Genomic DNA, 123,210 nt, shown 5'->3' on the forward strand with positions numbered 1-123,210 from the left:
AGTCACAACATCTGCTTATGAAAAGTAAAATGAGATAATTTAAATTCTGTTTAACCCTATTCCAAAGTTATTTGACTCTGTGTGTGTGTGTGTGTGTGTGTCAGAATGACACCTATTATCATTTCACAAGGAGCAATCAACAAAAAACGGCTTGGGATAACATGAATTAGAGAATTTCCTTGCTTAAAACAAGATGTTGGACCAATCAATTTTTGTAGGTTTCTTCAAACTCTGGGATACTGTTAAACCAAAGAAGAATTTACTATTTGCCTAAAATTAACACTGCAGAAAACAATTCATAGTGAAGCTAAAATTCAGTAAGGGTAAATGATCCCTACACCAACCTCAAGAAAATCAAATATAAAGGTTTCTTAAAACAGGCTTCCCAGGATTAAAACACAAAGCCTACCAGGGAACACTTACTCCCAACTACTCCTAGAGAGAGAAGTGCCAAGTAAGCATAAAGGAAAACTGCTCATCTACATGGATACCTGGGTATCGGTTAATCACAGCATTTTTATACAGCTGACAAAAATCACTAATGGTCCGTGACAAACACCTCTCTGAAAGGCTTCTGCTGTGTGGACACCACATGCCAAAGTTAACCAACTGATCTCCAACACTGTAAAACACAGCCAGCTCAGAGCCAAAATGTTGCAGCAAAAAGATCTATTTAGTATCACAACAGCAGCTAAAGACCTATAACACAAAGTACGGGACAAAAGATGTGTATCTAATGCATAATGAGCGGCAGCTGGGGAGAGGAGGAGGCCATCAACAGAAATACCAACTTCTAAGCCCTGACACAGACCTTTTAAATATGACCAGCATCACTTCAAAGTCCAGGATGATACCAAGATTAGCCAAATCACCTTACTAAAAGTCACAAATCAGGCTATGGCTTCACGTGTGAACACAACATACAAAACACACCATAAAATTTGTATGTGAGGATAGCAAACACAGACAAGTAGGAAATGGGCCACCTAAGTGACAGCTGTAGAGCACTACTCTCCATTCTTCAAACAAGGCCGCCTCTGACCCCTCACAGAGATGTGCAGCCTAAGACCAGAGTCATACTTTCAAAACAAGTGCTACCGACTCCCCATAAGTTTTGTCAGCGCTCCCACTGTGAGAGGCAGCCATTGTGGAGACTTCCTGAAGTGCCAACAAAATCCTCAAGGCCATCGTGCCAGCCACCGACAGTGACAGTGTTCCTGGAAGTCTGTATGAGGTGCAAGCCAATGAGCTCAGCTTTGTGGGTGCTGGGAGCCACCACAAGACATCTTCCAATTTTGCCAGTTCTTGCTTTGAAATCACACGATCCTACTATCCCCTCCCCTAGAAACCAAGAAATAGGTAAAAGCTGTCAAAGCCACATATTCAGACAGATCAGGGGACAAGCCAGTATGACTAGGGGATAAGCGACCTCGTTTGCAGATTCTTTTGCGAAGGATGGGGGTGGGGGAGAGCTGGGCAAGAAATGGGGGTGGGGAGGGAACTAAACAATTCCTGTCTTCTACCCCAAATTATTACCCACCTTCCTCAGAATTTTTATGGAGCACTGAACTGCAGAAGGAAAAAGAGAGGGGAAAAAAAGGCAAAGAAAACTCAAGGCTGTAAATGTGACTGTACAAAAATCCCCGAGAGGATGACCTATGAAACTAAGCTCCCTGCAACAAGGGCTAACTATGCAGCTGCTTTTTTACTTGCCTAACAGTCCAAGATAAATAGAGCAGGCTCATAGAAGCCCACCAACTTCCAGGAAAATGGAACCAAAGTCCTCTTGACTCACAACAAGCCACATACCCCTGAAATAAATCCCTAAATGAAATCCATACAGGTCTGCTCTGGAAATCATCCTGGCTGACAGCAACGAATGCCCCCTCCTCCAAACAGCTGCCAACTTGCAGAGGAAAAAGCTGCTCAAAATAAAGCAATCGGAAGAACTTCCCATGAGCCTCGGTTCCAAAAGTGTTCCAACTCAAGCATTCGCTGGAGCCCACATGCAAACCCCACGGCGCCCCGAGACCACGTGTGCAGCTCCTCTCGTTCTACCAGCGTGGCTCCTGCTCCCCAACCCAAACCCCAAAGCTGAGAGACTCCCACAGCTTCCCCCGCCCATCCCTCACAAGAAATCATGCTTTGCTTGTGGTATTAACAATTTAGGATCCAACTAAATCGATGCAGCCCCGAAGAAAAATAAACAGTATGCCTCCTCAAAAACCATATGCCTGGAATAAAATATCCAATACTCAGTGCAAAACCTCTTTTCCTCGGCAAAGGAGAAACCAGGGAACCAGCCCCTATATGGGAAAAATCCCACATACCAGGGTATTATCTGGGGACTTAGGTCCCTAAAAAATCCGAGTATTATGGTTGAACACACCCATGTGGAAGTCTAAATTTCAAAGGCTCGGTTTCCACCCTTGGGAAAATAGGTTTTTAAGCAGTTACTCAACCATTATCATTTGGTTATTCAAAATTGTCATCTACTTCATAAGTGGTACTTATCATGTGTGCTGTGCCTTGAATCCTCAGCTGAAATTTCTAGATGCCACGTATGTGCAGAACACGTCAGAAGGAAGTGATATAACTGGTCTCTCTCATTCCCTTTTTAGAACCTGCTTTATTCACTCAGAATCCAAAAAGCCAGAGGCACTATAAAGCATGCCCATTTGCCTTTAAAGAGGCCCCAACTAAACTAGCAAGGGAAGTCTCAAGGCTGGAAAACAGGCGAGGATTACACAAGAGCGCAAATCAGAAGCTGAAAGGGAAGGAGGTGGGGATAACAAGGGCCAGGGAGAGAAGATTCCTGTAAAATACTTCTATGAATCTGTCTCCAAAGCTGAGATTTAAAAGATCTATATCAGGGACTTCCCTGGTGGCACAGTGGTTAAGAATCTGCCTACCAATGCAGGGGACACGGGTTCGAGCCCTGGTCTGGGAAGATCCTACATGTCGCGGAGCAACTAAGTCTGTGCGTCACAACTACTAAGCCTGCACTCTAGAGCCCGCAAGCCACAACTACTGAGCCCGTGTGCTGCAACTACAGAAGCCTGCATGCCTAGAGCCCATGCATCGCAACAAGAGAAGCCACCCCAATGAGAAGCCTGTGCACTGCAACGAAGAGTAGCCCTGGCTCGCCACAACTAGAGAAAGCCTGCGCACAGCAACAAAGACCTTACGCAGCCCAAAAATAAATAAATAAAAGAACTGTATCAGTTTTCCTCATTTTCAAACACAGCCAAAGAATGATCTGAAAAATAGCATATATTCTGTGAGGTGTCTCAGTTGGGTATTTTTCCTGCATCCATAAAAACAAGCTATAATAGCTTATGAAATTCACTGGTTGAGAAGGGAAAGGCTAAGGTCCATAGTCGATCAAATGGGTTTAGTCCCAAATGGTGGTAATACATCTGAACTGAAACACTCCAGAATCTCTCAGCAGCACTGTAAAAGGTAGGTCAACAGACTGCTCCAATGAACTGGAACAGGTTAGCTCTAATTGCCCCTTAATCGTGTGGTTCCTCTAGTTTCCTCAGCCACCCCATCACAAAGGCACTTTTTATACATATGCACGTGCTCTCAATTAATATCTGAGCACAGGAAACAAAACATCAGGTTGCCATGCCCACCCGACACATTCTCGGCAGTTAAGTTCCACCCCAGCTTTGGTTTTCAAAGACCCCTCTCTCACCTTTAACCCTGATATCAATGGAAAGATCAGGTACCATTCACAAATCCCACAACACCTAGTCTTCAGAGGAGCTGGAAAGCAGACCAAGGGCCTAGACCCCCCAGGGAAAATCTGGAAAAACAATTAAAGCCATCTGCTGGCCCCAACTGAGGAGCAGGAAGACAAAGTTCAATTCAACAAGAATGACAGTTTCTTACTCCAGCCCAGGCACAGTGCAAGATCCTATGGATCCCAAAGGCTCCCCTGATCTCACAGTCTAGGTGGGGGTAGAGGGGCAGACAGTTGAACAAATGTTGATCTAAAAAGTCCTAAAACAGAGGTCTGGACATGATGTTCTGGAAAGCAGCAAGAACGTGGGAGGGATGGGAGCAGAGACAAAAGGCATCCAGGAGGAATCAGTATCCCAACTTATTCTTGAAGATTGAGCCTTACAAATGAGAGAGAGATGTGAGGCGGGAATTTTGGGTGGAACAGAAACAAAAGCACAGAGGTATGAATGAGCCTGGGCAGCACAGCGTGCTCAGGAAGCTACAAGTCCCTTGCCATGGACTTGGAGGTGGAGTGTAGAAAGAAGCTAGAAAGGCAGGCACAAGTCAGGCCAGAAGGACCTGGTAGGCCAAACGAGAGAATGGACCTTATCCACAAGTCAAAGATAAGCTATCAAATCATTTTAAGCTCTTTTAGATGGATGACTGTTAGTAGTCAGGAAGGTGGGTGTGAAGAGTCCAGAAAGAGACCACAAGAGACAAATGCATCCCAGCTCAATTTCCACAAACAAAAATGAGAACAAAACGTTTGACACATCTATTTGACGCAATACATTTAACCAACAAACCTTATAAAATTTGCAACAAAATGACATTTTCACCACTCCTGCATCCCAAGTACCACCAAAACAGCCAGTGCCTCTGTCACCCAAACTCCCAGGAGAGATCCCACAGGTTCCTGAAATGTCCACATGCCTGATGCAGGGACTGTGACACTTCAGGAGTCCTTTTAGTCCTTAGCAAAGAAGTGAACGTCTCCTCTTCCTCTCACTGGAGAGACCACCACGACCAGGTCCATTCGCCTCCTTAACTCGGATGTCAAACCAATTAGATTTCCCGGTTTCACACAATGCTCATCTCAGGTAACTCCCAACCCTGGCACTTAATCAATCAGAAGCACATTAACCACTCCATGCTGATTGAGCAGTAAGCAGGAACTCGTTGAGTGCTGTGTAGCAGGTTATACAGGAGGCAAGAAATAAACATTTACTGCCAGGCTCCATGATGGGAACTTTAAATAATCTCAGTTTCTCATTATGGCAGCTCATCAGCATATGCAGTAATTCCCCCAGTTCAGAGACGTGTAAACAGGAGCTCAGATGTTAAATATCTTACCAAAGGTCATTCAGTTGGTTGGCAGGTGGAGGAACCAGGATTCAAACACCAATATGAGAAATTCTAAATAGTGTTTCTTTCACTACACCATACTTCAAGTATGTATGGATAACAAACATAATGACATATTAAGGTTGGTAATAATAATAACAACAATATCTCCCCTTTAAAAATTGAGAGGGGACGCACATTATACAGTCTCGGATGAAGGGATCACTCAGAGAAGACACAATTGAGTAATCACAACTGGAATCTTCAAATGCTCCAAAAAGGTCACTCCTGAGCATTAGCGGCCAAAAACTGTTCAGACTCAAATAATCAAAGCAACCTGACTATACTCCAGAGAAATATATCAAATCCTCCATACACTTCCCCTCAGGGCCTCTAAGACAACATCTGAAAACACTCATGGCTAATTGCTTGCTCTCCCACGCTCTCTCTTAAATGATTTCTCAAACTACTTTACCACCCAAATTACAGAAATATGTCCAGGATTCACATGGCAGTTCTGATCCGATTTGCCCCAATCCTGGCTCAAGCAGCTTTGCACTACACTACCCTCCTAACTAGATCAGCGCCAGCCAATGGGTTTATTCAGGCTGATCTGTGATGGATTAGATAATGAAACCTTAGCCATGTAAGCTGCCTGCTTGTACTGGGGCTGTGGGGGAGAAGAATAGGAAACTAAATACTCCTAGGGGCCACCTAAACACCACATGCACTCTGCCATCCCTCCTCCATCTGTTTGCTCACGCTCCAATTACTGCCATTTCCTTTCCACCGTCTCGCATGCTCTTCCCTTCTGTCTCTGAAGGAAGTGCACGTTTGCCCCAGAAAAAGATGTTTACTATGCTTTACAAATGCATATCAAAAAACAATTCAAACAAGTTCATTCACTAAAATGACCATCTTTATTTTTTCCACAAATTATTAAAGCCTGATATCAAACTGATGGCCTGAGAGATGTCAAATCAGAGATTCACTAGCAACATTCTTGTTTACACCAAGTAGTGCATTGAATTTCTTTCCCAGCCCTGTAATCTTGAGGCCTGTCTGCATCAGTCCGCTTTATATCAAAATGAAAGTTAAATCTCTAGTTAGGTTTTGTTGTGTTCACATGTCAGTATTGTAGAGAAAAAAAAATGACAACGTGGCTAGAAAAATGGGAGAGGAAGTTAGGAGACAAAATTCAACTCAGGCTAATCCCTTGAGTTGCCATGAAGAATAATTCTACTTTGAATTCAGATCTTTCTCCTTCTCAAAGACATTCCCAGTTTCACAATCACAAGCTTCCTTGTGAGGTTTGAAAAAAATTAGTAATTTTTACATGACTGTGCCTCAATTTCTCCAACTACAATACTTACCACTCTGGTAGTATTATGGGCTGAATGTCTGTGTCCCCTCCCAAACTAATATCTTGAAGCCCTAGCCCACAACATGATAGCATTTGGAGGTGGGGCCATTGGGAGGTGATTAGGTCATGAGGGTAGGACCCCCATGTTGGGATTAGGACCCTTATAAGAAGAGGAAGAGATCTCTCTGTGTGTGTCCACTAGCATACACGGGGAAAAGGCCATGTGAGCACAGAGCAAGAAGGCAGCTGGCTGCAAGCCAGGAAGAGAGCCCTCACCAGACACCAAATCTGCCAGCACCTTGATCTTGGACTTCCAGCCTCCTGAACTGTGAGAAACAAATTTCTGTTGTTTAAGCCACCCGGTCTATGGTATTTTGTTAGGGTGCCTAAGCAGATTAAGACATGTAGAAATGAAAAATTGAATAATTTTAGTGAGATATAGTTCACAAAATCACTTGGAAGGAAAGCACATCGTTTTTATAACTCTACTCAAATGGTAGCACCACGTTCAGTTTCAGCACCAAACACTCAAAGTCCAAAGAGACATCCACCTAGGAGGAAAGAAACCCAGAACCAAGCAAATGGGAAGATAAAGTACTTCAAGAAAAACAGTATCTACAGAGCAATTACAGGCTACCTGGAAGCCCTTCCCTGAGCCCAGAAAGTCTTCCTGCTACTAGTGGTTGATTCACCACTAACATGAACAACTTTTGAACTCACTTAGCTACAATGGATTTATGACTCTATGGTCAGAAGCAGTTAGTTAGCCATGTAATAATCACATTCCAACATTTCACTACCATAAAGAATTTTGCTGAAAGCTATAAATAATAATTAAGGTGCACCTTGCCTTATGAAGCAGCTAAGTTCCTAGAAAGTTGCACAAAAATTGAATTTTTGCTCATCAAATTGTTTATATTCACTAGAAGAGCTGAACAAAAGAATTTATTCCCCAGTATGTTTAATAAAGCCCAAATTTTTCACATATATCAGACTTGCTTAAAGTGAAACAAACCTCTAATACCTATATATATAACTCACTTAACTTTCTACCAGGTTAGAGTACAATATTTCCAACTACCTTCTTTAACAACTAACTACATCTCTCAAGCTGTGTTTCAGTTTTCAGGTTGAATTTGTCTCTTCCCTCCTACTCCACAGTTCAGGGTTCTCTAATGCTAAACTGTTTCTAGGGCTGTGTGAACTCCTCTGCCATCCACATAAAGCTTCTGGATACTGGCCTTGAAAAGGAGTGACCCTTCCTCTCCTCTCTAGGGCTCCTTCTTAGCATAAGGATTATAACAGAAGCACCACAGACTCTCTCGTGTCCCTGGTGCTCCACTTTGGGCAGTAATGATTTATCCCAAAAGTTTAGTCGCTGTAACTCAACAGGGTTGGAATCTGCAGCTTAGAGCCGTAGCTCCATTTAGTCTGCAGTCTTGGGAAATTAACTTCTGTAAAAAAAAAAAAAAAAAAAAAAGGGTTAATCCTTTGACACTCAAAAAGATTGGGGAATCTCCTGAAAGTACTCTCACCCTTAAATTTCATGATTTTTTTCTATCCCTTAATTATTTAAAAAAGGTAAAATTTCAACTTCAACCTAACAGGCACTGAGCACTTACTATGTACCCAAAACTGTGAAGTATTACAAAGGATAAATACAAAGAAAATATAGTTCCTGTCTTCTAGAAGCTTACAGCATTACTAGGGAAACAAGAATAAAACAATGAAGGGACAACACAAGATGGTGCATAATTAAGCATCAACACAACAGGAGGCAAGAGGAGGGTCTGACTGGTGTGAACTAAGCTGTCAGGGAAGGCTTCCCAGAAGAGCTATGACCTCCGAGAAACTCCATTTGTGTTAAGATATAAGAAAAAAACATGTGCTTTAAGACAAATCCGTATACCAAAAAGCAAGTTACTCTAGATTTTTTACATGTATGTTTACATGGGCCTATAGGCATGTCTACACCACTGATATCATTTCCTAAAACTGCCTCACCCCTGCTCGTTCTCCTCCAGCTACACTGGTTTCTTGTTCTCAAACATATCAAGCACACTTCTCCGTCAATGCCTCTGTACCCACAGTTCCTCTGCCTGAACCCTCTTCCCTCAAATATCTGAACGGCCCATTCCCTCAGGTCATCCAAAGGTCACCTATCAGAGAGGCCTTCCCTAACCATCCTCCTCACCACTCTCTACCCCTTCCCCTGTTTTATTTTTCTTCTTAGCACTTAGGACCACCAAATAATAGTTAATTTCTTTACTGTCTGTCTCTTTCAATTAGAATATTAGTTCCATGAGAGCGGAGTCTTTGTTTTGTTTACTACCATATTTCCTAGGCTCTAAAACAGGGCCTGGCACTTAGCAGCTGTTCAATAAACATCAGTTAAATGAATATTAAATATCCTATCATTCTGATAAGAATGATAGGAAGGTCCCAGAGATGTAGGTGACCTAGGCTTAAATTTCATCTTTTCATGAACATTACTTTTCCTTTACTCCCAATATATCTCAAATTTCAACCCCCCCATAAAACCCTCCTTGACCATTTCAGCAAGAATGACCATCTCTTTCTTCTGGCCCCAGTGGCACAAATCCTCTGCATATTTTGGCTCTAAATTTTGCAATGCCTTGCGACACACATCTATCCTGTGGTATCTCTACTCCAGTTCCTCTGGAACTTACCAAAAAAATTCATATATATATATATATATATATATATGATATGTATACATACCTATGTATGATACACATACATATATGTACCCACACACGTGCACTTTTTTCTTTTTTTTTTAACTTTTCACCCATTTTGGCTCCCCACCTAGATTGCAGACACCAAGTACCTTAAGGTCAGGGAACTTGACATAATTTTTAGAGATAACTTAGAAATCATCCTGTACCAACACTGTATTTTACAACTAAGGAAACAGAGGCCCCCAAAGAAGGGATTTTCCCAGAACCATACAGGTAGTTGAAGGTAGGGGGCTAAATCAATGATGATTTGAATACCTGTGTCACATGGTGTATTGGAACTACAACAATGAGAATGCATAAAGTGAAAAATAAATGAAGATCCACAAGTACACAGAGTGAAAAAAGGATTCTCCGTGGGATAGTTCTAAGTTGCCCATCTGTACCCAAAGGACCTAATCCACTGCTTCCTCTGCATACTCCAAAGTCCCTATACACTGCTCCATTTCCAAATACTACTCTCCTTGGCCAATTTGAAGGCAACCAGCAAATAATGGGCCCCAGGAGGAAAGGTGGGGAAGGCAGTGGGAGTCTCACTATTAACCATGATTGACAGAAACGATAAATGAATACAGACAGACACAGATATATGCACACACCAAGCAGAAGATGCTCACCAGCACCCACATCCAATCTTCTCTCCGCATCATCCAGCGTTAACCCACCTCACCTGAAGTCTCCCCATATTCCTCTATATTTTCTCCACGGCCCGAGCTTTTACTTCTCACAAGCCCTCTGCCTGAGGGAGTTCAAATGGAGAACAAAAGGAGGCAAACGAAACAAAAGAATTCAAAAATAAACACTAAGAGGGTCACTTTACCCAAGTCAACGCAAGTAATAGAGTGGCCTCTGCAAGGGAGACCAAGAAGCACACAGCAAACACGCCAGGCTTAAATACAGCTCCGTCTCTAACACAGGAAGTCAGACAGAGCCTTGAAAAGCAGAGAGAGAAGAGCACAGGAAGTCTTTTAGCACTGCAGAGATTTCCAAGAGTGCTGTAATGGAGAGAGCACAGGAATAGGAATTAGAAGACTAGGCTTCTAGCTCTAGTTTTACTACCAGCTAAGTGAGTGGCCCTAGGCAAGTCACTAGTCTGCTCTGGATTTTTGATTCCCCATCTGTACAATGAGGTAGTTAAAACATTTTGGGACTTGAATAAAAAAAGATGAAAACTGTTGACTTTCTCCCACCAAAGAGTACTATTTTGCATAAGAATCTTCCAAGTCTATCCAGGTTAAGAACTCCAGTCAAATACGATGTCTCTGGTCACTTCTATCTCTAACATTCTATGATTCCAAGAGAACTGGGCAGAAGTCTAAACGATTGCTGGTACGTAAGCCTCACCGTTTCATAGTAAGTATGTTCTGAACAGAGACCAAATCCTAAAACCTGGGACGGTTTCACGATCTTCCTCCAATTACGAAGTCAACTGACATCGTCACTACATTTGCCAGTCCCTATCCAAATCAACTGGCTTCTCCTTGAGTCCACAACTCAGAATCCAGTCTTCTAACAGCCCTATAAATTTTCTTTTATACCCCAGGACATTAAAGAACTAGTCGGTGCCCCAGCTATGTAAGATGCAACTGGCAAAGTACAGGAGGGGCAGGTCCTGTGCCGCCACACTCACTAGCCCAACAAAGTTAATGAGCTCGAGCACCACGGCGTCCCCTAACACTACCCAACTCTTCGTACTTCTCACACTCCTTGTGCAACTGATTTAACCCACAATCTAAGCCACATCCCCTTTGGGCTCTCGAGGAGGTTTCTCGCTTTTCACTCCTCTCCTTTCTATGTCGCTCCCCTTCTCCATCCCAGTTGTGTGTCGAGGGCTGACAAAAAGGTACTCCCTCTTTTGGGAAGGTTTCCCACCACTCTCTCCCCGTCCTCGACTGGGTCCCCGGCTCTCTGGACAACAGACCCAGGATCTCTCGGCTTCCACCCCACCCCAAGAAACTAAGGAAGGGTTTGAAGAAATGGAATCCATCTCAAGCACGTTCAGTTTCCTCCCAACACCTATTCATGCGACGTGGCCCCTCGTCCCCTCAGGGATCAGGACCCTCCAGGGCACACCAGGCTCCACCTGCGCCCTTCGCCTCCAAGCCGGGGCTCGCCCCACCTTCCAAGCAGGCCCCGACCGGCCCCCTCCCACCTCCAAGCCGGGACCCCGGGCAGCCCTCCCCGCTCCAAGCCCGGGAGCCCCGAGCCGCCCCGCGGCCCCCGCGCCGCACCCCCGCGGTAACGGGGCACCCGCCCCGCACGGTCACCTGCATCCCGCCGCCGTCGGCCACCGCCTCCTCGGTGCGCGGCCGCTTGCTCAGGCCGGGTTCGGCTCCGTCTCCTCCCCCTCCGGGCACCGGCAGCTCCAGCTCCGACTCCCGCTTCATCCCCCGAGCAGCGGCGCCGGGCCCGAGCTGAGGCGGCTGCTGCGGCTGGGCGCCTTCCGCCATCCGCCCGCGCCCCCCTCACCTCCGGGAGCCCGGCGACCCGCCACAGGCCACCTCCCCCTGGGCCTCGGCCCCGACTGTCGCGACAGGCGGGCGCGCGCCTGCCCCCGCCCACGCGTGCGTGCGTGCGTGCGCGCGCGGGCCCGGCGCCCCCTCGCCGGTGGCGGGCGGTCGCCGCTGGTCGGTGGCAGGCCGGCTTCCCGGCTCGGGGCAGCCGGTGGGTCGCGACGGGCACTCGTTCGCGCCCCTACGCGCACACACGACCTCCGGCCCGGCCCGGCCCGCCGCGCGCCCCGCCTCGCGGACTCACGGAGTTAGCCCGCCGGCCCGCGCTCGTTACCTCACACTGGCCCTCGCCACACGCCGGGCCGAGGGAGGAAGGGGGCGGTCCGGGCTCCCTAGGCGTGGGGAGGGGTGTTTATTTGGCGTGAGGTGGGGCTCGAAGCCGGAACGAGCTGACTGGCTGGGATCCTCCGACCCGCCACTGTGGCAGCCCCGGGAAGGCGGGGAGAGAGAAAGAAGGAGGGAGGGCCTGGGATCTGGGACTCCAGCCCGCGCGGGAGGCCGGGGCGGCGGGGGAGGGCGTGGCGCGGGAGGGGGGCGGTGGCCGAGCCCGCGGAGGGGGCGGGGCCAGCGCCCCTCGGCAATCTCCGCCGCCTCCGCTCTGGGCGCCCGAGGGAGGCCAGGAAGAGATCGGGGGAGCTCGGAAATTTCCGGCGCGGTCGAGGGATTGTCCTGGAGGTACCGCGCGGCTGGAGTTACAGGGCGGAGGGGGCGGAGTCTGTTTCCCTGAGGGCGGGGCCACAGCCTAGAACGGGCGGAGCTTGAGAGGCCCGAGGCCGCGTAGCAATTCCCTCTGGCGGGACTCGCTGTGCAGCGTTGTGCAGCGAATTCGCCCATCTGGCCGCGTCGGTTCCAAGCGAGGGAAGAGGCGCTCTGGGGGAGAGAGGTCTTTGCTTGCTCCCTCTCCCGCAGGAGAATGGGGATCTCGAGTTGGAAGGTCCAGGAATGAAGCCACCACTACAGGCCTCTCTCCCCAGTCCTGAAAGCCTTTACTCTAATCATAATTATTGTCACATTTGTGGTCATCTTAATAATACCTGATGTCTGTAAGAGCTTCACAGTTTGCACAATGGATTCGCAGACCCGTTCTGGAGACGGTGGTATAAGCAGAGTAGATACCACGATCTCTGTTTCATTGATGGTGAACCTGAACCTTGGTTAAGTCCTGCAGATAAAAACTGGCAGATCCAGATCTCAGGAAACCAGATCATATTCTCTTTCTTTGCACCTTGCTGCCTAACACTTTATTGCTTATCAACTTCGTGCAATTAGAGATATTTGTGCAATAGCTTCTCTCTCTTACCGGACTGTAAGGACTAAGACGGCATCTACTTTCTCTGGGTTCCATGTCGTGCCCACCCCTGTTCCATCATTTGCAAAATAAGGAGATGATTTAGATCAGTGGTTTGAAAGCAGGGACGATTTTGCACCTACCCCTCTCCCCCAGGATGTCTGTCAACATCTGGAGATATTTTTGGTTGTTACAGCTGGGGTGAGTTGGGGAAGGGGGTGCTGCCGGTGGATAGAGACAAAGAACGACTGGCAAAGTTGTTCAACATCCTACAGTGAACAGGACAGTTCCCACAACAGTTATCCAGCCCAAAATGTCAGTACTGCTGAGGTTGAGAAACCCCGGGTTAGATGATTTCTCAGGTCATTTCCAGATAGGCCTATGATTTATCCTTTGAACTTGAGTTTAACCTGACTAGTGCTGGAACAGTCCAGTGATAAAGATTCTTGCTTGGAGTCAGACCAACCCAGGTTTGAATCCAGGCTTTACCACCTACTGCCCATGTGATGTTGAACCACTGATGACTTAAGAATTTATATATTGAGGGGGATTAGGGCCTGCAGACTGGTTGCAAGGGAAGACTGGGGGACTTGTCTTAAAGCTGAGTTTTCATAGCAGGCACATTGTTTTAACTAGGCTATGTTATAGACCAATAAAAATAGTCAAGTTTTAGCTCTGTCACTTACAAGTCATGGTGCCCTGTGAAAGCTACTTAGCCTTTCTATGCCTCAGTTTCTTCATCTGAAAACTAGGATAATAATAGTACCTTCCTGAAAGGATTATTGTGAGGGTTTAAATGACTTATCACACATTAAGAACTTTGAACAGATTGGCCTATGGGAAGCACTCAATAAATGATAAGAATGTATCATTATCACTACCACTGTGTTTTTTTAATTACATAAGGTGGCTTTGTGAGGCTGCTAGAGATTAAGCTGGGCAGACAAAGCTCCCCAAGTCAACCTTTAGTACAACCACTGTTGGGCAAATCAAGTATTTTCACCAAGCCTTCAATTCCTTGTTTGTAAGATGACAATAATTGTCACAATGTTGTTCTAAGGATTAAACGAGACAAAATACTTAGCACAGCACCTAACATATAGTAACTGCTTAATAAATGGTAAATATTTATCATGTAATTTGTTTAGTGCCAGTAAGCTACTGGCTAGGGACCCATGGGGCTGGAAAGAGAAGCTTAGACATCTCTTAATACCGCTATTTGGGCCTTTGGGTTGGGAGTCCAAGTACCTGCAAGCTTGTTCTTGAGCTCCAACCTAAGTCAGCCAGTACTCCACAGCAGATGGAGCTTGATCCTGTCCAACCAAGCATTATGTATTTAAAGAAAAATTGGGATGTTTCCTGATGGACTGTGGAACAACAATGGCTATTTTTTTTTAACCTAGGGACATCAGTGTTTGATTTTCCAAAAAGTTTACTTTCTAGACTGGTATCTTAAGAATTCTTTTCCCTTCCCAACCTATCTTGCCAAAATACTGGAATCTAAATGATGCTAGGTCCTCCCTGGGCTGCTCCATGACCCAGCAAGAAATAAGATTTGGGATCAGGGCTGCTTGTGACTCAAATTATTGTTATCCAAGTAGCATACATGTCCCCTAAGAAATAGAGCGATGTGGTATGGGAATGTTTGAATGACCAGGCAGAACAAAGAGAAATTGGACCCTGCCTTGTAAACACACATTAAGCAACTAGGGAGGGAGAGAATAGAAGCCTATAAATAGTGGAAGAGGCCAAATGCACCCATGACGGCACAAAGACCAGGATCATTTCTTTCATATACATCTGCAGCTACCTGTTTGGGAACAGGTGGTTATAAAACATTACAGAGGAAGAGGACAATTTTAAAATATTTTCCTAGAAAGAATTTTGAGCTGCAGAAACTATGGAAGTCCTAACATTTATTCATTTATCCACTCAACAAACTATGGGCAGGAGTCTAGGATACCAAAATGAATAAGGAGCTCACAGTCTAGGGAAGAAGGGATGAGCAAATAAAAAGACAATTGTCATGCATCATGATAAGGAGGTCACCTCTCATAGTGGTCAAGAACACAGACTCGTGTCAAACAGACATGGGTTTGAATCTGGCATGGCCATCTTTCTGGTCTTGGACAAGAAAGATCCTTCGCATCTCTAAGGCCCAGTTTTTTCATTTGTGTGACAAGCACTGATAACAACCCAATATTCATTCTCCTCTTATTCTTTACTAGCAGAACCTCAATTTTGTTCAGGGCAGAAATCTTCCCAGCTTTAAAAAGAAAAAAAAGAAAGAATTCTCAGTCTCCCTGGCAGGTAAGGGTGGCCACGTTACACAGTTCTGGCCAGAGAGAGGTAGGTAGGGGATAGCATCCCTTCCCAACTAATTAGACAAAACCATAAGAAGAAAAGGCTCTTTGCCCTTCATCTTTTGCTTTTTGTCATTTATCCTTCCTCCCGCCCAAAACACAGATGGGAAAAACGACAGCCCTCTTGTGTCCACAGTAACAAAAACTACGGGCTAAGAATGGTACTGTGGGGCCACCATAGCAGCCCCAGCCCATCCACCTCTAATTTATCGTTATTTGAGCAAAATAAGTTCCCATTTGCTTAAGCCACTGTGGACAGGTTTCTACATGCAGCCCAACTTGACTCCTCACTGATATAATCTGTAAACTGAGGATGATAATAGTATCTCCCCCCACCCCGGGTTCTTTTGAATATTAAATAATGCATGTAAAGCACTTAGCATGACACCTGGCTCATAGACACACTCAATAAATGGTAACTTAGACCTTTTTACTACTATTATTACTGCTGTTATCCTTATTAATATGATTAGTATATGTGCCCCAACAGCTATAGGAGTGTATAGGAAGATGTAACTCCCCCTACCTGGGGGAGACAGGACAAGCTTCACCAAGAATGTTGTGTTTGATCTGGGTCTTTAAAACTGGGGAGGAGTTTCCCACGATATGGTTTCTGATAAAAAGTGAGCACATTCTTGGGTGCCTGCAAGGACTTAGGAGGCATTCAGCACTGCTCACCAGGAGAAAACTCTGATAAGGTGATAATAGTGCCGGGATCAGGTCAGAGGACCAGAAATGGAGTCAGTTGTCTTCAAACTGAGACTGGGAGAGGTAAGTGGGTGCCGGAGCACCTAGCCACGGGGCCATTGTGGGCCCATAGCAGACAAGAGATGGTATGAAAGATCTACTCAAACACCAGGTATTGTTAGCCCTACACTCTGGTTACTGACAGACGTCAGATGAGCTGGTGGTGTAAATCTCTGTATTTATAAGCTCTTTGAGAACATGAGTGTTTTCTTAATCCCTTCCTTGATGTCTGTGTACCTAGCACTGAGCGCAGAGTGTGACACAAAATATGTGGCTCTTCCAACAACCCTGAAGATATTCAAAAACACAGACCTTCATCTCACATCCCCTGGAAGACCAGCTAAAGACCCAGAGCAGAGCAGAGCCTCTTGGAAATGCTATCTTAATCATGGACTCTTCTAAATAGAGGCAGAGTGCTCGAGGCCTGAAATCCTTCCCCAAAAATGTATTATCTCTTTAATCAGAGAGAGAAGAGTAGATATAAATAGAAGAGAGCATTTTCTACTCCAAAGCTTTCTTTTCCCAAAAAAGAAAGACGGAGAATACCCTTGATAATTCATCAGCCGGATGAAGGGGAAACCACTCCTGCCATGTGGCTGGCTGATCCAGGAACAGATACAGAGCCTAATGAGAAACTGAGTTCAGCAAAGGAGGAATGTCTGATGTTTAAGCCTCATTAGGACTGTAAAACCAGCCGTCCAGACACAAACCCGGCCATTGACTTTGACCTCACTTCCCTACCTCCCTCTGCTCATGGCATTATTGAACCTGGGTTTTTCCTATAGGCCAGAACCTTGCCAACCCTTTTGCCCTTCACATAATGTGTTTGTCTGGTTTCTATTTCTGTAGTTTGATGAAGGATGATAGCAGGGTATTGAGTGGTTGTTTTTCATTTAGTGCCGTCACCGCCCTCACCCTGCCCCCTACACCCCCGCCCTTCTCTCAAGTTGGGTTTTCATTGTCTGTTTTGTGCCTCATTCTCGGTTGTTATTGCTTCCTTACAGAGTGGGGAAAACATTTTATTTTACTTTATTTTCCAGGCCGTGGTATACATAGCCAGATGTATGCATATTTCCCGCAAAGAATTATGGTGTTTTAAAATTGGAAATGACCTCAGATGAGAAAAGCAGGAAAGGTCAGATATTCACTGAGACCCTAATACATGCCAGACCCTGAAGCAGGAGACTTTTTCACATTTAATCCTCACAACATGTCCGCCAAACAGGTGGTACTACATCTCATTTTACAGATGAGAAAACTGAGATCCAGAGAGGTGAAACGACAAGCTCAAGGTCATACAGAATGGTTACTGACAAAGGAACTCCCTTCCCCCTACTCCAAGCCCACTGTCCCTTCCATACCTCAGCTTGTCTTTGCAGACTTTTTAGGGCGTTTTAAATTGGGAAGATACAAATCTCATAGGGAAGAGGGGAAAAAAAGTATAACTTTTTGTTTTCTGAAACAGAACATAACCATCTTGATCCTGCATTCCACCTGGGGCGTAAGCTCCTGGACCTTTGTTGCATCAAGACATTAGGTCTTCATCGTATCCGGCACCTGCTCAAGTACCTTCCTCCGGGTCGCTGTCTGGATGTCAATATCCATCTGACTGGCCTCTGCTGAGCTGTCCTGCCTGCTCCTCAGTTATTGATCCACCCAGAGAGCAGCTAACCCAGGGCTTCTCCAGGAAAGGCTCTGTCCTATCAACTTCACACCTCTGTCAAGGGCATTGGAAAACCCCCGCTGTTCCCATACCTCTCCGAGGCCTTGGGAATCTCCAAGAGGCTGTCTTGGGCCCCTGCTGTGTAGACACAGAGGAAGCATCCCTACTTCTCATACCCTTGCTGGAGGGGAACCCTGAAAAGGAGGTGAGGCACAGACCTCCTCTCCTTCCAGATACTGCAGGATACCACAGATACTGCTCTATTTCTCCCTGTCTCCTCCCGAGGCTCCATCTAGGAAGAGTCAGGGATCCTCAGAGACCCACATGCGGCTCCAGCTCTGATCTCCTCTGGACTCACCTCTTTCTCTCCTCAACCCTCGCCACATTTGCCTCTCCTGGGTGAAGGCAAAAGACTGGTCCTGGCTGATTCCAATCCTGGAAAAAACCTCTAGATTTTGCAGGGTGTAGATTTCATGACCAGAGCCACGCAGGATTTAGACTTTGGGAGTTAAAAAGACCAGGTTTTAAAACACAGAGACTTTTCTCGCAAGCTATATGTTTCAAAAGTCTTTTGAAATTCAAAAGCTTGGCCCTGACTCTCCTTTCTCTTTTCCTTTCCACTGTAACAGCTTTATTCTTGAAAGGAAGGGCGGGTGGGAATAGTGGAAGATACCAGGGAGAGGAGGGAGAGAGAATATGAGTTAATATTTCTGTGGCAAAGACAATGTCTGCACCGTTTCATCGTCCACTGAACACAGATACAGTTCTCAGCCTCCTTTGCAGTTAGGATGGGGACATATGACAATGTTCTGGCCAATGGAATGTGGGTAGAAGTTTCAAGCCTGGCCCCTGAAAACATCCCTGTCTATCCTGTAGTCCTCTTTCCCCTCCACAGCAGCAGTGGAGGCCATGAGCTAAAGAGATAACATCATAAGAGGAAAAGGAACCTGGATGCCTGAGTCATCAATTGGAGGAGAGCTGCAGAAGACTATGATGTGTGCAGAAATGAAACTTAATTATATTAAGACACTGAGGTTTATTCAGGTTTGTGTGTGTGTGTGAAACAGAGCAGGACTCTATGGTCCTTGCTCCACCCCCCACCCTGGTCCTCAGCCTGCCTTTTGTCTGTGGAAAAACTCTAGCCAAAGAATAAGTTTAATCAGAGAAGTGGGAAAATGCAGAAACAAAGGTAAACAGTCAAAGGAAACCAAATAATAATAGTTTAGTCACTAAGCAAAGTCAAGGACTTTTAGTTCCTCCTTAAGGGCTCTGGACAATATTCTGAGCCATGTCCTGCGAGCTGTCTTATAGATACTGAAACCCCTGCCAGGTGGAAGAGGTTAACTGCATGATGACCAGGCTGTAGCCATGACACAAGCTGCCGCAATTCTGAGAATTGGCCTCAAAGAAATGGAAACAAACCGAACCTCGAACTGAAGATTAACTGTACCTAAAACAATCAAGATGACGCTGATCAGACCACCAATGACCAATTTCAAGATGACTGTCAGAGCTGACTGTATTGTTTCTGCATGTAGGCCCCTCCCTCTGTCTATAAAAGCTCTTACCCCCTGATTGTCAGCGGGGGGGGGGGGGGGGGGGCGGGGCGGGGAGTCGGCCTTTGGACAGACGTCCACACCCACCCACCCCACCCACACCCACCCATCCCCGGTTGCCGGCATCCAAAATAAAGCAAACTTTCTTTTCCACCAACCTGGCCTCTTTATTGGCTTTTGAGCAGCAAGCAGCCAGATGCCACTTTCGGTTACGTGTGTGTGTCTGTGTATGTGTGTGTTTTACAGCAGCTTACATTACTTACCCTAACAAAATAACTAAATATTTTTCTACTTCATAATCAATGTGTAAAAAGGGCAGTGGTGGAGAAGCAGAATCTTGACCATTTTGATTAAAATCTATGATATCGAAGGTACTTAAAATGACACCAATTCTAATAAAATATTAAGTATTATCTTTGGACAATATACAAAGCTTGACATTGAAGGAGAAGTGATGGGAAAGAAAACAAGAATGATATCTTGATAAAATAGATTAATAACAAGGGCCTACTGTATAGCACAGGGAACTATGTTCAATATCTTTTAATAACTTATAATGGAAAAGAATCTGAAAAAGAATATATATATTATATATAGTATATTATCATATATTATGTTATATATAATACACAATATAATATATATTATATACATATTGTATATGCGTATATTATATATAAATTATATGTTATATATGTTGCATATATAATATATAGTATATAGCATATATGGTATATATAGTATATATAGTATATAATATATAATATAATTATATTCTATACTGAATGTTATATACTATATATTATATTACATAGTGTATATTTTATATACACTTTATTATATATAGTGAATATATTATATATGTATAATATATACATAACTGAACCACTATGCTGTACACATGAAACATTGTAAATCAACTATATTTCAATTAAAAAAAATTTTTTTTAATACCACAGTAAAAGAATGATATCTCAAATCCCTTCTTTCAACCACCCTGGCATAAAACCTGGCATACTGAGATGCTTAATAAGTAATGATTGAGTGAATGAAAAATCCATTAACCTATCAACTCTCTTTAAATCTGAGACATTTACTATTTTAAGTTTTATAGGGAAGAGCAAAGGAAGTAGAGATAAAAAAAACATGAAGAGGGAAAAAAAAGTTGGGAATAGTGAGAAGGTGAGGTGGAAATAATTTTCCACAAGGCAAGCATCCTTCCTCATCCCCACTTTTGTGACTTAAAACAGTGCTTACTCCCTGTAATTTTGCACTCTTCATGCTCACAAACACACAAAAGTAAGGTTACAATTCCTGTTTATTATTGATGTTAACATACAAAACGGCAAGTGCCACAGTGAGAGGCAGGCAGAAGCCAACACATTGGGAAAAAAAAAACATTCTATCCCTGAGACTTGGAATCATGCAGAAAGGCTTTTGCGGTTTGAAAGGGCTCAATAAATAGCACCTCTTCCCTATCAAGTCAGGAACTGATTCAGAGAAACATAGAGAAGAAATCAAAACCTTTATTACTGATAAACACTAGGTTTGAGTGTGCAGCCAAACCTAGGATGTGCTGCGAACCTCCACCCTTGAATTAGACAGACTCAACCACCAAGCCACTGGTATAGCTGGAAAGCCACAAGCTGCCCCCAACAGGGACAGGCTCCTTACTGCATGGCTTGACCATCTCAGACTCAAGCAAATTTGAAGAGTAAGGAAGTTGCTAAGCCAAGCTGTGTCCAGTTCTTCCCAAATCACTAATCAGATAAATCACTCCCCTGTCCAGTCGGCTTTAGCTAAGACATGTGGCAGAAACAAACTCCTCCAAATTCCAAGTGGCTTAGAATTACTAGGATCTCTTGTTCATATATCCATTATGGGTTGGCTTTACGTATATCATCTTCACTCTGGGACTCAGGCTGATGGACTGGTCCATATCTTGGTCATTACTGATCTGTGGCAGAGGGAAAAAGGGGGACAGTGGTGGACCACATGATGGAAGGGACCCACCTATGTTCTCCTCTTATTCCATTGGCCAAAGCAAGTTACATGGCCACGCCTGCCCTCAGTGGAGTGGGGATGTCTAATCCTCCTGAAGGGAGAGGCAATGAATATGTTTAAATAATACCAATCTACTACCCTCTTTCCCCCAGGAGATTCACTTTTCCCAATCTGCACCCAAGGCCAGAGGAGAAAGTAGTAGATGCTGTTGTTGCCACACGCATATCCCCTTGGCCTCCCGTGGAAGTCACCTTGGGTTCTGCAGACAGTCCCCACACATGCCATGCATGTCACCTGCTTGCTAACTTGGACACCTGCCTGAAGGGCTCTCTCTGGCTGCAGGAGCCATGCGGTCCAGGGAACCAAGTGTTCCAGAAGGAGCCCCAGGAGAATTCCCAGAAGCACCAATTAACCAAGGAGGGACAGAAGTTGGTATATAAATTCCCCATCTTCCTCACCTCTTGGTAGTACAGTTGGAAGGTATTTCTACACAATCCTCAGAGGATCCATAATGGGCATGAGCTCCAGTTGCCCACAATGGTAACTGGGTCATAAATGGAGCTTTTCCTCTCTTTTCTTCCTTCCCTGTCTTCCTCCCCCACTGTGCTTCCTGGGATCACAACCCAAATTAACCACTGCACCCAAATCCCTGGGTTGGGGTCTGTTTTGAAGAAACCCAACTACAACAGGGATGGAAGTTTCTCCTGTCAAAGACCTGTGTCCTAATCTCTCATCATTCCCCAGCTATTCTTCTGCCTACTCAGATTCACAGCACAAAATAGTGTGAGGGCAAAATGAATCTTACACAGTAACTAACACCTTCCTTTTGGCTGGAACTGCCATCTTCTAATAATTCACCAAAATGACCAACACAAAGAGAAAGAGACGGGGCACCTCTGTGTCCTCTAGGCCTTTTAGAAAGTATGGAGCTGTTCCTTGGTCACATACATGTGAATCCACAAGAAAGGTGACGATCAAGGGATGGGCACTGTTCAAAAATTCCCCCAAATCTTCCCATGGGAAAACAGGAAGTGTCCACCATGTTCCCCAGCACGCTGTTGGCACCATAGTCAAACAAATCAAGGGCAAGATTCTTGCCAAGAGAATTAGTGTATGTATTGAGCATATTAAGCACTCTAAAAGCTAGGATAGCTCCCTGAAACATGTGGAGAAAAATGATCCCAAAAAGAAGGAAGTCAAAGAGAAAATTTATTTATTAAAAAATAAAAATAACTTTTATATACTAAGCACTTTCCATATTGAGCCTCACTATATAAGTCTCAAAATAACCATGTGAGGTCGGTATCATGATCATCCCCACTTTGTGGATGAGGAAACTGAGGCTCAGGGAGGAGGGCCAGCTCCCCCAGCACCCGTGGGGAGGCTTCTGGCTTCTCGTCAAACCACTTTGACTTTGTAGCTATCTCGGCTGGTGTCAGCTGGTCTCTGCCTTAGACATCTTGGTGCCTCTCTTTCTTTCCAGCCTGTAATTTAGAATTTCTCAACTGTCCCTGCGCAGCTGTCACCATGCCTTGGACACAGTTCAGTGGCGGGATTGTTGTGTTATAGGCGCGGGGAATATGACAGTGAAGGTGACAGACCAGGTCTCTGCTCTCATAGGGCTTATTTTCTGGTGAGGAGAGAGGGAAAATAAGCAATAGAAATGTTAGATAGTGGTAAATGCTACTCAAGAGAATCAGACCAGACTGATGGGATTGAGAGAGAGTGGGTGGCTAGTTTTTGCTGGGAGACCAGAGAAGGCTGCTTTTCCAAGAGGGTCACTTTTAAGCCAAGAGCTGAATCACAAGAAGGTGCCAGCCATGGAAAGTTATGGGGGAAGAGCATTCCACGCAGAGAGAGCAGCATAAGAGAAGGCCCTAAAGGGAGTACTGGCTTGAGGAGACGTAACTAGGAGGGGGTTAATAAATAATAACACTCGCCTTCAGTGGGTATATGATTATCAGAGGCAAGCCACACCGGAGTCCTGTGCTTTGAAGAATCAACACAGAGAGGGCGGACTCCCAGCTTAATCTCCCTCCCAGCCCCTCCTCGTTTCCCCACCTGTTTCAGCTTATCCTCTCTCAACACTGCTTGGAATCCGGAATCTGGTCCCACTCCCAACTTAGGTGAAATGAATTGCTCCTTCAATAAGGACTTTAAAAATGGTCCACGTCAAAAAAAAGAAAAAAACTCCACCAGGGCACTGGAGCACATGGCACAGGCAGGGCACTGGACTTCTACTCTAGCTCTTTGCCGCCTTCCTAGACTAGGAGCACTGAGGCGACTGGAATCCCTCCCTCCCTCTCTCTCCCCCTCTCTAGCCTCTTGGGATGTGCAGTACACACAGAAAATGCACTAAGCCGGTCCCCTTAGCACTTTGCAACAGTTGCAGTGAGTCTAACACATGGTTACTTATTAACCGGTCTAACTTCCCCTCTAGCTGTACATCAAGGGCAGCAGACCCAAACGCCCACAGGGACCTAGCAGGGAAGGCAACTGCAAACTCACTTTCATGGAATTCTGGAAGTTTGGATTCTTTCTGTGAAATCTCCAGATATTTACATGTTGGCAATTAATTATTTGGAAAAGTTAAATGAGCTCTTGAGTGCATTTTAAGTGCATTATAGATGCATTTTATTCATAAGGGTATTCTCAGTATCTCACAGATGACAAATAATATCTGCTTAATAATATTTGATGAATGAATGAATAAATGAAAAAGAATAAACTTTATGGGAATTAATCAGATCACCTCTTCTCATTGGAGTCCATCTGAGACTTAAATTGTCATCACCTGGCTTAGCCAAAACTGGATTCCAGATGAAATGTAGGTAGGGTGGGCTTAGTTTTCTTTGTTACATCATGTGATGGGATCCAGTTTGTTTACTTTATTGCTCCACTATCCCAAATGACTCCAGTGGCCCTGGGGCTTTCTGGGCAGGAGATCAAATATCTCCAAAGCAGGCTAATTTCCACATGTGGCTCAGCTAGGTTCACACACTAATCAGAGAGACAACTGATAACTAAGTGCTTAGGATCCAGAAATGTTACTTTGACATTAGTATGACCGTAAAATGTTAAAGCTGGAAGCATCGCCTAGGGACTAGCCTCTAGTCACAGAGCTCCAATGAGCAGAGGAAGAAACTGATTTGGAAAGTTACCCACCCAAGGTCATGTGCTTCTTAGGCTTGAGTCATCCCTCTTCTCCCTGCTTCCTTTGGCTTGGCTCAGAAGAAGCCACATGTATTCACCTCTCCCCATTTCTAACGCAGTGACCAGTCTCTGTGAGAAATACACACATGTGTCATAAAGCCCTCCGGACTGGTTAACCGTGTGCACTGGCTGTAGACTCTTCTTGGACTAACCCCAGGACTGCTGCCCTGAAAGGGTTTCTCAAGAAACAGAATTAGGTTGAATGCAAATATTCTACTATCAGAAGCCCAGAAGGCATCTGGCGGATGTGATTCAAGGAGAGGGATTGGGTCCTTCCTAGCTTTGTATCCCCAGTAGCACTTAACAGAGGGTGTTCTGTGTAACAGACACTAAGTACACATTTGAGTAGTCCTACTCTGTGCTGGGCTTTGTGCTAAACAGTGGTTCTCAAAGTAGAGTCCCTGGCACTCCTGGGGGCCCCTGAGGCCCTTTCAGGGGGGTCCTCAAGGTCAAAAATATTTTCATAACAATACCAAATGTTATTTACCTCTGCATGCTCATTTTCTCATGACTGTACAGTGGAGTCTTCCAGAGGCTACCTGATGTCTGACAGCTTATAGAATGTGTGCTTGTGATTCCTGGGTTTTGAAAATTTCTCAGTTTTAATTTCAAACATGGTAAATATCAACAGATACAACCCACATAAGAGTTTTTTGAAGTTTTCAATAATATTTAAGAGCATAAAATGGATCTTGGAACCCAAAATTTTGAGATCCACTATTCTAGAGGATGTAAGAAGCTAATAAGTACCAAGAAAAAAAAAAAAAAGGAAGAAAGAAAAAGCAGAGCAGGGCAACTGGAAGAGCCTGAGGATGGGAGGGAGGGGCAGGTGATGGAGGCAGGGAAGGGGTGATGGGTGGGAAGGGGCAGCTTCTGGTGTTAAATAGGGTGATACAAACTGGCCTGAGAAACAAATCAACAAATCAAACATTTGATATCTCTGAGTTGCCATTTAAAATCCCTTCATTGATCCTAAATTTAGAAATTTTAATGAGGATTGAATCATAAATATATAAGATTATAATTATGTGCATATCATTTAAAGAAATTGATTAAGAAATGAGTACTGGGGCTTCCCTCGTGGCGCAGTGGTTGAGAATCTGCCTGCCAATGCAGGGGACACGGGTTCGAGCCCTGGTCTGGGAAGATCCCACATGCCGCGGAGCAACTAAGCCCGTGAGCCACAACTACTGAGCCTGCGCGTCTGGAGCCTGTGCTCCGCAACAAGAGAGGCCGCGATGGTGAGAGGCCTGCGCACCGCGATGAAGAATGGCCCCCACTTGCCGCAACTGGAGAAAGCCCTCACACAGAAACGAAGACCCAACACAGCCATAAATAAATAAATAAATAAATAAAATATTTAACAAAAAAATACTTAAAAAAAAAATTATAAAGAAATGAGTACTTTGGGTACCTTTAAAATTCCACTGTGAGCCCCTCAAAAATAGTATCACTCTCCTCGCCAAGGTAAGCCCTATCCTGATTTTCTTTTTAAATTGAAGTATGGTTGATTCACAAGGTTGTGTTAGTTTCTGGTGTACAGCAAAGTGATTCAGTTATACATATATATATTCTTCTGATTTCTGAGTTAAGTATTCTTTCATACTTTTTGCCAGTGTTACCATCTGCATAAGGATATAGGATATATACAATAAATGATATATTGGTTAATTTTGGAAAACCAAGAAGCAAGCCCAAACCACTGTAAGGAAAGAACAATATTGCTGCTAATAGATGAAGTCTTCCCAGAGAAAATGAACTGGACCAAGTGAGGCATCACAGTGTGTCTCCTGTTGTTTACAAGAGCTGCTCCCAGGGAGGTCAGTGGGTAAGATCAGGGCATCTGCAAGCGCCTGTAGGGTGAGCCATGCACTGCGGTCTGGTAGAAATACATTCACAGGGAGAGGGCTAGTCCGTTTTTTGTTTTGTTTTGTTTTTGCTTTTCAGCTCCATGACCTGACTCTAGGTCTCGGGAGTGGGTCAAACCTGCACACATGTGGAGTTGAAACAACTGCAGGGCACCATTGGGAGGGCAGGGACTCCACCAACACCCAGTCAAGGCAAGATCTAGAAAAGAATCAGAGCTCCGCTGATCTGGGCGTTCTCTTCCTCCAGCTAGGATCTTGGGGATAATGCCCCAAATATATCTGTCTATATGCTAAGTCCCAGGACTCCCTCTAGACTGGTTGAACTGATTGCCCTCTGAGTCTGGGGCACAACCGTCACTCAGTAGATCTCTGGTTTACTGAACCCACATCTTTTTGTTTAGTGATTTACACTCTTTTGGTGGAACTTAGCCTCCAGTAGCTTGCTGAGAAAGGCTGCATGGGAAAGTATTTTGGGATCTTGGCTATTTGAAAATGTTTTTGTCAAACCATCATATGTGGCTGATTCCCTCACTGAGAATAGAATTCTAGATTGAAGATTATTTTCCTTCAGACTGCTGGAGTTATTGGGTCACCTTCTAGCCCTCAGTGTTGCTATGAGAAGTCTGAAGCTGCTGTAGTTCTGTTTTCTTTTTCTCTCTGGAAGATCATAGAATCTTGTTTATTTTCTTTTCTTTTTTTTTAATTAATTAATTTATTTATTTATGGCTGTGTTGGGTCTTCGTTTCTGTGCGAGGGCTTTCTCTAGTTGTGGCAAGCGGGGGCCACTCTTCATCGCGGTGCGCGGGCCTCTCACTATCGCGGCCTCTCTTGTTGCGGAGCACAGGCTCCAGACGCGCAGGCTCAGTAGTTGTGGCTCACGGGCCTAATTGCTCCGTGGCATGTGGGATCTTCCCAGACCAGGGCTCGAACCTGTGTCCCCTGCATTGGCAGGCAGATTCTCAACCACTGCGCCACCAGGGAAGCCCCTCTTCTTTTTTTTAATCCCGGTGATCTGAAATTCCAGCACCGTGCCTTGAGTTGAGTGTCTTTTCATCCATGATAATGAACACTTGTCCCTTTCAGTTTGGAAATTTGCTTTCTGCAGAAGTTCTTGAGTATTTCATGAATGGTTTCCTCCCCTCCATTTTCTCTGTTCTCTTTCTTCTGGAACCCCTATTATTCTTTTTAAAAATTTTTAAAAATTTATTTATTTTTTATACAGCAGGTTCTTATTAGTTATCTGTTTTACACATATTAGTGTATAGATGTCAATCCCAATCTCCCAATTCATCCCCCTCCTCCACCTCTATCCCCCCTTGGTGTCCATACATTTGTTCTCTACATCTGTGTCTCTATTTCTGCCTTGCAACCCGTGGAACCCCTATTATTCTGATGTTGGGTATCTTCGTCTAGACTTCCATTTTTGTTTCTTTCCTGTTTTCAATCTGTCTTTTTGCTCTAATTTCTAAGTTGTTTCCTTAACTTGATTTTCAAACGCTTTTATTGATTTTTAAAAAAAATTTCAACGGTCATATCTTTAATGTCTAAAGCTCTTTCTAAATCTTGGAATGTTTTCTGATGGTATCCTGTTTTTGTTTCAGTTCAGGGATACACAAATGTTTTCTTATCTCTATGAAAACAAAATATGTTTTTAAAAACTCCCTGCACGGTGTCTGTTTCTTCCAGGTTGCTTTTATCCTGTTTGTTTTGGTCTCTTTCTTCCATATTAAAGGTTTTCCTCAGATTTGAGGTATTTCTTAGGTCTGTTGACAATGAAATACTAAAAAAAAAAAAAAAAAAAATTGTAAGCTTTGAGTGCATGAGGGACTGTCCACTTGGACCTGCACATCAGGGTGATGTGGGGCCTAGGTGTTGGGAAATCCAGTATGTAAGTGTTTTTTAAGTCTTTCCTTTATGCTAGACATTTTCCAACCTCCTCCCCGGAAGGGAAGGGTTTGGTTTCAGAATTCTAGAAACCAAGCTTAGGGGTGAAGGTTGGAGCCATGGGGGTGTGCTGTTTCCACATTCAGCATTAAAATGCATATGGTTGGGGCTTCCCTGGTGGCGCAGTGGTTGAGAATCTGCCTGCCAATGCAGGGGACACGGGTTCGAGCCCTGGTCTGGGAAGATCCCACATGCCGCGGAGCAACTAAGCCCATGTGCCACAACTACTGAGCCAGCATGTCTGGAGCCTGTGCTCCGCAACAAGAGAGGCCGCGATAGTGAGAGGCCCGCGCACCGCGATGAAGAGTGGCCCCCGCATGCCACAACTAGAGAAAGCCCTCGCACAGAAACGAAGACCCAACACAGCCATAAATAAATAAATAAATTAATTAATTGATTAATTAATTTTTAAAAATGCATATGGTTCCTTTATCCCTGTTTTCTGTAAACCGCCCATATCGTCGGTTGTGCCTGGCATTCCACAATCCAGAAAAGCTGTGCTTTACCCTCTCCTGAGAATAATCTTCCAGGCTTCTTCCAGAGTGGGGGAAAATCAGCTGCCAGGAATTGGGGGGGGTGAGGGGGTACCTGGGATCTAATTGCTTCCCAGATACCCCCCAAGATACCCCCCGAGTCCTTCCTATTTTTAGCCCCACCCCCTTCCCCCGCCCCTTCACTCACAGAGAAACCTGGTACAGCCAGTTTCTTTGTCTTGGGCTGACTCTGCTGTGTCAATGAATTTTGTGCTCCACCCTCCCCTTTGCTGCTTTGGATTCGGCTCTCCCAGGCCTGCCCAATGAGTTACCACTGTCCTTCTCTTCTTGTGGTTGTAGTTTCTGTTTTCTCAACATTGTGGGTTTCTTTTTAATTTTTTTCAAAAATCCCTCTTCCGGAAATTCTAGTGGGGTTTCAGGAAGGAGCAAAATTTGAGGCACGTATTCAGTTTGTCATTGTAACCTGAACACTACCCTAGAAATGTGAGATCCAATCTGCCCCTTAAAATTCAGTGTGGGAGTTCCCCATAGTTATGGAAAATTCATAAATTCAACTTATTCTGCAGACTTTGCCATGTACCACACACCAGACACTCTGCTGGAATCTGGGAATACAGATGTATTTAAGACATGGTACCATCCTCATGGATATCAGTTAAGCAGAGGAGACATACTCACAGGAACGTAATACTAGTCCACAACCCCTCACCCTAAACCCTTAGGGGTCCAATGGATCTTGGATTTCAGAATTTATCAGAGTTTAGAAAGATGATATGGGGCATATATCATTATTCTCCTAGCACCCCGGTGGGGCCTGCAGCAACACCTGGGAATCAAAGGTGTTGCTTTATATTGCTGTATATTGCTGCAGTGAAACGTGCTGATATTCACATTAAATAGGCCGGGGAAAGGACTATAAATAGCCTCACTTCCATCCAGGACAGGTTTTAAAAACAAATGATTTAACAAACCAAGTCCAGTTTCAGTTTGGGGATTTCTGTGTTGTTGGTAAGGCCCTGTGACCCTCCACAATGTATTAAGTTCTATAAATGAAGTGTGTACAAAGTACTGTGGATATAGGCTGCAGGGAGGGGGGAAGGCTTCACAGAGGAGGTGATATTTGAGTTGGACCTTGAAGAATGAATAGGAGCTCCCCAGAAAGGAAAGGGACTCTTACACTGTTGGTGGGAATGTAAGTTGGTGCAGCCATTATGGAAAACAGTATGGAAGTTCCTCAAAAAACTAAAAATAGAGTTACCATATGATCCAGCAAACCTACTCCTGGGCATATACCCAGACAAAACTATAATTTGAAAAGATACATGCACCCCTATATTCATAGCAGCACTATTTACAATAGCCAAGACATGGAAACAACCTAAATGCCCATAGACAGATGAATGGATAAAGAAGATGTGGTACATATATACAATGGAATATTATATTACCCAGTCATAAAAAAGAATGAAATAATGCCATTTGCAGCAACATGGATGGACCCAGAGATTATCATACTAAGCGAAGTAAGTCAGAAAGAGAAAGACAACTACCATATGATATCACTATTATGTGGAATCTAAAATATGACACAAGGGCTTCCCTGGTGGTGCAGTGGTTAAGAATCTGCCTGGCAATGCAGGGGACACGGGTTCGAGCCCTGGTCCGGGAAGATCCCACATGCCGTGGAGCAACTAAGCCTGTGTGCCACAACTACTGAGCCTGCGTTCTAGAGCCCACGAGCCACAACTACTGAAGCCTGTGTGCCTAGAGCCCGTGCTCTGCAACAAGAGAAGCCACTGCAATGAGAAGCCAGCACACCACAACGAAGAGTAGCCCCTGCTCACTGCAACTAGAGAAAGCCCGCGTGCAGCACTGAAGAACTAATGCAGCCAGAAAATAATTTAATTAATTAATTAAATTAAATAAAGATTTCTCACTTTTAATTTCTAGTATGTAACTGTTGAGCCATATAACCCACATAAACGAAAGCTTTTTGGAGGTCTCAACTTTTAAGACTGCAAAGAGGACCTGAGACCAAAAAGTTTGAGGACATTGCTGCAAGCCAAGATAAGTCACTGGCAGATTGGAACAAGAGGAGAGATTTTGTTCTAGAAAGAGCCTTCTAAAAGCAGTGTGGAAGCCAGGCTAGAGTGGAACCAGGTTGCAGGCAGGTGCTCCAGTCAGGGAGTGAGAAGTGATGAGGAGAGAATCGGTGTGGCAATGGGGATAGGAGACGAAAGGATTTTTGCAAGGAACATTCCAGAAGTAGACATGTCAGGACGTATTGATTATCTGCCCACTCTTGCCCCACCATTGCTCCTACCTCAGCAAGCATCACTTTCATCTACATTCCTTTTAGTCTTGGCTGACCGGTCTAACCGGCATCAAGCTTAATTTGCTCCAAAATAGACTCTTGATTTCCCCCAACCCAGACCAGCTTATCTTACAGATGAGGAAACTGAGACCCATAGAACTTAAGAACTTATTAGGGGGAATTCCCTGGCGGTCCAGGGGTTAGGACTCCACGCTCTCACTGCAGAGGGCACGGGTTCAATCCCTGGTTGGGGAACAAAGATCCTGCAAGCCGCGTGGCAAATAAAATCCCACGTGCTGCGCGGCATGGCCAACACAAACAAACAAACAAAAAACTAACCAGGGTCATGGATATAAACAGAAACAAGATTGAAGCCCTGGTTTCAGGTCGGCTTGTTTCTAAAACTCAGGCTCCTTCCCTGACCCCGGCCTGCCTCTCTTCAAGCATAGAGGTGGCCTCTGGGGCCTGATTTGCATGCATGATTCTCATAAACTCATTGAAAGACCTGTAGGGTCAGGGGACAGGGGCTGCCTGTTGACCTCCCTGCAGGGCTGGAGTCTGAGGACACCAGGTCTGTCCGGAAACCCTGGCTGGGGAGTTGGTAAAGGGGGAAAATTTTTTAACAAAGTCCCAAGAGGTGTCTCTTTTCATCCTGATCCTTTCCTATCCCTCCAGCTTGCTCTGGCCAGTGTCAGTCACTGCCACGTAAATTAAGAGAGGCCAGGCTCGGTGATCCCCAGGTAATTTAACAGCAGAGTCCTTTAAACCATCAGACCCTGCGGACTCAGAGGGTTGCTTTCCAATCAGGCATCTCAGAGTGGTCTCTAGAGGCTAAATGAAGCTCCCGCCTACATCAGGGAAAAGGGAGACAGGCACAATCAAATCTGAAGACGTGGTTATTGAGGGACTAAAGTGAGGGGAGGGGGGGAGGGGGGGGGGCCGAGGTCCAACAAGCCTGGCTCCAAGAAACTCACAGCCCAGTTGGGAAACGAGACAGGGTCACGTGACTGGTGTCTCCCCGCCCACCCCCACCCCCACCCACCCCCGGCTGGCAGTGCAAATGAAATCACGGCCACAGTAATACCCTGAATCACAAGCTCTCGACGTCCCCACTCATTTCACTACAGGAAATGCAGCGTTTTCCTAGAACGTGGTTTTCCAGGGGTACGGATACGTGCCCGAGTCCTGCGCCGCGCGCTGCCTGCGAGCGGAGCGCCCCCTAGAGGCGGTCGGCTGCCAGCTCCCTCCCGCGGTGTACAGATGTGCTGGGGCTCCACCTCTGTTTAGAGCGCGTGATAGCCCGGGAAGCACCTTCCAAAAGGTATCTTTTGAAGTGAGAGGGAGAAGAAAACGTCTTCCCTTTTGTTACCCTCTGTCCCACAGCAAAGCGGCCAGGGTCCCAAACGATTTTTTCCCATCAGTTCCCCCTATTTCCTCTGGGGGGCGCGCGCTGCCAGGACCTAATTGAGGGTGAGCTGCTCACATGCTTAACTGTCCTTCTACAGGCCTCCGGGCTGACCTTGAGGTATGCTCAGGGCAGGGGAATCTGCAGGCCCCTCTTAAGGTTGGAGATCTGAGAGCAGCCATCTCAATCACGCCAAAAGACCCGAGTTCCTGCATCCAGCAGGAGGGGGCAGGAGGAGAGAATATTTACTGAACCTTCAGTGTCCACCACTGTTCTAAGCACTTTTTACCTGTTCTTGCCCCTTTGATCTTCACAACAACCATATGAGGCAGATACTATTATTATCCCCATTTCACAGTCAGGCTTGGGAAGGTTAAGTTACTTGCCCAGTGTCCCACAGCTACTGATGGCAGAGATGGATTCAAATCTAGACTAGCTGGCGCTGTAGGCCACACTGTGCTGGGTTGTGAGGAGGCCCACTGGCCTGAGACCCCCCAGGAGGCTGGTGGGGAGGACAGCAAGATTAGAAATGATGATGCTGTTGGTCAGATTTATGTGTCAGGGGAGGCTATGGTCCGCAGTTAATCAAACACTAGGTGTTGCTGTGAAGCTATTTTGTAGATGTGATTAGTCTATAATCAGTTTAAGTAAAGGAGATTAGTCTAGATAATCTGAGTGGGTCTGAGTCAATCAGTCTAAAAGCTTTTTTTTTTTTTTTAATATTTTCAGGTGAAGTTTTATTTATTTATTTATTTTTAAATTTATTTATTTTTGGCGTTGGGTCTTCGTTGCTGTGCGGGCTTTCTCTAGTTGCGGTGAGCAGGGGTGACTCTTCGTTGTGGTGCACGGGCTTCTCATTGCGGTGGCATCTCTTGTTGCAGAGCATGGGCTCTAGGTACACGGGCTTCAGTAGTTGTGGCACGCGGGCTCAGTAGTTGTGGCTCGTGGGCTTAGTTGCTCTGGACATGTGGGATCTTCCCGGACCAGGGTTCGAACCTGTGTCCCCTGCATTGGCAGGCGGACTCTTAACCACTGTGCCACCAGAGAAGCCCCAATCGAAAAGCTTTAAGAGCAGACCTGAAACTCCCTTGAAGAAATTCCACCTGTGGACAGCAGTTTCAGCTCATGCTTGAGAGTTCCAGCCTTTCTGGCAACCTGCCCTACAGATTCTGGATTTGCCTACCAGCTCCCACAATTGCATAAACCAATTCCTTGAAATAAATCTCATAATATATCCTGCTGGTCATGTTTCTCCAGTTGAACCCTGACTGATACAATGAATGAAGACCAGACAGATGCCTGCAAGGGTGAGTGATGACACCCTTCCCTAGGACTTGGTCCAGTGTGAGTCCCCTCCAATGGCTAGCTGCCATCCTGGGGAGAGCTGGAAAATCCCAAATCGAATGAGATAAGAAATCTAGCTCAGATATTGCAAAATGAAGAAAGAGACATTTTTGCACTCCCAAGTGTACGGGCTAAGTAGATCCACACCTATTACACCATTTTAACATCCTGGACCTGCTTCAGGGTGGGACAGGAAAATAGAGACACAATAACACTAACCAACCTTAATACTAAGAGTAATAACTACCTTATAGTAAGAGATTATCAGGTGTCCGGTATTGTGCTTTACTTATATTATCTAACTTAATGCTGACAATCTTGTGAACTAGGGATGGTTATGAGCCCCATTTACAAAAGAGGGACTGAGACCCAGAAAGATGAAGTGATTGCCCCAATGTTCCACGGCTGGTGAGTGAGTCAGGATTCAAGACCCCACCTGTTTGCCTCCAAAGTTGTACTTTAACTCCTATGCTATACTGGTCTCTGACACAAATGACTGGAATTCCCCCTTCAGACCTACCATTTCTCCTTCAGAGCTCCCAGAGACTTACAGGTACTCCTCAGCTACCACAAGAGATCTCTTTTTCTCCCTCCTGGCATCTGTCCTTGTCCTTTGATCATCCCCACTAGGATGCTCCCAGACTCTGTCAGTTTCTCTGCTCCAGGCTGAAGATACTGTTTGTGTCGTTGCCTAAGGACTGGGTTCATGCTGCTGTTCCAACAGTCTTACCCTCCCATCATCTTCTTCTTGGCTAGCAGCACTATTCACAATAGCCAAAATATGAAGAAAACCCAGATGTCCATCAACTGATGAACAGATGAATAAAAATGTGATCTATCCATATTATTCAACCATAAAAAGGCATGAAGGACTGATACATGCTACAACATGGATGAACCTCAAAAACATGATGCCTAGTGAAAGAAGCCAGACGCAAACTGTCACATGCTGTACAATTCCACTTACATGAAATACCCAGAATACATACATCTATAGAGAAAGAATGCAGACTAACGATTGCTAGATACTAGCAAGAGGGGAACACAGGGAGTGATTGTTTAATGGTTACAAGGTGTCCTTTGGAGGTGATGAAAATGTTTTGGAACTAGATAGAGATGAGGGTTGCACAACATTGTGATTGTACTAAATGCCACTGAATTGTACATTTTAAAAATGGCTAATTTTATATTGTGTGAATTTTGCCTCAATAAAAATACATACACACAGAAATAAATAAGTAATGCCAGGTCACCTGTGTATATCCAGTTATATCACTCTTTCATCTGACTTACTTTTGTCTTCATGTCAGCCATCCTTGATACAAGATCCTGGGCTGGGGCTGGCCTAGCAGCATAGCCCTGGTCGGCCTTAAGTTCCCCTGCCCTCTGGTCCCCACTGTGTCTTCCCTGGCAAGTGGGGAAAACTGCCCCTTCAGGGGACCTCTCCCATCTGGTGCCTGCCATGCGGATTAGAGTACCTATTAGTCTGGGCTCTTCATTGCAAGTGACAGAAACACACACTGGCTGCGGGCTTCCCTGGTGGCGCAGTGGTTAAGAATCCTCCTGCCAATGCAGGGCACACGGGTTCGAGCCCTGGTCTGGGAAGATCCCACATGCCGCGGAGCAACTAAGCCCGTGAGCCACAACTACTGAAGCCTGCGCACCTAGATCCCGTGTTCCGCAACAAGAGAAGCCACTGCAATGAGAAGCCCGCGCACTGCAACGAAGAGTAGCCCCCGCTCGCCACAACTAGAGAAAGCCCGCATGCAGCAACGAAGACCCAACGCAGCCAAAATAAATAAATAAAATAAAAAATTAAAAAAAAAAAAAAGAAACGCACACTGGCTGATTAAGCAGAAAAGGAGCTTATTAAAAGAATTGATTGAGACTTTGCCTGTGCCCACCCCAAGCCAGCGATCCTCCACGAACCCCACATCCAGTGAGACATGCTGCGCACTGACCAAGTAGACATGGGCAGAGAGATGGTAGCCAGGCTTGGACTGGGGCTGCTGCTTCTGGCACTGCTCTTACCTATGCAGATTTATTCGAATCAAACAACGGTTGTAACACCTTCAAATACTTCTCCCAGCATACCTCAGCTGCCCCCAGTCCAGCGAATGCCACCACCAAGGCAAGTGACGGTGCTCTGCAGTCAACCGCCAGTCTCTTCGTGATCTCCGTCTCCCTTCTACATCTCTACTGTTAAGAGACTCAGGCCAAGAAACATCTATACTTCCCCATCCTCTCAACCCAATTCAAATGGCATCCAGACATCCAGCGTGACAAAGAAAAAAAAAAACAAAAAAAAAACAGGTCTTCATTGAATGAATCTGCTAATTCCACACATTTTATTGACAGAAGCTGTTCAGGATCCCAAATTTGATTGGTTTGAAGAGCATGTGAAGGGTGTGACTATATGATGAATGCCAATATTAAATCTGCTGGCACTTCCGGTACAAGATGAAGAGAGACAACATCCAAAATTAATTGAGATGATTTCCTTAAATGTGGCTTAAGAAGTATGGGCACATAAAACTCTACCTTGAAAGTGAGAATAGATTTTATCTTACTTAGAGATAAAGAAGGGGATGTGGAGCAGGGATTCAGTTTTTATTTGGTTCCTTAAATTTATAAGGCCATAAAACAATGAGGTAAGACAGAAAGCTTCCATGATTCTATTTATATGTACATTAGAAGAACTTCCAGGTATTACTGTAAATCCTCAATGTGTTGTTTCAGCAGTACTAACTTAATGCTGATGTACTCTGGATAAAATTTTATGTTAAGCTACCACTGTTCTCTTGGAAACTGAACTCTTTCCTCTGGGGTTTGGGCTTGACATTGCATTTGAATTTTTATATAGTCATTGATATGTATCAGGACAATAATGGATTGGAATCTACCCCAAATCCAAGCATAATGAGTACATTTTGCTTATATACTTATCAACAATTCTTATTCAAAAAGAGCACTAGATTCTTTTTTCTCTTTTTTAAATTTATTTATTTATGGCTGTGTTGGGTCTTTGTTTCTGTGCGAGGGCTTTCTCTAGTTGTGGCAAGGGGGGGCCACTCTTCATCGTGGTGTGCGGGCCTCTCACTATTGAGGCCTCTCTATCGCAGCCTCTCTTGTTGCGGAGCACAGGCTCCAGACGCGCAGGCTCAGTAATTGTGGCTCACGGGCCCAGCTGCTCCGCGGCATGTGGGATCTTCCCAGACCAGGGCTCGAACCCGTGTCCCCTGCATTGGCAGGCAGATTCTCAACCACTGCGCCACCAGGGAAGCCCTAGATTCTTTTAGCTAAACAGATAACAAAGAGTAAAATTACACTGATCTCAACTAATTTCAAAATGCTTTTTACTTCTGCATATGTCAAATACTTTTTACAGTTTAAAAAATGATCTGTTTGGAAGGTAAAATTGACAAGTCTTGAAAATAAAAAGGCAAATATGTGAAGGAGCCAAACTGTAAATCAAATATTTGGGAAGTGAAGACTGGAAGCTTGCTTACCTTAAAATCAGAAAAACTTTTATACTCTTTTCTGTAAATACTTCTTTTTGAACTGAATCAGAATAGCCACATTTGGAACACTTTCTGTTATCATTCAGTCTTTTTAGATAGTCAGAACCTGGTCCTAAGCCTAAAGTGGTCTTGATTTTGGAAAGTAAATCTTTTCACAACTGCCTGATGCACAGAAACCTTTTTAAAAATAGACACTCCCTAAAGTCTTTTGTTCGCATGGTCACACACTGATGCTTAGGTGTTCCAAAATCTAATATGGCCACAGTAGTCTTGATTACCAAAGTCATTTTTTTTCCATCTTTAGAAACCTACACTGGAACAACCATATCCAACAGATCTTAAGCTACTGTGTGTGAACATTCCCTTTTGTTTTATACCTGAATGCTATACATCTATTTTGGATTGTATATTGTGTTTGTGTATTTATGCTTTGATTCATGGTAACTTCTCATGTTATGGAATTGATTTGCATTAAACACAAACTGTAAATAAAAAGAAATGGCTGTAAATGAAGCAACTGACAAAGGATTAATCTCCAAGATTTACAAGCAGCTCATGCAGCTCAATAACAAAAAAACAAACAACCCAATCCAAAAATGGGCAGAAGACCTAAATAGACATTTCTCCAAAGAAGATATACAGATGGCCAACAGACACATGAAGGAATGCTCAACATCATTAATCATTAGAGAAATGCAAATCAAAACTACAATGAGGTATCATCTCACACCGGTCAGAATGGCCATCATCAAAAAATCTACAAACAATAAATGCTGGAGAGGGTGTGGAGAAAAGGGAACACTCTTGCACTGTTGGTGGGAATGTAAATTGATACAGCCATTATGGAGAACAGTATGCAGGTTCCTTAAAAAACTAAAAATAGAACTACCATACGACCCAGCAATCCCACTACTGGGCATATACCCTGAGAAAACCATAATTCAAAAAGAGTCATGTACCAAAATGTTCATTGCAGCTCGATTTACAATAGACAGGACATGGAAGCAACCTAAGTGTCCATCATCGGATGAATGGATAAAGAAGATGTGGCACATATATACAATGGAATATTACTCAGCCATAAAGAGAAATGAAATGGAGGTATTTGTAATGAGGTGGATGGAGTTAGAGTCTGTCATACAGAGTGAAGTAAGTCAGAAAGAGAAAAACAAATACAGTATGCTAACACATATATATGGAATCTAAGGAAAAAAAAAAAATGGTCATGAAGAACCTAGTGGCAAGACGGGAATAAAGACACAGACCTACTAGAGAATGGAATTGAGGATATGGGGAGGGGGAGGGGTGAGATGTGACAGGGTGAGAGAGTGTCATGGACATATATACACTACCAAATGTAAAATAGGTAGCTAGTGGGAAGCAGCCGCATAGCACAGGGAGATCAGCTCGGTGCTTTGTGACCGCCTGGGGGGGTGGGATGGGGAGGGTGGAGATATGGGAACGTGTGTATATGTGCAGCTGATTCACTTTGTTATGAAGCAGAAACTAACACACCATTGTGAAGCAATTATACTTCAATAAAGATGTTTAAAAAAAAAAAGAAAAAAAATAAAGGAAATGGCTGAAAGAGCAAAAAAAAAAAAAATTGGTTGAGGGGCTGACGGACCTGGCTCGAGGCTAAGCTTCCAGGATTGATGCCCTTAAATGGCCACAGAAACAGCTGGATGAGCAAAACGCCACCACTGCAGCTCCTCGCGGACATTTCTGCACCAGGATTTCTCCCTAAAGCTGAGCGTCTGGGGCCACTCACCACACAGCGCAGCCATCCTCAAGTTCTCACTTCCTTCTCCTCATCTCCCCGGGGGGGTCTGACTGGTGAAACTGGGTCACATGCCGGTGCCTTAGCTGCAAGGAAGGCTGGGAAGCCAACGTTTCTGGGTCCCACCGTGGAGAGATGGGGCTCATAAGGCTGGAAATTTCTCAAGTATAGCAAGGTGTTGAAAATGTGGCAGGCCTACAGAAAACATGACAAACAGCAGACACAGCGTTTATTATTCCTGAACTGTTTGAAGGACCATGCGGCAGCCCTAGCTCATTTGACATTATCTTTCTTTTCTTCTATTTTTTAAAAGTCTTTATTGCATTTGTTACAATATTGCTTCTGTTTTATGTTTTGGTTTTTTGGCCACGAGGCATATGGGATCTTAACTCCCCGACCAGGGATCAAACCCGCACCCCCTACATTGGAAGGCGAAGTCTTAACCACTGGACTGCCAGGGAAGTCCCTGACATTATCCTTCTCATGTGGCAGCTTGGGACTTCTGCAAGCAGAGACACAGCCTGGCCAGCTCTGGTTTTTGACTGTCCAAAAACTTTACAACCCCCTTCCCCTCCCCCAGACATGTAGGTCTCATGGGGCTGTCAGTCATAAAAACCACCCATCCTACCAACCCCTAGTTATGGGGTAGATAAATAACTCAGACTGGATCAACCATTGTATCCCATTTCCCAACAAGAGTGGTTGATCCAAGGGGGCCCATGACCCAAATCCCTGGGATTGATATGATGATGTATGTGTGGGTGGAGAAGCTCTCTTTTGCCCTGGAGTTGTTAATCTGGAAGGAAATTTATTTATTTCAGCTGGTGGCTATCTTCCCTGGCCACATGAAAACATTATATGCAGTGGGAGAAAATTAGGTCAGCGTAGAGTGAAGCAGAGATGAGAGATGGTGAGACAGCCAGGAAAATACGGTTTCATCTTCTGGATCCAGCTAAGCCTGAAGTCATTCCATCTCTGGTTTTTTATTATATGAGCCAATAAGTTCCTTTATACAGCTGCAGCTACTGGGAGGTGGATTTCTATCATAACTGAGTCTTTGTAATAAACCACTCAATCCCTAGTGGGAAATTTACTATGAAGCACTTTTCTGTCCATTATCTTATTTGATAGTGGGTTTTAAAGTAAGGAGGAGAGAGCTTTAATAATAAAAAAAATAGTGAATATTATTATCATCTCAATACATAGAAGAAAATTTGAACTCAGAGAGGTTAAGGGACTTGGCCAAGGTCACACATCTAATCGTGGTCTGACTTGGATTTGAACTCAGTTCTTCTTGCCTTAGTGTTCAGCACTTGTCCTAGAATGTTTATAATCAAATTTTATTTTCAGAACTAATGCCATTCCTCACAGTTTACTCTAATCCTTGGTATACTTGGGCCTTTCAAAGTCAGGTCTCAGCTCCTGATAACATAATAAAGAACTGAAAGAGCTTATGGAGTTATTCTTCCTGGGGTGTTTTCATGTTCAAAATGTGTAAAGGTCAAGGTATAAAGCTTTGAAGGGGAAATTTCAGTCACTGACTGTGGGCAGGAGGGACTCAGATCCCCTGGAACCTGAATCCCCATACCTACATTTATGGGAAACTCTGGCCTTTTCCCCAGGCCTTTTCCTAGCTAGAACATTTTTTTCTGGGAAACCCAAGAATTTCTAGACAGTAGGGGACACAGAGTCAACATGTCTTTGGAGCCTGATATAATTCATGGGACCCTACACTCACCAAACCAGGTCAGCCCCTGGAGGTTAGTTATTTGGGAAGGAAAGGTGATAGAGAAGGATCATGGGAATTGAAATTCATTGAGCACATGCTAAGAATGGCAAAGAGAATTCATCTCCACCCTCAACTTCACTCGTGCATCAACAAGAATGCCAAGGCAGCCTCCAGGCTCAATTATAATGTCTGCCCTGGGTACAGGAGAGGACCTGGTAGCCAGCAATCTGCCCTTTCTGGCTATGAGCCAGGCTCTTTACATCATTAACCCCAAGTTCTCACAACAACCTCTGAGCTGGGAGTTACTTATTTTCCAGAGGAGGAAACAGAGTTTTAGAAAGGATGTTACTTACCCCATGGGAAAGCTGTTAAGTGGGTGAGTCATTAAGAATTCAAAAATAAAATAAACAACACACTACCCCAACAAAAACAGCAACATTATGTACCATTTACTGTGTGCTTTCCACATGTAAGACACTGCAGTAAGCCTGTTGTGTGTATTATCTTAGTTCGTGTCCCAAAATGCTGGTGGGGTAATTCGCCATTTGACAGATGAGGGCAGCAAAGAGCTGAGAATCCAAGTGTCACGTCTGACGTCACTGGTTCATCAGAAGCAGAGCGGAGGTGGAAGCTGGGTGTGCCCAGGGCTCTCTGACTGTTACTTCACACTGGGTTATTTTCATAATGCGTTGTGGTTTGGTCAGGGAGGGGGATTCTGAGAATGTGATGGGCTAAAATATGACAATTCTGGCAAAAACTGGCTCAAGTGTTTCTGGAGAGGCTTTCTAATAAACCCCTCTGCAAGGATGGTTTCCACACATCAGGCTTGTTCAGAACAGGGCTGGCCCATCCCTTGTGGCCAGTTGCCCATTTTAGGCTTTTTGAGCACCCGACTCCCCACCATGGCACTCTCAGCCCTGCCTGCCCCAGCCTTTTCCGATCTGGCTGAGTCAGAGGCCTACAGAACTTCCTGCATGAGGAGGCAGCCTTGGGAAAAATCCTGGGGTGTTTTTATCCAAAACACCAGGCAGCTTGGTACTTGACAGGAGCGTGGCCACTGGTTCTGGCTGGGTGATCTTCAGCCAACGGAGGTTTCCTCATCTGGAAAGCAAGAAGGATGGCTTATGTGGCATCCAAGTGACTTTGCTGCTCTAAACGGTGTGAAAGGCCTGAGTTCATGGGTCATCTCTGTGGTCACCCTCAGACCCTGTTCACTCTTGTTCTCTCTCCCTCTCCCCTCCCTCAACACGTTGCTAATAATTTTTCCAACATCTTATTAAGAAAATTTTCAAACAGCACCAGAATTGAATCCATTTTACACTGAGCAATCATAGACCCACCTGCCAGATTCCACCCAGTTCTCTTCAGCTCGTTTCCCTGGTGACAACGGAGGCAGAAAGCCCCCCAGACACAGCTCCCTGAGGACACAGCATGAGATTCAGTCAGTTTTCCCCACAGTTCGTATCCCTCATGCATCCCCCCTTGCCCCTAACTCCTTTCTCTGCTGGTAGCCATCTCTCTGGCCCTACGAATGTCCATGACTTGCTGTAATGACCCCAGATGAGACCTCGGTGCCCTTCTCACAGGACATCAGGAAGGGAAGGAGCTTGCCGGGTGGGACGTGGGGCAGGGCACCCATTTCTCAAGAGGTCACTTTGTGCCTGGCACTTGCCATATGCTGTTGTTTGTATAACATTTCTCCCCCAGAGATGTGGAAGTAATAAGTAATCGATGTAGAAACTTTGGGAAACTCCACAAAAGCCTAATAAAAGTCTGAAAACCATCCATGAGCACTGCCCGCAGACAGCAGTACTAGCATGTCCCTCATTGAGGGCCTACTGTGTGTTGGGCATTGTGTGTGTTACACATATTTCCTCAGCAACCATATTCAGTAGGTATGTATTTATTATTATTGCCAATTCCCAGTTGTGAAAACTGAAAGGCAGAGAAGTTAGGTGATTGACTTACATCCACACAGCTAGGAAGGGGAGGAACTGGGATTTACACCCCGTCTGTTCTAGAGTTTGCTTTTCACCACCAGCCTCCACTGTTTCCCTGAACCTGTTATACGTGGTTTAGGTTTTTTTCTGGGCAGTAACATTTGAAATGCACATGTATATTTATTTTTAATAAAATCAAGATCATGTTATTTTGTTTTTTATTTTATTTTTATTAAAAAAAAATTTTTTTTTTGGCTGCACCGCATGGCTTGCGGGATCTTAGTTCCCTGACCAGGGATCGAACCCATGCCCACAGCAGTGAAAGCACAGAGTCTTTTTTTTTTTAATTTTTGGCTGCGTTGGGTCTTCGTTGCTGCGCACAGGCTTTCTCTAGTTGTGGTGAGCGGGGGCTACTCTTCGTTGCGGTGCGTGGGCTTCTCATTGCGGTGGCTTCTCTTGTTGTGGAGCACGGGCTCTAGGTGCGCCGGCTTCAGTAGTTGTGGCATGCGGGCTCAGTAGTTGTGGCTCGCGGGTTCTAGAGCACAGGCTCAGTAGTTGTGGTGCACGAGCTTAGTTGCTCCAAGGCATGTGGGGTCTTCCCAGACCAGGGCTCGAACCCGTGTCCCCTGAATTGGCAGGCAGACTCCTAACCCCTGCGCCACCAGGGAAGCCCCCAAAGCACAGAGTCTTAACCACTGGACTGCCAGGGAATTCCCTGAGATCATGTTATTTCATAACCGACTTCTTTCACTTAACATATTTAACCATTTCTATTCAGATATTAATCCTCAAAATAACCCTCTCAAATAGATAGTGTTATTTACATTTACAGATGAGAAAACTAAAGGCTACAGAATTAAAGATGGAAAATGGAAGCTCAGAAAGGGAAATGACTTGCCCAAGGCAATGGTAAGGGGTCTAGTGGGATTTAAACATCGGACTAAAGCTGGTACATCCTACCCCCACCCCTGCCTGGTACACCCAGGGCTGGGGCACAGCCTGCATGGGGTCGAGGAAGGCAACCACAAAGCATTTTCTTCAAACCTCCCTTGATTAGATCACACTTAGTTGCCAACTGAAGCCTGGCTGCTTGCTTTCTCCTCCTCTCTGGAAGCTGGAGCTACTTTGCATGAGGTCTGCACGCAGACACCCCCATGCAGGGGGGACACTTGCTCATCTTTCCAAGATGAGAGATGGGTCATTTCCCAGCAGAAAAAAGACAATTGCAAGGATTAAATGAAGGAATGTATCCCACAAATTGCAACACTGTAGGAGTGCAATAAATGATATCTAATCATCGTGATCATCCTCATCCTCATCACTGTGGCAATAACAAAACTAGTTATCAAAGGTACGATTTTCCTTGAGGATGTCTTTATAAACTTCACCACAAGGTGGCAGCTGCTACCACACTGGGTATTTGCTGCTCTGGTTTGGTGCAAGACAAGGATGTGGGTATAGCTATCTCTGCGGGTCGTCTTGGAAAGGGGGGGCATATGAAAAAATAACCCCACAATTCCTATATTTGGATTGAGCTATTACTTCTCCTGGCAGGACTGGCTCCTGCCGGCCTCACTACCTGCCTTTGCTTAAGCTCTTCCTCTGTTTCCATTCTACTCTTGTCAGATCTCACATCATTCTGCAAGCCTTTCCTGACCCCTCCACCTAGATCCCAGGTAACATAGCCTCTGTCATCCCTTCTCTGTCCTATCACAGCCCTTGATTCCACCCACTGTAGATTCCAGTCTCTGGTGGGAGGCGCCCAGTAGGACTTGGAGAGTGATGGTCCTTCTGTAAATATTTACTGTTCTCCCTCTCTGTGCCAGGCGTTAGGTGCGAGGGACCTGCAGGTGATCTTTCTTTGAATAAAACGAACCAGAATCCTGAAAAGGACCTCTGCCAAGGGAATCATCAGTCCTTGAAAATCAGGACTCTGTCCCTCTTTTCACTTCTTTATAGGTGCAATGTATGACATATTAAATAATAAATAATAAATAAGATAATAGGTCCTAAATATTGTATAGGACACATTAATACTAAAAAGTTATTTGTTGTCTATCTGAAATTCAAACTTAGCTGGGCATCCTGGGTTTTGGTTGTTTTTGGTTTGGTTTGTTTTTTGATAAATCTGGCAAAAGGCCTTGTTTGCACAGGGGAAGTACAACATGGCGTGGGACTGCATCTCCGTGAAGGGCCCATGAAGCACAAGCCTGCTCCTATTGAGAATCAAAGGTACTTTGAAGTTTAATGGGCTACTGTTTTTAAAACAGAAATCCCTCTTTTCAGGTGATTATATGTTTTCTGGCCTTTTTAGTGGACCTCTCCTTAGAATTTAGACTCTCACCCCAGAAACATTTGGTGTGATTTACGGAAAAAGCTTTGGTCTTAAAGCAGAATCACGGTAGGGGTGAGGGCAGGAGGAGAGGTGGGGGAGAGTGCTCTTTCTTTCACTACCCTTAGACAGGTTTAACTTCCAGTTGATCATGTTGGTCTTCGATGGGGGCTGCTACATGATGTTCCTTTCCGGTCTTGAAGGTTGCATCCCAGGAGGACGCTCACTGCCCTGCCCATTCAGTACAAATGGTGCCAATCAGAGGCTCCTCAGAGGGTGCACATAAAGCTAGCCAGGTGGGCCGTCAGCTGATTCTGGACACTCTGCAGAGGCACTGGGGTGGAAAGAGCACTGGACCTGGAGTCTGAGACCTGGATCTGAGTTCTGGCTCTGCTACTTTCCAGCTGGGTGACACTTAATCTGAAGTCATTCACTAATCTACTACTTGGCTACTAGATTCCCTGCTAGGTACTGTGATATGAATAATGCTAATGAGACACTCCTCTTAAAGTCCCAAAAGTTAAGTAATGTTGAGCAACTCACTTTACCTCTTTTTTTCCTAATCTGAGCCTCCATTTCCTAATCTGTAAACTGGGGATAATAATATGGACCTATAACCTTTTATCTAAAGCCCTTGGCACATTAGGGGCCAACTGCGCTTCCAAATTCAGGATGTTTCAGTTTTTAGGAGGGTAACATAGTGTATATACACCATGTATTCCATAGTAAGTAATTACAACACATGGCTATCGAAACAAATGACTTCACACTGGGATTAAATTCCTCCCTCCCCTGTGTGTACTTCCTGCCTCTCCCATTCAGAAGTAGGATTTTTTCCCCCTCCCCTTGAATCTGGGCTGGCCTGTGACTGTTTTGGCCATTAGAATATGGCAGAAGTGACAATGCCTTTATGAGGACTTGCAGCTCTGCCTTGGTCTCTTGGAGCCTGAGTTACCATGTGGAAGTCTGATTATCCTGCTGGAGGGACCACATGGAGAGGCCCTGAGACCACATAGAGAGGAAAAGGGCCTCAGCTGAGCCCAGCCACGCAGATATCCCTGTCAAGGCACCAGACATGTGAATGAAGGCATGTTAGACTCCAGCCCAGCCCAGCCACCAGCTGAATACCACCAAGGGACCACTGTTGATGCCATGGGAAGTGGAAGAATCACCTGGCTGAGCCCTGCCCAAATTCCTGACCCAAACTATGAGCTCTAGCAAGATGGTTTTTCCTTTAAGCTGATAAGTTCTGAGGTAGCTCTCTGCACAGCAATAGAGAACTGGAATCCCCAGCGGAAGAAGGAAATCCCCTGACAGCTCAATCTGCCTCCTGTGCCCTGGAGTCTGGTCTCCTCTAGAAGCTCTGGAGAGGGGTAGAAGAGGAGGAGGTGGAGGGGATTAGTATAAAGAGCCAAGGAAGATTACAAAAGTTAAAAAGGAATATGCCCTTTAACCCAGAAATTTTGTTTCTAGGAATCCATCCTACTGAAATACTCCTGCGAGTACTTGCCAGCATGCACAAGCAAGAACGTTCACAGCCATGGTGTTTGTGATCACGAACAGTTGGAGGCAACCTAAATGTCTATTAGTAGAAGGATTAACTAAATCAAGATGCAGTTAAACAATGCAACAGTACAGATGTATTTTTGTTTCAAATGAGGTAGATCTGTGTGTGGTGATAAAGAAGGTGCAGTAGAGTCATCAGACTTATATCAATATGTCCTCAATATGCTGTTGAGGGAAACAAAGTAGGTTACAGAATGTTACATTGTTGTAAAATAAAGATACTTCTGTGTATATATACAGATGTATTTATTCTATCTCTGCAACTGTATCCAGTTCCAGCCCTATCTATCTAGCTGTCTATCTATGTATCTATCTAAATATCTATCTACCTACCCGTCAATCACTCATCTATCTGTGTGGGAGGACGCTCTAGCAGATATTTGTTGCTTCTGCTTGTCCAGAGACATTCATTCTGGTTTCTTCTGGAAAGAGTATCCGGATCTCCTCTGGGGAACTATTTCTTCCCCACATTCCCACTGTGTACTTTGAGTGGGACTCTTCCTCCCACCGCCCCTGGGGGTGGAGCGTGAGACTCAGCCCTGGCCAATCAGAGCACCGACTTTTCTCAGCCACAGCGATTGGTTCCGGCCAACCAAGCTTGTCCAATCACATGTCAGGCCTCGAGTGGGCACTCCAAGGAAGAGTTTTTTTTGGAGCTTTGATTCCGGAGAGCAGTGCCTCACTGATGGAGAAGAAATCCTTAGAGCTGCCTCTTCCAGGGGCGCTGCACTAGTGAGGCTGCAGATTAGCTTCCGACCTTGGAAATCTGGGATATCAGAATTGACAAACGTGCACCCTATATGTGAGCACCATTGCTGCTTACAAGGGCTGGTATCTTTGCTCGAAACTAAAACGCCCTAATAGATACAGAGGCTCACAATATTTTAACAGTGGTTACTTCTGACGAGTGAGAGTTATGAGACTTTTAAGTTATGCTTCTATATTATTTATAATTTTTAATTAACGTGTACTACTTTTATCATTTAAAAGTACATTGTTAAGGCATTGGACTGGGGATGTCTTTTTCAGTTTATATCAATCCTTTCATTTCCCATCTTCCTGGTTTCCTTAAATGGGTCTCTTCAGTTATAAACTGTGTAAAGCAAATCAAGGTGGGCCATACATTTTTTATAACAGCTTTATTGAGATGTCATTTACATACCATAAAATTCGTCCTTTTAAAGTGTACAATTTAGTAGTTTTTAGTGTAGTCACAGAGCTGTGCAACTGCCTCCACTAACTCCAGAACATTTTCATCACACCCCAAAGAAACCCAGTATCCCTTAGCAGTCACTCTCCATTTCCCCTTCTCCAGCTCTTGGCAACCACTGATCCGTTTTCTGTATCTGTGGATTTGCCTATTTTGGGCCTTTCATATAAATGGAATTATATAATATATAATCTTTTGTAATTGGCTTCTTTCACTTAACATAATGTTTTAAGGTTCATTTGTACCTGCTATAGCAGGTACCAATACTTCATTCTTTTTTTTTTTTTCTGTGTAATTAAACAAAACCTTTTTTATTGTGGTAAAATGTGCATAAGATTTACCATTTTAACCATTTTTAAGTGTACAGTTCAGTAGCATTAAGCACATTCACATTGTTGTGCAACCATCACCACTATCCATCTCCAGAACTTTTTCATCATCCCAAACTGAAACTCTGTACCCGTTAAACAGTAATTCCCCATTCATCCCTCCCCCAGTCTTTGGTAACCTCCACTCTACTTTCTGATCTGTGTATTTGACTATTCCATATACCTCATATAAATGGAATCACACAATAAATATTGTATATGTTCCATATAAGTGGAATAATAAAATAAATATATATGTCCTCTTGTGTCTGGCTTATTTCATTTAGCATAATGCCCTTGAGGTTCATCCATGTTGTACCTGTACCAAGATTTTATTCCTTTTTTGGTGGTGGTGGTGAGATGAATTGGGAGATTGGGATTGACATATATACACTAATATGTATAAAATAGACAACAAATAAGAACCTGCTGTATAAAAAAATAAATAAAATTAAATTCAAAAATTAAAAAAAAGACTCATTCCCAGATTCCTTGAAAATAGAAAAAAAAAAGATTTTATTCCTTTTTAAGGCTAAATAATACTTCATTGTATGTATATATTACATTTTATGTATTCGTTCATCAGTTGATGGACATTTGGGTTGTTTCCACTTTTTGACTATATGAATAATGGTGCCATGTACATTCATGTACAAGTTTTTGTGCAGACATATGTTTTCATTTCTGTTGGGTTTATACCTAGGAGTGGAACTTGTAAGTCATATGGTAATATATGTTTAACTTTTGGAACAACTGCCAAACTGCTTTCTATGGCAGCTGGATCATTTTACTTTCCCATCAGCAATATAAGAGAATTCCAGTTCCTCCACATCCTCACCAACATTTGTTATTGTTCTTTTTTTTTTTTTTCCTAATGGGTGTGAAGTATTATCTCATTGTGGTTTTGATCTGAATTTCCCTAATGACTAATGATGTTGAGCATCATTTCATGTGCTTGTTGGACAATTTCTAGAATATCATTTTAATTCCCTTTTTTTTTTTTTTTTTTGGCTGCGTTGGGTCTTCATTGCTGTGTGCAGGCTTTCTCTAGTTGTGTTGAGCCAAGGCTACTCTTCGTTGCCGTGCGTGGGCTTCTCATTGCGGTGGCTTCTCTTGTTGCGGAGCATGGGCTCTAGACACGCGGGCTCAGTAGTTGGGGTGCACGGGCTTAGTTGCTCCGCGGCATGTGGGATCTTCCCAGACCAGCGCTCGAACCTGTGTTCCCCGCATTGGCAGGTGGATTCTTAACCACTGCACCACCAGGGAAGGCCCCCTTGTTGGTTTTTTGTTTGCTATATTTTCAAAGTTTTTTAGTAGTTCTTTTGAGGGTTATATTTAACATCTTAAAACAATCTAGTTCAGATTAGTACTAAATTTTAATTGTACACAAAAACTTTACTTCAGTGTAGATCTGTTCTCTCTCTCCTTTGTGGTATTCTCATACAAATGACATCTTTATGCATTATAAGTCAATCTATCAACATAGTTTTATAATTATTGCTTTATGCAGTTGTCTTTTAAGTCAGAAGAAAAGTGTTGCAAATAAAAAATATGTATATTGTCTTTTATATTTACCAAAGCAGTTACTTTTACTGGTGCTCTTCATTTCTCCTGCCTGCTCCAATCTGCTGTTGAGCCCCTCTCATGAAATTTTCATTTCAGTGATTACACTTTTCAACTCCATAATTTCTATTTGGTTCTTTTAAAAATATAATTTCTATTTCTTTTTTTTTAAAGCTGAATTCATCAGTTTTTGGGGGGGGATTTATTTATTTATTTATGGCTCTGCTGGGTCTTCGTTTCTGTGTGAGGGCTTTCTCTAGTTGCGGCAAGTGGGGGCCACTCTTCATCGCGGTGCATGGGCCTCTCACTATCGCCGCCTCTCTTGTTGCGGAGCACAGGCTCCAGACACGCAGGCTCAGTAATTGTGGCTCACAGGCCTAGTTGCTCTGCGGCATGTGGGATCTTCCCAGACCAGGGCTCGAACCCGTGTCCCCTGCATTGGCAGGCAGATTCTCAACCACTGCGCCACCAGGGAAGCCCCAAAGTTCATTTTTATTACTGAGATTCAGCTGCTTTTCTTGAATAAACCCTCATCAGATTGTTACAAGCCTTTGATTAATTTCCAGAGTTCTAAAAAAGTTGATGTTCTGCCAATGTTGTCACTGCATTTATTTTCAGAGGTCCTTACTCTGCTATTCTGGAAGTGCTTCTCAGGCTATACATTTTAACTACATTAACCAATTAGCTGTCATTAAGCTGATTTCCTAAGAGTAATACTCAAGGAAATAGGTAATACTAATATCTACTCTATAGTGTCTTGAAGGCAGGACCTCTATCTTATTATCCCTGTATTAATAAGGCCTGAAATCATGGCTGTTGCAGAGTAAGGAATCATTAAGAGTTTAAATGAAGAACTACAAATCTTTTATTTGAATTGTGATTTGTAATCTACAAAGTGCTTTCTCATGATCTTATCTTATATAGTGTAATTTAATTCACCAATATTTCCTGTTCATTAACTACATACCAGTCAGTGTGTCAAGTATCAAGGATAGAAAGATAAATAAGACAAAGTCTTGCCCTGTAAGGTATTTGCAGGCTAGTTGAAGACACAAGATGTGAGTGAATATAACAAAACAAATAATAATATGGAGTATAAGTTACATGAGAGTGGGTACCATATCTGTCTTGTACTACATTGTATTTTCAGAGCATAGAAGAGTACCTGATATCTTGAAGATGTTTGTGACATATTAAACATGGCCACGATTTCTTTTATACTCCTTCTATTGAAGGGGAGGGTCTGTGTTCCTTCTCTTTGGATTAAATGGGTCCTGTAACTGCTTTGACCAATAGAATACAACCAACGTGACACTGTACTTGTTTCTGGGCCCAAGTCTTATAAGAGTCCATCAGTTTCCAATTCTGGTTTCTTGGAACACTGACTCTTGAAACCCAGCTTCCATGACAGAAGGAAGCACATGTAGTCCTGAGGAGAGGCCTATGTGTAGAGGAGCTCAGGCCCCTGGTAGATAGCCCCAGCCAACACAACGGTCTACATTAACCTGTCAGCCATGTGAGTAAGCCATCCTGGAACTGAGTCTTCCAGCCCCAGCTGAGTCACCCCAGCTGATCTTGCATGAGTAGAGATGGGCTGTCCCACTGAGCCCTACCCAAACTGAAATTTCAAGAGTAAAATAAGTATTGTTATTTCAAGCTACTGAATTTTGGGGTGGAGTGTTACACAACACTAGATACTCACAACAATGTTCAATAAATATTTGTTGACTGCCTATGATTGTCGACAATCTGTCGTTAATTGTTAAGAGTGGTAACATACATTATCTCATTTAATCTTTTCAATAATGTTGTTGATGAGGCAACTTGCCCAAGATCATACAGCTGGAAAGTGGTAGAGCTGGGAGTAGACCCCAAATATCTCTGATGTCAAAACTAGATTTTCACATCTACTTCCAGTATACCATGCTACCTCTCTCTAAAGAACTAGAAAGATGTTTGCCAGAGTCCAAGGGAGGATGAGATTCCCAGGGGCTGGATCTCAAGGAAGCCTTTATGGAGATGGAACTTGAGCTAATTCTTGAAGAATGAGAAAAAAGTTATCCAGGTAAAGAAGAAAATAAAGGGCATACCAGGGAGGGAGAACAATATGAGAATGGTCTTTATGAAGCTGAACCCTGTGTGGCTCATGTTCCAGTTACTATTTTGGATTGTTTTACCTTGAAATATAGAAGTGTGAAACAACAATTTTATTATGTTCATGGATTCTGTGGGTCAGGAATGGGCAGGGCACAACAGGGACAGTTTTCTCTGTCCCACAGTGTTTGGGGTCTCAGCTGCGAAGACTCAAAAGCTGGGAGTGAGTGGCAGGTAAGGTCTGGAATCATCCAGATCTGACTTCACTCACACATATGGCAGCTGATACTGCCCGTCAGCTGTGATGTCAGATGGGCTGCACGTGGTCTCTCCATGTGTCCCTTCAAGTGGGGTAACTTGGGCTTCCTCAGAACATGGTAGCTGGGTTTCAAGAGTGAGTGTCCCAAGAGAGCAGGGTAGAAGTGCATGGCGCTTTCATAATCCAGCCTCAGAAGTTACATAGTGAGTTCTGCTATGGCGTAGTCACAATGTCTGCCCTGGTCCAAGAGGAGAAGACATAGACCCTACCACTCAATGGGAGGAGTGTTAAGGTTACATAAATGGTGCAGGATGGCAGATATTGTTCCAGTCATTGTTGGAAAATGCAACCTGCCTCAACACATCTCATCAACTTGTCACATCAGAAGGAAACACTAGTCTGACATCTAAATCTTTACTGTGGGCTCTTGATAACAAGTCAGGGGTGGGCAGGGGCGTGGGGCGGTGCTTAACTGTATAACACTCAGCAACACTTCTTTAAATTATCTTTCTTGGGGATTGTATCAAAACGGTAGACTGAGCACATGCTTTCACTACTACTTTCATTCTCAATCCCTAGCAATGAGAGAAAAGAAATATTTTAAAACAATAGACTCATAATAGGGCTGGAAGACTGAGTGGCATCAGTGGACCACTAAAGTTGAGGAATCTCAGGACAGAAAGCATATAAAATCTGTTTGTTGGAGGAACCACAGCTCAAAATATGTGCAGAAGAGGAAGGCTGTGAATAGTGGGAGTTTTTCTGGGAGTTTTCCAGATCAGAGGGAATGGATCTGAGTTGCAGGATGAGGTCTTGGGGTCATCATCAGGGTGGTTGTCTGAGAACTGACATCTAGATCAGCAGTGAGGTTGACCTTTTCCTTTCCCAAATTTGCCAAACACCAGGTAATAAAGGCACTTGACCCCAGACCAGAGCAATGTGCCCGGGATTTGGGTAGGAAAAGCAAGAGAACCCAGGAATAATCTGAGGCCCCCTACTCCCAAAAGACAGCTTCTAGAACCTACTCCCACACTTTTTCTCTTCCTCACCATTGGCCCCAGTCATGCAACAAATTTCCAAATAAATCAAGGCAAAATCATTAAAGAGAAGCACCAAGCTCTACAGAAGATGGACCAGCATTTAAGGAAATAGAAGGAAGTTTAATAGAAGTTGTTCAATGTCCTCAGAGGAATATGAGATGAATAATGCACCCATGAAACAAGACATAATAGATGCCCTGCCAAGATGTCCCCTCACCCTTCCCACTTAGGTTCACAGTGAACTGATCCCAACTGCCAGCACTGCATTTCTTTGTCATTTTTTTGTTTTTGTTTCCCCCTACTTGCCTCCAGAGTCCTCTTTGCCAACTATGTGGCAGGCTTGGGGTGCTGAGGAATTAACACCCCTATGCTGGAAGGAGCCCTCAGCCAATGGCCAGTGGGAGTGGTATAAATACCCCAGCTCCTTCACCCCTTGGGTGGAATAACCCTGACTCATGTGTGCCACACTGGCTTCCAGGGTGCCCAGCATGATTAACTTTGGCAACTGGCTTGATAACACACCTTCCATTGGCTACCTTCCCTTCAACTTATTCCCCACTTCCCTACTTGTAGTTCCTGGTATCATCTCCCAAGTAAGCCACTTGAACTGAAATAATTTTTTAAAGATTTGCTTATTGGAGAACCCGAACTAAGCCTAAGAAACAGGCAATTATGAAAAAAAAGTGGGTAGACTCACAATGTTCATTGCAGCTCTATTTACAATAGCCAGGACATGGAAGCAACCCAAGTGTCCATCGACAGATGAATGGATAAAGAAGATGTGGCACATATATACATGGAATATTACTCAGCCATAAAAAGAAATGAAATTGAGTTATTTGTAGTGAGGTGGATGGACCTAGAGACTGTCATACAGATTGAAGTAAGTCAGAAAGAGAAAAACAAATACCGTATGCTAACACATATGTATGGGATCTAAAAAAAAAAAATGTTCTGAAGAACCTAGGGGCAGGACAGGAATAAAGATGCAGACATAGAGAATGGACTTGAGGACATGGGGAAGGGGAAGGGTAAGCTGGGAATAAGTGAGAGAGTGGCGTGGACATACATACACTACCAAATGTAAAATAGATAGCTAATGGGAAGCAGCCGCATAGCACAGGGAGATCAGCTCGGTGCTTTGTGTCCACCTAGAGGGGTGGGGTAGGGAGGGTGGGAGGGAGACGCAAGAGGGGGGAGATATGGGGATGTATGTATATGTATAACTGATTCACTTTGTTATAAAGCAGAAACTAACACACCACTGTAAAGCACATATACTCTAATAAAGATGTTAAAAAAAAAAGTGATAGATGGACTGAATAACATAATGAGCATAGATGGATAAAGAATTAGCAGAATATGGAAAACAGGAAAGAAAAGTTAAGTGACATGGATGATAGATCCAGAGATTCCTATACCTGTCTAAAAGAACAGAAATAATTCAAAAGAAGAAATAATCCAGGAAATAATAGAAGAAAATCTCCCCAGGCTGAAAAAACCCACAAATCTTCACATTGAATGGGTTATAAACAAAGAACAACTCATCCTGATGAAATTTGCAAACCCCAAGGGTAAAAGAGAGTCCTAAAAGCTGTTAAAGATAAAAAAGCAGGTTACCTACAAAGAACCGTGTTTTGATAGGGCCAGAAATTGCATCAGCGCCACTGAATGCTAAAAGACCATGGAACAGTCCCTTCAAAGTTCTGCTGAAAGTATTTGGAACTTAGAATCCTCTGCCTGGCCAAAAATCATTTATAAGAGGGGGAAAAATAAAAATATTTAGAAACATGCCAGAGCCTAGATCCAGAGTCACTTTCAATCAAAAGGAAAAGTGAATCGGAGAGCAAAGTTCATGGTGCAGAAAGCAAGCAGCTGAGACCTCACCACTCCCGAGGACCCTGCTCAATTCCTGTCTCCATGTGCCAGTGGCCCCCGCTGGACCCCAGAGGTCTTGCCTTCCTCTGAATTCTCCTTTTTAATTTCCTGTATCGCCAACCTGACATTTAATCGTGCGCTACCTTGAGACATCGCATATACGGCCACAGCAAACCTTCCCTCTCTTGCACTGAAGCTTCACTATTCATGCGTTTGCTTGGCCTTCCTGCCTGGATTATAAACTTTCAATAATAAGGACCATATCTTGTACATAATCAATAAATAGTCACCGAGCTTTAACAAAATCAATCTCTCTCTCATTTCACAGAGTATTGCATGCCTCTGCTCCCAGCCACTCTTTCCCCATCTAAACTGCTCTAAACACCTTCCCAAAACTCAGCCTCCTGGCTTTTTCCCTCTCTTTCCCTTCCTCCCTCTCCAGCTCCATTCTTCTTCCTCCCACTCCTCAGCTCTTTCTTCATACCACTTCACATTGGTCTCTGGACTTTCCCAGATGTTCTGTATTTATTCTCCTGATCAGGATAATCGAAGCCAAGAGCCAAGGAGGTGAAAGGTTTATCAGGAGCCCGCCAATGTGCCCAGCAGTGTTCTAAGCCCTTTGTGTGGGTGAATGTATTCCCATCTCGCAGCTGTCCTATGGGATAAGGACTGTTATTTGTCCCACTTTTCAGATGGGGAAATCAAGGCACAGAGAGGGGAAGTAACTTGCTTGAGGACTCACAGCAGTTGATACATGGAGCTGGGATTCTAACTTGGGCAATCTTGCTCTTGCTTTTAACTATAATGACTTTCAGAGGCATTGCTATGTCTCACCCCTTGTCAACCAGTAAAAGCCCAGAGATTTAAAAACAAGTGGGATATATTCAGGGGACAGGGGGAGAACAAGAGAGCAGAACTGGAGAATTAGGATTGGTGCTAATGGGAGACAAGTGAAAAATAGTTTGGAAGGTGGGGTATACAGCAGAACAGTAACATGTGACATATGACATGTATATAGTTGTAGAGTTTACAAAGCATATGCACATGCTCATTTCACATTTCACTTGATCCTGATAACCGTACTTGGAGTGAGGATTCAAGGGAATCATCACTCTTGACATTTTACAGATAAAAGTCTGAGAGGTTAAGTGACTCGTTCAAGGTCACAGAGCCAATAAACGGAGGAGCAGGCACTTGAACACTAGAGCTTCCTGACTTCGGGCACGAATAACTGGAGCATAAGCTGCTGAGTGGAGATACAAAATGCCAGTCAGTGCTTATGCAATATTTAACTGATTCTCTGCAGTTACAAAACATGCTGTTTCTATTAATATACCTACTGTTTGTCTTCTGGAAAAGAACCAGTAGTATTTTTGGTTAGGGTTACACAGGGGAAGCATTTCCTCCTCTACCCCTTCAAGACAAATCACTCCTGCCCAGGCCGCTGCCCACCCCTCTCCAAACAACCGTAGTTGGGCAGAGACCAGGCAGAAGAAGGCGAAGGAAAGGGAGCCGGAAACCAGGAGACAGTCTTTGGAGAACTTTATTTCCACGATGCAGGAGTAACTTCCATTCCATCTCATCAGATAGTGTCTTAACATGCTCTACATCTTTTTCCAATTACCTGGCGTTTGGGTAGGTGGGAGGGGAAGAGGGAGCCGGCGTGGTGCAGAGCAAGGCAAGGGCCCACCTTGACATTTTAAACACACCACAGGAGGCTTGTGTCTTCACAGAAATGTGGCTGGAAAAATAAATCGTGACCTGCAGCCCCCCTGGAGCCAGAAAGCCAGTGCCCAGAGCTCACCTTGGCCCTCTGTTTCCGCGTGGCCATGGGACAGGATCCTGTAGAAGGATGGTGGCAGGGAGGCTAGGCCCCAGTGCTGCTTGAGCCAGGCCCCTGGGGACCAAGCAGCCTCCCGGCCCCATGTCCCTTCTGACCACAGGGGAAGGTCCCTTCAGCTGGCGTTTTCTGAGTGTCCCTCCTTGCCTGGCCCTGGGGAGGTGAAGATGAATAACACCTGGTTCTTGTTCTTGATGACCTTGCCATTGGCCAGGGAGGCACATTTGCATCTCATGACTCTAATTTCGCCAATGCGTGAAGCAGCGGCTCGCAGGGGCCTGTGGGGCACGAGGAGATGGGGCTGTGCTGCCCTACAGGACAGGCTCCTGCTGTCTCCAGCGTGGAACCCCGGCTAGCCAGCTTCCTAGTGATGTGACCCGGTAAAGCCTCTGACTTCTTTAGTCTGGGCTTCCCCGGTTCTGAAATGGGGGAGCCCAGACTGAAGAACGTAATAGTCACCCTGCAGGGTTGTTGAGAGGAGAAGAGGAACCTCAGGGACAAGGGAGCTGTTCACTACCCAGAGCAGATAGGGGGACTGGGAGCCTGGGGAGGAAAGGGTTAAGCCAACAGAAGCACCCCTCCCCCCAGTGGCTGGGAGCCAAGGAAAGTTTGGAAGGGAGGGGAGGTAGGTAGGACAGGCCCAGGGGGCGGGAGATGAGGGTCAGGGCCCCATGTGTGTTGGAGAGCCTCTGGACCCTTCTCTGGGTCCAAACTGTCCTCCCACCTCTGCCCAGGCAGGCAGTTTCCTGCCAGGTTGGGAAATTGCTTCGGCTTGGAATTTTTCTGCTCGGGGGATGGGGGAATGTTTTTGGAGACAGGTTCAGAATCTCCAGTTATCAACATTTCTGAGACAGGTCCAGAGGAGACGGACACGAATTGTACAGTCTCCGGTGGGAGGGGAGGAGGAGACAGAGGACAGGCAGAGGAGATGGCTGTGCCAGACACCCCTTCCCAGCTCTGGAGCCACCCTTGGTGCCCTCTCTGCTGTCCCTCGAATAGGGCCTTGGAAGATGGCCCTACTCACTCCCCTGCAGCCATGGTCACTGCTGGTAAGAACCACAGCCCGATGTCAGAGGGAGTCCTTGACCTGCGCGAGAGGACACTTCTTCCCTCTCCATTCGAGGATGGCTCAGTGCCAGGGGGAGGGGGGGATGCAGGCTGCTCCAGAGCCACAGTACCATGGCCACCCCGCCTAGCACGACTGCCCACTGCTCTTTGAGGGCATTTCTCTCTCTGCTAATGGTCAGTTTCCCCTTCAGTGCTTGGGCTGGGAAGCAGTTTGCTTACTGCTTTTTGTAGCTGATGTCAGCTTGGTTCAGCTTGAAGGCCTCCCAGGTGTGGAAGGTGGACCTCACATTCATTGTGGGTAGTGGTCCCTTGGAGACAAACCCTCGCCAGCACCATCCCTCCCAAAGGGCTGATGGTGCTGGAGCCCTGTGATGGTGCTGGAGCCCTGTGTCCCAGCCTGCCCTGGCTTGGTTTCTCCAGCATGAGATTATTTCCCAGCACATCTGCAAACAAGGGGTGAGTACGCAAAGAAAAAAATGAAAATAGATCCCTACCTCACACCATATCAAAATCAGTTCCAGATGTATGTGAAAGGCTGGGACACAGGGCTCCAGCACCACCCCCTTACTCTACCCCTACCTTAGACCTCATTATTCAATGGTTCCTGGTTATCCCACCCAGGCAGGATTATCTCAGACAACTGTAGCTGAGTTTTCATAATCCTAGACATAGGGGGCCTGGGTGGGAAAGCAAAAGCAAAAGGGTCAGTACAGGTATCAAAAGCTGGCTTAGGAGAAACACAACAACTAAACACAATGTGTGATCCTGGATTGGAGAAAAGGTTGCTCTAAATGATATTAAGACAAACAGCGAAACCCAAATAGAGACTGCATATTAGATAATAATATAAGATTGCCAGATGAAATACAGGATGCCCAGTTAAATGCAGATCTCAGTTAAATAAATAATTTTTTAGTATAAGTATATCCCATGTAATATTTTGGGACATACTTAAAATTATTTGTTGTTTATGTGAAATCCACGTTTAACTTGGTGTACTGTAAATTTAATTTACTAAATCAAGCAACCCTTGACATTATGTAATATTATTACATAATGTAAAATCTCCTGAATTGGATAATAGCATTTGAGTTACCCAAGAGAACATCTATCTTCCTAGGAAACGCACATGGAAACGTTAAGGGGCAAAGGGTCAAAATGCCTATGATGTACTCTCAAATGATTCAGCAAAAATATTAATGACAATAATAAAGTTAATGATAATTAATAACAAATGTTAGCTAATGATGACTGTAACCCAAGTGTTCTTTTTTCCAGATGAAAATTTGGGGGAAAAAGCAAGAACTGACTTAGGAAGCCAGGAAAGCTGAGTCCAGGCAACAAACAACAGGAGTGGAATAAAAGCCTGAGGGGTTGGGCCTCTGCTCATCTCAACATTCCAGGAAGGGTATGGGGTGTGGACCACCTCGGAGACATGCCCTCCCAGTGCTGAAACTTTTTTCAGTAAATCCATCTCTAGGTCCCTGACAGCCACCAGGGGGCAGCAGTGAGAGACAAGGCCCAGGTAGTACGGGGTCATATCATGGTTATGATGTTTCCCGCTTTCCAATGAGGTTTATTGACCATTGTCTCTGAATGCCTGTTTATGCCTTTTGTCTGTCTTTACATTAGTTTGTCTTTTTCTTAATGATCTGAGTAATGCCTTATATATTCTAGATATTAATCCTATGTCACTTAGGTGTTGAAAATATCTTCATCTAGTTTGCTATTAGTTTGTTTTTCCCCCTCCCTTTATGGTGGGAAATTCATCTTTTGATGAAGTTTTATGTAGTCAAATTTATTGATCTTTTTTCTTGAATGAGTTGTGTTTTTTATGTCTTCAGAAATCCTTCCCTGCCCCAAGGTCATAGAAATATTATGTATTTTTCTTCTAAAAGTCTTAAAGTTTTGCCTTTCACGTACATCTGGAACTGATTTTGATACGGTGTGAGGTAGGGATCTATTTTCATTTTTTTTCTTTGCGTACTCACCCCTTGTTTGCAGACGTGCTGGGAAATAGTCTCATGCTGGAGAAACCAAGCCAGGGCAGGCTGGGACACAGGGCTCCAGCAACGAGCTGTGAGAGGAGAGGTATAAATCATCAGAAGTGGTCCTGATGCAAAAGCTAATGGAGGAATCTTCCCACCCCACACAAAGACAGTAGGTTTGACTAAGCCAGAGATGGTCCCTAGGTGAGACTGCAGGGAGGGAGGAGGACCTTAGTGAAGAATGGAAGATCCATACAGGAGGGAATATAGTTTCAGTAACCATGGTGACTCCACACTGGCCTCTTAGACACTCAAGATAGTTGGTGAATTGAGCTGTTTTCCAAAGGTGGCCAGGAGTCAGGCTGGATAATGACTGGGGTCTGAGCAGAGACCCCAGCCCTCTACTGCCTGCCCCTGCTCCTGCCCCTGCCCCAGCTTGGCACTGCCTGGACTAACAGGCCTTGGTCTTAACAAGACTCCCCCACCTTGCTCTGGGTCTGAGCTCATCCATGCTGCTTGGAGCTCCCGGCCCTGGAGCAATGCTGCTGGGAGAGAAGGATCTGATCACCGAGAAGGGGCCTTTAGAGAAGGCAGTAGTGGGAGGGGGCACATCACTCCCAACAGAAGGAAGCCCAGACCTCCCACAGCACGTGGGCACAGAACATGGGCTCTGGGCCACACTCCTTGGCCCTACTGGTGACCTGGGGGAACTAACTTCATCTCTGGGCTTCACTATAAATGGGATTCTAATGGCAACCTACCCAAGCAAGTCATTGTAAGGCCTACAGATAATAAGGCAAACAGTTGATACTCAATACATGAGTGAAATCTATCACTTGCATGAAGCTGCATAGCTGATAATCACGCCCATGGCAATTTTCCCACAACCTGTTTTTGTGACCTGATTTCCTATAACTTTCTCCATTTCGGCTATGCTGAACCACGCCCACGTGCTGCAACCATCTACACTTGGGGTCTGGTTAGACACATTATGGCCCATCCATAGAATGGAATACCATGCTGTGATTAAAAAGAAGGGGGTACACCTGAACCAGATGATAAAAAAGATGTTCAGATATGTTATGAATTGGGTGAGACAAGGTACAGAACCTGTGTGAAGTAGGATGCTCTAATGCCATACTTGCAAGGCTATTGCTCAACACACATGGGTACACACACACACACACACACGTGTGCGTGCTTGTGTATGCATGGGTTATCTCCTGTAAGGATCCATGAGGAATTGTAAACAGAGATTCCTTTTGGGGAGAGGGCCCAGTGGAGCAAGTAGGCATTCGCTGTTCTTCTTACTCTTTCTGTGCAATTGACACCCCTACCAGAAACAACAAATGGCCTCTGATTAATTGTTTCATTATCTGTAATTCTTATTGTCCACTGGTTCCTTCCATCCCTCTCTGGCCGCCCGCAGCCTGGTGGGAGGCACAGGTGAGGGAAGAACATGACTTTGGGAGTCAGGTGACCCCCATTCTCTCCCCAGCTCTGCACGAACTTCAGGATGACCTTGGCCAGGACCCTTCCCCTCCCTGCCCTCAGCCTCCATCTGTAGAGTTAGGACGATGCCGGAGCCGATGACCTCCACGGGTCCTCCTGCTCAAGGATTCTCTGGCTTTCTCTGGTCTATTTTTGCCTGACACCTCTCCCAGGGGCCTGTGGGTCTGAGCTAATTTCCCTGGCTGGCCCAGATCCAGGCAGCTCAGGTGGAGAGTGCCGAGCTAATGAGGCCAAGGTCATGGGCCAGTTGATGGCTCTTGGGAGGAACCCGTGGCTGGACTGCAGCTGGACTGCAGCTCTCCAACCGATTGCTGGGCTTGGGCACAGGAGGAAGTGATAAGAGCAAAGCTGCTCCGGAGCGCAGGTCCAGTTACCTTTTGTGACAGCAGCACAGTGTCCCCCAGTCACATGACAAAGCAGGGAGTATGTGGGGTAGGGGTGGGGAGAGGACCAGATGTTTTAAAAAAGTGCATCCCCCTGCCTGCAAGCAGACCACACCTGAGCAAGCCAGGAAGATGAGAACCAATTTTATTTCTTTAAAGCTAAAGCAAGAGGGCACATCCACATTCTCCTGGGTCTACCCACTGTGTGGCTTTTCTCCCTCTTTCTGAGTAAGTCACATCCATGCCTCCTAATCCATGGTGAGGTCGAGAAGGGCTTCCTCTTTTACATTATTACCTGTCATAAGGACAGGGGTTGTCTGTTTTATTCAATGCTTCATTCTTGGCACCTAGATCAGTGCCTGGCATGCATACAGTAGGAGCACAATAAATATTGCTTGAGTGTATCAACTCACCTTTGTCCAGGGAGAGGCTGTGGATGGTATTCAAAAGGACACTGCATTGCCAATGGGTTCTACTTGATTCTTTTAAAATATTTCTACCTCAAAGAGTCTGTGGAAGCTTGATATTTAGAGAAAAACTCTATGATGGTTCCAGGAAAAAAGAATAATTCCTTTTACAGTATGCCACCACTTCCTAATTTGAACATTCTGCAAGTTTGAATCTTCTTATTCCAGGTTTTTCAACTCAGTTCAGTAACTGTTTATTATTAATTATTGTATTATATTATTAATTTTTAATTGAGTTCATCCCATCAGCCAGGCTATGGGCTAAGCACAAAACAAGTATTGATTTATTTAATTTTAATAACTGTGTAAGATGGGCACACTACCATTATTCCCATTTTATAGATGAGAAAACTGAGGCAGGCAGAGGTCAAGTAATTTGGTCAAACTCACATGGTGAGTTTGGATGGTGAGTTCTGGAACCAGGAGTCAAACTCCAGAGACCACGCTCTTAATCACAACTAATGCTGCTCTTTGGGACTTTCCTTGCATGCAAGTATCTGTCTATGAGACGCTGTGATTTAACAATGAACAAGAGCTTCAACAAGTGAGAGGTTAAACAAACAACTGTACATCCACACCATGGAATACTACTCAGCAATGAAAGGGAAGGGATGGTTGGTAGATGTAGCAACCTGGGTGACTCTCCAGAGAATTATGCTGTGTACAAAGGCAACCCCGTAAAGTCTCATACTGCATGATTCCATTTATATAACATCCTCGAAAGGACAAAATTATAGACATGAAGAATAGACTGGTAACGCCAAGGACTAGGGAGATATGGAGGGGAGACAGAAGTAGGCATGGCTATAAAAGGCCAACATGAGGGATCCTCGGAGTGATGGAAAGACTCTATACCTTGACTCCATCAATGTCAATATCCTGGCTGTGATATCAAAGAGGAGGCAAAATAAGTAGCATTTTGTACAACAAAATACAGTTAGCAGCCTTTAGCCCCAAAGTAGAGAACTGGCTGGGTGTGTACTAAATCTGTGTGTGTGTTTGTGTGTGTGTGTGTGTGTGTGTGTGTGTGTGTGTATGTGTTTGCAAATATAGCATTTAAATGTTTATTTGCCAACATTTAAAAATTTTGCAAGATGTTACCATTGAGGGAAACTGGATAAAGGGTACAGATGCAAAATAAAGAGTTTAATTTTAAAAAAAGAATGAGTGCACTCCTGCCTGCAAGGGACTCCTGCGTAGGGAATGAGACCCCACCTCATGTGCCCAGAACACTTCCGTACATCACGTTGGGGTGACGTGGCAGGCCAGCGAGGACTTCCAACGCAGCAACAGTGGAGCTGAGTTCTCAAGCATAAGCAGCTCAGAGGTGAGAGGAAGGGTGTCCGAGGCACGCAGGATAGCAAGAACAAGCAGGGCGCCTGGGTCTTCTTTCCCCAAAGTCCCCCTGGTGGCCCGCAAGATCTCAGACCATCCCGTTGCAAACATGCTTAATGCAGGCTATTTCCCCCCTTGTACATACGAGTGTTAAGTAACGGACAAAATTATCGCCTTAAATCTTTTCTTCAACGTTTGGTGCCCGCTGTTGCTTAGCCAGTAGAACCTAATCATGGGAGAAAACGAACGAAGATTCCCTTGTCAAACATCACACCAGAGAGCAAGCGCCTTTGTTCAGCCTGTCAAGATCATCTTTCACGTTCAATTTAGTAAAAAGGCAGATGTTAATGTTTTTCCTGTTGAGATAATTTCTTTTTTAAATGTATGGGTTTTTTTTCTTGATAGGCCTAGTTCTACTTTACATGTAATAGCAGCTGAGCGGTGGAAAGAGTGAGGGTTTTGGGGTCAGAGGACCCTGTATTTGAATCTCAATTCTTACTTACTAGCTACGGTCTTGACCTTTATTCTCCCTGAGCCTCCATCCCTTGATCTCTATGATAAGACTAATTATACTAAATGAGCCGGCAATACTGAATCCATGGCAGGGATTAAAGAGGAAACATTTGCCAAAGAACCTAGTATAACGCCTGACACATAGTAAGTACTCAGTAAATGATACTCAGTATTACTGCTAATAATTCTACTTTATGTAAAAAATAAAAGATAGGCACCTTTTACAGTGTTTTACAAATAGTGCTATGATTTCTACGGGTTTTGCTTGTATCAGGCAGGGTAGTTAAGGTTATGCTGCAGTAACAAACAACCTGCAAATCTCAGTGGTTTACAGCAACAACATTTATTTCTTCTTTTTTTTTTTTAACATCTTCATTGGAGTATAATTGCTTTACAATATTGTGTTAGTTTCTGCTGTATAACAAAGTGAATCAGCTGTATGTATACATATATCCCCATATCCCCTCCCTCTTGCACCTCCCTCCCATCCTCCCTATCCCACCCCTCTAGGTGGTCACAAAGCACCGAGCTGATCTCCCTGTGCTATGCGGCTGCTTCCAACTAGCCATCTATGTTACATTTGATAGTGTATATATGTCAATGCCACTCTCTCACTTCGTCCCTTCCTGCTCATACTACATGTCCACTGTGGGTCAGGTGCAATTCCGCTCCTATAATCTTCCCTCCTGGACCCAGGATAAGGGAGCAGCCATTTGCTGGAACATTACTGGTTGTCATGGTAGAGAAAAGGGTCTTTTAATCAGCATTAAATGCTATGGTTTAGAAATGACACATATCATTTGCCTTCAAAACTCCTTGGTCAGAACTGGTTACACATTCCTGCCCCACCATAAGGAGAACAGGAAGTCTAATCCTACCTTGTGTCTGGGAGGGAGGGGGGAAATCACAAAAATGCAACCAACAGCCCTACTGACAACCACAATGCTTTTGAGAAGTGCTGCCCTGCCCAGAGGGACGGCTGGACGGTGGGAGGGAGGCAGGAGCCAGGGGGAAGGAGGAATATAGAGAGGGGCCCCACCTGCGGGGCGACCCGAGGTCAACGGGCAGGACTGAAGTCAGAGAGCTCTGGGTGCCTTTCTCATCCAGACCCAACCCAAACCGAACCTGGCCCATTCTGATCTGGCAGCAAACAAGCCAGCCCTGCTAGGAGGTGAGAGTCCCACACACTCGCATGGATGCTAAAGCTATATGTAATCTGTTTCCCTGGTACTCCAGTTTGTGGGCAAAACAGAGTCACGAAGCAGTATTTCTCTAGCTCCACCCCTCCTGCTTTGCTGGATCCCAGGGCCTATTGGATTCTTCTAAGGGTTTGGGGAGCCCCCAGGCAGAGTCTCTGATGTGCCACCATCCTACCCACTGTGGCTCCTTCCCGGTGCCAGCCCTGGGCTCCTTCCTGCTCTGCCTCTTTTGTAACTGCTTGACGTCAAAAGCAGCTGCTCTGCTGGCTTTGTCCTCTGAGGTCCCCTGGGGCTGCAGACGTGTGGCTCCAACTGCAGCGATGTCTGTGCCAACAGTGCCACCTCCCGTCCCTTCAGAGGCTGCTGGCAATGTCCAGTGCTCACAGTGTCCCTGATCTCCCACTGCAGCCCTTGCAGAGGATTCAGCATGAGTCCTGGCACAGGGAAGCTGGAGTGGCCAGCACAGTAGCCCCATCAGTTTCCTTTCTGACCCATGCTGGCCACCTTCCGGATTCTGGACCTCAGATCTTCTTTTGACCTTAGCAGGTCCGGGGCCTATGCCTTGAAATCTCTTACCATCACTTTCCTTTCCATCCTCCTCAACCCTTGCTCATCCTAAAATGTGAGCTCAAATGCCACTTCTTCCTGGAAGCCGTCCTTGATTTCCCAAACTAAGTGAAGTCCCCCAATATAAGATCTTTCCCCTTAATGTTGGATTGGCAGGTAATAACAGAGGGTGCAAAAGAAGAGACACCCACTGGTCAAAAGCATTTCCAAACAGCAAACAATTCTCCATATTCCTCATGAGAATTGATACCTCGCCGGAAGCAAGTTGCTCACACATCCTTTGCAATCTTCAGGGGAGAGATGCAGACCTGTCAGGTGCATTGGCCTTGGTGAGAAGCTACTGTGGGTTTCTAGTTCGCCCCAATGCACTAATGTAGATAAATGAATGTGCTGACCTGAGTGGCTAGGAAAGGAACCTTTTTTGCTCTCTGTTTGCCACGGATGACTCACACCTTCCTTGTATCAAGGAAAGCAGATGTTTTCTTGTCAATGGGGATCTGGCCCTCCGTGGAGGCCAGGGAAGGCAAACCCGATGCTCTGGGCAGGGCAGTTTCCCAAGAGGCCCACGATCTCCCAAAAACTAATTGTCAATCCAGCATTGTCCCTACATTTTTAAAAATTGAGGAAACTCAGTTACAATACACATATTCAGGCATAGGTAGGTAAATTAGGATCCATCCTTACTAGGGAATACTGGTGCTTGGGGGAAAGCACATGTCCCATGGCTACTGACCTCTGGGGTCAGCTGGCCATGCCCCAAGTGGTCCGGGAACCCATGCAGAGCCCGGATATCTCTCAGTCATCACCCCCGCCCCCTTTACCCTTCAGAGGCACAGGGACACGGAAAGAGCAGTCAGACGAGGTTTGAATCCAGGCTCTGCTACCTTGGACCAGTTACCTAAACTTCCTGTGCCTCAGTTTCTCCATTTGTCAAATGGGGACAATAATCCTGTTTTCAAAAGGTTATTTTGAGGATGAGGTGAGAGGAGCTGTTATCACCTTTATAAATCCCGGTCCCCAGTCTGAGGATGCAGGTTACTGAGTTACAACCACACCCTCTCTCCAGCATCCAAGATACACCTGAAAGGAAAACTGAGATCACACAGAAGTCAGTCCCCGGGCACCACCCTCAACGTCAGCCCCACCCCTCAGCTGGCCAACTCAGAGGACAGCCTGGGTCCAGACCCACTGTTCAGACTAGGTTCAGACTGAATTCAGCAGGTTCAGACCTGCTGCAGTTGCACAGGCCCTGGCACTTCGTGGCTGTGTGGCCTTAGTTACTTGTCCACTCTGGGTTTGTCACCTGCCCCTCCTTCTCCAACCCCAAACCCACTGCATCCCCAGCACACAGCCCGGGAGGTGCTCAGTTATACAGTATGTGACTTCTGCTGTTTGGGTTTTTTTTGTTTTTTTTTTCCTCTCAAATACCTCTAGTAGAATGATGTCGGTATAAAGCAGGTTTCCAGCACATTTAAGTTTTGAAACCAATCTGGGGCCAGTTTTCTCACAATCAAACAGAAACACTTGGCAAAAGCTGACGATCCGCAGGACACACAGGACCACCTTCTCCTCCTGTCACCTCCGCAGACCTGAATCGCTCCCGGCTGCCCCGTTCTGTGCAAGTCGTGGCTGGTTGAGCAGCCCCAGAACCTCTGAGGTTTCCACGACTTGAGCTCTTCGGTGAAGCTGTGAGTGCAGATTGGGAAGCTGCGAAGTCATTTCCCGCTGGATGGGTTAATCCAGAAGGCTACACCCAGGATCTGATTTTTATTTTGGCAAAAATAGTCTCTACGAAAAGCAAAACTCACCAGTACTTACATCCGGAAGGAAAGATCAGGACCCGAGGACTTAAGTCTGCAAAGCATTGACGGGCTGTGACACCAGATACACGAGTTGGTGGAGGTTTAACCGGGGAGGGGTTTTTATCAGGATGGTTACCGTTCTGGTTAATGTGCTAGTTACGAAATTTCATAGGTTTGGAGGGGTCTTTCCTGGCTCATCTTTCTCATAAGCCTTATTAGTTGTGGTGCAGGAACACACATGTGGTGTCAGATCAGAAACAGCTGTACTGATAGTTGTGTTGAATGCCGTTTACCTACCTGAGTGCATCCAGGTGTTTGCTCTTGCTATTCTCTCTACGAGGAACACTGCCATTATCTGGAAAGATCTAGGTCCTCCTCCAAGGCCCAAAACAGGCAAAATCTCCTTAAAGAAACCTTCCAGAATCCTCCCCGACAGGGTTGACTGTCACCAGCTTGGTGTTTCAATGGTGCCCGAGGGTGCTTAAACCTAGCCGCATGTCCTCTTTCCTGGTCTGTCTCCTTCTACTGGATTCTGATGACTAGACTGTGGCTTTCCCAAGTGCATCTATGTCCCCAGTGTCCTGTGCAAAACCTAGCCTCAAGTGGGCAGAGGTGAATTGCGTTTTAAATTAAAGTAGAAAGTAAAAAGCAGGGGTTGGCGGAGAGTGATGTTTGGATGGACGCAGAGGCTGTGGGAGCCTGTTTACAGGAAACCTGGATTTTTCTGCAGCAGCTTATCTCTGCTTGACTACACATCCTTTCTCAGGAAACAGAAGAAGCTGAGGGAGTGGCAAGTATTCAACTCAGAAGGCACTGAGGGAGGAAAGGAAATCCTGTTTCCTGCCTGGTGGTTGTGGAGAGCAGCAAGTCACTGTTGAAGGCTTGTGATGCTGAGGTCTTTTTTTTTTTTTTTTTTTTGCCACTCCGTGCAGCACCTAGGACCTTAGTTCCCTGACCAATGACTGAACCCGCGCCCCTGAATTGGAAGCATGGCGTCTTAACCGCTGGACCGCCAGGGAAGTCCTGCTGAGGTCTTTACAAGCAGTTACAAACTTAATTTTCACATCCACTCCAGGAGGGAAGTACACATTTTATAAATCAAGAAATCAAGGCTCAGATAGGGAAACAACTTACCGGAGATCTCAGAGATATAAATAAAAACAGAAACCCAGGCCTGATTCCAAAATCGATGATCTTAACCATTCTGATTTACCTCCCAGGGGAAGGGGATGGGAGTAAGGCTGGAATACAGAGGTCCACGTTCACCCTCCCCATAAGGGCCTCTTCCCTAGGATAAATGTCATGGGGCATCCTGGACCCTTGATAGCCTGTAGAGGGACAGAAGGAGGGATGGGTATGATTCTATCAGAAGAGTACTCTGCAATTTGCAATTCATTTACTTTTTTATCATGTACTTCAGAATTATTATTTTATTATGTAGGTAGGGAAACGGAGGCAAAGGCAGGATGTGGCTTGTTCAAGATCACACAGCAAGTGAGCAAAAGAACTAAGGCTCAGAAATAATTTCAGTTAAGTTCCTAACAAACAGACTCTCCTGCAGATAACAAGCACACACTCTAGACAAAGTACAAAACAACTACTTCAGGACTCAGGAAAAGGAACAGAAGCAGGAAGATTCTGAGGGGAGTCAAAACATGGATTAAATGATGGGCAGAAAATGAGTTTGCCATTATTTTGCAGCTTTCTCTTGAAGGCAGCTGCAGTCTGGCACACATAGAAATGACTGAAACTCTGATAGAAAGCCTGCCATCTTTCTGGCCTGGAAAAAACCAGAGGACAGAGCCCAGGGCAAACATGACTCTTGGAGAGACAGGAGAAATGGTTAAAGGAGAGAGCCAAAGAAGGGAAACTCCAAATTCTGTGCATAATCTCTACCCCAGTGTCTGACTGATCCTGAACCATATATGCATTAAGCAGAGTAAAAGAAGTCTGAAATGAGATGGTAGTTGCCTCTCATCACAGGTAAGAGAGATTTGCAATTTAAGTCTAACCCAGTGAATTGCCTGCCAAAGGGGAAAAAAAAAATCGTTTTTGGAGGAATAGATTGTAAAAGAATCCATAGTCTCTTCAACATAACATTCATAATGTCCAGGATATTTTCAAAAATTACGTGACATAGAACAAGGAAAATGTATCCCATTCTCAAAACGAAAGACAATCAACAGAGGTCAACCCTAAATGATCCAGATGTGGGAATTAATAAACAAAAATTTAAAGGCATTTATTATAACTATGCTTGATGAGATAAGGAAAAAATACATGTGTATGAAAAGATAGAAATCTCAACAGAGGAACAGAAATACCAAAAAAAGAAAAAAAGAAAAAAAGAAAAAGAAGCAAAGAAAATTTTAGAACTGAAATACAGAGTATCTGAAATTTTAAAATGAAATGTTTGCACTTAATAGCAGAATGGGGATGGCAGAGGAAGAGTGACCTTAAACACAGATTTTTTTAAAGAAAATATCCAATCTAAGGAAACAAGAGAAAAACGTTTAAAAAAATGAAGCCTCATGGTCCTGTAGGAAAATATCAAAAGGTCTAAAAGTAATGGGTAATTGAAGAATTGGGATCTCAGGAGAAGAGAAGAGCAAATGGAGTGGGACAAAAATATTTGAAGAAATAATGGCTGAAAACTTTTCAAGTTTGATGAAAGAGCTAAATTTACATGTTCAAGAAGTTCTGTGAGGGAATTCCCTGGCAGTCCAGTGGTTAGACTCTGTGCTTTCACTGCCAAGGGCACAGGTTCGACCCCTGGACGGGGAACTAAGATCCTGCAAGCCGTGCAGAGAGGCCAAAAAAAGAAGAAGTTCTGTGAACCCCAGAGAATATAAGACAATCCTTCCCCAGGCAGCCTAATGCTTTCAAAATGGGCTCTGTAACAAAGTGGCTGCTGGTAGGCAGGCTATGTCTAACCACACAATATGGACTGTCCCTCATCAAGGTTGACGCCTAATGAATTTCACCCCCAGAAGTGATGGCCTGAGATATCTCTGAACTGTCCTGAGGGGGACTCAGCACCATGTCAGCTGGGAGAAAATACCTTGAGAGGTTGAGTTGTTGTCTCGTGAAATGTGTTATGCTCTGAATCCACAGCCAGTATTTAGTGCACTTGCTCCCAAACCATATTTTATGGATCTAGGAATTAAGAAGTTAAGATGATGGTGATAGATCTCATGATTACACATAATAGGCCAATTTCAAAATTTTTCTTTTCAATACCCATGTCTCTGGGACCTTCCGGACTGGAGGTTTTAGTATTTAAGAGGGGAATACCTCCCTGAAAGCAGACAAAAAATCGGTTTCATCGAGTGGCCATATATTTTTCCTTATGCTCCTTGATTTGTGCATAACAATGAGGTGCTGGGTTGGATGTGGTAATGGACCTTGATTATCAAGAGAAATTCATACTGTTGCTACACAGGAGGGCAGGAGGAACGTGAGTAGAACTCAAGGGATCTCTTCTACTCATGGACCTCTTGTAGGAATCCTTCTTGGATGACCATAACAAATAACAAAGGGTAAGAGAGAATTTCACAGCCTTACTGAACCAGGACCATCAAAGGGTTCAGGCTTCACAGGAATGAAATTTCCCATAGGTAAGAGGAACACTGAGTGGGATCCCCAGTTAAAGACTTGTATCAGTGGAGCAATGGCTCATGGTGGCCATGGTCTCTACTGCACCTCCTTGCTGCCTGCATATTTATAATATATATGCAAAATATTGAGAAAGGAGCCCAACAGAGCAAGAGAAGCACTGGCATCGTGCTGGGGCCCTCCACTCCGTGACATGCCTGCAAGATGCAGTAGGTGGAGATTATTTGTATTTGTCTACAACAGGGGAAGTGGGGAGTTCATTTACGGCTGTATATGGGTTGACTGGATCCAGAACAGGGTAAGGAGAGTCATTTCTGTTTGTCTGAGAAGAGTGCACGTGTGTATCCAGGAGGCACTAAATCTGGTTCCTCTTGACCTGACACTTTCCCCCCAGGGGTCGTGTCCCCATTACACATTCTTCTTCCTCATCCTTCAGCCTGACTTACTGGTCCAAGAATACAGTCCCCCGACCCAATACCCACCTGTCTCCTGGAAATTTGACACTGGGATTCCAGGAGTTTGGACCTAAGCCACCTGCTGGCAGGGGCCTCAGGGGACAGACCATAAGCTCCTGGAAGGGGACCTGCCCTCCTTCCTGTCCTTCCTAAACTGTGCAGATTTGGTGCTTCTTTTCATTCTCTGATCTGCCCTGGTTCCCTCCCAAAGGGCCCTCTTTTGTGCTCATTTAGCCAGTCTCAGTTTCTGTTGCTTGGAATCAACACCTGACATAGGGGTCACAGTGGAATTGCATAAAGGCACACTGAGCACAATGGGGTCCAGCTCTAAGGGTGTGGGGGGACAGGGTGGTGGATGCTGAATGGCTCCATCACTCAGTACCTGAATCACTGCCCAGACCAAGTCTGTGCAGGAATGGGAATTCTGCAAGAACTGAGCAAGAATTGACAAAGAAATGAACTCATGATTCTGGGATCAGGCAGGTGGATGGCCACAACTGCTGACGTCTTCAGGAAGGAATGGAAGGGCCCATTGAAGGCCTCAGGGAAACACAGGCTGAGAGGGAGTTAGAGGCACTGAGAGAAGTCTTCCAAGGGTGGTTTGTACAAAAGGTCAGAGAAGGCACTGCAGCACGTGCGGAGTGACTTAGGAGATGTCCTGGGATCATTTCCGTGTCCCAGGTCACTTGCTTCCTGCCCTGGGCGCCCAACATGGGAGCCTGTCTGGGGCTGACATGCTCCACACATGGAAGCACAGAGAGTCAATGCCCCGGAGAGCAGGCCCGTGGGGGTGAAAGCAAAAATCAGATGCTCCCTTCTTTCCTCCCTGGAGAGGCTGAACCTGAGGCCATTCCTTGAAGGCTCCTGAGAAGGTCCTGGCAGGTGCAATCCCCCATATGGGTGACCAAGTCAGAACATGGCCTCGTATGGACTTCCCTCCTTCCCTGTTTGACTTCCCCCAGCCTCTCAGTCCTGCTCCCGGGGATCAAGTGAGCCTGGCCTCCAGCCATGCCTTCGGGGGACCCCAGGCTCCAGCAGGCTACTTTGAGCTGCAGGGAGGCTTTGGGCTTCTGTGCTAAGAGTCATGGGCAACCGTGGAAGAGTTGGAAGCAGGTGCTGCTGAGATCGATATTCTTAAGGGTCATTCTAGTCCTGTGTGGGGAATAGATGGGGTGGGGGGCAGGGGCATTGCTACAAGGGTAAACACAGGAAGACCATTCTGGAAGCTCATGTAGGACTCTCACTGAAATGTGAAGGAAGCTTGGGTGAGGTTGTTTGCTGTCTGGCTCTCTCTCTCTGCCCCTCTGTTTATGGCTGCAAACAAGCCCTCTGATCTTAGTCAGCCTTGGGTGCCATGTGTCCATCCTGGGTCCAAGGTGCTACAGGAGGAACGTACCTGTGCTCAGTCCAAGCCAGATGTGCACGGGCTCCCCCAGGTGTCCCAGTGGGGCCTGCGGGGCACCAGGGTCTGAGGGAAATGACTGGATGGGAGCCCAGGGGGCAGGAGGAGAAGCAATGGAGGACTTGTTCCCTGAGCTCCTGGAAGTCAGGCTCCTGGGGAAGGGAAGTCAGGCATCCGGATCCCAGCTGAGCTGTCAGTCAACACAAAGAAGCCTCAGTGAGTCAGTGCATATTTATTGAACCAAAGTCTGTAGAACACAACCTGGGGAGAGCCAGATGGACCTGAAATATCTTGCCCAGACCCTGCCCCAAATGAGGAAGAAACTGAGGGTCAGAGAGACCGTGTCTATTGGCCCCAAGCTGGTTCATCTCCTTGACACACTGCAAAGTTCCTTGACTTGTTGCTGCCATCTGGTTTCATTTTTCTTTCTTTCTTTTCTGTTGTTTTTTGGTTTTTTTTCAAATCAACCTCTGTTCCAACACAACATTTGGAATTTTATGGGAACTTCACTGGTCTCTTAGTGCACCCGCGTCCCAAAGAGCAACTGGCAACTTGTCAAACGATCCATCCACTGTGCTGCCATCACCCCCACCGTCAGCAGCATCGTTATCTAGAAGTCACTGCCTGAAGATCTAAATAGACATTTCTTCGAAGAAGAAGGAAATTTTTTCAGAGTAAATGTACTAGTTGGTCATATCGAAATCGAGGATAGGATGCTCGAATCCATGGGAAGGATGTTGTTAGTAGTAGTGTTTTAATAATGAAGTTAATTGTGTATAGTTCTGGTGTGTAGGGGTTGTGGAATGCTCTTAGGAATAGAATTGTTGTGAATATATTTATTATAATGATGTTGGCCTATTCTGCTAGGAAGAATATGGTGAAGGGGCCTGCTGCGTACTCTACGTTGAAGCCGGATACGAGTTCGGATTCTCCTTCTGTTAAATCAAAAGGGGCTTGGTTGGTTTCTGCTAGGGTAGAAATAAATCATATTTTGGCTAATGGTCATGAAGGGAAGACTAGTCATAGTTGTTCTTGTGTTGTGGTGAGGGTTGATAGGGTAAAGGATCCATTTATTAAGAGTACTGATAAGAGGATGATTGCTAGTGTTACTTCGTATGAGATTGTTTGTGCTACCGCTCGTAGGGCTCCAATTAATGCATATTTTGAGTTGGAGGCCCAGCCAGATCACAGAATGGAGTATACGGCTAGACTTGCTATTGCTAGTATGAATAATACTCCCAGGTTTATGTTGATGAGGGGTTATGGTGTGGGTAGAGGGATTCATATTGTGAGGGCTAGGGTTAGGGCTAAGATGGGTGCGATGATAAATATGGAGGTGGAAGATGTAGCTGGTCGTAGGGGTTCCTTAGTGAATAGTTTGATTGCATCGGCAAAGGGTTGGAGTAGACCATGAAGGCCTACAATGTTTGGTCCTTTTTGGAGTTGTATATAGCCTAGGACTTTACGTTCTACTAGTGTCAGGAATGCTACGGCTAGGAGGATAGGAATGATGAGCATTAAAATGTTAATTATAGGGGCTTCCCTGGTGGCACAGTGGTTGGGAGTCTGCCTGCCAGTGCAGGGGACATGGGTTCGAGCCCTGGTCTGGGAGGATCCCACATGCCGCGGAGCGACTGGGCCCGTGGGCCACAATTGCTGGGCCTGCGCGTCTGGAGCCTGTGCTCCGCAACGGGAGGGGCCGCGACGGTGAGGGGCCCGCGCATCGCGGTGGGGAGTGGCCCCCGCTCTCCGCAGCTGGGGAAGGCCCTCGCACGGAAACGAAGACCCAACACAGCCAAAAATAAAATATATATAAATAAATAAATAAATTTATTAAAAAAAAAAAAAAAAATGTTAATTATAAACATTTTGTTAGGGAGAGGGTTTGAACCTCTGGATATAAAGGTTTAAATTTTATGCAGTTACCGGGCTCTGCCACAACAAAACCCGGGTCTTGGGTGGTTAGTTTGTGCTTGCTTATTAGGTTGAGATTAGATCATTAATTGTTTTGAAGGTGCTTATTTAAAGTGGGCCTGGGCTTCCCTGGTGGCGCAGTGGTTGAGAGTCTGCCTGCCAATGCGGGGGACATGGGTTCACGCCCTGGTCTGGGAAGATCCCACATGCCGCGGAGCAACTAGGCCCGTGAGCCACAACTGCTGAGCCTGCACGTCTGGAGCCTGTGCTCCGCAACAAGAGAGGCCGCGATAGTGAGAGGCCCGCGCACGGCGATGAAGAGTCGCCCCCGCTCGCCGCAACTGGAGAAAGCCCTAGCACAGAAACGAAGACCCAACATAGCCATAAATAAATAAATAAATAAATTAAAAAAAAAAAATAAAGTGGGCCTTATTTCTCTTGTCTTTTCGTACTGGGAGAAATGCGTAATAGATAGAAACCGACCTGGATTGCTCCAGTCTGAACTCAGATCACGTAGGATTTTAATCTTTGAACAAACGAACCCTTAACAGCTGTTGCACCATTAGGTTGTCCTGATCCAACATCGAGGTCGTAAACCCTGTTGTTGATATGAACTTTAGAATAGGACTGCACTGTTATCCCTAGGGTAACTTGTTCCGTTGATCAATTTTTTGGATCAATAAGTGATATTATGCTTTGGCTAGTAGGTCTAGGCTTTAATCACTCAGAGGGTTTTTTGTGCTCCAAGGTCACCCCAACGAAATTGTCAACCCATGTGAAATTTTGTTGTTCCTTGGCGGTTTAAGATTATGGTTTTTGGGTTGATTAATTGAAGCTCCATAGTGTCTTCTCGTCTTATTTTGTTATCCCCGCCTTTTCACGGGGAGGTCAATTTCACTGATTAAAAGTAAGAGACAGTAAAACCCTCGTGTGGCCATTCATACAAGTCCTTATTTAGAGAACAAATGATTATGCTACCTTTGCATGGTCAGGATACCACAGCCGTTTAACGATTGTCACTGGGCAGGCGGTGCCTCTAATGCTGGTGTTGCCAGAGGTGATGTTTTGGTAAACAGACGGGGTTTGTGTTTGCCGAGTTCCTTTCAGTTTTTTAAATCTTTCCTTGAGTGCACACCTGTGTTGGGTTAACAGCGTTTTTAATAAATGATTTAGTGTTGGATTGTATTTATTTACTGTTAATTATCAGTATGTTATTAGTTGCTGATGTAAGCTTGTGCAAGGAGAAATATTTCTTGTTACTCATGTTAACAGTATTGCTTCTATAGTCTTATAGATTAGTCCAGTAATGAGGCTAGGAGTTGATTTACTTAATATTGGAATTGAAATGTGTTTTGTTGTTGATCTTGAATGCTTTCTTAATTGATGGCTGCTTTTAGGCCAACTATGGTATTGTTTGTTTTTACTCTCTAGTTAAGGTTGTATCCATTTCTAGAAAACTGTACCTTTTTAGACTAACGTTTAAATATACGTTGAAGCTTATTATGGTTTTTAGTATTATTTAACGTTGAACTGAAATTCTTTTCCTGGACAACCAGCTATCACCAGGCTCGTTAGGCCTGTCACCTCTACTTATAAATCTTCTCGCTATTTTGCCACATAGATGAGTTTGTTCTAGTAACTATTCATAAGTAGCTCATCTGGTTTAGGGTAGTTTAGCTTAAGTTCTCTTTGTTAAGTTGTTACTAGTTAAGTCATTATGCAAAAGGTACAAGGGGTAAGCTTTGCTTTTTATTACTTTTAATATTTCTTTTATCATTCCCTTATGGTACTTTCTCTATAGCGCCATCAGTGTTTAAATTTCTATCTCCTATACTTTAGATGTCTGGTGAATGTGTTATTTGACTAGCTTGTGTCAGTATGGTGGGAAAGGTGTGGGCTAGGTTTAGTTCAAGACATACATAGATCATGAAATCTTCTAGGTGTAAATTAGGTGCTTTATTTAAGCTATGTCTTGTTTTATCCAAGCACACTTTCTAGTATGCTTACCTTGTTACGACTTCTCTCCTCTCATATGATTGTTTAGCATGTGTTGATGGACTGTGGCTTTGTCATGGCACTTGAGGAGGGTGATGGGCAGTGTGTGCGTGCTTCATGGCCTTATTCAATTAAGCGCTCTACTCTTAATTTACTACTAAATCCTCCTTTAGTTTTTAGGTTTCATAAAAACTTTCATGTGGATAAAGGGTGTTCTTGGTGTAGAAAATGTAGTCCATTTCTTCCCACCCCATAGGTTACACCTTGACCTAACCTTTTTATTTTTGATTAATATATATTTATTATTTTTTATTTTTATTTTTATTTATTTTATTTTATTTTAGGCTGTGTTGGGTCTTTGTTTCTGTGCGAGGGCTTTCTCTAGTTGCGGCGAGCGGGGGCCACTCTTCATCGCGGTGCGCGGGCCTCTCACTGTCGCGGCCTCTCTTGTTGCGGAGCACAGGCTCCAGACGCGCAGGCTCAGTAGTTGTGGCTCACGGGCCCAGTTGCTCCGCGGCATGTGGGGTCTTCCCAGACCAGGGCTCGAACCCGTGTCCCCTGCATTGGCAGGCAGATTCTCAACCACTGCGCCACCAGGGAAGCCCTGACCTAATCTTTTTATGTGTTATAATTATGCTTACTTCTGCTCCTTTTTAGGGTTGGCTGAAGATGGCGGCATATACACTGGAGTAGCCAGGGCTGGCGAGGTTGATCGGGGTTTATGGATCATAGAGCAGGCTCCCCTAGAGGGGTGTGAAACACCGCCAAGGACTTTGAGTTTTAAGCTGTTGCTAGTAGTACTCTGGCAAATAGTCTAGTTCTTATGATTATTTGGGTTTAGGGCTAAGCATATCAGGTTATCTAATCCCTGTTTCGGTCTTAGCTATCGTGTGATCAGAACATATTAAAGTCACTTTCGTAGTTTACTTTTGTTTTAATTATGGCTTTTTACAGCTTAATTAAGGTTTAACTTTATCTTGTATGGTTCTTTAACACGCTTTACGCCATAGTTCTATTAATTCGGGTCAATCATATGACCGCGGTGTCTGGCACGAAATTTACCAACCCTAATTAACATGGCTTAGTCACACTTTCTTTTATGGCTCAGTTTTTTTTTTTTTTTTTTTTTTTTTTTTTTTAAAGGGCAGCGGCTTAAGAAGAATCCACCTGCTTTCTTTTTTTTTTTTTTTTAAAGATTTATTGATTGATTGATTGATTGCTATGTTGGGTCTTCGTTTCTGTGCTAGGGCTTTCTCTAGCTGCGGCAAGTGGGGGCCACTCTTCATCGCGGTGCGCGGGCCTCTCACTATCGCGGCCTCTCTTGCTGTGGAGCACAGGCTCCAGACGCGCAGGCTCAGCAGTTGTGGTTCACGGGCCCAGTTGCTCCACGGCATGTGGGATCCTCCCAGACCAGGGCTCGAACCCGTGTCCCCTGCATTAGCAGGCAGATTCTCAACCACTGCGCCACCAGGGAAGCCCCCTATGGCTCAGTTTTTATCGCTGCTGTCTCCCGTGGGGGTGTGGCTGAGCAAGGCGTGGTGAGCTGCTGGTACGGCGTGCTTGACACCTGCTCCTTTTAATCTTAGTGATTTAGGGGGCATTCTCACCGGGGTGCGGATACCTGCATGTGTAATTCTATTAAAAACCAATGGAAAGGCTGGGACCAAACCTTTATGTTCATGGGGCTAGTGGGCCCATCTAGACATTTTCAGTGTCTTGCTTTATGAGATGTTCGAGCAACATTAACTTGCTGCACATAGGTGATGTTTGTATGGTTGTATTACGTGGCTTATGTCAGACTTAGTATTAGATTTTTGATAAAATGGTTGGCGAATCTAGGGGGATGTCTGTCTATATGGGTGGTGAATATCTAAGTAGCTCATCTGTATGATAGGAAGGGGGTTGAGGTTGATTCATTGGGATATAGAACTGTTCTAAGCCGTGGGGGGAATAGTAAAGTGCTATGTCCTGTAACCATTAACTGATTGTACAACTCAGGTTGCTCTTGCCAAATAACAGATACATCCAAGTCCAGCGACAATTTGCTTGACTGTGTTAAGACCTTTTAAAGTCATAGCTGAGTCTAAGCACTTTCCTCCCCAAAATAAAAAATACCAAATGTATGAAATCACAGTTATGTGTGAGCATGGGCTGATTAGTCATTAACCCATTGAGATGTTTTATTTAATGGGAAAGAGTGGGCGATTTTAGGAGAGATGGCCCTGAAGTAAGAACCAGATGTCTGATAAAGTTCATCAATAGAAACCCTCACAAGCCATGGGCCTGGAGCGAGAAGAGGGACACCTGCCGAGCGGGTTGATGGTTTCACACGGCCTGGTGATTAAGCTCGTGATCTAACGGACAGGATTCCAAACATGTTGGCTTGGACCAATTTAACTTAATGTGCTATGTACGACCAATGATGTATATGTACTATGTAATATTAATGATATAATGTACATGCTTATTAGGCATGTGGTAAATAATGCAATGCACGATTATACATACAATATACGTGCATATATACATGGGAAAGAGACATTAGAGCGGTTGTGTGGCGGTAACAGACACGCACAGTACGCATAGCATGTATGTAGTAGAATGAATTATTTTTAGTACTGACATAGCACTGTGGTTTTATGAATGTCTTATAATATATTATTTTCAGGGAATAGTTTATATAGAATTTCAGCTCTGGGGGCTGGTGGTGAAGTTTAGTGCTTCTTCCTTGTGTCTCGGGGAGATATGTTGTTCTCCTTTTCCGGTTTACAAGACCGGGGTATTGTGTTATACTACAAAGACTCTTCATTTTAGGAACTTGTTTTCAATGAGACTAGTTACTGGTATTAACACTAGGATTAAAAGAAAGTATAAAACGAATGCAAATTGTCCGATAATCATATATGGGTGTTCCACGGGTTGTCCTCCGAGCCATGTTAGCGTTAGTAAGTTTGCTACTAGTACTCAAAATAAGAATTGACTGAAGGGTTGGAATATCATGCTTCATTGTTTGGATATATGGAGAATTGGAATAAATGCCAGGATTAGGATTGAGAGCAGCAGGGCCAAGACTCCTCCTAGCTTGTTGGGGATTGATCGTAAAATTGCATACGCGAATAGAAAATACCATTCTGGCTTGATATGTGGTGGTGTGCTGAGTGGGTTTGCTGGGGTGTAGTTGTCGGGGTCTCCGAGCAGGTCGGGTGAGAATAGAGCTAATATTAGTGAGGCTAAGGTTAATAGTAAGGCGCCTAGGATATCCTTGATTGTATAGTAAGGGTGGAATGGGATTCTGTCTGTATCAGATGGAATTCCTATGGGGTTGTTGGACCCTGTTTCGTGAAGGAATAAAATAGGTGGACGGCAGCTAGTGCTGTGATGATGAAAGGGAGAATGAAGTGGAAGGCGAAGAATCGTGTTAGTTTTGCTTTATCTACAGAAAAGCCACCTCAAATTCATTCGACGAGGGTAGTGCCGATATATGGGATTGCTGAGAGTAGGTTTGCGATGACAGTTGCGCCTCAGAATGATATTTGTCCTCAAGGTAGGACGTAGCCTATGAATGCGGTGGCTATGACTATAAGTAATAGGATAATTCCAATATTTCATGTTTCCTGAAAGGTATAGGACCCATAGTATAGGGCACGTCCTACGTGGGCATAAAGGCAGATAAAAAATATGGAAGCTCCGTTTGTGTGTATATATCGAATGACTCAGCCATAGTCGACATCTCGGCAGATGTGTGTTACTGATGAGAAGGCAGCTGTTGTGTCTGGTGTGTAGTGTATTGCTAGAAATTGGCCTGTTAGGATTTGTAGGATTAGGCAGATGCCTCGTAAGGAGCCCAAATTTCATCATGGTGAAATATTTGATGGGGTAGGGAGGTCAATGAATGTATTGTTGAGGATTTTTATTAGTGGGTGGGTTTTTCGGGTGTTGGTCATTGGTGTTCTTGTAGTTGAATGACAACGATGATTTTTCATGTCATTGGTCATGGCTGGAGTCCGTGTGAGAATAATGATGACATATATTGTATTCATTTTAAGTATTATTTTTGTGATTAGTTTTGTGCGGGTTTCTTCAAAACCTTCGCCTACACACACACACACACACACACACACACACACACACACACACTGGAATATTACCCAGCCATAAAAAGAATAAAATAATGCCATTTGGGGCAGCTTGGATGGACCTAGAAATTATCATACTAAGTGAAGTAAGTCAGAAAGAGAAAGACAAAGACAAATATATGATACCACTTATATGTAGAATCTAAAAAATAGTACAAATGAACTTACTTACGAAACAGAAACAGACTCACAGACACAGAAAACAAACTTATGATTATAAAAGGGGAAAGGTGGGGGAGGGACAAATTAGGAGTATGGGATTAGCAGATGCACACTAGCATACAAAAAATAGATAAACAACAAGAATTTACTGTAGGGCACAGGGAGCTACAGGTATAACCGAAACACTTTGCTGTACGCTGGAAACCCACTCAATAGTATAAATCAACTATGATTCATTAAAAAAACAAACAAGAAGAAATCACTGCCTAATTAAGATAAACCTGCTGGAATCAAAGGTGAGTTGAGACTGGAAAAGTCGGGCTAGAGACCACCACCAGAGACATCAAACCCTGGGGAGGGGTGAGAGAGGAGCCCCTGCTACCTCTCCTGGATCCCAACAATCCTAACAACTCTTTGGCTTTTTCCCGTGTTCAACCCTTTCATATTCCTGGCCTCTTGTTGCTAGTTCCCCCTGCCTCTCCCTTTATTCTGCCCCCAGACACTGCCCCCCCAGTGTCTTCTTTAGTCCAAAATAAGTGGCTTCTCTCCTCCCCTCACTCTCTAGGCCCCTCCCTTCATCCAGGCTCCACGCTCCTTCCTTCTCTCTCCCCCATCTGCCACCTGCATTCATCCCTCCCCTGCTGTGCTCAGCTACAGAAATGCCAAACTCCTAACACGTAGCTACATCTATGTTATCTCGCCCTCCTTTTCCCTCTAACAAGGTGCCTCCGTGCCTTGGCCCCCGCAAGTGTCCCTGGTCCCTGCACAGCTTGGGGAGTGGCTGAGTCAGGCCCTACTGCAGACTCTCATAGATCCGGGTGAGCACCTCCAACTTCTTCTCCAGCTCCCGGGCCAGCTGCCTCAGCCTTTCAGCCAACTCCGTCTTTGCCCCCTCATACAAGTGCTTTGCCTCTTTCACCAGGAAGGCCACATCCATCAGAAGGCAGACACCTGCAGTGGCCACACCCACAATCCGGGCTCCTTTGGTCATTGCCAGAGCCGTGCTTTTGAAAGTAACCTCTTCCTGCTGGCTGCTTTGGACTGAGATTATTCCACTGCTGATGAAGACGTTTGCATCCACTGCTAAGCCAGGGTTGCTTTTGACCGTCTCCATGGCACGGATATTCATTTCAATGCGTTGCACGGCTTCTGTGAATTTCTTTGTTGTGCTAACAGTTTGGGGGCTGATCTTAAGTACCTCCAGGAGCGCCAGTTGACATCAGGCGACTGACTTCGGGTTTTGCTGACAATGTGCTGACGAGTTCCACGATGCTGGTGGACACACTGGTCACAGCAGCTGCTGCTCCCAGCCCTAATCCAGTGGCCGAGAGTGCCAGACTCGCCCCCGCTGTCATGGGTGCCAAAGCCAGGCCAAGTATGGTCAGGACACCAGACACAGCGCCAGTGGAGTTGGCCACAATTTTGGAGATGGTGCGGTCCCTGTGGACCTTGTCAACCTTGTCTGTGAGTGCGTGGAGCTTTCCTATGAGCTCCTCTAGCTCCCATTTTACCCGAGGAAACCTGTTCAAAAACCCCTTCCTGTCCAGCTGGTCTTTTTGGAGCGTGACTTGGTGCTCCACGGCCAAGTCTGTTTTCAGCTCACTCAGATATTGATGCAGTGCATCTGAGTCTTCCCTGTAACAATGAAGGTCAAGGGATTAGAAAGACAGTTTGCTTGTCCATAAAATAGGCTCAACAAGATCTATTCTGTAAATCACAGAGATTTTGTTATAAATCAAATAGAAAAGAATTTCACAAATGTAAATTTTTCTCTTTCAACATTAAACACATGTTTTTGTACCCTGTAGATGCTCCATATACTTATTCAATCATGGAATAAATAAGCAAAAGTCATCTTAGGATACATTTAACTTAAGATAGGTATTTGAGGGAATTCCCTGGTGGTCCAGTGGTTAGGACTCTGTGCTCCCACTGCAGGGGGCACAGGTTCGATCCCTGGTTGGGGAAGTAGGATCCCACAAGCTACGTGGCATGGCAAAAAAAAAAAAAAATGCTATTTGATAAAGACGCCTCAGAGGCAGGTCAACACAATCACTTCCAAAGAGTAGGTAGAGTGGGAACTCCACAGATAAACACAGAGAAGTGGGATTGGAGCAGAAAAACCTTCATTCAGAGAACCTGAGTGTGTAGTGAGGAATCAACCTGCCCTTTGCCCTTGGCTACTAGGAAGGGGTCCCTAAGCCCCTAGAATATTCTGGCTGATACGAGTGTCCTCGTCTGCCTGGGCCTTTGGCCACTGGACAGTCTAACAGGGTGACATGTGATGGGGCCTCTGGGTCACGTGGTATCACATCTGACCTCTGGAGGAGCTGGACACTAAGGCATTAGTCTGACCTCCGGGAGGGCAGGAGACAACAGGTCAGCTGTGCAGGCAGCACGTGACTGAGCCCAAATAAAACTCCATACACTGAGGGTCCTGTTGAAAAAGGTTCTCTCCTTGGTCAAGTTTTAGTCAGGCTCTTCTGAGCCCTCTTCTCCAATAGGCCTCAACCTCCGCCTTTGGTGTCCTGTCGTTGACGGCCTGTATTGCCCAGTCTCAGCAAAAATTCGTCCAAGTCAGTTTAGTGAGAAGCCTTCCCACTGTTTAGATCTTATCATGTTTGATATCTGATCAAACTCCTCATCTCCCACCTTTGACGCATAAGTCCTTTACTTGCTTTTAGCAAGAATCCTGTTAGCAAATTTCAACAAGAATCCCCCTGCCCTCGATGTCTCCTCTCAGTGATTTTCCATCCCACCCCCCTCACTCTGATCATCGGCTACAAATCCCCACTCATCTTTGCTGTATTCGGACTTGAGCCCATCTGTCTCCTCTGCTGCAATGGTCTTCACACCTATCACGATAGTCCTGAAGAGAGTCTTCCTTATTGTTTTAACAATTGTCAGAATATATTTCTTTAAACAGGGTGAACGGCCCTGGTGGGCAGTGCTCCGTGTGTCCTGCCACACACTGAATCCAAGACAGTGACACGTCCTGAGGACAGTGGAAGCTTCCTGTGTGAAACCCGCCCAGACTCTGCCCTGTGGCTGATGGGAACCGGCATCCTTCCCTGTAATAAACCGTAACTGGGATCGTGACAGTTTTCAGGGAGTTCTGTGCCTCCTTCTAGGGAATTCTCAGACCTGATGGTAGCTGTGGGGATCTCCCAAATTTGCCATTGGTGTCAAATGTAAGGACAGTCCTGGGGGCCATGCCCTCAGCCTTTGCAGATTGGCTAATTCTGCGTACTTAAAGGTTTTTTAAACCCAAAATCAGAGCTAGAAGGAACCTTAACCATCATTTTGCCTGGCATCTGCTTTCCTTCAAGCCTGATGCCCTTGGCCTTCCCAGCTGAAGGTCACTGGGTCCATCCACTGCCCCAGTTGACTGGGAAGCAGGTGATATGCTATTAACCCTGGTTCTCCTTGGACTCTCCAGCCCGCCTCACTGATTCCTGACCCATCACCCAGCACCCCCGACCTCTCAGGGGTCACCAGCCTAACTCATACCTTAGCTGGTGACAGCTTCACATGCCTGCACACCAAGGCCATGTGCAACTTTATGGAACCTCTCAAAGATTCAAGAGATTTTAAGAAACATCCATGTGAACTGCTAAGCCTGAAGAGACCTGCATTTGCACAAGCTGGTGGAGGAAGAATTTTCCTCTTTGGTGGGGACTTGTGAAGTCTCGTCAGAATCCCTCAAATTACACAAAATTGGCAGCCACTCATTGTGATGCTGGAGGTCTCACTAAGCCACACGGCCTTCCCACTGGTCAGGGCTACTCTATGTAGATTGGAAGAGGGTCCCAGATGGCAATGGAGAACCCCAGGTCCCAGGCAGGGTGTGGAGGACACAGTCACCCAGGGCCCTCTACACCCAGCATGAGAGGATCAAGTCAGGGAGGGAAGAAATGTCCCCTCTCCCACTCACAGGGCCTCTGCTAGGGTCACAGCCCCTTCTGTTTTGTGTCCTAGGGACCCACTCGTCTCACTCTAGTCCTGGCTCTGCTGCCCAAGCCTTCCTACTAGTCCTCCAACCTGGACCCCTCTGCTCCATCCTGACCCCTGGGTCTGACCCTGGTCCAGGCCTCCCTGGGCCTTTGGATGAGATGATTGCACTTGGTTCCCCGCCTCTGACCCTGCAGTTCACTCTAAGTCTATGACCACAATCCATCAGATTGAATTGCTATTCCCACTGGACACCTGACAAATCTGAGACCCCAGCTCTTAAGCTCAGAGCCCCAGAGCTGGGCAGGGATAGAGCCAGGATCCAACCCAGCTCCATCCAATTCCACTCCAGCCTCTCTGCCTTATGGGCCAGCAGGATCCTGCAGTGTTGGTACAGTTCCTAAGATGGAGATTAAAAGGGCTCCAGCCAGAATCCCCAGGAACACAAACTGATGGTGTCAGGATTTTCTGACTTGTCCCAAAGGAAGTCCTACTTGGTTCTCATCTACAGGAAGCAGACCCTTGGCTCCTGTCTCTTCCCAACAGCTTTTGAGAGTTAACATTAGGAACCTGGGCCACAGCAGTGAAAGCTCCGAATCCTAACCACTAAACCACCAGGAAATTACCTTTAGAAACTGTTTTTCAAAGCAGTTGTTTAAATAGTGGTGGCGCAGTGTTGGATCCTCAGGTTCCCTGAAATAGAATACTCTGGACCTCGATGGCCACCTTTATTCACCTAGAGAAAGGACTTTTCCATTTGGAGGTGAACCTGTTGGAGTCACAGGGTCTGGAGAAAAACGGAGGAAGTTATAGGAAGAGACAAACCAAAACCGTATAGAACCAGCTGGAACCAAGGTGGCAAGGTATCTGACCTCACCAAACCCTCAGTCTCATTCTAGGCTGATTTTACTACATTAGCTACTAGATGACACACCTACGGATGACCATGACTGGAAGATGCAGACCAAAAAAGGATAAAAAGGGCGTGGCACCCCATTTCCAGGAAAGCCTGACCCCTTCCCTGCAGATGAATGCTCTGCCTCCCTGTCTGTCATTAGCCTCACTCCTCTTCCCTCTGTCTTTACTCTTTAAAATCAAATCCCTCTCACCATGTGGGTGAGAAGCTGATCTGTGAATTAAGTTCCCACATCTCCATTCTTTGGCCACTGAAGAAAACTTGGGCTGCATGGATCTCAGCTTCGGTTTCGGGTTTTTTTTGGTTGCAGAAACCTGAACTAGCATCATCTCTTCTGTACTTTCTTTTAATTCTTGTGCTTATATCAATAACAAGCGAGATTGAAAATAACCTCCTAAAAAGAAGAGCCTTTGCAGTCTATTTACTACCCTGCTTTTGTAAATCAGAAAAGAACAGCATATCTCCCCTAAGACTTAAGGAAGATGCTCCAGCTCCACCTTCAGCTCCCAAAGCTGAAATTCTACTGAGACGATTCCCTGAACAATTGACTTATGGGACATTAACACTATCTTTAAGTGCTCCAGCTCCACCTTCAGCTCCCAAAGCTGAAATTCTACTGAGACGATTCCCTGAACAATTGACTTATGGGACATTAACACTATCTTTTTTTTTTTTTTTTTTTTTTTTACTGTGGATTATGATTTTATTTATAAGTGTATAATCCTACAGTCTGATTTTCACTTAAAGTTTCTGTATATACTTAAGGACGAAGAAATTAATTGGTCACCCATATACACACTACTGTATATAAAATAGATGACTAATAAAGACCTACTGTATAGCACAGGGAACTCTACTCAATACTCTGTAATGGCCTATATGGGAAAAGGATCTAAAAAAGAGTAGATATATGTATATGTATAAAAGATTCACTTTGCTGTACACCTGAAACTAACACAACATTGTAAATAAACTCTACCCCAATAAAAATTTAAAAGTCAATAAATAAGTATACATTCACAGGAAGTTGCAAAGACAATACAGAGAGCTCCCACGTATCCTTCACCCACTTTTCCTTTAATGGTTATATTTTACAAAATTATAGTATGACATCAAACCAGGGTTTTTATATTGGTGTGTGTGACTGTGTGTGTGTGTCATTTTATCACATGTGTAGATCTGTGTAGCCACCAGTATAATCAAGATAGAGACCTGTTCTATCACAGATGTCAGATGCCACTCAGATCTCCCTCGATTAACACTATCTTTAAGTACTCTATAAGCATTAAAAAATAACCTCATAAAAACTGAAAATAAAATAAAAGAAAGTTAACATTAATTGAGCACATACTATGTTCAGCCATCATGTGAAGCACTTTGCATGCATGATCTCAGTTTCCTCACAATAAAACTGAACAGATGAAGAAACTAAGGCAGAGAGTAGTTCAGTAACTTGTCCAAGGTCATAACATGCCCCTTCCTTACAGGTTTCATCTCTTCTCAACCTGAGGCTGTTCACTGCCAGCAAATGACAAGGAGGAAACATTCCCCATGGAAGCTTGAAAAGGAACATCCTCAACCCCAACCATAGGATCCTGCCTGGAGGAGGTGTGTCTGCCAGGAGGAAACGAGCCTGGGGCAGGGGGATGTGAGTGACATTCCTGGTGCATCCATGCAGGTTACCTGGACAAAGCGGCCTTAGTCTCAATTCTCTTCAGGACTTCAGTCAGCAGGAGTAGCAGTTCCTCTCTGCTCATTATGTCCCAGAGGCACCCAATGACGTCCTCAAAAAAGCTCTCAACATCTAGATGAAAAGAAAAGGGAATAAGATTAGAAGAATTTGTGGTGGAACATAAATGGTATTGAGTGTAAAGGGGTTAAAATTCATCTTCCTGAGCAGCAGTCACCTGGGGTACTGTTGGTGGAGTTACCTGCTGTTATGGATGGAACTGTTTCTCTCCCACCCTGGAATCCATATGTTGAAGCCCTGACCCCCCAGGTAGGTGACTGTATTTGAAGATAGGGCCTTTAAGGAGGTAATTACTGTGAAATGAGGTCATAGGTGTGGGGCCCTAATCCAATAAGCTTCCTGTCCTTCCTAGAAGAGAAGAGATACCAGATTCTCTCTCTCTCTCTCTCTCTCTCTCCCCCTCTCCAATCTCCTCCCCCACCCCGCCCCCGCTACAGAGGACAGGCCATGTGAGGACAGAGCAAGAAGGCAGCTGTGATTTGCAAGCCAGGAGGAGAGGTCTCACCGGAAACCAACCCAGCCAGTACCTTGATCTTGGACTTCCAGCCTCCAGAACTAATTATCTACTCCTGGGATTTAGATGTCTTTAGGAATCTAAAATTTTAAACCTTTAGAAAGAGAATGAAGACAGGGCACATATGGTTTATTAGTTACCACTTCCAGCAGAGTCTGGAAAGCACCCGATAAATGAATGTTTTCATGTTTTGTCAGTGAAACAAACAAATATTCACATTAAATGGGAAAAAGACTGTAATGACTATAAATAGTCTCAGGTCAGTACACGGCAAGATTACCGCCCAAATGAGTTACCAAAAACATGTGTGTGTTTCAGAAATTTGGAGGTGATAGAATTGCTGGTAAGAGACTGGCGACTGGTGTGTATATATGTGTGGGCTGCGACTTGATGTAAAATGGATTTCCCTCTATATCCACACAAAGAGGCATTATTCTTATATCACAGAAGAAGAAAGTGAGACTCAGACAGGATAAGGGACCACCCAAGGCCCGCAAGCAGAAAGGTCAAAAGTTGAATCCAAGGCCAACCGTCAGACAATTCTTTGAAGCCTCCTTGTATTTAAAAAACTGTGATTTCTTCATTCTGCTCTGTAGTATACTATGGGGCTTCTTTGCAACTAATTTCTGTAGTGTATACAGAAGTAGAAATATAATTGTTGTATACACGAAACTTATATCATGTTATAAACCAATGTTACCTCAATTAAAAAAAAAAAGTTTCAGGGGCTTCCCTGCTGGCGCAGTGGTTGAGAATCTGCCTGCCAATGCAGGGGACACGGGTTCGAGCCCTGGTCTGGGAAGATCCCACATGCCGCGGAGCAATTGGGCCCGTGAGCCACAACTACTGAGCCTGTGCTCCGCAACAAGAGAGGCTGAGATGGTGAGAGGCCCGCTCACCGCAATGAAGAGTGGCCCCCGCTCGCCGCAACTAAAGAAAGCCCTTGCACAGAAACGAAGACCCAACGCAGCTAAAAATAAATAAATAAATTTATAAAAAAAAAAAAGTTTCAGACCACATGCCATTGTGTAAAACTACCATGGGAGAGGATTCCTCCTGCTAATCACAGACACTCCGGGCTGGGCAGTGGAGGGCAATTCCTCGGGTGGGGGAGGGGTGGGACCCCGGCTCTGATCCTATGATCAATCCCCATCACCTCTCTCTCCTCCAGGCTGGTCCCAGGGGACCCAGCTCCCCACTGGCCCCATTGGACCCAAGATGAACTGTTGATAAACAGCAGATCACCCTGTTCCAGAGGAGAGTTTATCCTCAGGAATTCACCAGCCCAGCCCTCCCTCAAGGATCCCAGAGTCTGCTGGGGTGGCTCCTGGCGTCTAATCTGTTCTCCCCTCCCTTATCCTTCAGCTTGACTAATTTGCTCTCGTGGGCGGCTCCAGGCAGGATGTGGTTTGGTTGCTGAGCAATGCAGTGATGGGGGAGAAGCAAACCTGAGGAAACAAGACTCAAGAAAACGCGGTGCTCATGTGGGTGCGTGGTGATTGTTTAGGTTTTTCTTTTTCCCCCTTCACTAAGGGGGAAAGGAACCCAGGGTTTACATGGAGGGAACCCACAGTACTAAATCTGTGCATTGATGGGATGGGGGTGGGTGGGGGAAATAACTGAGCACCTGCGTCTCTGCAGGGGTGTTGAGATCAATAGAACCAGTACCTGCCTGAGGCAGTGACACCTGGTAAGCAAGTGCACCGACAGAGCTGCGGGGAGTAGGGGGGGGGAGGGGTGAGAAGTCTGGGGGAGGGGAGGTTTCAACCTGAAACTAACAAACTCCAGGTAGAGGGGACAGCACCGACACTTAGGCAGGCCCTGCTGTGTGGCGGGCACTGGCCCACGCCACGAACACATGTTATATTAGATCCTCAAAACAACATAGGGAAATATTATTCTCATTTTACAGGTGAGGTCAGGTAAGGTGCTCCAGGTCACACAGGTGGGAGGTGGCAAAGGCCAGACCGGGGCTCAGTTCAGGGTCCACTGAGCCTCGCAGAGCCGCTGGGCTGGCAGCAGGGCGAGAGCTGAAGGAAACAGCCTCTGTGGTAACGCCCCAGCGTCTGGGAGCAGGAGGAGGCTTGGACAAAGGGAGAGGCCAGGAGAAGCCTCCAGGGATGCTGGTGGACCTCCTCTCCCTGCCCCGCCCGGCCTCGGGGATTCCCATCTGCTGTCCCCCCTCCCCATGGGCTGTCCTGTCCTCACTTCTGAGTCACTTGCTGGATGGCAGTGCAGGGGTAGGTGGTGAGGAAGTGAGCATCTTGGTCCTGGCTCCCTGAGGGGGGGCCGGGAAGGAGGCTGTGGGGACAGACCCCTGGGTTTGGGGACCTCCTCTTGGCCCCTCTTGGGGGCTCGAGGGTGCTTATCCATCCCGTTCTTTTTTTTTTTTTTAAAGCTCTCAAATTTATCCTTTTATTATCCTAGCTATACTTCCAAAAGCCAGCTAGCTTTTAAGCTTTCATTCTTTTTTTTTTTTAATTAATTAATTTTTTTTTTTTGGCTGTGTTGGGTCTTCATTTCTGTGCGAGGGCTTTCTCTAGTTGCGGCGAGTGGGGGCCGCTCTTCATCGCGGTGCGCAGGCCTCTCACTGTCGTGGCCTCTCTTATTGCGGAGCACAGGCTCCAGACGCGCAGGCTCAGTAGTTGTGGCTCACGGGCCCACTTGCTCCGCGGCATGTGGGATCTTCCCAGACCAGGGCTCGAACCCGTGTCCCCTGCATTGGCAGGCAGATTCTCAACCACTGTGCCACCAGGGAAGCCCCTCCATCCCGTTCTTGGTTCTTGATTCCTCTGTTGGTTAACTCAGCCTGGAGGCACCACCCTCAATTCTAGGTCACAAGTAGGAACCAGCCAGAGAAGAGGCAGCTGACTACCTAAGTAGCAGAAGGTTACTGTGCTCATGGTAGCAGCAGCTGGGGTCTCAGCGTTTTCCCTTCAGCTCGCCCGCCTGTGTCAGGCTGGAAGGAGGTGTCGCTTCACCCTTGGGAAAGAGAAAACAGACTGTGGGCTTGATCATGAGTGAGCAGTGGTTGCAGGGAACAGCGAGGGGCGAGTTCTCTGGTGGGTTCCCCTGGGACGGCCACCAGTGCCACAGTGGACTTAACCCAGAGAGGTTCTCTGTCTCCTGGGCTCTGCTGGCCGCTAGCTAAGGAAAGTTACTCATCTCCCGTCAGCGGCCTCCAAGCCCAGCCAGAATCCTGCTCTCCTGTTGCGGCACAAGGAGAAGATAATCAGACAGGAGACAGCCATCTGCAAAGTTGTAGAAGTGAAGCAATAAAACCAAATACAGAAAAAAAGATAAGAAGGGAATACTCTGGAAATTACGTGATATTGGGAACACTAGCGTTTACTAATGGGTAATAATAACGATCCAGTGTCTATGACGTGCAGGGCTCCTGAAACTTTGTTCGGCCCTAGTGATATAATGGTATTAGGAGAAGGTGGGGAGCGGTATAAGAAGTATAAAAGTAAGTGAAATTATTATCTTTCCTGGAAGGAAGTAAATAAATAATATCAAAAATTTTCAATCAAGACAAAGAAAAATGGAGTACCTAATGTTTATTAGCTACTGTGCTTGATGACTCCCCACTTTGCATCAGGCACTATTCTAAGTGCCTGGTATGCATTCACTCACTTTTAGTTCTCACAATGACCCTGGAAGCAAGGAAACTGGAGCTCAGAGAGGTTAAGTAACTTACTGAAAGCACCCAGCTAGTGGCAAAGCCAGAATTCAAGTCCAGGTTCCTGTCTCCAGTGCACACTCTCACACTCTTCTCTCTCCCAATGTAAGAAATCATTTTAACACATTGATTAACTGCCTAAAGAAAAAGCAAAAAATTAAAGTGGTTTTCCCTGGGAAGGGCTGAGCAGAACCTACTGTGTGAATCGATTTGTTTTAAAGATATGCACTTATTATTTTGGATTGTTTTAACTCTAGGACAGCAAAAGTCCCTTTATAGTAGTTAGTAACCCACCACCTTAAAGATGATGGAAGCAGTTGGATCAAGCGCCAACGAGAAATAAGCCTGATGTGTCCTGATGTTACAACTGTCAGAAACATTGTAGCAGAAACATTGTCAGAAACAGTGTAGCAGAAACATTCGTGTTTATAAAACCAAGGCTCTCTAAGAAAGGTAGGGATGATGACAGGTATAAACCAGAATAATCGGAGTGAACTGTCACCTTAAACAGATACGTTTTCCAGCCGCATCTTGCCCACCCACATCGGCACCCATGGGCTTCTGCCCACCCAAGGGAAGCAAGACTCCTTGCAGGGGAAGTGAATTCCGCAGGCCGGCATATCTGCTACTCCAAAGGCAAGGATGCTCTCGAAGACGTTCAGAGCAGTGTTTAGAAGGGGCACCACAGGTAAGTCCTAACGACTCACATATAGTAATAATAATAATAATAATAATAAAAATAACAGTAATAATGATTACTATGATCATGTTTTTAGGCCAGGTTGAGTCTGTGAAAGGCCATGAGTTCATAATAATATTCAAATGAGAAGAGTTTAGATAAAGTGTGTCCAAAGAGGTAGATATAAAGGTCAGAAAAGGTAGCTATGCTCCAAAGAAGAGTGAGTATAATGGGAAATATTTCATTGTTAATTGAAGTTAATAACAAGAGGAGTTTTAAAGTCTATGGGGATATTCCCTTCTGTTTATTTACATGACTATTTAAAAAGGATTGAGGAAGAAAACAAACAAACAAACAGCCCCTGACATCCCAGGCTGGGCTGGCACTCACAATAGGGCGATGCTATTCTCCTGTGGGACGTAAAGACTCTCACAGGACCCCAGCCTCAGACAGGGTTACCCTGAGAGCATGAGGAAATGAGACAGCAAACACTCATCACTGTGCTGCCACCAACACAACACTCCCTCCCTTGGCTGAAAAGCATGACTGACTGTCCTTCTTTACCGATTATACCTTTATCCTCACTCTGGTCTCCCCTCTCCATAGATGGATTTCCTGAGACACCTTCAGTGTGAACTGCCCCCCATTCTCTGCGGCACCCAATCGACAGAGGCCCCATTTCCTTAGAGCCTCCCCCAAATGACCTGACCTAAGCCCAAATCCTAGAATCTTTCTTTCGAACACCTTCTTTCTGCGATGCCCAGGGTTCCCCCTCAGGAAGAGTAACAGACAGCTTGTCCACTATGGGAGTGTGCCTGAGGCTGCAGGCACTGACGGTGTGGATGGAGAGAATACACACGGGCGGCCCCGGCGAGGGTAAGGATGCCGAAAGTAGGTTCCTTTCTCTTTCCAAGCCACCCTTGCTCTGCTCATTCCCCGGCTGGTCCATTTCCAGCTCCTGTTCTTTGTTCTCAGACTTGATCTTAACAACACAGTGTTCCTGTGTCTTGGATGCTTTCCTGCCCACCTGCTCTCATGCAGTTCCACCTCCTCCAAAGCCACCCGCCTCCCCCCTCGACCCTCTGCCTCTCGTCTCAGGGCCTGGACATCAGGTATGTGTTGCCGGGCCCCTCTGCGGCGAGGGGTGACTGTATGACCCAGTCCTGGCTAACGCGGCACAGAAGAACTCAGCAGAGGGGGTCCTGGAGGCTCCCCGCTGTAAGGGACAGGTGGGAGAGGAGAGCTGGCTCGTCCCCTGCGTCCTCCTCTGCCTCGAAGCTGCATGAGGCCGGGGGCCAGGGCAGCCAATTGAAATCATGAAACACAGGCACCAGGAGGCAAGGAGGGGGCGGAGGAGGGCTCGGGCAGAAAGGCTGGATCCTGGATGACTCCAAACACTTGTAAATGGGGCTGCGCCCTCGACCTCCTCCTTCTGTCCTTCTCTGCCGTTCTCGGCCTGGCCCTGACCCTCGTCTGCAGCCTCAGCTGGGTGTGGACGCTGGACGCTGCTCCCTCCTGCTGGACTACTCTACGGGGCGTCCTCCTCTGTTAGCCTCTGGTCCATAACTTCCCGGAATAGTTGTTGGTGGGAGAAGGGAGGACCCTGGAGAAGCCTGTCCCCACCCAACTGCATAGCCAGACTCGCCCTCCCCTCGCTGTGAGCGGGCAGAGAGTCTCACCAAGCACCTCCCTCCACGTAGCTGCAGGGCCTCCTCCTTGGTCAGGGAAAGGAGGGGTTAAGACAGGATCAAGTTCAGAGTCCTTAGCCCAGCCCCCAGGCCCTCCTACTGCTCCAGCTCCTGTTTTCCTCACCACTCCCTGCCTCCCTGGGCCTGGTCCAGGTGCCTGGAGGCCTCCCAGCTGTCTGGCCTCTGATTCCCCGCCAGCCTCCGGGCATTTGCTCAGACTGTCTGTCCCTCCCCCTGCAAGGCCTTTCCCCACCTGCTTCACCAGGTGAAAGGTTACCTGTTCTTGGAGGCCCAGCTCCAAAGCCTCCTGGCCCTGCTTCCTTCCCCCAATTCCTCAACCGGCTCCCCTGGAATGTTGCACTTTCCTGGTCGTGGTTCTATTTGTGTGGAGTTTCTCCAGCTCTGAGACACTGTCAGGGGCCTTGCCTATTCTCTGCTGCCCCTCCTGCTCTAGGGCCTCCGGGGCACCCTCCGCCCTCCCGGGCACAGCCTGTCTGAAATACGAGGTGTGGGACCCGGGACCCGTTAGGGAGACGTGAAACAACCAGCTTCTCGATGACACAGCACAACCTTGTTTCACCTGCAGTCGAGTAATTCCATTTGTTTTCCTAGTCTATCTCGATGTAAAGCTCTTTCTGATAGGTAGTGCTATCAGATTTCTGAATGTTTCTGTTTACGGGAATTCCTTGCTTTCCAAAAGATCATCCTCGGCCAGTATCTTTGTTTGCTAAAGGTTTCGTAAGAACACTCTACATTCAGGTAGCAGGAAACACCTGTATTTCCTCATGTCTCCTTACTCCAGCCATGGTATATATATATACATATATATATATTTTTTTAATAAATTTATTTATTTATTTTTGGCTGCACACGGGCTCTCTCTAGTTGTGGAGAGAGGGTGGCTACCCTTCGTTGTGGCGCACGGGCTTCTCATTGCGGTGGCTTCTCTTGTTGCGGAGCACGGGCTCCAGGGTGCGCAGGCTTCAGTAGTTGCGGCACGCAGGCTCAGTAGTTGTGGCATGCGGGCTCAGTAGTTGTGGCTCGCGGGCTCTAGAGCGCACGGTCTTAGTTGCTCCGCGGCATGTGGGATCTTCCCAGACCAGGGCTCGAACGCGTGTCCCCTGCATTGGCAGGCAGGTTCTTAACCACTGCACCACCAGGGAAGTCCCAAGGATGTTTTAAATTTAATGTTTAATTGGAATAAAATATACAAAACATAAAATTTACCATTTAAACATTTTTAAGTGTACAGTTCAAGGGCATTAAGTGCATTCACATTGTTGTGCAAACAGCATAACCATCCAATCACAGAACGTTTTACATCTTGCAAAACTGAAACTCTATACTCATTAAACATTAACTCCCCTTCCCCCCTCCCACAGTCCCTGGCAACCAGCATTTTACTTTCTGTCTCTATGCATTTGACTTCTCTAGGTGCCTCATATAAGCAGAATCATATGGTGCTTATCTTTTTGTGACTAGTTTATTTCACTTAGCATAATGTCCTCAAATCTCATCATGCTATAGCACATGTCCGAATGTCCTTTTTTAATGTCAATACTATTCCGTTGTAGGTATACACCACATTTTTCTTATCCTATCATCCACTGATGGAAGCTTGGGTGGCTTCACCTTTGGGCTATTGTGCATAATGTTGCTATGAACAGGAGTGTACCAATATGTCTTCTAGACTCTGCTTTCAGTTAGTTTTGGTCTATAGCCGGAAGTGGATTGGCCGATCACGTGGTGATTCTACATTTAAGTTTTTGAGGCACCGTCATACTGTTTTCCACAGCGGCTAGATGCTGTTATTTTTAAGGCCATATTTTAGCACAACAGTGAGACCAGACCAGGATCTCCTTGGTTGCCTGGCTGCCAGGAGGATAGAGGTTGGTGGTGCCCCCTGGCACATGCCCCAGGATGTCTGGTGGCGTGGCTCTCAGAGCCCCCTCTCCACTCTCACACGCCACTTCTTGCCCCTCCTGTTCTGGGATCTGCTGAACTTGAGTCTATTTCCTCTCTCCGGGTAAAGGTTGTCAGCAAAGTACTTAGTGTTGACACTTAGCAGAGTGCCTTTCAACTTCAAATGTCTAATCCAAATCAATTACTCAATTACCTGTTTTAAATTAGGATCCAAAATCTGTTGTTAACTCTGAGAATGTGTCCAATTCTCTTAAACATTATACTGTCGACTGAAAAAAAGGCACAACGTGAGACCTGTGAGTTAAGTTTCATCTGGGGTGAAATGAGGACTGCAGCCCAGGAGACAGCATTTCAGATAGCTCTGAGAAACTGCTCCAAAGAGGCGGGGGGAAGGTCAGTATATATGTGATTTTAGTGAAGGGAGAGTGCATACAATCAAGCTCATATTTTTTACAGAAGGTTTCTGCTAGTCTCATGAAGGTTACTGCTAGTCACGAGCCCCCCATGTCACCATGAAGGATTTTAGTGCTGTTCTAGGTACGAGGAGATGCAAGGATTGGGCTCATAAAATCTTCTCCTGAAAATACCTAACTCTCTGTTCTGCCAGTTTTTCCCAGAGCACAGAGGGCCTCATTCCCGATCTCCACCCTGGACTCCTTTCAGGGGGTGTGGAAGGTCAGCAGCTGCAGCAGCTCATGATTTAAACCTTGTAGAGGCAGATGGCAAGTGCCAACGGCAGGTGCCAATTTGTAGTTGACAATACGTACGTTAAAATGAAACACACTTGTCTTGATTTCAACATAAAAATATTAAAAGAGTGGGCTTGATTTTATTGGTCATCTTTATACTTAGTTCTTAACCTTCCAGAGGCTGACAACTGCTAAATCCCTCAGGGCCCAATTTTCCCGCCTGAGGAAAGACCAGTAGGATTGTCCAGTGGATGATGCTGGCGGCCTGGCAGCCAGAGGCCGAGACCAGTTCCCCTGAGGTCACCAGGTGCTGTCTGCAAGGAGTGTGATCCCCTGTGCTCCGCACCTGGTGCCCGTCTCTGCCAGCCACTCGGAGGACCCAAAAGCCCCCATGGTCACACGCTCAGTCTAAAGCTCCCTATCCACTCTCACTGTCCCTATAAGAAAGGACAATGGGCAGGGGGGTCGCGGTTTTAGACACACACCTCCTGATGTCCAGCATGTGGGAACCATCCGCACCTCCCCCCGGGTATAGAGAGATTGGGTGAGCAGGGCTCGCGGGGGCCGTGGCCCCGTGCCTCTGGCTGCTGACCTTTCCAGACTCCACCAGGTGACGCTGGTGACCTCTGCCAGGCACCTTCCTAAGGAGTTTTCTGGTTACTTCCTCCCTGAGTTGGTATCGCCATCACCGTGGGCTGAAATTGCTGTGGACCAAAGCTTTCAGCCAAGGCCTCGACTCTGGAGCTGTAGCCATCCTGGGGGACTTCTCTTGTGATGTTGGGGGTCACATTGAGGCCGATTTTATAGTCACTAGATCTTTAGGGTCTCCAAATGGGGTGGTCTCAGCTTATGACCATGGAGTGAAGAGATGCTTAATCCTCACCTCGATTTGAGTCTACAGCCCCCGTCTAGTTGCTCTACCATGAGCCTGTCTTTATGGAGGCCTCTAATGTTCGGTGACCATTCTGCATTCTCATCAGAGGACATTTTATGTCAACCTGGCTGCAGCTCATATGGATGTTTAATCCAGTTCTGCATCTCACAGTGGTTTTGTCTGGCTAAAGTCATGCTAGTGAAAGGGAAAAGAATCAGGAGGAAGGAAGTTTACAGAAAACAATGACAAAAAATAACTTTAAGCAAGGAGCAGTGTTTGCAAGTGTCAAATGTCAAATGTCAACCTTGGTTTGAATCTTTGGCCCTCCCCTGATTTGGTGGAAGAAAGCTCCGGCCTCTCCCCTCCCCTCAGATTCCTTATCTGCAAAATCACATTATATACCTGGCATATGTTACAGGTGATTGTAAGAACAGACTTACAGTGTGTGTGGTCGTCATGGGATAACACCCATCACTCCTCCAAGGGCCTCACAGTCTGTTGGTGGAAGGTCTTCCTTCAAGGAGCCCGAGGCAAGATGTGCTGAGCCCAGTAGGACCTGGAATGTCAGGGCTGGACTTGTTTCTCTAAGGGGATCAGCATCAGGGTGAGAATAGCCCAGGGTGAGGCCTAGTAGGCAGAGTGTTTGTTTGACCTGAGTGACTCAGAGGTTGAGGGCTTTCACTTTCCATTTTGCTTCTCCGGGTATATCTGGGCCCAGAGGGTGTGTGTGGTTATTGCAGAGACGCACAGCTAGTGGCTGCATCTTCACGGCTGAGAACAACTGGATCTTGTTCACACTCGGCCAGAGGATGATTCCTGGGTAAGCAGGGGGGTGTAGGATCCCCACCCATCCTCAGGACAACTGTCTGAGAAAAGTATGACTGTCACTGATTTACAGAAGAAGGGAGATCGAAGCTCAGAGAGATGAGGTCATGGGCCCGAGGTGGCAGGCTAAGCAGGGGCAGAGTCTGGATTTGGAGGCAGGTTTGTCTGACTGCTTCCTCCCGCCCCGAAACAGTGCAGAGGGAGGGCGACACCTGCTCAGGTGAGCTCAGCTCGAGATGCAGACTCCTGAGGCCTGAGTGGTGGCCCCAGGAGGAAGGTGGGTGTTGGGGGTTACTCCGTCCTTTGGGAAATTTGGAGGAAGCAGAGGGGGTGGAGTTGGGTATGGATGTCAGAACCTCTCCTCCTGTGGCCTGGCCACCTTGAAGCAGCCCCCAGGGTGCTGCGGTGACGCTGAAGGGGCTCAAGGATTTCTTCGGAGATACAAGGAATCAAGGTTTGTTCACCCACCCTGTCTCTGAGTGCCTGCTCAGTGCCAGGCCCTGGGGGGATACTGAGGCCTGAGAGGGGAGGGCCAGGAGACCAAGCAGGGAGATGCAGGGCTTTGTCTTCCGGTGCTCACCGGGCCCACTGCTCAGGATGCGGGTGATGGGTTGTCCTGTGCGGGGAAGATGGTCCCGCTGAGGAAGTGGGGTGACCCGGCTGCAGAGACCTGCACCGTGTTTGCTGTTGGGCAATCTTGAGATGAAAAGTCAAACTGTACACCTGTGTCAAAGAAAATAATAAAAAATGTGTAATCGGAGTAGAAAAGGGTTTTCTTTGAACTAACCGAGGCCTCTAGCCCAGAAGACAGCCTCTCAGATAACTGTGAGGAACTGCTCTGGAGAAGCAGGCTTTTCAGCACAGGTTTATGTCTTGTCAGAACAAAGACCATCAGACGAGTCAGGGATAATTTTCTTCAAGGTTTCACAAAATACAGAACAGCATGTACACAGCGAGTCAGTATGGCCTTGGCACCTAGGAAGGAAATCCTAACATGGAAGGAATACCGCATTGGCTTCCCAGGAAGGGAGGCATTTCATCTTTATTTTTAACAGGGACATTCTTTACTTCTGGTCAATGCGCCGTCTTCTTTAATAACTAAAATCGATGTATGGTGTATGTTTGATAGGCCAAAAACAAGTGTTTTAGTTATAGCATAAATTCAAGTAAACTCTTGTATAAGCCAGAATCACATTCCATGGGGAGGGAGCAGCCTGTGCAAAGTGGGGTGTAATCAGAGGCCAGGCAGCTGGGAGGCCTCCAGGCCCCGGGACCAGGCCCAGGGAGGCAGGGAGTGGTGAGGAAAACAGGAGCTGGAGCAGTAGGAGGGCCTGGGGGCTGGGCTAAGGACTCTGAACTTGATCCTGTCTTAACCCCTCCTTTCCCTGACCAAGGAGGAGGCCCTGCAGCTACGTGGAGGGAGGTGCTTGGTGAGACTCTCTGCCCGCTCACAGCGAGGGGAGGGCGAGTCTGGCTATGCAGTTGGGTGGGGACAGGCTTCTCCAGGGTCCTCCCTTCTCCCACCAACAACTATTCCGGGAAGTTATGGACCAGAGGCTAACAGAGGAGGACGCCCCGTAGAGTAGTCCAGCAGGAGGGAGCAGCGTCCAGCGTCCACACCCAGCTGAGGCTGCAGACGAGGGTCAGGGCCAGGCCGAGAACGGCAGAGAAGGACAGAAGGAGGAGGTCGAGGGCGCAGCCCCATTTACAAGTGTTTGGAGTCATCCAGGATCCAGCCTTTCTGCCCGAGCCCTCCTCCGCCCCCTCCTTGCCTCCTGGTGCCTGTGTTTCATGATTTCAATTGGCTGCCCTGGCCCCCGGCCTCATGCAGCTTCGAGGCAGAGGAGGACGCAGGGGACGAGCCAGCTCTCCTCTCCCACCTGTCCCTTACAGCGGGGAGCCTCCAGGACCCCCTCTGCTGAGTTCTTCTGTGCCGCGTTAGCCAGGACTGGGTCATACAGTCACCCCTCGCCGCAGAGGGGCCCGGCAACACATACCTGATGTCCAGGCCCTGAGACGAGAGGCAGAGGGTCGAGGGGGGAGGCGGGTGGCTTTGGAGGAGGTGGAACTGCATGAGAGCAGGTGGGCAGGAAAGCATCCAAGACACAGGAACACTGTGTTGTTAAGATCAAGTCTGAGAACAAAGAACAGGAGCTGGAAATGGACCAGCCGGGGAATGAGCAGAGCAAGGGTGGCTTGGAAAGAGAAAGGAACCTACTTTCGGCATCCTTACCCTCGCCGGGGCCGCCCGTGTGTATTCTCTCCATCCACACCGTCAGTGCCTGCAGCCTCAGGCACACTCCCATAGTGGACAAGCTGTCTGTTACTCTTCCTGAGGGGGAACCCTGGGCATCGCAGAAAGAAGGTGTTCGAAAGAAAGATTCTAGGATTTGGGCTTAGGTCAGGTCATTTGGGGGAGGCTCTAAGGAAATGGGGCCTCTGTCGATTGGGTGCCGCAGAGAATGGGGGGCAGTTCACACTGAAGGTGTCTCAGGAAATCCATCTATGGAGAGGGGAGACCAGAGTGAGGATAAAGGTATAATCGGTAAAGAAGGACAGTCAGTCATGCTTTTCAGCCAAGGGAGGGAGTGTTGTGTTGGTGGCAGCACAGTGATGAGTGTTTGCTGTCTCATTTCCTCATGCTCTCAGGGTAACCCTGTCTGAGGCTGGGGTCCTGTGAGAGTCTTTACGTCCCACAGGAGAATAGCATCGCCCTATTGTGAGTGCCAGCCCAGCCTGGGATGTCAGGGGCTGTTTGTTTGTTTGTTTTCTTCCTCAATCCTTTTTAAATAGTCATGTAAATAAACAGAAGGGAATATCCCCATAGACTTTAAAACTCCTCTTGTTATTAACTTCAATTAACAATGAAATATTTCCCATTATACTCACTCTTCTTTGGAGCATAGCTACCTTTTCTGACCTTTATATCTACCTCTTTGGACACACTTTATCTAAACTCTTCTCATTTGAATATTATTATGAACTCATGGCCTTTCACAGACTCAGCCTGGCCTAAAAACATGATCATAGTAATCACTGTTATTGTTATTATTATTATTATTATTATTACTATATGTAAGTCGTTAGGACTTACCTGTGGTGCCCCTTCTAAACACTGCTCTGAACGTCTTCGAGAGCATCCTTGCCTTTGGAGTAGCAGATATGCCGGCCTGTAGAATTCACTTCCCCTGCAAGGAGTCTTGCTTCCCTTGGGTGGACAGAAGCCCATGGGTGCCTATGTGGGTGGGCAAGATGCGGCTGGAAAATGTATCTGTTTAAGGTGACAGTTCACTCCGATTATTCTGGTTTAACCTCTGTTCTTATCCCTACTTTTCTTAGAGAACTTGGTTTCATCAACACGAACGTGTCTCCTACACTGACAGTTGTCACATCAGGAAACATCAGGCTCATTTCTTGTTGTCACTTGATCCAGCTGCTTCCATCATCCTTAAGGTGGTGGTGCCTGAAACCAACCCATTCTTATGGCTTACTTACTAAAGTGACTTCTGCTTTCTTAAAGTTAAAAGAACACAAAGGAATAAGTGCATATGGTTAAAACAAATCAATTCATGCAGAGGGTTCTGCTCGTTACTTCCCAAGGAAAAGCTTTTTCTTTAGACAGTTAATCGATATCTCTAAATGATATTATCACATTGGGAGAGAGAATAGTGTGAGCGTGTGCTCTGGAGACAGGAACCTGGACTTGAATTCCTGCCCTAGCACAAGCTGGGTGCTTTGAGTAAATTACTTAACCTCTCTGAGCTTCAGTTTCCTTCCTTACAGGGTCCTTGTGAGAATTAAAAGTGAGTGAATGCATACCAGGCACTTAGAATGGTGCCTGGTACAAAGTGGGGAGTCATCAACCACAATAGCTAATAAATATTAGGTATTGTGTTCTTCTTTTTCTTGATTTTAAAATTTTGATATTATTTATTTACTTTACCAGGAAAGATAATGATTTCATTTATTTTTCTACTTTTGCTTATACCCCTCCCTACCTTCTCCTAATATCATTATATCACTAGTTTTATATCCTCTATTAGAAAACTTTGTAGTTGTAAGCACTTTATTTATGCCTTCATTTCTTAGGCCCTCAACTAGAGCCAGTACTTCTTGACTCCCCACTTTGAAAAATGAGATATTAATCCTCCTCCTCCCTTCAGTGTTTCACCTCCCAACTTCTAGCAGTGTAATTTAATGTTTATATTGATTAACAAGTACATTTACTTCTCATATTTAAAGTGTTTTATTTTAAAAGATAAAAATTATTTTATAATGACTATAAATGAAATACAAACTTAAAAATGTTTGAATCACTATATTTTACACCTACAAATTATATAATGTCTATCAGCTGTACTTCAATTTTAAAAAGTCTCGAAAATAATCAAAATTGGAAAGCCAGGACTTGCACATAAATAAATTTACTTTAGATTTTTTTAAAAAATCAAACAGGGTTTACATTTTTGTGATGTTTTAAATGCTGTTTTCTTTTTTCCTTTAACATCGTTTTTGGAGTATAATTGCTTTACAATGTTGTGTTAATTTCTGCTGTATAATAAAGTGAATCAGCTATATGCACAGTATATCCCAATATCCCCTCCCACTAGGCCCTGCCCCTCGCTCAAACGTCACCCCGCCTAGGCCCCGCCCCACACTCAAACGTCACCCCCCCCCCACTTCCCGACCCACCCTAAACCCCACCTCTGCCTAAGTTCCACCCCCGCCTAAACTCCGCCCCCATAGCCAAGGCTTTTTTTTTTAAACTCTTTTAGATTAGGGTTCTGTTTTACCTTGTTGATTCATTGTTGATGATTCTTTTATATTTTTATTTTTCCTAATAAATCTTTTATTTTTCTAATTTTATTCTTTTTTTTTTTTTTTTTTTTTTTTAATACATCACCTAGATGTTTTTGAAGTGTCTTACACTTTTTTCTTTTTTTTTTTTTTTTCTTTTTATTTATTTATTTATTTTTGGCTGTGCTGGGTCTTCGGTTCGTGCGAGGGCTTTCTCTAGTTGCGGCAAGTGGGGGCCACTCTTCATCGCGGTGCGGGGACCGCTCTTCATCGCGGTGCGCGGGCCTTTCACTATCGCGGCCCCTCCCGTTGCGGGGCACAGGCTCCAGACGCGCAGGCTCAGTAGTTGTGGCTCACGGGCCCAGCTGCTCCGTGGCATGTGGGATCTTCCCAGACCAGGGCTCGAACCCGTGTCCCCTGCATTAGCAGGCAGATTCTCAACCACTGCGCCACCAGGGAAGCCCTAATTTTATTCTTTATACTTTGTTATTGCTCTCTCCTTTTGGCTTGTTCCCCCCCCCCTTTTTTTTCTTTTTTCTGTTGTGGTTTTATTTTACCTTGTTGCAGTTGTTTCTATTATAGTTTTATTTTTCCTAAAGTATTTTTTATCTTTCTATTTTTATTTTGTTTTTTATTCTTTGATATTGTACTACTCCTTTTTTCTTTCTTTCTTTCTTTTTTTTTTACCGCACCGCAAAGCTTGTGAGATCTTGGTTCCCAGGCTGGAGGTCGGGTCTCAGCTCCTGTGGTGGGAGTCCCGAGTCCAAACTGCTGGACCAACAGAGAACCTCAGACCCCAGGGAATATTAATTGGAGTGAGGCCTCCCGGAGGTCCTCATCTCAGCAACAAGACCCCGGCTCTATCCAACTGCCTGCAAAGTTAGTGCTGTGGGTTCCCTCCATGTAAGCCCTGGGTTCCTTTCTCCCTCAGTGAAGCAGGAAAAAGAAAAAGATGTCATTAAGTATTTCCAGGAGAGAGTGCGCAGGGAAAAACTGCAACACCTGCTCACTGAAGACGAAGGCTGGAAGAGATTTCTGGCTGAGGCTGATTTGCCCAGGTAACCTGCAGGGATGCAGCAGAAATGTCACCCACATCCCCCTGCCCCAGGCTAGTTTCCTCCTGGCAGACACACCAGGCAGGATGCTATGGTTGGGGTCGAGGATGTTCCTTCTCAAGCTTCCATGGGGAATGTTTCCTCCTTGTCATTTGCTGGCAGTGAACAGCCTCAGGTTGAGAAGAGATGAAACCTGCAAGGAAGGGGCATGTTATGACCTTGGACAAGTTACTGAACTACTCTCTGCCTTAGTTTCTTTATCTGTTCAATTTTATTGTGAGGAAACTGAGATAATGTATGCAAAGTGCTTTGCATGACACATAGTAGGTGCTCAATTAATATTAACTTTTAAAAAGCTTGTTGGGAAGAGATGGGGCCAAAGAGCTTTTTTTCCTAGAGATGAGGCCCAAGCAGGACTCTTATTTAGGACAAGTCAGAAAATCCTGACACCATTAGTTTGCCTTCCTGGGGATTCTGGCTGGAGCCCTTTTATTCCCCACCTTAGGAATTGTACCAATACTGCAGGATCCTGCTGGCCCATAAGGCAGAGAGGCTGGAGTGGAATTGGATGGAGCTGGGTTGGATCCTGGCTCTATCCCTGCCCAGCTCTGGGGCTCTGAGCTTAAGAGTTGGGGTCTCAGATCTGTCATATGTCCAGTGGGAATAGCAATTCAATCTGATGGATTGTGGTCATGGACTTAAAGTGAACTGCAGGGTCAGAGGCGGGGAACCAAGTGCAATCATCTCATCCAAAGGCCCAGGGAGGCCTGGACCAGGGTCAGACCCAGGGGTCAGGATGGAGCAGAGGGGTCCAGGTTGGAGGACTAGTAGGAAGGCTTGGGCAGCAGAGCCAGGACTAGAGTGAGACGAGTGGGTCCCTAGGACACAAAACTGAAGGGGCTGTGACCCTAGCAGAGGCCCTGTGAGTGGGAGAGGGGACATTTCTTCCCTCCCTGACTTGATCCCCTCATGCTGGGCGTAGATGACCGTGAGATATGAGCTGACCGTGTCCTCCACACCCTGCCTGGGACCTGGGGTTCTCCATTGCCATCTGGGACCCTCTTCCAATCTACATAGAGTAGCCCTGACTAGTGGGAAGGCCGTGTGGCTTAGTGAGACCTCCAGCATCACAATGAGTGGCTGCCAATTTTGTGTAATTTGAGGGATTCTGACGAGACTTTACAAGTCCCCACCAAAGAGGAAAATTCTTCCTCCACCAGCTTGTGCAAATGCAGGTCTCTTCAGGCTTAGCAGTTCACATGGATGTTTCTTAAAGTCTCTTGAATCTTTGAGAGGTTCCATAAAGTTGCACATGGCCTTGGTGTGCAGGCATGTGAAGCTGTTCACCAGCTAAGGTATGAGTTAAGCTGGTGACCCCTGAGAGGTCGGGGGTGCTGGGTGATGGGTCAGGAATCAGTGAGGCGGGCTGGAGAGTCCAAGGGGAACCAGAGTTAATAGCATATCACCTGCTTCCCAGTCAACTGCGGCAGTGAATGGACCCAGTGACCTTCAGCTGGGAAGGCCAAGGGCATCAGTCTTGGAAGACAGCAGATGCCAGGCAAAATGATCGTTAAGGTCACTTTTAGCTCTGAGTTTGGGTTTTTTTTTTTTTAATTCTAAGTACGCAGAGCTAGCCGTTCCTCAAAGTATGAGGGCACGGTCCCCAGGACTGTCCTTACATTTGACACCAATGGCAAATTTGGGAGATCCCCACAGCTACCATCAGGTCTGAGAATTCCCTAGAAGGAGGCACAGAACTCCCTGAAAACTGTCACGATCCCAGTTACGGTTTATTACAGGGAAGGATGCCGGTTCCCATCAGCCACAGGGCAGAGTCTGGGCGGGTTTCACACAGGAAGCTTCCATTGTCCTCAGGACGTGTCACTGTCTTGGATTCAGTGTGTGGCAGGACACACGGAGCACTGCCCACCAGGGCCGTTCACCCTGTTTAAAGAAATATATTCTGACACTTGTTAAAACAATAAGGAAGACTCTCTTCAGGACTATCGTGATAGGTGTGAAGACCATTGCAGCAGAGGAGACAGATGGGCTCAAGTCCGAATACAGCAAAGATGAGTGGGGATTTGTAGCCGATGATCAGAGTGAGGGGGGTGGGATGGAAAAATCACTGAGAGGAGACATCGAGGGCAGGGGGATTCTTGTTGAAATTTGCTAACAGGATTCTTGCTAAAAGCAAGTAAAGGACTTATGCGTCAAAGGTGAGAGATGAGGAGTTTGATCAGATATCAAACATGATAAGATCTAAACAGTGGGAAGGCTTCTCACTAAACTGACTTGGACGAATTTTTGCTGAGACTGGGCAATACAGGCCGTCAACGACAGGACACCAAAGGCGGAGGTTGAGGCCTATTGGAGAAGAGGGCTCAGAAGAGCCTGACTAAAACTTGACCAAGGAGAGAACATTTTTCAACAGGACCCTCAGTGTATGGCGTTTTATTTGGGCTCAGTCACGTGCTGCCTGCACAGCTGACCTGTTGTCTCCTGCCCTCACAGAGGTCAGACTAATGCCTTAGTGTCCAGCTCCTCCAGAGGTCAGATGTGATACCACGTGACCCAGAGGCCCCATCACATGTCACCCTGTTAGACTGTCCAGTGGCCAAAGGCCCAGGCAGACGAGGACACTCCTATCAGCCAAAATATTCTAGGGGCTTAGGGACCCCTTCCCAGTAGCCAAGGGCAAAGAGCAGGTTGACTCTTCACTACACACTAAGGTTCTCTGAAAGAAGGTTTTTCTGCTCCAATCCCACTTCTCTGTGTTTATCTGTGGAGTTCCCACTCTACCTACTCTTTGGAAGTGATTGTGTTGACCTGCCGCTGAGGCGTCTTTATCAAATCCCTATCTTAAGAGTGTCCTTGTCCACAGATGAATGGATAAAGAAGATGTGGCACATATATACAGTGGAATATTACTCAGCCATGAAAAGAAACAAAACTGAGTTATTTGTCGTGAGGAGGATGGACCTAGAGACTGTCATACAGATTGAAGCAAGTCAGAAAGAGAAAAACAAATACCGTATGCTAACACATGTATATGGAATCTAAAAAAAAAAAAAGGTTCTGATGAACATAGGCACAGGACAGGAATAAAGACGCAGATGTAGAGAATGGACTTGAGGACATGGAGCATGTGAAGGGTAAATGGGGACGAAGTGAGAGAGTGGCATGGACATATATACACTACCAAATGTAAAATAGATAGCTAGTGGGAAGCAGCCGCATAGCACAGGGAGATCAGCTCGGTGCTTTGTGACCACCTAGAGGGGTGGGTTAGGGAGGGTGGAAGGAAAATGCAAGAGGGAGGAGATATGGGGATATACATATGCATATAGCTGATTCACTTTGTTATACAGCAGAAACTAACACAACACTGTAAAGCAATTATTCTTCAAGAAAGATGTTAGAAAAACTTTTTAAAATAAAGATAAGGATACAAAGAAAAAAAAAGAGTATCCTAAGATGAACTTTTTTTATTTATTCCATGACTGAATAAGTATATGGAGCATCTACAAGGTACAAAACGTGTTTAATGTTGAAAAAAAAATTTACATTTGTAAAATTCTTTTCTATTTGATTTATAATAAAATCTCTATAATTTATTTATTTATTTTTAAACTGAATATTTCAGCTTACTTTTTTTTTTTTTAAACTTTGGGTTTATTTTATTTATTTATTTATTTATTTATGGCTGTGTTGGGTCTTCGTTTCTGTGCGAGGGCTTTCTCTAGTTGTGGCAAGCGGGGGCCACTCTTCATCGCGGTGCACAGGCCTCTCACTATCGCGGCCTCTCTTGTTGCGGAGCACAGGCTCCAGACGCGCAGGCTCAGTAGTTGTGGCTCACGGGCCCAGTTGCTCCGCGGCATGTGGGATCTTCCCAGACCAGGGCTCGAACCTGTGTCCCCTGCATTGGCAGGCAGATTCTCAACCACTGTGCCACCAGGGAAGCCCCAAAATATCTATAATTTATGTAGGATAGATCTTGTTGAGCCTATTTTATGGACAAGCAATCTATCTTTCTAATCCCTTGACCTTCATTGTTACAGAGAAGAGGCAGATGCACTACATGAATATCTGAATGAGCTGAAAGCAGACTTGGCCATGGGGGATCAAGACACACTCCAGCAAGACCAGCTGGACAGGAAGAGGTTTCTGGAGGGGTTTCCTCGGATGAAGCAGGAGCTTGAGGAGAGCATAAAAAAGCTCCACGCACTTGCAGACAAGGCTGACAAGGTCCACAGGGGCTGCACCATCTCCAACATTGTGGCCAGCTCCACTGGCGCTGTGTCTGGTGTCCTGACCATCCTTGGCCTGACTCTGGCACCCGTGACAGCGGGGACAAGTCTGGCACTCTTTGCCACTGGGTCAGGGCTGGGAGCAGCGGCTGTTGTGACCAGTATGTCCACCAGCATCGTGGAAGGTGTAAGCACGTTGGCAGCAGAAACCGAAGCCAGTCGCCTTACGTCAACTGCCGTCATCAAAGAGGTGTTTGAGGGGGTTGTACGTAACAGCACAGCCCAGTTGGCTTCTTCTACAGGGAGAGTCTTCCAAGCCGTGGAAGACGTTAAGAACAACGTCTGTGCCATCAAGTTGGCCAAAAGCAACCCTGGCTTAGCAGCCAGGGCTAAGCGCTTCACGACCACTGGGCAAGTCTCAGTCAAAGGCAGGAAGCAGGTGCAGAAAGCTTTTGGAGGTACGGCACTGGCAATGACCAAAACGGCCCGGGTTGTGGGTGTGGCCACCGCAGGTGTCTCCCTTCTGATGGATGTGGCCTTCCTGGTGAAAGAGGCAAAGCACTTGCATGAGGGGGCAAAGACGGAGTCGGCTGAAAGGCTGTGGCAGCAGGCCTGGGAGCTGGAGAAGAAGTTGGAGGTGCTCACCCAGATCTATGAGAGTCTGCGGTAGGGCCTGACTCAGCCACTCCCCAAGCTGTGCAGGGACCAGGGACACGTGCAGGGCTAAGGTGCAGAGGCACCTCGTTAGAGGGAAAAAGAGAGTGAGATAAAAAGATAAAAGAGGGGAAGCTGGGCTGGTCTCTCTGACTCTTGTTTTGGTCTGTTGGCTGGGCTATGCCATTTTCCTAGAAGAAGAGAAATCCTTAAACCCTCTTGTATTCAAAACATGTAATTTTCATCCCTAAATTCTCCCTCTTGGCTCGAGCTGAGTCACAAAACTTCAAGTACCGCTGTTCAAAAATTATTTCAAAAAATCACAGAATAAATGTCACCTTTTGTCTCCATCTCTCTAGATCAATTTCCACTGCAGTAGTTTTTAAAAACCTTAATAGGAAACTGAAACCTTTTTATTTGCCCAACAATCCCATGATCAGGGAGCCAAGTTCATTGACCCAGCCCTGACCTCATCCTCTGTCTCTCTAAATGCCTGTTGTTGGCGTGTAGATGGGAGATGCTGTGACATACCATCAGATGTGATCTCTCTTGCTCTTATATTTCTTTATCCCTCCATGTTGCCCCTCTGAGCATTTCACCAAAGGCCTCTATCATCCCAAGGGGACCACAGCCAGAAATCAAACATAGAAATTTCTGGCTTTTGTGTTCATCGATTTTTTTTATTAGAGTTGATTTATAACATTGTGTCAGTGGGACTTCCCTGGTGCCGCAGTGGATAAGACTCTGTGCTCCCCAGTGCAGGGGGCCTGGGTTCGATCCCTGGTCAGGGAACTAGATCCCACATGCATGCCACAACTAAGACCTGGTGCAATCAAGTAAATAAATAAATATTAAATATATATATATATATATGTATATATATTGTGTTTCAGGTATACAGCACAGTGATTCATTTACATATATAGAAAATAATATATATATATATATGTATATTCTTTTTCAGATTCTTTTCCCTTATAGTTTATTACAAAATACTGAGTACAGTTCCCTGTGCTATACTGTAGGTCCTTGTTGATTGTTTATTTTATATATAGTAGTGGGTATATGTTAATCCCAAACTCCTAACTTATCCCTCCATGCCCCTTCCCCTTTGGAAACCATAAGTTCGTGGTTAGCAGTAATCTTTTCATGTTCAACTACATGTGTTTTTTTTGTTTGTTTTTTGTTTGTTTGTTTGTTTTCAGCAAAAACTCCTATATCCTGGCTCCTCCTTTACCTCTTTGGAACAGTCCCTCAGAGCTACCCCAGAGGCTGCCTCCCGGGCTGTAGTCTCAGTAATGTCACTGAGTATAACATAATTCTCACCTTTTAGGGTGTGCTCTTTGTCAGTGGGCAGTACTGAGTGATGGATGGACTGATGGTAAGGACCTGGCTCCTGCAGCTGTGGGAGCTGTCCAGACAGGTCTGAAATCTGCAAGGCAGGCCAGCAGGAAGGGCCGGCAGAACGTTCAGGCCCAGGCTGGAGCTGTGGTCCGCAGGGGAATGTCTTCCCATCGCTGCATCTTTAACTTAAACACACCCGCAAGGTTCCTGTTGCCTTATAAGGCAGCATATTTGCAGTTTTCCCGGATTAGGATGCGAACACCTCTGGGAGGCCGACCACAGCCCCCGAGAGGCCACCACCCTTCCCGTTCATTCATTCATTCATTCTCTCATTTCTCCCCCGCATGGTCCGCCTAAGCGCTAGGCCTGTGCTGAGGGCCGGGGGCACAGAGGGAGGCAGTCTGCGGCCCCGACCTCGAGGGAGGCCACTGTGGAGGCCCAGGCAGCCAGAGAAACAACTGACCGTGATGCACAGTGGAGGTCGGGGTTCAGAGGACCTCGGTGACGCGGTGCGGGGTATGATCTGGGAAGAGAGAAGGAAAGGCTGGCTTGTGTGGAGGGAGGAGGGTGTCTGTGGGGACAGGGGCTGCGCCAGGGCGTGAGGGATGCCACGGCTACAAAGGAATGGTACCCTCTCTGCAGTCAGGTTTATTCCCACCCTTCGTGGCAGGAGGGGAAGGAATGGGGTTCTAGGAAAACCAACACTGATGTACTAGGGAGTGGAAAGCAAAATTCCCAAGGTTTCTGAAGAAAACAATGGAGACCTGAAGTGATTGTCGAGGGGACCTCCGGTTAGTCCTTGAGCCGCGGCCCCCTCCTTCCTCCCCTCCCCGCTCCCTCCCGCTCCTTTTAGATCAGGTGTTGCTGGTTTGAGAAGCGCAGGCAGGTGGAGAGTCCAGGCGGGACCAGAGAGACTGGGGCGCGTGTGCTTCGCCCTTCATCCCACAGAGAGTGGCAGGAGAGAGGCCCAGCCAGGCCCTCCCTGCCGAGGGGCACACCTGAGGCTGGGGCACTGCCAAGGGCCGCTGGGCTGGGCCTCGCTGCGGGGTGAGGCCTGTAAAGGCCTCTCCTTTCACCGGCCTTCTCTGAGGGCCCCCGGCCTCGCCTCCTCCAACTGCTAAGTGCTAGGGACACAAGGGAGAACCAGGGTGGCCTGTAAAAGGAGAATTCAGGCTCCCGCCACTTGCAGCTGAGTGAATGGGGTGGGAGGTGGGGGAGGGCGGATTGGGAAAGGTCTCCTTTCCTCTGCTGTCACATTAGGGTAATTCCCCACCCTCATTCCTGGCCCAAGGTCATCGGCTCCCCTCGGGGGAAATCCTGCCCACAGTTACAAAGCCCCAGTTACTTCACCTCCTGCTGCCATTAACCACATCCTCAGCCCATTCGAGAAAAATCTCCAGCAAAGCAGCGTGTTCACCACACTATCCCCAGTGTCGCCCTCAGTGTCACGTTGGGGGCACAATAAATACCCCTCTTCCTTCCTTCCTTCAAATATCGCACATTAATTTGTCTGTAGTGTGGCAGGCAGGCGCTGGGCTGAGACTTAGGCTTTAGACCTTTCTTCACTTTACAGCTGAGGAAAGGGAGGCTCAGAGGGGTGAAGTGACTTGCCCAAGGTCACACAGCAGGTAACAGAACGGATATTTAAATTTTATTTATTTATATTTGGCTGTGTTGGGTCTTCGTTTCTGTGCGAGGGCTTTCTCCAGTTGCGGAGAGCGGGGGCCACTCTTCATAGCGGTGCGTGGGCCTCTCACTGTCGCAGCCTCTCCTGTTGCGGAGCACAGGCTCCAGACGCGCAGGCTCAGTAGTTGTGGCTCACGGGCTTAGTTGCTCCGCGGCATGTGGGATCTTCCCAGACCAGGGCTCGAACCCGTGTCCCCTGCATTGGCAGGCAGATTCTTAACCACTGTGCCACCAGGGAAGCCCCAGAACAGATATTTAGACCTAGTTCTTCTACCTGACTTTTTCCACTTGACCCAAAGTTTCCCAGCGGGGAAGTGTGGAGGCAAGGAGAGGGGGTGGCCTTTTAGGGTGGCGGCCAGAACATCAGGAGACGAGCTGGGACAAGTGGGCTGAGGCAGGGTCACGACGAGCATCAAAGGTCAAGGGAGGAACCCATGAGGTTTTGGCCTTCATCTTGTGGGCCACAGGGACCGGAAGTTGGTTCCTGCTTTGGGTCCTTGTACACCTAAAGTACTCAGGGAGAGGGTTTGTCACAAGCATTCAGTTTTCTCACCTGAAAAATGGCACGAATACATGGATAAGTGTTAATAATCCCAGCAGAAAGTTTGAGTGAAACACACCTGGGTTAAAATCCCAGCGCTGCCCCTTCATGGTTGGGGGATGTTGGCAAATGATGAAATTATTTACCTTTTCTGCGCCTCACTATCCGGCAGGGGGAAATGGGCCTGATGACACTCTTCTTGCAGGGCCCTTGTGAGGCTCAAAAGGGACAAGTCATGTAAAGCACCCAACAGCATAAGCATCTGGCAGTGGTAGCTGCCATTATCATTATTACCATTAGTCAGGTCTTCTGGGTGGGTCATACCTAGCACCAAGCATGCCAGCCAGGGAGCTCCCAGGAATTCTGTGGCTCCTCCTCCCCGCACAGAACTTGAAGCCCTTTGTTTCTGGCTTCCCGTCTGTTCCTGTGCACAGAAGCTCAGACTTAGAATAGTTGCTGTTGATCCCCATGATTATCCTACTGAGAAGCATGAGGAAAAAACTGGCAGGGAAACAGGAGACCCAGGGCCTAGCCCCAGCTCTGCCCTGACTTGCTGTGTGATCTTGTGTGAGTCATTTCCGTCTCTGGGCCTCATACAAGGGAGGTAGACTGGACGACTCTAAGAACCTTTCGTTTCTTACCTTGGTAACTGAGGCCTGGAGATAGAAATCCTTCACTGTGCCCAAACCCTGCTATGTGCAGATTCCAATTCAGAATCAGGCCTGGGAATGGATGCTCACCAGGATCAGGTGCCCAATTCATGAAGCCCCCAAAGACTTGATTATAAGGAGTTCCCACAATAGAGCAAGGGGGGCTAGATTCAGCAAGTTAAAATAGTTCTTTATGTGCTAATATGAAATGCTTGCAAAGACATGTTAAGGGAAAAAGCAAAGTAAAGGACAGTGTGGGGTAACATGCATCCCTGGAGAAAAGGAGAGGAAGGATGTCTGTAGAAGCAACTGGAAACACAGGCTGCTTCTGTGGAGGGGGCCTGGATGGCAGGAACGGGAGAGTGGGAGACTTTTCATGGTGCCCCTCGAACCCAGCTTAAACCCAGATTGGGACTTCAACCCACGATCTTTTAATTAGAATCACTCTCCTGCTTTCTGGACTTACTGAGGCTCAGGTTCTTTGTGTCTCAGTGCAGAAGGAATTCAGCGAGAGTCAAAGTGACCGGCAAGAAGTAAGTTTATTAATATAGGACGCTTGTGAGAGAGGCAAGGGGGCAGGCAAGGCGGCTCTCCCCCATGAACTAAGCGGGCTACATTTTTATAATCAAAGGAAAGAGGGAGAGGGGGAGAAGACTGCCTTCTTCCTCATTCTTCTAGTAGACCTCAGGCTTACATCACTAGCTCCCTTTTGTGTAGGGCAGGAGAATGTTTGACCCTATAAGGTCAAACTAGGACTGTCATAGCGCTTATTCAAATCAGCAGAAGGGTGATAACATATACTCAAATATGTTGAATCATCTCAGGTTTCCATTTAATGAGGATCTCCTACTTTGGAATGTCACCTATCCCTTAAATTCCTGTTCTTGGTCCTAAGGATCATTATCTTGCTGAACTCTGAGGGACCAGGAACTCTGAACCAGAGGAAGGCAGGCCTCATTTTTTTCTTTCACTTAATGACCTGGGGCATATCTTGTGCTTTTATTTATGGCTTTACAGTTAAGCAAGCCTGGTTCTTTCCACGATATTCCCATAGCTTTCTTGAGTGATCATTAACTTCCAGTGGTCTCCCAAAGTTCTCTAGGTTTCCCTCTCTATCTATAATCCCCTACTAGGACTTCTAAAACTACCTGTGTAACTATCGTACTCATTCCCCATCACTTACATCTTACTGCCATTTTTCAGGTGAGGTTTCAGGCCCAGAGAGGGACACGGAATTGTCCAGGTCACACAGAGAGTTGGCAGCAAAGCCCGGACCAGACCATGGGCCCCTGACTCCCAGCCCAGGGCTCTCTACACAGCCCCACTGCTTCCCATCGGGCTGGGAGCTCAGGCCTGCATCAGGGAAGGCTTCCAGAGGCAGGGATTGCCAGGCACTGAGACCCTGGGCAGTCCTTTGGCAGGTGGCACAGAAGGGTAGCACTAAATGCTGTCCCAGGAAGGGACCTGCCTACTTTATAACCTGGGGTGACTCTGCCCTGGTTGGGCTCTGCTTACAGCAGCCTGCCAGGGCAATCCGGGGAGGGGAGGGCCACCTGATAAAGGCTAGCTCATGGACCCTCCTAAGGGAACCAGATAGGAATCCTGCCTGTTTACAGGTAAGCAAATGAAGGTTTAGGGAAATGAAGTGGCTTGCCCCAGGCTCCTAGGCAGGGATGACCCAGCTGTGGCAGGGCCTGTGCTGTTTCCATGACACCATTTTGCCTGTGCTCAGAGGTCCACAGCCCTCCCACCAAAACATACACACGTTCCTCACAAGGAGCCTGGAACCCTGCCATGAGCTCTCTTTCTTCCTGGTTACCATGAACAGCCCCTAAAAAGCAGCAGGCACCCCTGAAGGCGTTATCAGCCATTTCTACTTGATTGTAAATTAGTTATCAGACCCTGAGACTGGAGCCGATTGCAGGGCTTGCCCCAAATGACACATGGCAGGTGAAGAGGGAGAGGTCCCTGGGCAGGGCTGTGCCCTGGGAGTGGCTGGGTGGAGCTTCCCCAGAAGCACCTGGGCCCTGGGCCCTGTATCCAGGTGGCACTGTGAAGGGAAGTGTCCAGGGGTGGAGGTGCAGGGCGATGTGGAAAGAGCACTGACTTTTCTCGGGTTCCAACCTGAGCTCTACCACCTCTTACCTGCGTGGCCTTAGGTGAGCCAGTCACCTCCCTGAGCCTCACAACCTCACCTGTGCCACGGGGATACTATTACCGTATCTACCTTGCAGGTGGGGGTCTTCGAGAAGATGCTCCATCCCAGGGTTCTCAAATTGACCGAACATTGGAAGCCCCTGGAGGGCTCCTTAGAACCTAGGGTCCCCACCCCAGAGTTTCTGCTTTAGTTAGTCTGGGGAGGGGCCTAACTAACTAACGAACTAACTAACTAACTAACTAAGTGCCCTAACAAGTTCCCGGGTGGTTCTGATGCTGGTTGTGCTGGGACCACTCCTCTACAAAAGATCTCTATGAGAACAGACTTGTGGTTGTCGAGGGGAGGGGGAGGTGGGGTGGGGGAGGGATGGAGTGGGAGGTTGGGATTAGCAGATGCAAACTGTTATACAGAGAATGGATAAAGAACAAGGTCCTACTACAGCACAGGGAACTGTGTTCACTATCCTGTGATAAACCATAATGGAAAAGAGTATGAAAAAGAATATATGTATGAATATCTACCTATATAAAACAGTCACTTTGCTGTACAGCAGAAATTAACACAACATTGTAAATCACTGTACTTCAATAAAATAAATTTTTAAAAAAGATCTCTATGAAACTAGGAGATCAGGGAGGGGGGCAGGTGCAGAGCAGAGCCTATAAAAGACACTAAATACAAACTTGACATTTTGCAGGGATTTCACGCCCCTGTCACCACAGTTGGACAGAGGGTACCCAGGAGGCAAAGAAGAGGTGGCTAGGGGGCCGAGGTTCAAGGGTCAGGGCTCTGAGCTCTCTCCAATAACCCCTCCTTTAATGCCCCCATCTACTCTGTAACACTGCAGTGAGCAGGTCTTTTGCACCTACTTCATACATGAAGAAACAGGCTGGGAGAGGTCATGGGACATGTCCAAGGTCATGCACGCAGCAAGGTGGAAATTGAATCGGAAGCCAGACCTCTGACTCTGACCCCTGGACGTTTTCTAACACACCACACCGCCTCTCCTAATGGTCATCCAGCGAATGTAAAAGTATATTAAGAGCGGTGCAAATCCGTGCGGGTGGTTCTTCTCCCCTGGCTGGCCGGGAAGCCCCAGCTCTGCAGAGGCCGCTCTTTGCCCCCAGGCTTTGGTTCGTGCCACCCCGCCCCCCAGTTCCTCGCCCTCATGGGTCCTTCTGTCTTCCTGGAAAGGGACTGTAGCCATTGACGCTCCCCCCGCCCCCAGGCCCTGATGCAGTGCCAACACCCAGGAGGTGCTCAGTGAACTTGGGGTTCTCCTCCCCTCCTCCCCCGGCCCCAGCCCAGCTCCCTGCTCTCCACCCTCCTGGGAAAGGCTGTCCTCAGAGCCCCGCAAAAGTGAGATCCTCCCTCCTGAGCCCCAGGAGCCTGCACAGGCCGCCTGAGTGGAGCGGGTGGGAGGCATGCTGCATCCCCCCAGGCCAGCTGACAGGGTCAGAGGGGAAACTGCGTTTCCTGCTGGGCCCCTGGGGACCCTTGCCTCTCAGAGAGGCCGGCTGGGTCTCTGCACAGGAGCTCCTGGGGAGAGGGGGCAGGGATGGGGGAGGAAGGAGGGAGGAAGAGGAGAAGGGGAGAGAGAGGAAGGCAGGCATCGAGAAGAGGAGGGACAGGGCAAAGGGGAAGGGAGGCAGAGGGGGTTGGGAGAGAAAGAGAAAAAGAGGCAGAGGCGAGAACCAGAGACAGAGGGTGACTGAAGACTGGAGAGCATGAGATGCAGAGAGGAAGAGGCAGGAGAAAAGCGTCAGAGAAACAGGAGAGGGAAAGCACGTTAGAGACAAGTAGAAAGAGGTGTGAGAAAAAGACAGAGAGGCTTAGACAAAGAGCAACAGACAGGCAGAAACCTCCAGAGACCAGGCAGGCGAGGCCCCGAGGAAATACTTGAATTTCCCACACCTCGCCGATTTTACTTTGGGGTTTCTTGTGTCTGTGCTGTGAGGCTTCAGGCCTGGGGCCAGCACCACATCGAGCTGACCAATAAACATCACCGTCATGGCCACTGATGGCCTGATGGGTACTGGCCCAGCCGTAGAACTTGGAGGAAGCTGGCTGGGCCCAGGGGGGAAGTGGTCAGCTCCCCACAAGCCATGGGGAAGAGTTCCCCTGGGGCTCTGACTTGTAACAGACTCTTGGGAAAGCCCCTGCTCACCCTCCCCCAAGCACATCCAGAAATTCTTTTTTTTTCGTTTCTATTATAGTTTATTACAAGATATTGAATATAGTTTCCTGTGCTATACAGTAAGACCTTGTTGTTTATCTCTTTTATGTATAGTAGTGTGTATCTGCTAATCCCAAACTCCTAATTTATCCCTCCACACCCCTCCCCCTTTGGTAACCATAAATTTGTTTTCTATGTCTGTGAGTCTCTTTCTGGTTTGTAAATAAGTTCATTTGTATCTCTCTCTTTTTTTGTTTTTTTTAGATTCCACATATACGTGATATCCTATGATATTTCTCTTTCTCTGTCTGGCTTACTTCACTTAGTATGATAATCTCTAGGTCCATCCATGAAATAATGCAAATGGCATTATTTCATGCTTTTTCATGGCTGAGTAATATTCCGTTGCATATATAAATACCACATCTTTATCCATTCAACTGTCGATGGACATCTAGGTTGTTTCCATGTCTTGGCTGTTGTAAATAGTGCTGCAATGAACACTGGGGTGCATGTATCTTTTCAAATTAGAGTTTTCTCCAGATATATGCCCAGGAGGGGTATTGCAGGATCATATGGTAACTCTATTTTTAGTTTTTTAAGAAACCTCCATATTGTTCTCCATAGTGGCTGTACCAATTTACATTTCCACCAACTGTGTAGGAGGGTTCTTTTACCTCCACACCCCCTCCAGCATTTATTACTTGTAGATTTTTTGATGATAGACATTCTGACTGGTGTGAGGTGATACCTCATTGTAGTTTTGATTTCTCTGATAATTAGTGATGTTGAGCATCTTTTCATGTGCCTGTTGGCCATCTGTATTTCTTCTTTGGAGAAATGTCTAGATCCTCTGCCCATTTTTTGATTGTGTTGTTTGTTTTTTTTTATATTGAGTTGTATTAGCTGCTTGTACATTTTGGAAATTAATCCCTTGTTGGTCCCATCGTTTGCAAATATTTTCTCCCATTCTGTAGGTTGTCTTTTTGTTTTATTTATGGTTTCCTTTGCTGTGCAAAATCTTTTAAGTTTAATTATGTCCCATTTGTTTATTTTTGTTTTTATTTCCTTTACTCTAAGAGACAGAACCAAAAAATATTGCTGCAATTTATGTCTGAGTTGTTCTGCCTATGTTTTCATCTAGAACTTTTCTAGTATCGGTCTTACATTTAAGACCGGATCTTAGAGGAAATGCTTTCAGCTTTTTACCATTGAGTATGATGTTAGCCGTGGGTTTGTCATATATGGCCTTTATTACGTTGAGGTAGCTTCCCTCTTTGCCCACTTTCTGAAGAGTTTTTATCATAAATGGATGTTGAATTTTATCAAAAGATTTTCCTGCATCTATTGAGATGATCATATGGTTTTTATTCTTCAATTTGTTAATGTGGTATAGCACACTGATTGATTTGAAGTTATTGAAAAATCCTTGCATGCCTGGGATAAATCCCACTTGATCATGGTGCATGATCCTTCTAATGTATCATTGGATTTGGTTTGCTAGTCTTTTGTTTAGGATTTTTGCATCTATGTTCATCAGTGATATTGACCTGTAATTTTCTTTTTTGGTGCTATCTTTGTCTGGTTTTGGTATCAGGATGATGGTAGCCTCATAAAGTGAGTTTGGAAGTGTTCCTTCCTCTGCAATTTTTTGGAATAGTTTCAGAAGGATAGGTGTTATGGTGCCTCTAAACGTTTGGTAGAATTTACCTGTGAAGCCATCTGGCCCTGGACTTTTGTTTGTTGGGAATTTTTTAATTAGTGATTCAATTTCAGTTCTTGTAATTGGTCTGTTCATATTTTCTATTTCTCCCAGTTCAGTCTTGGGAGATTATACCTTTCTAAGAATTTGTCCATTTCTTCTTGGTTGTCCATTTTATTGGCATATAAGTTGCTTGTAGTAGTCTCTTATGGTCCTTTGTATTTCTGTGGTGTTGGTTGTAACTTCTCCTTTTTCATTTCTGACTTTATTAATTTGATTTTGATTTGATTTGATTGATCTCCCTTTTTTTCTTGATGAGTCTGGCTAAAGGTTTATCAATTTTGTTTATCTTTTCCAAGAACCAGCTTTTAGTTTCACTGAACTTTTCTATTGTTTTTTTAGTATCTATTTCATTTATTTCTGCTCTGATCTTTATGATTTCTTTCCTTTTACTAACTTTGAGTTTTGTTTGTTCATCTCTCTGTAGCTGCTTTACGTGTGAGGTTATTTATTTGAGACTTCTCTTATTTCCTGAGGTAAATTTGTATTGCTATAAACTTCCCTCTGAGAACTGTTTTGCTGTGTCCTTAGGTTTTGAATCATTGTGTTTTCACTTTCATTTGTCTCTAGGTATTTTTTGATTTCCTCTTTGATTTCCTCAATGATCCTTTGGTTGTTTAGTAGCATATTGTTTAGCTTCCAGATGTTTGTGTTTTTTGCAGTTTATTTCTTGTAGTTGATTTCTAATATCACAGCATTGTGGTTGGAAAAGATGCTTGATATGATTTCAGTTTTCTTAAATTTACCGAGGCTTGCTTTGTGACCCAGCATGTGATCTATCCTGGAGAAAGTTGCATGAACACCTGAAAAGAATGTGTATTCTGCTGCTTTCAGATGGAATGCTCTATAAATATCAGTTAAGTCCGTCTGGTCTAATGTGTCATTTAAGGCCTGTGTTTCCTTATTAATTTTCTGTCTGGATGATCTGTCCATTGGTGTAACTGGGGTGTCAAAGTCCCCCACTATTACTGTATTACCGTCAATGTCCCTTTTTATGTCTGATAACATTTGCCTTACGTATTGAGGTGCTCCTATCTTGGGTGGGTGCATATAAATTTACCATTGTTATATCTTCTTCTTGAATTGATCCCTTGATGATATGTAGTGTCCTTCTTTGTCTCTTGTAACAGTCTTTATTTTAAAGTCTATTTTGGGACTTCCCTGGTGGTCCAGTGGTTAAGTATCTGCCTTCCAATGCAGGGGACGTGGGTTCGATCCCTGGTTGAGAAACTAAGATCCCACATGCTGCAGTGCAACTAAGCCCGCGTGCCACAACTAGAGAGAAGCCTGTGTGCCACAACGAAGAGCCCACGCACCACAACGAAAGATCCCACATGCTGCAACGAAGATCCCGTGTGCCACAGCTAAAACCCGACACAGCCAGTAAATAAATAAATAAAATTTAAAAAATAATAATAAAGTCTATTTTGTCTAAGTATTGCTACTCCAGCTTTCTTTTGATTTCCATTTGCATGGAATACCTTTTTCCATCCCCTCACTTTCAGTCTGTATGTGTCTCTAGATCTGAAGTAGGTCTCTTGTAGACAGCACATATATGGGTCTTGTTTTTGTATCCATTCAGCCAGTCTATGTCTATTGGTTGGAGCAATTAATCTGTTTACACTTAAGGTAATTATCAATGTGTATGTTCTGATTGACATTTTGTTAATTGTTTTGGATTTGTTTTTATAGGTCTTTCTTTTCCTCTTTCCTCTTTTGTTCTCTTATGATTTGATAACTATCTTTAGTGTTGTGTTTGGATTCCTTTTTTGTGTGTATATCTATTATAGATTTTTGGTTTGTCGTTACCCTGAGGTTTTGGTATAGCATAAAATCATTTTAAGTTGCTGATCTCTTAATTTCAAATGCATTTTAAAATTTATTTATTTATTTTATTTATGGCTGTGCCGGGTCTTCGTTTCTGTGCGAGGGCTTTCTCTACCCGTGGCAAGCGGGGGCCACTCTTCATCGCGGTGCGTGGGCCTCTCACTATCGTGGCCTCTCTTGCTGCGGAGCACAGGCTCCAGACGCGCAGGCTCAGCAATTGTGGCTCACGGGCTCAGTTGCTCCGCAGCATGTGGGATCCTCCCAGACCAGGGCTCGAACCCGTGTCTCCTGCATTAGCAGGCAGATTCTCAACCACTGCGCCACCAGGGAAGCCCCAAATGCATTTTAAATATCCTGCATTTGTACTCTCCTCCCATCACGATTACTGGTTTTGATATCATATTTGTATGTGAATGATTTCCTACCTTTAATATATGTTTGCCTTTACTGGTGAGCTTTTCCATTCATAATTTTCTTGTTTCTAGTTGTGGCCTTTTCTCTTCCCTTAGAAAAGTTCCTTTAGCATTTGTTGTAAAGATGGCTTGTTGGTGCTGAATTCTTTTAGCTTTTGCTTGTCTGTAAAGCTTTTTATTTCTCCATCAAATCCAAACGAGAGTCTTGCTAGGAAGAGTATTCTTGGTTGTAGGTTTTTCCCTTTCATCACTTTAAATATATTGTGCCACTCCCATCTGGCCTGCAGAGTTTCTGCTGAAAAATCAGCTGATAGTCCTGTGAGGATTCCCTTGTATATTATTTGTTGCTTTTCCCTTGTTGCTTTTAATATTTTCTCTTTGTCTTTCATTTTTGTCAATTTGATTACTACACGTCTCAGCGTGTTCCTCCTTGGGTTAATCCTGTATGGGACTCTATGCACTTCCTGAACTTGGGTGACTGTTTTCTTCCCATGTTAGGGAAGTTTTCAGCTATTATCTTGTCAAATATTTTCTGAGGCCCTTTCTCTCTCTTCTCCTTCTGGGACCCCTCTAATACAAATGTTGGTGCATCTGACATTGTCCCAGAGGTCTCTTAAACTGTCTTCATTTCTTTTTATTCTTTTTTCTTTATTCTGTTCCACAGCAGTGATTTCTACCACTCTGTCTTCCAGATTACTGATTCATTCTTTTGCCTCATTTATTCTGCTATTGATTCCTTCTAGTATATTTTTCATTTCAGTTATTGTATTCTTCAACTCTGTTTGGTTGTTTTTTATCTTTCCTAATTCTTTGCTAAAAATTTCTTGTAACTTCTCGCTTTGTTCATCCATTCTTTTCCCAA

The 123,210-nt window shown here is 45.7% G+C and overlaps 3 protein-coding genes, 1 long non-coding RNA gene and 1 pseudogene across 25 annotated transcripts in view; 1 reads left to right on the forward strand and 4 right to left on the reverse strand.

The window, feature by feature from the left end:
• RBFOX2 (RNA binding fox-1 homolog 2) overlaps positions 1-11,722 on the reverse strand; it is a 266,331-nt gene extending 254,609 nt beyond the window's left edge. For 7 of the 17 annotated variants that reach the window (XM_059936861.1, XM_059936862.1, XM_059936877.1 and 4 more), the window contains exon 1: positions 11,463-11,716. In XM_059936861.1, the coding sequence (XP_059792844.1) occupies positions 11,463-11,645 (183 nt within the window). In that variant the 5' untranslated portion in view covers positions 11,646-11,716. Of the gene's footprint in view, positions 1-11,462 lie in introns of all 17 variants that reach the window. The other 10 variants (XM_059936870.1, XM_059936857.1, XM_059936868.1 and 7 more) reach the window with 5 other exon arrangements.
• A 68,329-nt stretch (positions 11,723-80,051) lies between these two features.
• On the reverse strand, positions 80,052-81,190 carry LOC132372702 (cytochrome b-like; annotated as a pseudogene).
• Positions 81,191-82,175: 985 nt separating this feature from the next.
• Positions 82,176-94,746, reverse strand: LOC132373540 (apolipoprotein L3-like). Its single transcript, XM_059936885.1, is given in 4 exon segments — positions 82,176-82,752; positions 82,754-83,179; positions 88,095-88,215; positions 94,716-94,746. Coding segments are annotated over 3 exon segments (915 nt in total). The 5' UTR covers positions 88,169-88,215; positions 94,716-94,746; the 3' UTR covers positions 82,176-82,337.
• An 895-nt stretch (positions 94,747-95,641) lies between these two features.
• On the reverse strand, positions 95,642-101,416 carry LOC132373541 (uncharacterized). The gene is made up of 4 exons (XR_009505452.1): positions 101,254-101,416; positions 101,033-101,169; positions 96,841-99,758; positions 95,642-95,872 (listed from the first exon to the last, which is right to left on the reverse strand). It is a non-coding gene; the product is annotated as an uncharacterized LOC132373541 (long non-coding RNA).
• Positions 98,917-121,485, forward strand: LOC132373539 (apolipoprotein L3-like). 6 transcript variants are annotated; one of them, XM_059936883.1, is made up of 3 exons: positions 99,113-99,255; positions 108,949-109,595; positions 121,309-121,485. In XM_059936883.1, the coding sequence occupies exons 1-3, from the start codon at positions 99,143-99,145 to the stop codon at positions 121,332-121,334; spliced, it is 786 nt and encodes a 261-aa protein (XP_059792866.1). In that variant the 5' UTR covers positions 99,113-99,142; the 3' UTR covers positions 121,335-121,485. The 6 variants fall into 6 exon arrangements, with proteins under 6 accessions (XP_059792867.1, XP_059792866.1, XP_059792862.1 ...); XM_059936884.1 differs by lacking the exons at positions 99,113-99,255; positions 121,309-121,485 and adding an exon at positions 98,917-99,030 and having other exon boundaries at positions 108,949-110,141; XM_059936879.1 differs by lacking the exon at positions 121,309-121,485 and having other exon boundaries at positions 99,126-99,255; positions 108,949-110,141.
• The last annotated feature ends 1,725 nt before the right edge of the window (positions 121,486-123,210 follow it).

This window comes from Balaenoptera ricei, chromosome 10 (assembly GCF_028023285.1).
Source record: "Balaenoptera ricei isolate mBalRic1 chromosome 10, mBalRic1.hap2, whole genome shotgun sequence".
NCBI lineage: Eukaryota > Metazoa > Chordata > Mammalia > Artiodactyla > Balaenopteridae > Balaenoptera > Balaenoptera ricei.

What these genes read in the sequence shown, in the direction of transcription:
- LOC132373539 (XM_059936879.1), top strand. Translation starts at nt 99,143, where the DNA reads ATGGGCCCGAGGTGGCAGGCTAAGCAGGGGCAGAGTCTGGATTTGGAG. An exon ending in GGAGGGCGACACCTGCTCAG is followed by an intron (nt 99,256 to 108,948) that starts GTGAGCTCAGCT and finishes TCATTGTTACAG; the next exon opens with AGAAGAGGCAGATGCACTAC.